This window comes from Xenopus tropicalis, chromosome 1 (assembly GCF_000004195.4).
Source record: "Xenopus tropicalis strain Nigerian chromosome 1, UCB_Xtro_10.0, whole genome shotgun sequence".
Lineage (NCBI taxonomy): Eukaryota > Metazoa > Chordata > Amphibia > Anura > Pipidae > Xenopus > Xenopus tropicalis.
Window position 1 is genome coordinate 55,932,692 of NC_030677.2, and position 127,313 is coordinate 56,060,004.

Genomic DNA, 127,313 nt, shown 5'->3' on the forward strand with positions numbered 1-127,313 from the left:
AGACCCTTAGACCCCAGACACAGGAAACTGTGAGCAGAGAAATCATCCTAATGGGAACTAAAGCTATCTTTCCTAGACACCACTTTTTAAATAGACTTGTTAGACATGTATCAACAAGGCAAAAACAACTTGGAGACCTTCCTTGCACACCCTGGCACTCCAAGGTGAGGAGCTTGGTGCACAATTCTGGAGGGATCTGGACCTTCCCAGACAAATCCAAAAAACAGAAAGCAATTACAAGCAGGGCGAGCCCTTGCATATTTTATTGCGGAGGTGCAACGTTTCAGGGCAAGACAACCCCTTTATCAAGCATCACTTAACAAGCCAGACATTCGATGAAAGCATGAAAATGACATACATTTGCCACAGACCTAAAACCCAGCAATTATAGCAGGCAGTAACACCGCTCCCTATAAGTAGAGTATGCGGCTCCTTCTCTCTTATGCGGCAGCGACAGGCCCTTTTATAAGGTTGCGCCCGTGCATGTGACGTCACACGTCAGCGACGAGGTACAACCTTATAGAGTGCCTGTTGCCGCGGCATAAGAGAGAAGGAGCTGCCGACAATGACTTGGTCTGTTGGGGATACTTTCTATGGGGGCAATTGGGGGCACTGTGTGTAGGGGCTACTGTCTATGGGGGGTACTGTGTATGAGGCAATTGGGGGCAGTGTGTATGGGGGCACTTTCTATTAGGGGCACTGTGTGTGGGGGCTACTGTCTATGGGGGTACTGTCTATGGGGGCAATTGGGGCACTGTGTATGGGGGCACTTTCTATTGGGGGCACTGTCTAAGGGGTCTCCTGTCTATGCTTGATGCCTTTATTAGATTCGGTGAATCCCTACTATTTAGCCAAAAATGATAATAATTGAACAATATGCCTGGTCCTGGAAAGAGACATCAACAGTCCGGCGCCGAGAAACGAAAGAAAAAAAAGCCCAAGATGAAGCCCGTGCATCACTTTCAGGTACGTTCATAATCCTGCGAAACTTTATTTTATTCTGTGGACATTAATGTCGGTAATAATTTCACGACTAACGCATCTTTCTTCATATCAATACAAGCAGATCTAAATAAACACAATGACTTAAAATGCATTATATTAAAACACTAAAACTGTTTTATTACACCAATCTTGCAATTTCGCTCTTTATTTACCTTTTTGACCAAAAATAACTGTTTATTTAAAAGTGCGCTCAGTAATTCTTCAGATAATATCTTCTGCTTCATTTAATGCAGGGTCAATGCTGAAATTTGTTACGAAAGAGGATGAAGTGGTACCATCAAGCACTGATCCAGAGGGACTTAGCAGCTGCACAGTCACAGCTATGAAGGTACTGATGCGGTGGTCACAACTGCACACAACCTACCACACAACTGGTGACAACCTACAGTCTGGGAGTAGTTCTATAATCATAGAGAAACCGTCACTCATTAAAGAAGTAGAAACTGATGTGGTGTCCCCTGTGAGTGCTCTTCAAGTTGATCCTTCTCTCTGGCTGTCTCGTCTAACAGATTCTGATTGCTTTGAAATTGTACAGAGAGGACCATTTAAAGTAGAATCTGATTTTTCTTTCCCCAAAGACATACTCATAAATGGAGAGAAGGTGTTAAAAAGTTGGCTTATTTATTCAAAGCAGAAAAACTGTGTGTTTTGTTTGTAAACTCTTCAGTACCAAAAACACAAACCTGTCAAGGAAGGGTTTTAGTGACTGGTCCAACCTCAGCAAAAGTCTCAGGAGTCACGACAATGCCTTAGACCACACACAATCCATGTTGAAATGGAGGGAACTTGAGATGCGTCTAAAGAACAAGAAGACAATAGACTATCAAGAATTAACTCTCTTAGAGGCAGAAAAAAAAAGGTGGTGTGATGTCCTCACACGATTAGTCAGCATCACAATATCTTTGGCATCCCGAAATCTTGCTTTTAGGGGCTCCTCCTCAGATCATCTCTACAAAGCCAACAATGGCAACTTTCTCAAGGAAGTCGAGCTTCTTGCACTGTTTGATCCTGTGACGGAAAATCATCTGTCGAGAGTCAAGGACAAAAGCACTCGCACACATTACCTTGGACAGCAAATCCAAAATGAGCTGATACAGCTTATAAGTGACAAAATACTGAAGACCATTGTGTCCAATATTCATCAGGCAAAATACTATTCAATTATTCTTGACTGCACCCCGGATACAAGTCATAAAGAACAAATGTCAGTCATATTGCGGACTGTGGCCTTGGAACTCAAGCCAGAGGTTAAAGAATACTTTCTAGGATATGTGGAGGTCTTCGAAACCACTGACTTGAATCTGTCAAATGTGATACTGGACAAGCTTTAGATTCCTTTTGAAAATTGCAGAGGACAGGCCTACGATAATGGTGCTAATATGATCCAAGAGCTCTGTTTGTACCTTGTGTAGCACATTCAATGAATCTTGTGATAGCAGATGCAGCAAAGGCATCTAAGGATGCTGTTGGCTACTTTGGTTATGTGCAGAAACTCTTCACATTCTTTTCAGGAGCTACACAACGATGGAACATCTTGTTGAAGCATGTCCATCTCACACTGAAGTCTTGAAGTGATGTAAGATGGGAAGATGGCAAAGCATTACAGCTGTCAGACACCAAGTGAAAGAGATCAGAAATGCTCTTATTGGCAAGCTGTGAATGATCCAGTTGCAAAAGTAGAGGCTCAAGCCCTTGCAGAAGAAGTGGCTTCATTTAGGTTTCTGTACTGTTGTATGGTTTGACATCTAAACACATATTAACCAGGTGAACAAGATGCTTCAGTCCAGTTCAATGCAACTGGATGTTGCTGTTCGACTCATTGAGAGTGCAAAACATTCTCTTAGAAAATACAGACAGTCTGGATTTGTGGATGCTCAGTCAACTGCAAAGGAACTCTGTGAAGCCCTAAACATAGAGCCTGAACTTAAGGAGAAAAGGCTGAGAAGCACTAAAAGGCATTTTGCCTATGAGGCTGCAGATCATCAGTGATGCCCTCAAAAAGCTTGAGGTTACCTTTTTCAATAGTGTTGTGGACTCTGCTTTGGCATCACTTCAAGAGATTTGAAATTTTCACTCAGGTCAAAGACAGATTTGGAGGTCTGCATGATTTCAGCCAAGTTCAAGGGATGTCAAAAGAGACTTTACAGAAACACTGCACTGGGCTAGAGAAGACATTGACTGAAGTGGAAAAAGGAGGTTCTGATATTAATGGTCAAGAGCTAGCTCAAGAAATCATAAACCTTCCACAGTTGCCACCACACACAACGGCTCTGGAGATGCTATCATTTCTCCATGACAACCACCTACAAGAGTTGTACCCAAATTTCTGGATTGCTCTGCGCATAGCAGTGACGCTCCCTGTAACTGTTGCCTCTGCTGAGCGAAGTTTTTCCAAAATGAAGCTCATCAAAACGTACTTGCGCTCATCTATGGCACAAGAGCGCATGAGTGGTCTGGCAATTGTCAGCATCAACTCTGAATTAGCAAAGGCTTTATCATATGAAGAGCTCATTTACGACTTTGCCTCAAGAAAAAGCAGTAGTGTGCCTTTGTAAATTTTGAACTTTGGAAAGCTCCAGCAGATGACAGTGTTGATTTTATTTCAGTTTATTATTGTTTATTTTATTTATTATAAATGTTTTATTTAAAGTGTATATCTAGTATAAATAAATTTGAAGCAACTGGACTTGTTTAGTAATCATTGAAGACGTTTCACTACTCATCCGAGCAGCTTCTTCAGTTCAACTGACTGGTATGGGAAGTCCTCAGCATATATACTCTTCCACTAATCCAATCACAATGGCACTATGTAACTCTTCAAAAAGGTGACATCTGAAACTCACAGAGGTGTGAATGCTGTGGAGTTACTTTGAAAGGATTACCAAAGTATCATGCAACTCTTCAAACAGGTGTTACTTGTTAGAGTTGCATGAATGGATGTGTGAAGAGTTCTGAAACTGCCGGGGTACAGATGTTAGAACAGCATTGTAAGTAGCAGACAGATGGTGTCGAAGTCCCCCGCCTCTGTTAAGGGATGGTTTCTCCACTTTGACATGAATGGCCTCTTTTACACCTCTTTCAAACCAGCGGTCTTCTTTGTCCAAAATTTGGACATTGCTATTTTCAAAGGAGTGTCCCTTGTCTTTTAGGTGTAGAAATACAGCAGATTCCTGGCCTGTAGTGTTCGCCCTCCTATGCTGAGCCATTCGCTTAGAGAGCAGTTGCTTTGTCTCACCAATGTAAAGGTCTGTGCACTCCTCGCTACACTGGACTGCGTATACAACATTGCTTTGTTTTTCCTTTGGTGTTGGATCCTTTGGGTGTACAAGTTTTTGTCTCAGTGTGTTGCTAGGTTTGAAAAACACAGGGATGTGGTGTTTGTTGAAAATTCTCCTGAGTTTCTCCGACACTCCTGCTACATAGGGGATGACTATATTGCGCCTTCTCTCTGCCTCAGGACGGTTATTCCTATTTTTTGCTGTAGAGCTACAATTGTAATTTATAAATGATACCATTTATTTATGTATTTACTTTTATTTGAATAAAGTTCTATTTTTTTAAATTATTTTATTTTTACTTCCGTAATATTTGGGGGAGGGGGCACAAAAGTAAATTTCTGCTTAGGGCACCCGTTTGGCCAGCAGCGGCCCTGATAGCAGGCTTTATCTTGGATAAATTAGGTGAGCAAAATATTACACTGCAGAAGTTAAAAAATAAAGCAGTTTACCCCCTCCATTAAAATAATAATAAAAGATACCGTGTAGCTCTAGAATACAATGGCCCTAGTACTTATGGAGGTAGATAAATAGGGGTCTAATGGGGGTAAGAAACCTAAAAAAGCAAGATAAAATGCAGCATTTCTTGGGCATTCTACTTTTAAATTTATAAATGCACAATTCTACGGAGGAACAACATAGATTTTGACAAAGAAAAATGTATTCTTTTATCTCCATAAAGGTGTGACACTTCTACAGATACAGGGCTTCATCTGTCAAAAATAAGAGCAGCAAAGAAGGGATCATTCCAAATGCATAACCCAGAAAGGCCAAATGAACCCGGTGAAATAGTGAGGTCTATTTGCAAATAAGTAAAGCTGAAGTTGAACCGTTTCAGATTAAAAGAATGTGCGGCTGATTTGAAGACATGTGGGTTCAAATAAGGCACATGCAGAAGGTGATCCAAAGTAACAAATAAAACGCTCATGTTCTTTAATAGAATAAAAAGCATTTGTTGCCTAGAAAGAAGCAAACTTTCTCTGAAGATTTGATACCTTTGTCAGTATGGGGTGTTCAAAAGTATTTAAAACCTCCAGTTCAGTTCATGATATTTGTTCCAGCTCCTGTCTCATAAAGAGATGAGAGATTAAACAGCCTTTTTATTCTAGAAGTAAAACATTTATGAGATTGTCAACCAGCAGGCAGATGTATAAAAATTTGAGTTTGTGAAAAAAATAACAACACATCTTGTTTGACTTTGCTTCTTGAATGCTAGCTTACTTAAGAAAAGAACACGACAGAGTATTCCCATGAGCATTTTGGAGAAATAAAGTTGATAGAGACAATTGCAATTGACTTCTCCTAGGCAGCTTTTACTTGGGGAGTTACATGGGAATTACAGCAAACATGCAACAAGAACAATATTTAGGAAAACATGTTTGGGGTCTTTACATGACCATTAAAGGTAAATATGCCAGATCTATGGAATTATCAAGGATAGACATATGGGGTAATGCAATAAAAGTACATAAAAGTTTGCCCAGATGCAGTAACGCATAGCAACCAATCAGCAGGCAGCCTTTACTGGTCACCTGTTTACAGTGACGGACGGGGGTGTCCAGGGGCCCACCAGGACTGTCACCTCAGGGGCCCCCACCCCCAGTGTTGGAACCAGGTATTCTAGCACCCCAGACAAGCCCCTCAGCTGGTGCCCATTCCCCCAAGAAGATTAACAGCAAGTTAACACTCACTGCAAAAAAATATATATATTATTTTCCCTAAACCCCTATCTCCTTTTATCGCTAATATGCCACATATCTCTCATTTTTCCTGTACTAAGCATAATTCCTTGTATTTCTTCTCCCTACCCAGCAACAAAGACCACTTGTGTCTATGACCCTAGTACTTTTTTAACTGTGCATTCTTCTCCAGACTTGACATGTTTCAACATAGTGTGACCAATGTCCAAATAAATGCTTTTATATATGACGCTGTACAAACCTTCAAACCCTCTGTTTGATTTACTGTGAGTCAAGGAGCTAATCACATCTGTAGCTTTAGCTGAACTCTGGCCCTGACACTGATCTGCGGCAGCAATAACTCCGAGATGGGACTGAATCGTGCGGGGGAGCTACCGATCCGTTCCAGACTCCAGATCCGCACAGCATGCTGGATGATGAGCTAAGACTGCTGCCTGCTGTGCAGCCGTGCAGGCACAGTGCAGGCCAGTCACCAGAGTCACTAACAGAGGGCCAAGCCCACTGATCACGTGAGCAGGGTCCTCAGCTAGGACCGCTCCTGCTGGCATCACTTTCTGATTATTGAACCTGGGGGGCTGCTGGCAGCGGCACCCAAATAGACCAGCTGGTACAATTTTTTTTTTATTATGCGGACAGGATACGCTGTGCCAAATTAACTGGAGGGCCTAGGGGCCCACAAAGGACGGGGCCCACCGGGTTTTTTCCCGGTATCCCGGCAGGCCAGTCCGACCCTGCCTGTTTAAAAGTAAACACATTATTTGTTGCTGTAGCTTACTGCATTTTAGCAAAATTAGCAATCATTTATTAGACAGTTTTTGGCATTCAGCACATAAAGGTATGTTTATCAAAAAGCACAGGACCTCCAGAAAACAATTTTTTTTACCACTTACAATTTTTATTGAAAAGGAAAAGGGGGGTTTTGGGTACAGAAAAGAAGAAGGGAAAGGGTTAGCAGTTTCACTACCACCCATGAACAAAGCATAGTAACGCATTTTATATCTTTGTTTACATATTTGTCATTTGTCACAATCGTTTTCTTTTTTCAAGCTTAAACATTGTTTGTTTTACTTTTTTGACAGATTCACCATTACTTCATTAGCACGTTATTCAGTGCAGTTGTCTGCATAACTACAATCATTATTGGTTGGTATCAAGAGTGACAGAAAGGTGTTGTGGAGTAGTGAATACCAGGCAGGAGAGAGGGAGAAAAAAAAAAAAAAACCTAAAACAAAAAGAATAGTAATGGGGAGGGAGGAAAGTAGAGAAGAGGAGTAATTGTAAAAACATAAAATCGTAACTATTTACAGTTTGGAACGGTTTTGTAGCGGCTGGGACCTGTTATTTTAGCGGTGTGGGGGGTGTCTCTTCCTTGGTTATTTTGATTAGTAGCATGGTCCTAGGGTTAGGCTCTGATGGCCATAAGCAGTTGAGGGTCATTCAGAAAACAATTTTAAGGGATATTATTCTGCTAGTTGTATCTTTCTAAGACTTTAAAATCTATTGTTTTAATTATGTTTTTGTTTCGTTTGCCATGGTATAGTTTTGAAAGTCCACAGGCCAACAATCTATTGTTTTCTATTGTTCAGCTTGTTTGTTGTGCATTCAAATAATACTTAAGGTGGTTCTCTCCCACCTTCATCAGGCATGGAATAGGTAAGGGGCTTAAATGCATTCAGTGGTATAGCAGAACTGCAACTACATCTCCATCTAGTGGTGATGACATAGCTGTGTTAACTAACAGGAAAAGGGCACAGTTTAACATTCTTAAAATATTTGTAATAAACCTACAAAACACAAGTTTGTGATTCACAGATCTTAAAATGTTTAAACAGAATGAATGGATAGACAGACAATAGGGGGCCCATTTACTAAACAATTTTCAGATACATTTTTTCTAAATTATAGAACAGGTTTGATCTGTCAAGTGCCATTGAGTCCTATGGAAGGGTTCCAAAGCCAGACATGGAAGGCTTCAAAGCCAAAAAAGGTTTTCGGCCAAAACATTTTGTGACTTATAGAACTCAATTGCAATATTTTCGTACAAATTATAAAAGCATTGTCCCGAGACATTTTAGAACTACAGAAATTATTGTGGTTACTTCGAATTTATACCATATCGCGTTTCAAGGCCAGAAAAAAACGCATCTTAGTAAATGTGCCCCTAGAAGAATAATGAGAAGTTCTCTGAAGTAAAGCAGTGAGCAAAACTAACAAGTTGTTCTCTATACAGACAGATCTATGTTGGAACTAACTGGTTACCAAAAACATTATGGAATCTAAATAAAGGAGAAGGAAAGGTAAAATCACTGGGGGTGCCAAAATGTACAGTTATTGGTGGTGCTGTTTTCTCCTAACAGGAGCATAACAGAGAACATAAAACTTTTAGCACTTTTAGTCATATTCATTTTTAGGGTTTAGTTCTCTCAGTCTTTCATTTATTAGCTCTACTTCAAAAGTTAAAGGACATTTATATTTTAATACTTAGTAACATAGTAACATAGTAAGTTGGGTTGAAAAAAGACATACGTCCATCAAGTTCAACCATAATGCCTATATATAACCTGCCTAACTACTAGTTGATCCAGAGGAAGGCATACCATCTTCACTTTTCCCTGTCATTACTCTGATCAGCCTGAACCTTCTCTTCCACTACCATTACATTTTTAATGGTTACATACTCTATATTCACCACCATTCACTCTACTAAATTGATAAAGGGAAAAAACAAATACCAAGTACATCCAAGTACAAGCCAAGTTGATAACTCTAACTCCATGCAATCCACATTTCAATATTATTCATATGGATACATCTATACACTGCCTTTCAAAACATATAAACGTGTTGTAAATATAAAATAAAGAGGGGCAGCATACCATAGGGTAAAAGTAGAATATTTGCAGTGTAAAATGCAGTGTACTTACATAGAATCCTGTATACGGAATGGGGTGTATTCATTAAAATTGGAGACAAACATCATCGGTGATGTACCCAAAGCAACCAATCATACCTTTGCTTTTGTAGTTTGTAGTTGACCGTCTAGTCTAATTGCTGATAGGTTGCTATGGGTAACATTACCGGTGATGTTTGTCTCCAATGGTAATAAATACACCCCTAAGTAAGCTCTCCTGGCTAATCACATCCAGTGGCCATAGAAATCAAAGCCCCTCTTGTCTATAGAAGCACACACAGAGGGATGGCTCTGCTGATCTCAACCTGTGTTCTTTTTTCTGTACTTTTCACTGCAGATCAACAGAGCTGGGGTAGGGAGCAGATCTGCTTCTCTCAGCCTGAAAAAAAAAACATTGGTTAAGAACAGCGGAGAAAACGCTCTGTGTACCCCGGCCCTTAAGAGCACAGAAAATCAGTAGATAATTAGAGGTCAACTCTTTACACCATTCCCCTTCAATGTAAACCAACAACGCTTATCAATCATATTATTCAGACTTCCTCAGGGTGGAAGCTCATGATGACCAAAGAAAATGTAGTTTAAATTGGGTTACCTGTAATCAGTGGATTGTACCATTGTGAGACCCCCAAATATCTACTATCTTTCTGTTCAGTAAAGAATTATACTCTATCGCCAGGTGTTTGGGCAGATAAAAGTTATACTGGCACTGTATAAGCATATTGCTCTTTATATTTAAAGTACTAAGATTTATCAACATTTAAAGTTTAGCATTTTCAAGTTTTCTTTTAATTTGAAAATAAACTCATAAACTAGGTCTACAAATAAACAAAAATCTGAGGTGCAAGGCATCATCTAGGGTTGGTCAAGGAGAGCACAATAATGTACGGGCAGTAGTAGAATCTTGTATTGGTTTAACTGAAACTTTCTAACACACTGTTTATTTCTTCTTTTATTCAACAGAATATCCATCTAGAAGAAATGTTGTATATTTAACTCAAATTTCACTTTCCATTTCTGCTCTGTTTATTGACGAATGGCTACAATTTATTTTGTCCATAATACAGCTTTTATATTGTTCCCATCAAGGCACTTAGCATGCAATCATTTGATGTATTCATTTTTTAAAGTACACATTTTTAAAAGCACTATATTAGAAATTGCCACATTATACAAGAAAGTTACACAGCTAGTATATAGTACACAGCTAGAAAAAGCAGACTATCAAACTTCATAATGTATTTTGAATGTATTGGTGCAGTTGTATCATGCTTGCCATAAATATGTGTTTTTCAAGGAACAGCATTCAGTATATGAAATGATGTAGAAATATATTGCTCTGACACTTCTAATGCACTTTTCATATTGTACTACTGCTTTTAAGTTTTCTTTTGCTTTTCAGTAATCTACAGACAAACAGAATAATAAAGGAAAAGGAAGTCATTCTGCATAAGAAATGGAAAATAGTCAAAAGGGAGAGGAGTAGGAGGTAAAGGGAGTTGCATATGGGTACTTTAGCTAAAGTATATATAGCACTACTATGTTGACTAGACATCTCATTTAAACACATAAAAAACAGTTCAATAATCAAAGGACATAAAAGCACTGGAAAAGAAGGAAGCAGACCACAAGGGACTATTTATTATATTATTATTATATCTATTTATAAAAACGCATTTTGAAACAAGGCTGTCTTTTTTAGCTAGTAAAGAAGCTGTAAAAAGCAAAAGCCTCTGACTTTATCTTAGGATAAAGCATTTTAATATTAATATTATTTAAACTGACCTGTTTAAATCTAATTGATTGCTATAGGCAACATAACCGGTGATGTTTGTCTCCGGTGTTATTAAATACTCCCCGATGTGTGTTACTTGACACATACAGGTGAGTGCTTCACAACTAGATACTTGTTGAACTTTTTTACAGCTATTATAAGATTTGTATAGTTGCACTGGAACGCTGAATGAGTCTTTCATACTGAGAAGGCTGAGAAGATATCATTCAGAGGCTGGTTGTATAATTAATGATCATTATTAATAGATACCTTTCTGTAGGAGTAACCTACATATCCTAAAACTCAAAGGGGCCATATACAAAGCCACAGCATGGTGCTATGATGCACATGAATGTGCACCTTAAAAGTCTCTCGCAATTTGCTGTGGACATGTTGTGACAAATAAAAAGTAGGCTTAAGGTGACCATACAAGGGCAAATTTCAGCTGCCTATTTGGCTCCTTCAGACTGATTTGGCAGCTTATCAGCCCATGTATGGGCCTACTTGACCAAAATCTGGCCTAAAATTGGCCAGATCTCAATTGGGCAAGCTTGATCTTCCCATCACATCAGGGACTGCATTGGCTTGGTCTGACGTTGCATATGTCTCTAGGGTGGGCACATCGGGAAAAGATCCGCTTGTTTGACAACCTTGCGAGAAGCGTTTAGACTGCTCTCACTCATGCCTCTTCTAAAGTCTTATCCACTTATCAAGAACTTTGAGTTTGGAAAGCCTAACTGCCTATTGAAATAGTACTTCCCTACCCTTCCCTTGAGGTTCCAGACATGCACAGGAAATACAGTAGTCAGGAAATACAGTAGAACCCCCATTTTTCAGAAGACCATGTAAAAAAGGGATGTAAAAGCAGGGAAAATGTAAAATCAGGGAAAAGGACACATAAATGTCATCTATTTAAAGGCAATAAGTACAGGAATCATTTTTTATTTGCAACACAGTTCCAGGTTTTAGCAGTTAAGTACTGAAACAACTTTAAACACATACAGTATTGTAAAACTTTTTGCATTTAACGCATGTGTTTGCTTAAAGTTTGAATATCACTATAAATTAACAGCACTGTATTGTTCCATCTAAAACAAAAATCTGTACCCCTTTAACCAGAATCCGCACCTTATACAGCAGTTTAATGGAGGACTGGTGTTTCTGTTGCGCAGTTACATATTCCCCATGCTTGTGCAACGGTACTTTGTACGCTCCCAGATAGGTGCGCATGCGCAGTATTAAATATGAGGCGATAATGATGACACTAACCTTCTTAAGATGGTGCCTGTAATTGCAAAATATGGGGGAAACTTTAATCCCTAAAGTAAGCCATATTTTCACCATAAAATTAAGCGATTTGCTAGGAAGAGGCATGATAAAAACAGTGTAAAATGCGGGAAATTCATATGTAAAACCTGGGAATAGAGACCATAGGGACCACAACAAAACGGTGTAAAAATAAGGAAAACATTAAATCCAGGGGCGTAAATTTGGGATTCTACTGTATGGTAAAAATCTGCAGGCTGACTGAATCTAGGTAGGCATGTTCCCCTTAAGAAGGACTGGATAGAATTTATACATTGCCTAAACAGTTGCCCATGTAATCATCATTCTGCTGCTAAGAATGCTACTTCTACCATATACAGAATGCATTTAAAAAAGTAATTTGTGTAAATAATGTTTTTTTCTGCCAAACTTTCCTTTTATTTCTATTAACTTACCTTCATCTATTGTTCTGCTTCCACAAAGCCATTATCCAGCCATTGCATATTTTCAGGCCAATTTCCTTTTGCATCATTTATGAGAATGTTACAAATAAAATATATTGCATTTTTTTCTGTTACTTCCCATAATAGGTTATACCTGTGTGAAAGCTGTTCATTAATATTGCTGTATTACTGTCAAATTTTTTAATAGCAAACATAATGAAAAAAATGCTTGAGTGTGCTATGATATGTCAATTTACCATTCTCTCGGAATAGCAAAGACAATTTTTTAAAAATTGAGATGTATAGAAAGTTTAATGCTCTACTAGAAAATTAAAACCCACTGGAAGGGTATGAAAAATATCCCTTTATTTAGCAGCAAAAGTTAACTGGTTGTTGGAATGTGTGCATTTTTTTTGAATGATTTCAAAGGTGGAGAAATTGAAATAAGTATAAAAGTATATTGCAGAGACCTGTCAACTGATGAGGAAGACGGAAGGAGCAGAAAGCAAAATAAGTTGTGCTAAGGGTTTATGTAAAATTTTTTGGATACCGAAGAACTGATACTGTGAATGATGTATGCAAGACCTTATTGGGATCTATCCTAACTGGCATTCAATAGGGCTGCTCTTTCTCTGTCTTCCAGTTTCTGCTCCAGCCACCACTAATGATGAGCAAATTTTGTTGGCAGGCATGCATTTGCTGCAAAATTCCACATTTCACCATTGCCAATTTTTTTCCCGAAACTGGCGCTAAAATTTGCAGTGAGGAAAGAATTCCTGAAGTGTCAAAAAAGCTGTGGTCACATAAAAAAGGTCATGGTTGTGTCAAATAAGTTGTGATCACATCAAAAAAGTTGCAGTCACGTCAGCAAAAATAAAGAGCGGCAAAAAAGTTGTGCGGTAGCTGCATTTAATGATTTTTTTTACATTTCTCAAATTTTTGTAGCAGTTGGCAAAGCGAAACTGGACAGATTCACTTATCGTTAGCCACTACCATCATTATCCACTGTTCCAAAACCTGTTATTAAGCCACTATATTTATGGGTGCTTAGACCTGTAATTAAGCTACTATATTAATGTTCTGTTGGGAGCAGGATTTGTTCAGATAAATGGGTGCTTGATCCATCCATGGAACATCTCTTTATGCAATCTTTCCGCTTTCCTATGGGATTTTTAGTGGCGTATTTATAAAATGGTGAATTCTAACTTTCACCCATTAATAAGCTTCTAAAAATCCCATAGGAATGAATAGTGAATGTAAATTTTCAAAAATGAAAGAAGCAACTTTCCAGTAATAAAACTTGTGGTTTTAAAGCAGTTTGTAAATGTAATTACAATTTAAAGCAGTATTTGTTTATCCCTTTCTGCGCTGCTGGTCCCGAGTCTTGAAACAATGTGGCAGAAAGCCAGGTTTCCTCCAGCCAAGTCCCATAATGCATTGCAGGCTTCTTCACAGGTGTGTTAAGCAGCTGGCTTCTGATACATTTTTTTCCAGTTGACAGAATCAGCAAAGCAGAGAATAGAAAGAGACAGACAGATGATATTTTCAATAGAATAACTTTAAAATAATGTTTAACCAGTTTATGTTGGAAAGTTACTTATATTTTCATTTTTATTTTCATTATGCAAATAGAAATTTGGTTAAAGATCCCCTTTAACATGAACCTAATACCTTGTTAAAGACTAGTTTTTCATTTTGTCATTATCAATGAGGTTTCCTGTGATATCATTGCTGGCAGCGTAAAAGCATACTACACATTAAAATTCCATCATTATTGCAAAGATTGGTTCTAGGTTTCCAATGAATAAACAAGTTTCGCAGTAATAGTTTTATTGGACAGTTTACATTAATTAACTTGTCATAACTAATTGTATTCTGCATGATAAAACTTCCTGTGTTCTTCCTTCTTAAAAAATAAATTTGAATGCCGATGCTGTAAAAAGCTTCTGCCATAAAATTCCCATTACTCACACATTGTGGCATTACTTTAGATTTTTCAGACTCCAGGAGTTTATCCTCTTTAGATAGACTTATTGCTCTTGCAGATGGAAAAAACAATAACATTTTGTTTTTTTTAGTTCATCTCACTGTATATATTTGCATTTATATTTTGAAGGATGCTGTGTGTGGGAAACATATCAAATAATTATAGTCAGCATCCAGGTCTCACCCACTTAACACCCTGAAACACTTTATAATGGAACCATCTCAACAAGCCAGTTAGGGAAAGGGCTCATTGTACATTGGCATCCCTGATTCTTGAGGGATGGACAGTGTGATATTAAGAGTGAAACAAGATAATAAATTGTGTACAGGTATCAGACATATTACCAAGAATGCTAAGGACCTGGTGTTTTTCTGTATAGGGGTTCTTTATGTAATTTGGATCTTTGTATCTTAAGTCTACTAAAAAATCATTTAAATGTTAAATAAACCCAATATGATGTTTTGCCTCTAATAAGGAATAATTATATCTAAGTTGGAATCCAGGTACTGCTTTATTATTGAAGAAAAAAGGAAATTATTGTTAAATATTTTTTTTAAAATTGGATTTTGATAAAAAACTGAGTCAATGGGAAATGGCCTTCTTGTAAATTAGTACTTTCTGTGCAACAGGATTTCAGATAATGGATCCCATACCTCTAATAAAAAAAATATATATTTTTTTTTTAACAACACATTTAATCATACTCACACATTCCTATTAAAATTAACTGGACTGTGTCAGTATTACTAGGAACTTAGGGAACCATTCTTCTTCCATTAGAAAACTGACCCCCTAGCCAGCCCCTCTACCTGAGTGAGGCAGAAGCAGACAGACTTCCTTCAGTCAATCTGGGCTGGAGGTGGAGGGACTGTTCTATAAGATGGACTACAAATATAAGCAGTACCAGTGCCGACAGATGAAGCATGTCAAAATGGGGGGCCTCTGGTGCACTGATCGTTTTAATGGGAAAAAAGAACATCCCCCTCTAATGTACTTGTACAGAGTAATCATGTCCCCTCGCAAGCGCCTCTTTTCCAGAGAAAACAACCTCAACCTCGACAGTCTCACCTCATAGGTTAAATCTTTTATCCCCTAAACCAGTTTAGTTGCAGTCTCTTCCCACTCTGCACCTCATTAATATCCTTCTTAAGGTCTGGAGCCCAAAACTGCACTGCACACTCAAGGGACCTATTAAAGGAGAAGGAAAAGCTGATAAGGAGTTAATGTCAAGCTGCAGGCATACCTTCAGTTGTCTCAATAGTGCCCTTAAGTCTCCCCATATTTCTCCCGTTCAGATGATCAGAAGCCAAACAGGAAGAAAAAATGTTGAGTTGTGTAAAGAAAGTTCCCATAATGCCTCACTCCTGCACCGAGACCCAGACCAAGTGAACACGCTCAGTTAGTAAGACTATGGGGCACATTTACTAATCCACAAACGTCCGAAAAGCGTCCGAATGAGTTTTTTGTAGCCGTTACGACTTTTTCATAAATTGTCGCGACTTTTCCGTAGCCATTACGACTTGCGCGACTTTTTTGTATTGTCGCGCCGAGTACGAAAGTTACGGATTCATTCAAGCTTCAGTATCGTGACTTACCTTGGCCCGGGTTGGAGCTGCAGAGTGCCATTGAGTCCTATGGGAGGCTTCCAAAATCATGCAAAGTCTGAAAGGTTTGCCCGCCGTTTACGAAAAAGTCGCGAAAATATACGAGCAAGTTCGTAGCGGCTACGGAAAAGTTTTACAATTTACGAAAAAGTCGTGACGGCGACGAAAAAATTGCAAGAAATACGAAAAAGTCACAAAATGTTTGTTTCCAATCCGATTTTTTCCCATTCGGGATTCGGATTCGTGGATTAGTAAATCAGCCCCTATGAGTCAGCTTCCTGCTGATTGGCTCAGATCCACATCCCTATGGGGGGAATGAGTTCTTAGCATTCTTGAGGGAGGGGGAAGCAGGAGAGGGGAGAGAGCTGCGTGTCTCTGGCACAGGAAAACAGACACAACTAATCTTTTGACAGCATTTCTGTAAGTGGTTATGGCTGTATTTACATAGACCTTTCTGATAAAGCTAACTTAGTTTTTACCTTTCCTTCTCCTTTAAGAGGCAAAATTATGTTTTCATCCCATAAATCAATGCCCTTTTTATACAAGACAGCACTTTATTTGCTTTAGTAGCCACTGAATGACACTGCCTGGAATTAGACAACTTGTTATCTACAAAAAAAAACAGATCCTTCTCCATTAAGGAAACCCCCAACACACTACCATTTAGTGTATAACTCGCATTTATATTATTTCTACCAAAGTGCATAACTTTGCACTTGTCCACATTAAACCTCATTTTCTATTTTGCTGCCCAGTTTTGTCAAATCGCATTGAACTTATATTTTTGCACAATTTAGTATCACCAGCAAAAATAGAAACAGTACTGTCTATGCCCACCTCCAGGTCATTAATAAACAAGTTAAAAAGCAAAGGACCAAGGACTGACCCCTGCAGTACTCCACTAACCACACTGGCCCAATTAGAAAATGTTCCATTTACCACCACTCTTTGTAATCTATCCTTCAGCCAGTTCTCTATCCAATTACAAATATTATGTTCTAGGCCAATATTCCTCAATTTTATCATTAATACGTAGCACAACTTCTAAACTGTTGCAAGAGGTCAGTTCCACCTGAAAGATTGTAGTGGTCAAACCCCATATTGTGATACTGCCATTATTCTGTATTTATAATACACAGGGCTTCTATTGTTTACAGCATTGTGAGCAGGTCCTAATTGGATAAAGTAATGCTCATGATAACAAGATGAACTAATTGTAAGCAAGAACACTAAATTTGAAGAGCATATAATTTTATGAACAGCTATGAAACACACACAGCGTTATTTAAGCCTGGGTTAAACAAGATTATAAAAAAGTCAAACAGAGTAATAAAACCTTACCTTTAATATATGATAGTTAAATTGTGATATTGTAAACGAAGCCGTGCTTAATTAAAACGTTTATTCAATGTTAACTCAAATATTATCTTTGCCAGTCCAGAGTTTTAGTACAGTCCATTAACTAATGTAAAGTGAATTTTAAATAAGTAAAAATGTATGTATATATGTTTCTTTTATTTAGTAACTACTTGCGGCAATTTAAACTAGTTTTTAGAAGTTACAAATACATTTAAAACCACAAATGAAAAAAAAAAACATTAAAAATAACACAATTAAGAAATGTAAAGAAAAGAAAAGTATTAAATCTTCTTGCAAAATAAAAAAAATCTACTATCCTTAAAAACTATGCTCATTATGTAGAGCCTAACAATCTTGCCCTTAACATGCAATTTCACTACCTTGTGAGAATACTGTCATGGGAAACACCTTTTTTTAAAACACATCAGTTAATAGATTGTTTTATATTTAACTGGCTTGGCTCTTCCAGTTACATGGGAGTAGGAGAAACAATAGGTTACATGAAAGCAGTTCTAAGGTGTAGCGCTGGCTCCTTCTGAAAGCTCAGACTCAGGCACAATATACGGAGATGGCGCCAACACACCAATTATTACAGCTAATAAAAAAATACATGTGTTGGTTCCAGAATAACATTTTAAATGGTAGAGTGAATTATTTGCTATCAAGTTGAACCCCTCCAAGTGACACCCAGGACAAATATATATACAGTATATATATATATATAGTAAATAATGCACCCCCCTATTCTAAAATATAAGTTATGCCAATATAATGCAGGTCATGGAACTCCAAGGTGACGTCTAATGTCATATTTTACAACTGGACGTACATTATTTATTATATGACACAAGTTTCAGTATGTCACATGACAGGTATTACATCACTAAGCACCAATTATAATTGATAACATCACTAAGCACCATTTGTAAGAGTATAATTTACAGGATATTCTAGCTCTTGAATCAACCTTGGACCTTTATCACAATAAAGGCTTTATGTGAGGACTGAAACGTACCCCTAGTACCGATAGTTAAAGCTTATAGCTTGCCTTTCAGTCATAGTTTTTTTGAGCAGACAGCAGACCATTTATAAAAACAGTCAAAACAGATGGATATGTTATACAAGAAGTGCATGTTTTATTACTTGTACCCATGGAAATAAATGAAATCAACTGACCATTCGTTTTACTATTGTTTCTAGGGAAATCATGAATCAGCCATCCAATTTATTTACAATTAGATGCAATGCAATATAGTGTACAGCAATACGTACCATAAATCCATGGAACTTTCACAGTTATTTAAGCTTGAAAAGGGTTTTGATGATTTCTATGAATCTATTTTTCTTAATATCCTACATTCCAATAAGTAATTGACCTTATTAAAGAAACGTTTAGATCAAAGAGTTGATGATATTTCACAGTAGAGAATAAATCCAATTGTCATACTTAAGCTTTATATTTCAGAATATAGAATATATCGATTCCTGTCTGACTGCTGCATTTTATAAATGATTCACTCTCAAACAGCTTTCTGATTTTAGAAATGCCATTTCTTTTAGATAAAACATTTGAAAGATGTCAGTTATGTAAAGTGTAAAATACCCCAGCCTCTAAATCCGAGACATCACGATCGTAATATAATATGGCTCCAAAAAATGGTTACAATGGGTTAAATAGGTTATTGCCCCACAGTATGGAAGAAGTTGGAACAACTACTATACATTTGCTAGAACCAGCTTGAATCTTACTTGAACAACTATGAAACCCAAGAAGAAACACATAAGCTACTTAAATTAAAAAATCTCCAAGCTTGCCATAGACAGAATTGTTCCATGCCTAGAAAGAGCTATCCTTTTTATGGTGTTGCAGCCAACAGAAAACAATTATAAGGTTTAAAGGAACAGTAACACCAAAAAATGAAAGTGTATAAAAGTAACTAAAATATAATGTGCTGCTGCCCTGCACTGGTAAAAGTTGTGTGTTTACTTCAGAAAGTCTACTATAATTTATATAAATAAGCTGCTATGTAGCCATGGGGGCAGCCAAGGCACAGGCACATAGCAGATAACAGATAAAACACTATTGTATTCTACAGAACTTATCTGTTATCTGCTATGTAACCTGTGCCTTTTCTCCTTTTTTCCAGCTTGAATGGCTGCCCCCGTGGCTACACAGCAGCTTATTATATAAATTATAGTAGTGTTACTGTAGCAAACACACCAGTGTTACCAGTGCAGGGCAACAGTGCATTATATTTTTATTACTTTAAAGCTCTTTCATTTTTTGGTGTTACTGTTCCTTTAAAGGAGAAGGAAAGCTACTGAGGCAGTTTATTCCCAATAGATTAGTCACAATAGTGCAAGCTAGAATGTTATATTTATTCTGCAGAATGCTTTACTATACTTGAGTAAACAGCCTATAATCTCCCTCTTTGTTTAAGACAGGAGCTGCAATATTAACTTGGTGTGACATAACTTCCTTCTCCTTCACCCTTGTGCCTCTGGCTGGCTCATAGCTCTGGGGGGGGAGAAGACAGGGGGTGGGGGAGGAGGGAGAAGGGAGAGGGAAAGATGAGCAAGCTGTGTGGGCTCATGCCTGTGAGGTGAGAGAGGGAAGTCTGATACTGAAGCCCATGTGTACACAATAGAAGCAAGGGAATCCTGTATTTCTTTTGACAGATGACTCAGGGCAGCATTACTGTGAGTGCTTATGACTGATTTACATATCAGACCTTTCTGATATAGCTTACTTAGTTTGACTCTTTCCTTCTCCTTTAATATGCTTGGCTCTACTGAGACTGGAAAAAGAATACAATCTATGGGTTCCTGTAAAGGAATTATTTGGATTCATAATCTGTAGTACATACATTGTAAGTTCAAGCCCCTATTTTTCAGTTCAGCAATCAGCAAAAGCACATCTTACTTTGTAAAACATATACATGTGAGAGAGACCAAGGAGTCCGATACAATAGGAAATAGGAATACTATACACCGAACAATGTAGGTCTCTATAAAAATAAACCACATAAAACAGCTAATATACAATGCACTGCTTCATCTCAATAAACCTTTTTCACCAAAATATAGTTTTTTTAGTAGTATGTACCATTGGGTAATCCTAAGAAAAAGTTTCCATTTTAAGTACAAAGGGCCGCCCCCTGGGATCATACAATGGCCTTAGGAGGAGACCGAAACGTTGACCTGATACATTTTTAAAATGACTTAAATAAAGAATCTTTTTATTTTTAAAGGTTCCTGGAGTGCACCTGTTTTTTCATGATTGTTTGAATAACCTTGCCTAATCTGGTAGCTCCCAGGTCATTCAGTCTGTTGGTCAATCTATGGATTGTATATATATATATATATATATTCTAGTTTGGTAAAATTCTTGAATAGGCAGCTTAATATGATATAAATTATTTGCTGGGTATAGTTTTCCTTTAACTGCTGTCACATCAATCAACAATTTGTGGCAGTACTGATAGAGCTGGGTTATACCTGGTTATGGATAGCTGGTTATAGTAAATTTGTTGATAATAGACATACACACGATAGACAGATAGATAGCTGATAGATAGCTTGTTGCTTTTATACACTGCTGGGTACAGCTGGAATAGTTATTTGTCAGCCTCAGACATGATGTCTTGGAATGAATCTGTTCATTTTCCTCTACCTAATTCAAATAAATAAATAAATGACATAACTGCTTCTACTGCCGAGTACAGTTCCATACTGTTTTGCTTTCTAGTTTCTGAAATTTATAGGCCCAGTTGTCCATTTACATGTACGGTAGAGGTTCTAAATTGTATAGATGTGTGGGGAAATCTATTTTTTTGCCAGACTCAACAAAACCTATAGTATGCAAGGAGACATATTTTAAAGAACTATTTCTTAGGTAAGAGATATCATTTGTATTTGGCCATATAACTGCTAATTTAATACAATTTGAAATCATGATACCACATGAAAAAATTGGCAGTGCCACACTCCCGACCCCAGTACATTGGGGTGATGGGATAACCAGTTTTGGTCACTGGTGGATTTCTAACAAACTGGCATCTCCCAAGAAATCTGAGATTGTTTTGTCCTTCTTATTCATCTCTCAGTACAATGATCAAGCAAAGGTAAATGGATGGACTAAAAAAGAAAAACATGAATAAATAGTAGTGGCCTTAAGGAATTTACAGCTGAAATATTTTACTATGACAAAGTAAATTGGTGAGCGCAATGAGAACCTGCAGTTGAAACTACAAAATGTGTTCCCCAGGCTTTACACTTTAACTGGAAAGCAAGATATTTATGTCAGGCAGTTGGTCAATTGCTGTGTAACAAAAGGACCAGTTATGCAACATCAACATGGAAAAACTCCACATATATTTACATATCATCAGCCATGCCACACCCATTGTTATCTACCTGGTATTGTGTTATATGTGCCACTATGGGAATCAGCTTATGTTAAATATCTCAAACATTCAAAAGGATTTAACCCTATTCCTATATAATAAAATAAAAACAGAACAAGAAAATTGGTTCAAATTAGTTATTATCCCTTTAAATCACGATCTGGTAATTAAAAAGGAAAAAAAAATTACAAACTGAAATTAGAAATTGACCTGAGGTCTTGTAATGATTCCTACAATTTATTTTCTTTTATAATGCTTTTATGATTACGAATTATAAGGTATTGTATCCACGCTGAAAGAGCAAATACAAAGGAAAGTTACTGTGTACACCCGTGTCCCAGCATCACAGTATTTAATCATCCACTTTTAAAGGGTTGGGCTAAGTAATATCCCTTGAAATCTAAGTTCCTGAGCAAGACCAAGACCTTGCTCATATGCACAATTACTTTGTCACTATATACGCTTCCTGTTTCCTTGCAGACGTGTGTTCTGTCTAACTTGGACAGTATCAGCAGGTGTGGGGTTAAAATGCACAGAAAGAACTTAAGTGGCATCTACAATAAAAAAAAAGGTGGCTGCAAAGACCACAACAGAAGATAACTTTGGAGGCAAAAGAAAGCATTTGTGATCATTTTTGAAAAGCCAAAATAGGGGTTTATGCGGCAAATTATTGGGCAAAGTAGCAAAGGAAGAGATTCTTTGTCATTTAAATTATCTAAAAAAAATTGCCATACCCTAAAGCTTCATTTTTTTGGTATAGCTGGGGAATTTGTAGTTTTATCACTGTGTATAAGTACAATCTATCATCTTGTCTTATTGCCATACACCAATGGTAGAAACAAATTATATGTCACTTGTCTCCTTTTTAAATGTCTCTGTAATCATTGTTTTGGAAAGACAATATCAAAAAGCTGTCTGCGTTGTGAAGAACGGACTAAGAAATATCTTTTCCTGAAGGAGTCTATATACAGTAAGTTACTTTCATGCTATGAAATAAGCTACATAGAATGTAAATCCTTAGGCAATTCAATCATGGGGCCAAGTTTAATGTATGATGTCAAGTAATATACCTCTTAATGATTTAACTAACCCACTATTATGTTTAATATTTATCAATAAAGCAACAAGAGTTAGAGGTAGATGATTAACTAAGAGACTTGCTAAACCCCTTGGATACCTCCTGACTTCAACCCAGTAAGGGCTGTTGGGCCCTGGCATGTGTCTGGCAATCAAGGACATGGGAAAATGTTTTCCCTGTTGGTTTTTTTAAAGCAAGAAGAAGGACATGAATCGAATGAACATACACAGATAAACCCCTGTAATTCATAGGCAACAACTGTGCAAAGGCAGCATTGTAGTGTCTGATGCAATATAAAAAGCAGAGTTTCCTGAGATTCTTATCCATGCCCCATTATACCCCAACTATGCCCCGTTCTGCCCCTGGACATGCCCCTGTGCGCTGAGCTTAACCAGTTTACCGGTTTCTGTGGCATGTTGGGATATATTCAGGTGCTTTTCAATGAAGGGTGCAAATAAAAGCTCTGAATAAATGAAGGCTCATTGATTCAGAGCTTTTAGCTCTATTTAAACCAAATGGTCTGATTATATGGGTAGACAGTAAATATAATAACAAAACAAAGACCCATTAGCATTTTAATAACAAAGAAATTTGTTTTTTTTTAAACCCAGCATACCAGCAAATGCCATTAGATCATAGTAAATTAATTACTCCTTTAAGGTGCTAATAATACTGCATATTACACCCTGTATAGAAATATGCAGTTAACTGATTTAGAGTTGCCTTGTCTATTTTACTTAGCAATTCAAACTAAGGCCCATATTTCATGACTGTGGGATATGGGCTTTTTTCCACAGTTTCCTTTGTACTCTTTATGTAACACCACCAATCAGTTTACATAGTTATGCCCCTCTAGTCATGTCAGTACAAAAAATAAGCAGTAATACAGTACAGTAGCACCACTAGGTTCCTATAGTGGCCAGCATCAATATGCTTAGTAGACTTGCGCCTAAAGAATAAGCCACTAGTCGAAAATAATGATATGCAGTTCACACTTCTTTAGCGTAATTGGGTCTGATTTGGGACAAAACTCAAGTGCAATTGCGTGTGCATTGACGCAGTAGACGCAACTCCCCATCATAGCCGTAATAACTCTGGAATTGTGGGGGAAATGCTGAACTGTGGGTTAAAAAACATGGTGAATCATGTCCGAAATTTCCACAGTACACTTGCAGTTGTTAATATGTTATACTGCAAGAGGCTACATTGAGGCTCATTTGCAAATTCTCAACAAATTGCAGTAACCAGTAAAAAAAGAGAACTTCAGTGGTGTAACTAGATGTTACTGGGCCCCACAGAAAACTAATTTTCGGCCCACAAAATGTCCAGATGTTGGCCTGTTTCACCAATATATATTTAAATTGCTTATTAATTAGGGTCTCATGGGGCCCCCTATACATTATGGGCCCCCCTGCAGCACAGGGTTTGCTTCCTCTGTAGTTACGCCCCTGCAGAGCTCTGCTAATTCTAGACTACTAATTCTAGACTAAATCTTTTAGTTTCCTATGTGCAATCTATGAATGCTGAAGTTAGGTAAAAAGTAAACTTTCTCCTCAAATCAGATTGTTTGTGTAAATCACACATGTATTTATAGCTTTCCAGCATCCTGAAGGTTGCAAATAATAATGGGAAAATCAGAAGTCGGTGAATCATATCTGTCTTTTTTATTTAAGAATGGATCGCCTCAGGTTTTTCTTCGGTCATAAAACATTTTCAGGAGAATGCGTGAGATGTTCATTAATATATTGATATGCCTGAGAATTCCGAAGCTCTCACAGGTTAATTAATTATGTACGCTAATAAAAAAAGTACTGCTGTTTGGCAACAACTATATGCCCTGGAAGCTTTATACCACGCTAAATACAAGGCAATGTACAGCAGCTAAAAATACAGGGATAATTTATGAATGACAATGCAGCATCTGACACCTGGAAAATAAGACAGGCAATGATATGCAACACTGTTAATATAAAAGGGCTTATTTCCAAAACTAAGTACAAAAGGTCCCTATTCGCAAAGGTGTCTACATCTATACCCAAATGCTGCACTACTAGTTGCATTACTGTAAGGTTCAGGGTGCAAAGTACAGACAGGGTGGCATGAGCACCCTGAAAATAACACTTGTCTTAGGGAGATGTTACTTTCAGGGCTTCCTTTGCATGTTGCACCCACATATGCAACAGACATGTTAGCTCATAAGCTAACGCTGTTTCCAGTGCCCCCACTGAACTGAACATTATGCATAAGGCACTTACGCTGACTGACACCAGTAAAATGCAAATAGTATGTATGACACTAATATGGATACCTTTCGTTTTTCTTAGTAAATAGCTTGCACATTACAGGACATGCTACTTGGCAGAGGCCTGTAATTATGCATTTGTTTTTTTTGTCAGTAAAGCTGCATTGTATAAAAAGATGGAAATTTGCACCGGTTTTTGCACTCTGCTTGTTGTCTATAATCCAATGCCCTGGTCTCTGAGATGTTCCAAATCCAACCCTCTGGTCTCTGAAACAGTAATGCTGAGAGTAGTTTTGGGCTGTTATGCTGGGTATGGGGGGCGATGTGTGTTCAATAGGCTGGAGTACAAATGTAAACTGTAATCCTGCCTCCCCTAAACCAGTGTGAGTGACAGAATTGGCTCACTGGTTTATGTAAGTTAAACCTGGTTTTACTACTAGTAGGGGTAGCTAGCACTGGCCTGAGGCTGCTTGGGGGCATTTACTAGTGATACTAATACCAGTAATTCCAATTACAGGTATAGGACCCGTTATCCAGAATGCTCGGATAAGGGGTTTTTCCATATTTTGGATCTCCATATCTTGTCTAATAAAAAATCAATAAAACATTAATTAAACCCAATACGATTGTTTTACATTCAGTAAGGGTTATTTATATTTTAGTTGGGATCAATTACAAGGTGCTGTTTTATTACTACAGAGAAAAAGGAAATCAGTTTTAAAATTCTGAATTATTTGATTAAAATGGAGTCTATGGGAGACGGGCTTTCCGTAATACAGAGTTTCTGGATAACGGGTTTCCAGATAAGGGATCCCATACCTGTAATACTAATACAAGTCATTATTCCTTAGAGAAAACTTCAAAAGATGCTGGAATTAGTCGTTATTTTACCTTTACAATCCACTCACAGATTGAATGAGACTAAAAAATCTCAACTGTTTTAACTTTTAATGAAAAATATTTAAAAAAATATATGACAAATTAACCTAAAATCTATAAAGACAATTCCCATTGACTGACTATAAAAACTCAGCAGCTTTTATGTGCTGTGTTTTTTTGTGAATATTTCTTTAATAATTGCAACTATTGTAACTATTAATACAATACTTGTGGTTATATGTGCATTTGGGATTCGAGAAAAAACTGCAATCTCTAACAATGATATATCTGCATCTAGAGGGCAGATTTATCAGCATTCAAGAACTCGAATTAGTGTTCCAACTCAAATGTTCAAGATTTATTTAAACATTAAATAAACACAGTGGGATTGTTTTGCCTTCAGTATTAATCCATGCAGCTTACCATACTGGTTTCCAGGTACAAGTACAGGGTGCTCTTTTATTATTACAGAGAAAAAGGAAATCATTTTTAAAAATTAGAATTATTTGCTTATAATAATGTCATGGTTTTATGGAATGAATTGGTTTACATAACAGCTAGTATTTTGTATCCTTTAGGCTGCATTGTTAAAAAAATGCACAAATATTTATGTTTGAATTGTTCATACTGCTACTTATAACAATAAAGGGATGCTGAGACACTTTCTGGGAACAATTTGTTGTTCAATGAATTATAACGGCTTCAAAGAATCGGCTTCACGGAAAGTAATTATATCATATAAATGAAGTATGAAAAGCTGGCAAACTGGTAAAGACAAAAATTATGTTTGATCAGCAATTCGCTTTTGGCACCATTATGAAAGATGCTTTTAGGCCTCTCAATATCACAGCATATTACAATTACATAATATTACAGCTAATGCTGAAATTATAGTAAATTATATATATATATTTATAACATGAAAAAATAACCACCAGGTTCAACTGGACACAATATTTTTTTTTTATTTTTTTTTAAATAAATTGACCTTACATTAATGTCAATTTCTAAATTCTAAGCATCCCAATAGTCCTCAGGGATTTTTTGGTAAAAGGAGAGAGAGCCCCATTGTAATAAGAATGTAGTATCACCAGATAGTTAATGCTTCTACTCCTTCAAATAACTGTATTGCTTAGCAATGGAAATATTCCCACAAAAGAAACAGTAATTGAAAACAATAGAGTAATGTGGCTATTGCTTTTCATTCTAGACTTTTTACTATCATTATGTGAAAAATTAATGGGGGAATGTAATAAAAGTCGGTGACAGAAAAATTATCTGCAATACAAAAATGTATGCCTCTGTGCGAACAAATTTGCCTTTGTGCGAATCTTAATATGGGCTTTGTGAACGAGGAAACTGTTCAGCGACCACTTCCGAAAGTTTGTGAATGTTATTGTTTGCAACATTGCGCAGTGTATTAATAAAACTTCTTAATGAAAAAGTTGTTACGTTTGCTCCAAAGGATTACGCCACCTTCAAGCATGCCTTAAAAGTTCACAATGTGCAATTAAAATTTGCAATGCAATAACAGTGTAATGAACAATTTTACATTGCAAAATTTTTCCGTTTACGACTTTTATGTGGTGCTTGGATTCTGTATAGGAATGAATCAGAAAAACATTACTATTATCTACCTGAATTCACAAAATGTAATAGCTGTGAACAGATTTCAAGAATAATACTGTTCAGTGATATTCCTTGTTTTTTTATTGCTCTTGTGTTTTCTTTTATACTAATGAAAGTAACACCAACATTTTGCTCACACGATGGAACCAGTGTTTAGCAGTAGATACAGTTCTTTTTGGCCCTATGATGTCATATTTAATCAGTATAATTGGTATGACAGTATAAAACAACTGACAAACTCTGTGAGCAAATAAGGTTAACAATGAAAAATGCATTTCTGTTCTCCACTGGGGCAGGAGAGGTACAGTATGTTAGACTGATCCTTCTAACTATTAGATCATGTAATTCTACCCTCCTGATCCAAACAAATGCGTGTCTGACAGCTGTAACAAATGTGAGTGTTGATAAAAGAAGACATCTAAGTTTCCCCGGAGTAGGGAACTACTGCTTATTGAACATCACAGTAGGAAAGCCATCATCACTTCCCATCCATGGACAAAGGCTGATGGGGGAAAGAAACTGTTAATTTATTATTCCGTGGCTGAGTCCCTTGTCTGTTTTTATTAGAAGAAATCCCACTGACAGAAAACTTTTGTGAAGGATAACAGAGAAGAGTTTTGTGATACAATATTCTGGATTATTGCAAAGCCTCATAAATAATTGGAATCGTTATGGTTGAAATATCCCTGTGTGTTGTGTTAAAGACATAATAAAACTTTATTTAATAAATATCCTGGGACTGCAAGGACTCTGCTTCCTACATACTAAGTTGAGAGAGTCCAACTCCGCAGTTTAGGCCGGTGGTTTGTAACCAAAGAAGAACTAATACTTTCTTTGTCTAGTTAGCAGATGATTACACTGAGCCACCGTGCTGCCCCTTTTGTGCCAGCACACCTGTAAATGAAATGTGTACTAGGAACCAGGGATTTTCTGGGGATTCTGGATGTTATATCAGAACATGCCTTTGGCATGAGATTCAAATCCTTAGAGCCCACTGGCAGCAACTGGGGCAGTTTTTTTGTCTGATGTCCCAACCATTTACTAGTCTGTGGTAGATCCTTCTGATTTCTTTTGGCTTTAACCAATGCCTGCTTAACCTTGTTTGAATTCTGTCAGCTCTGCACTGTTATTGCTCCTGCACTTTGTGTTTATTAACCCTTGCAATGTTGTGCCTTGGACATTCTCCCTCCCTGGCTTTTATGTTTGTCCTGCTGAATAAAAGCTGCTTTAGCTATTGAAATCCTGCCTGCCTATTTCTCAGCAAGTCTCCTCCTTGGGTCCAATTCAAAACACTAAAAGGGATATTTACTAATGCTCTATTTTTTGGGAGTTTTTTATTGTCGAAAACTGTTTTTTGTTGCGGTAAAAACACAAAATTGTCACAAAACAATTTCTGAATGCAAAAATAACCAGCTAAAATTGTCAAGATTGTGTAGTAGTCAATGGCAGATGTCCCTTTTACAACTGCTTCATGGTTTTAGAGATTTTTGGAGTTTTTTGACACTGGCTTTTGTGCGACAATACAAAAAGCTGGGGTTTTCAAGCAACAAGTAAAAAATGTTGCCGTTTTTTATATGAAAAGTTGAAAAAGTTAGGGGTTTCATGTTTTTTCGCAACTTTTTTTTATCTGTGCTGTTTCAATTTGAATTTTTTTTTTTTACAAATGACATTCGTGGAAATGAGTTTAGCTGTGGTTTTTCAAAATATAAGGGATACACATGTTCAATTAAAAAATATCAATAAATATACAAATCCAGCCTCAGGATTGATTTGCTTTCTAGTAATCAGACAATTACACATTGTCTCAGAATATCACTGTTAAAGGAGAAAGAAAGGTAAAAACTAAGTAAGCTTTATCAGAAAGGTCAATGTAAATGCAGCCATAAGCACTCACAGAAATGATTTGTTGTGTCTGTAATTCCTGTGCCAGAGACACGCAGCTCTCTGCTCTCACCCCTCTCCTGCCCCCCCTCCCTCAAGAATGCTAAGAACTCACCCCCCTTAAGGAATGTGGATCTGAGCCAATCAGCAGGAAGCTGACTCATAGTCTAACTAACTGAGCATGTTCACTTGGTCTGGGTGTCTGTGCAGAAGTGAGGCATTATGGGAACTTTCTTTACACAGCTCAGTGTTTTTTCTTCCTGTTTGGCTTCTGATCATCTGAACAGGTGAAATATGGGGAGACTTAAGGGCACTATTGAGAGAACTGAAGGTATGCCTGTATCTTGAGATTAACTCTTTATTAGTCTTTCCTTCTCCTTTAAGGCAAAGTGTCCCTTTAAACCAAGATGCAACACTACATTCAAAGCTACAAAGATACATACTGTAGATAGATAAATAGATAGATAGATAGATAGATAGATAGACACACAGTTACATAGACACACAGATATATTTACACATATATAGATTTACACATTTCTGTAATGTTTAATAATTGTCATTACAAAATGCATTCACAAGTATATTCGAGTTGGAGTTTGTCAAAGTCAAAGTTCTGCCATTTATGAAGCAAAAATCATACTAATGAAAATGGCTAATTGCTAATTGTTCCAATAGTCAGATAGAAATCAATGGAAATGTTTAATTACTGTATCTTAGAAAATGACTTACAATTACATTTTCATTATACACATGTATAATTAATAACTCCTTTTTTGTATTTGTGTATATTTTAACAGTGATAATAATAAATAAATAATTCAAAGTGGATAAATTTAAGAAGCAATGGCCAATAGGATGTTACCATAAATGCAAGGAGAGAATTAAGTGCTGTCTGGCTGTTTTACAGAAGTTAACTGAAAACACTGTGAATGCAGCGTGGTAACACAGCTAATAGTAAATAGTTCAATGCCATCTATTAAGTGGGATATGGTAGAACTGAGATATAAACCACAAGCAATCCTTGTCACATTAGGACTGTAATACTATTCTGTGGAGAAGCTATACTGCTAAAGGCATCTCTTTACACTGTTCCTGTGACAAGCTCATTACAATGTGTAACAAATTGTGTCGCCTACATTCTCGATATAAGCACTGTATGTGTATCATTAGATCCCTAGGCGCTGTCTGCAGACACAGAAAGTGTGGATCAATCTATTTCCAATGCTGCCTAGATAATCCTAGAAACTTCAGTAGGTCAACTGTTTGCAAAGATATAAAGATACAGGGAAGCTAACAAGCAAAGAGATGCCATTTATATTATGTATAGGAGACAACCCAACAGAATATACGATATGGGAGATGAAACATGTCTCCACGGCTCCACAGTTGTATTCTGTTAGGCACTTAGGTTTTGGTATTACAATATATATATATAAATATATATATATATACACACACAAGTAACGGCAGCACTTGCCTTAACATAAAAGTGAAGTTTGTTTCTTGGTGCACAGCCTTAGAAGGGGACCTCTGTGATTACTCCTTCATATACACTTTCTAGACAAGAATAGGCGGCACTCAAAGTCTACAAAAATGCAAAAACGTGTATTAAGTTCATATCAATAAAAAACATCTTACACAAAGCCTGCATGGCATGATATATCTAGCAATGTTTTGGGCATGCAATGTGCAGGTCTATCTTTCCAATTAAATAGCTTAACACTGGGAGTGACACAAATATTAGTATCTTGGCAACGGATATACATAATATATTATACCACATTTCTACTTGCTATGTATGCAACCTTGCGCACAAACAAATCAGAACACAGTATATAAGTTCATAAAAAAGATATAGGTCATAGTCCCTATGTAATACTTTTGGTGCTAGGGACTGCAGTTTATGTATCCACCAAACTTCTCTCTGCTTTAATTTAAGTTCTCGACTCCCTCCATATTTACGTGGTGGAATTCCTTCCAGAACCATAAATTTCAGTTGGTCTGCATTATGGCCCATATCTAAAAAATGTTTAGAGACTGGTAGTTTAGTGTTCCCCAAATTGAGGGAAGGTATATAGAGGATTTATAATATGTGTGACTTAACCGTGTCAACGCATAAATCACATATTTAGAGGTGCAGGTATGATGTCCCCGTAATTGGACTTTATAACCCGTACCTGGGTGTACAAATTCTTTTCCCTTAATAACATTGTGGCACTGCGTGCAACTGGAGCAAAGATACATGCCCGGGGTTCTCAACTCAAGCCACGTATCTGTGAGTCTCTCAGATCTATGTACTTTTACCCTAGACGATGTAACCATATTACCAATTGTTTTGCCTTTTCGATAGGATAACAATGGTGGTAGTTTTAAATCCATTATTTGAGGATAAGCTATTCATAATATATGCCAATTATGTTGCAAGATTGTGCCAATATTTTTACTACAGGAGCTGAACTGAGTGACACATGGGATATGTACATTTTTTTGTCATTTTCTTCTGGTTCTACCCATTTCCCCATAGGCTGCTGCATGACATGATTCGGGTAACCCCTTTCTCGAAACTTGCTACACATTAACTCTTGTTGTCTTATTTTCTCCTGTTTATCACTCGCAATTTTATCTACTCTTGTTAACTGACTGATGGGTACTGATTTTTTTGTATGTACTGGGTGGTTGCTCTGATAGTGTCAAATTTGGTTACAGTTAGTGGGTTTGGTATATATTGATGTATCTATATCTCTATATCTGATGAAAATCACAAGATAGCATAAGAGAAATGGATGGATGTATCTTTTGCAAACCATTGTGGAACCGTAACAGGGATTAAACGTCACCTCCACCAAACCAAGCGATCAAGTGGTGAAGTCTGCATCACGATATAACATAGCCATGAAGAAATTCACATATGACGGGGCGACATTGACCCCAATTGCGGTTCCATGTAGCTGCAAATAGAATTGAGCTTTAAAGGTGAAGTAATTACATTGTAGAATTATCTCAAACATTTGCAAAAAGAAAAAAAGTTGCTGTTCAGTATAATTTGCCCTATTACTCAATTAATAGTTATATCGGACCTCTGTCCCAGAGGTCAATCAAAGCTTGTCTTTGTTCCTTTGTAATATTAAGTCCCCCATCAGAATACAGTGGGTATTTACCACCTGAAAGATCCATCTCATTGACATCTCTCTGTATGTTTTTAATGTAGGTCTTCACCGCTGAGTAAGTAGTAGGTGGAACAAACTGACTTTAACTATAGAGACGCCAAGTACCAACGTCCAAATCTGGGTTACTTGCAATTACAGACAGTTTATTAGGACCTCTCAGTGACTCCTGGCACTTCTCTGGGTGACTCCTCATGTGGTTACCGCTCCCTCTGCTCCTTGCAGTGGCAGGAGGCACCCCTAGGTCCTCTGGGAGTTCCTAACACAGGCAGACAACCTTCCTACCCTGTGCCCTGGTCTGAGAGACCTTTTATTTGCTGCTCCCCTGCAGCCTAATCAGGCAACTACTTACAGCTGGCCAAATCAAAATACTAAACTCCATTCCGAGTACGGAATGGAGGACCTATCCTAGTAACCCTCCATTTACTTCAGGGAACCTATCCGGCTTTTCCTAAGCCACTTCCACGATTAACAGCATTAGCAGCTGTACAACCAGGCATTTTACCTGGTGCTAACTTTATTGCACCATTAACAATGGTGGAAAATACACCAAAGAGTGTTCTTGCTGCTTGCTTCTCTCACAGCAGATATGACATGAGAATGTGCAAAAAATATCAGGGAGATAAAAATGTATACTATTTAAATAGTACAATAGTCAACCTCAGTGATTTAGAGTAAAGGGATACAAATACAGGACATAACATATTACATATACAAACATTTCACTGGAATAGATGCACATAGTAAATAGTTGCATATTGTTAGAGGTCAATAGAGTGAGGACCCTTCTGAGGAGAGCTTAAAATGGAAAGCCAGTAGTTAGTTTGTGTGTAAGGTGGGTGGCCAAGATGCTGAGAGCTTATGTTATAGGCTTGAAAAAATGGTCTTTAAAAGCCTGAAGGTTCAATAAGTGTCTAGAGCAAGTTTCACAGGATAGGTGCAGAACGTGAATAGGGGAGGAGAAGTAATGAGTTCCTAACAGGGTCGCCATCAGGGGGTACAGGGGGGACAATCCTCCCGGGTGCAGTGATTTTTGTCTCTTAAGGGGGGCCCGGCCATGCTGCCCATACTTATATTAGCCGGGCCCCCCCTGCTGTCAGCGCATAAAGCGGAGAACTTTAACATTACTGTGCTGCTGCCCCATTACTGAGTGGCCCAGCCCACCCCCAACCCGATTAGCCCAGTCCACCCCCCACCCGATTGGCCCAGCCAGCCCCAGCCCAGATTGGCCCAGCCTGAAATGGCCCGCCCGCCCCCAGCCTGGATTGGCCCAGCACGCCTCAAGCACGGACGGCCCAGCCCGCCCCCAACCTGATTGGCCAAGCCCCCCCCAACCTGATTGGACCAGCCAGCCCCAGTCCGGATTGGCCCAGCCCAGATTGGCCTGCATACTTCCCCCACCCAGACTAGCCCAGCCTTCCCCCAACCTGATTGGCATAGACTGTCCCTAGCCCAGATTGGCCTGCATGCTTCCTCCAGCCTGGATTGGCCCAGCCTGCCCCCAACCTGAATTGGCCCAGCCCTCCCCCATAGAGAACAGGATGGAAAAACCAAGGCTCAGGTAAGAAAAAGTGTTGGGGAGAATAATAGTGTGAATGGGGAGAGTGAAGAAAAACAGAAAGGGAGAGACATGTATATAGAGAAGACCAGGGGCGGGCCAAGCCAACCGGGCACCCTAGGAAACTTCACTGACCCCCCAATTAAAATACTGACTTATTAGCACATTCATTATTTTTACTATTTGTATTAACTACTACTGACTAGTTATTGGGCCCCACAGCAAGATCATTGGGGCCCCTAAACTTATGCAGTTTACGTAACTTATGCGAAAACATATGTAACCTCCATCAAGCAATGACAACACAGGGCAGGTAGGTGGGAAGGGGTTAAACTTTGGGCAAACTCCACTGACCCCCAATAAACTGAATGACTTCTTAGCACATTAATGGAACTCTTTAGGCTAATGCCACACATAGCATATAGCGCATATTTTCTGCAAGCCGAAAAATGCTTGCCAAGAATACGCTCCATACGCTTAAAACTCCCCCTACCTGTGCCTGCACCCGAATGAACTGAATACGCTTGGATGCAGGCACATGTAGCCGACATCTGCCTAAAAAAGCAAGAAAATGCAAAGTCTCACATTTTTAGCAGGATATTGTCTACATGTGCCTGCACCCAAGCGTATTCAATTCATTCGGGTGCAGGCACAGGTAGGGGGAGTTTTAAGCGTATGGAACGTATTCTTGGCAAGCATTTTTCGGCTTACAGAAAATGGGCCTGATTCACTAAAGGGCGATAAAACGTGCGCTATTTTTATTGTGCGCTAAAATTTTTACCGCGTCTTAATTTTGGCGATTTTTCGCACGATTCACTATAAGCATACTCGTGTTTTTTTACGCGCGATATTGCATGCGTTATTTAACTCGCGAAGACTATTTCAATGCGGTATTTGCTGGTACATGTGCTAAATTACGCCCGCGAATAGTCGCCGCATATGAATGGTAGCTTAGAAATAGTGTATAACAATTGTCGCCGCATTTAAATGGTGTATATAAATATTAGTCACATATAAATGGTAGCATATACAGTGGTGTGAAAAACTATTTGCCCCCTTCCTGATTTCTTATTCTTTTGCATGTTTGTCACACAAAATATTTCTGATCATCAAACACATTTAACTATTAGTCAAAGATAACACAAGTAAACACAAAATGCAGTTTTTAAATGAGGGTTTTTATTATTTAGGGAGAAAAAAAATCCAAACCCACATGGTCCTGTGTGAAAAAGTAATTGCCCCCTGAACCTAATAACTGGTTGGGCCACCCTTAGCAGCAATAACTGCAATCAAGCGTTTGCGATAACTTGCAACGAGTCTTTTACAGCGCTCTGGAGGAATTTTGGCCCACTCATCGTTGCTGAATTGTTGTAATTCAGCTTTATTTGAGGGTTTTCTAGCATGCACCGTCTTTTTAAGGTCATGCCACAACATCTCAATAGGATTCAGGTCAGGACTTTGACTAGGCCACTCCAAAGTCTTCATTTTGTTTTTCTTCAGCCATTCAGAGGTGGATTTGCTGGTGTGTTTTGGGTCATTGTCCTGCTGCAGCACCCAAGATCGCTTCAGCTTGAGTTGACGAACAAATGGCCGGACATTCTCCTTCAGGATTTTTTGGTAGTCAGTAGAATTCATGGTTCCATCTATCACAGCAAGCCTTCCAGGTCCTGAAGCAGCAAAACAACCCCAGACCATCACACTACCACCACCATATTTTACTGTTGGTATGATGTTCTTTTTCTGAAATGTTGTGTTACTTTTACGCCAGATGTAATGGGACACGCACCTTCCAAAAAGTTCAACTTTTGTCTTGTCGGTCCACAAGGTATTTTCCCAAAAGTCTTGGCAATCATTGAGATGTTTTTTAGCAAAATTGAGACGAGCCATAATGTTCTTTTTGCTTAAAAGTGGTTTGCGCCTTGGAAATCTGCCATGCAGGCCATTTTTGCCCAGTCTCTTTCTTATGGTGGAGTCGTGAACACTGACCTTAATTGAGGCAAGTGAGGCCTGCAGTTCTTTAGATGTTGTCCTGGGGTCTTTTGTGGCCTCTCGGATGAGTTGTCTCTGCGCTCTTGGGGTAATTTTGGTCGGCCGGCCACTCCTGGGAGGGTTCACCACTGTTCCATGTTTTTGCCATTTGTGGATAATGGCTCTCACTGTGGTTCGCTGGAGTCCCAAAGCTTTAGAAATGGCTTTATAACCTTTACCAGACTGATAGATCTCAATTACTTTTGTTCTCATTTGTTCCTCAATTTCTTTGGATCTTGGCATGATGTCTAGCTTTTTAGGTGCTTTTGGTCTACTTCTCTGTGTCAGGTAGCTCCTATTTAAGTGATTTCTTGATTGAAACAGGTGTGGCAGTAATCAGGCCTGGGGGTGACTACAGAAATTGATATTGAAATTGAAAATTGAAATTGATAAACCACAGTTAAGTTATTTTTTAACAAGGGGGGCAATCACTTTTTCACACAGGGCCATGTAGATTTGGAGTTTTTTTTCTCCCTTGATAACTTGAACCTTCATTTAAAAACTGCATTTTGTGTTCAATTATGTTATCTTTGACTAATAGTTAACGGTTTTTGATGAGCAGAAACATTTAAGTGTGACAAACATGCAAAAGAATAAGAAATCAGGAAGGGGGCAAATAGTTTTTCACACCACTGTAAATGGTATCATATAAATAGTAGATGCTTATAAATAGTAGCCACTAGTGATGAGCAAATGTGTTCTGGTTATCTTTAGTGAAAAATTAGCAAATCTTTCGAAAGATCAACGAAACGGCAAAAATGTTGTGCGGGCAAAAAAATTGTTGCTGTGACTATTATTTTTTGACGCTTGTATCAATTTTTGTATGTGCGGTGAATTTTTGCGTGGCGAATTTTTTCATGCGTTTTGCCATTGGCGGATTGTTTTGCGAAACGCATGAAAAAATCCGCCGCGAAAAAATTCAACGCACGTCCAAAAATTTGCTGGGAATCCATGCCTGGCGAAGCATTTCATCACTTGTAGCCAAATATAAGTAGTCGCGCAAATGAATGCACGCCATGTTAGCCATACACGCCAATACTTGCAGAAAATTACTGTATTAAAAATGAACATTTCGCTGCAAACTGGCAGCTGCGTCACTCTAGGGGAAACACAGACTTGAATAAATAACACTGTAAGCCCATATTTTATTGCAAAAAATAATTTACTGTACTTTTGTATAATTTTTCACCTGCCTGTAGTAGGTGTTAATTTTCGCATAGCCGAATGCGATATTTAGCGCGCAAAAGTTATAGTGAATCATGCGATCGTATTCTTTTCAGCGCGGAAATTAACGCATGCGGTAAAACTAGTGCGAGAAATAACCCATGCGAAAATGGCGATTTTTCGCACGCGATAATACTATGGTGAATCGTGCGCAAATTATTTTGCGTTTTTTAACGCAAAAAAGCTTGCGATAATTTTTATCGCCCTTTAGTGAATCAGGCCCAATATGCGCTATACGCTACATGTGGCATTAGCCTTATATGAACTGCTTATTATAGAGCAGCGGTTCTCAACCTGTGGGACGGTACCCCTTTGGGGGTCAAACGACCCTTACACAGGGGCCAAAACATTTTAGGAATAATTTTATGGTTGGGGGGTCACCACAACATTATTGTATTAAAGGGTCGTAGCATTAGGATGGTTGAGAACCACTGTTATAGAGTAACATCAGCTGTTTATATTGCACACAGAAGGGGCAAGGCCAACATTTTGGTACTGCGCTTGTGTTAATGAGGGGGCCCCATATAAATAACCTGTGCGGGGCCCCGGCGTTTCTGATGGCAGCCCTGGTTTCTAACACAGGCAGACAGCCTTCCTGCCCTGTGCCCCTCTCTCTGAGTCAACACCAACCTCAATCTTAATCACCCTTAATCACCCATTCCAAATGTTATGTCTGGAACTTACTTGGTAATTAAAGAGGTGATATATGGTGGTGCGACATTGTTTTGAATTTTAAAATGAATTCTGTGCATAATATAAGAAAACAAACTTTAGAGCAGTAATATATGGGGAGTTAAAGAGGAGATTTTTAGGATTAACATGTCCTGACTCTTATAGCTTCCCACTTTATTCAAAATCACCCTGTGTATCACTGCCCTTAGAGAATTGTATTACTTAAGGAGACTATAAAAGCCAACAAGATAAGTTTACTTCAGAGCATACTGACAGGGCCAGGAGTTTAAGGCTTCAAACACTCTGGAGGCCATTTACGAACCATCAGATTTTTTTTTTCTGATTCAGATTTTTTGTACTAAAGGTCGCAGAAAAGACTTTGCTAGGATACAACGTGCGTTTCACCATTGATAGGATTGTACATTTTAATGTATGGGTCTGCTTTCTCGTTGGCTAGTATTTAGGCTAGGAGGAGGCAAAACAGACAAATAGATAAATAAAAAAACGAAAAATAAAGACGTATTTCAAATAGTCTCATAACTCAGTACCCAAGAGTTTTTCCAATTCTAAGTAACTCTGTGATATGAATTATGTTGTAAGAAACACAATTCAGAAAAGATGATAAATGTCTTTGACCCGGGGAGGCCCACTGATTTACATTCTGATTTTCAGTGGTTTTCAGTTTTTTAAAACCACAAATAAACTCATTTACACTAAAACCACAAATGTCTAGTCATTTATTAAAAGATCCAAGATGAAAATGCACAAACTAATAAAAATGCAGAGCAAAAACTAACAGAACAGGAAAACCTCAAATTTTACATGAAAAAACATGTTTTTAGCATTAAAAATGAGAATTGTGGGGAAAAAAAGACCATTGGTAAATCTGCCCTTTTGCCATTTCAATTCCATTAGCAATACAGAGCCATAAGACACTGCATTTGTGACATTCCCTTGGCACACACCAGATCATTTAGTCCTCCTAAAACTGCCAGAAATAGAGGAAATTTGAAAAAAATATTGTTTGGTAAAGCCTAACACTTCAGTCCTGCTTTCAAGTAAAAATGTTTCAAATCATGTAGACATTTGCCCTCGCTACCATTTAAATGCATGTGAGTAGGTAAATATATACAATTTTTTAGATTAAAGTTCATTACCCCCCTCCCGATAGCACCTGTGCCCAGAGAGTTTTAACCCAGAAAATCAATGTTATTCAGGATAGTTAGTGCCGCCCCGCAGCTATCAGGAAGTGAAATGAGCATGTCGAATGTGCCTCCTAGTAGTGGTCCATGCTGCCCAAGGCTCTGCCCTCTGGCTTGCAGCATGATTTTTTTCCCATTACAATCCAGCAGTGTTACCTGTATAGATGAAGAATAATGTTTTAGGAATTTAAGTTGAATTAAATAATTTATGATGCAAAACAACAGATCTGGTTTACTTTTTGGGAAGGGTTTTTTGTTTGTTACTAAGTGTATGCACACCATTAACCCTAAAACACAATGTACAAATCTGAAGGCAAGGTCAGTACTTCTTGTTTGTACAACAAAGGCAAAAGCAAGGTGCAAAACTTCTACCTGTACCTTGATCCAAACTGTTGGTTGCTTCTGCTGTTGTGTATTAGACCTAAGCTAAAAAGTACAGTAAGAAAGGACACAAAGCAGTCCAAGAATTAAACTGCCTTAAAAGTGTTTCTTTCAGGGTCCCTTTGCTTCTTGCACCTACATTAACAACTGATTATCACTTAAAGGCAGAGTCGGACTGAGATGCCAGGGGCCCACCAGAAAACCTTGGACCATAGGCCCACTTTCTAAACTTTTATTCCTTCTCCCTCAACCTCCTTATTATACAAGTCTCTTTTTTCTATCCTTCCACCTCTTTTTTCTATACATATACAGTAAAAAAATGGGGAATGAACATGCAATGGGCCCAAAAGTTAGAAGCAATAGGGCCCACTGGGAGTTTTCCAGGTATCCTGGTGGGCCAGTCCAACACTGTGAATAGCACCCTGATTGGTCAGAGGTGAATGACTATATTTACTGTACGGTGCCTAACACATTGAATTTCCTTGTCCTTTAAAGAAATATAAAGTTTGAACAACTCTGCCCAATGCCCAATATAACATTAATTGCTTGAATTAGAATTACACTTGTTAATATATTTTAACAACTGATACCCACAGACATTTTCTTATTTATTCTCTGAGCCCCTTAATGCCCCTTATTATCAGTATGGGGATGCATAATGCAATCTATTGTGGCCATTTTAATAAATGGGCAAAAGGTGCAATTGCCCAGTTCTCACCAGGACTAGGGGGCCACCATCAGGCCTTTCAAGGAGGCTAAGGGTTCCAGGAAACATTAACATCCAAGCAGCCTGAGATCACCATTTATTCAAGGGGCTACTGTTTATTAGATACGTAACATTAGATCAGTTCTTATAACAAAAAAATAAAGAAAAAATTAAGCCTAAGCTAAAGGACTTGGAAATGGAATGGAATATAACTATAGTTTCAGCTCATTAGGAATGTTAATAAAGGGACGAGCAACCCCCATACCACTTGAGTCCCCAATATCAGCCCCGAGCTCTAGCTTAGATCATGCATAGGTGGGCTTGCATACTCAATAGTTGCCCCCAAAAATCACATTGATAAATATGTCCCTTAATATAAATGTTATAACAGAGCTTTGCCCCGTGGCACACTCCAAGCATCTGGATACATGAACCAGAAGAACACAGAAACAATGCAGTTAAATGTAATATATGTTTATTACTATTTGTACAGTTGTGTGTTTATATGCACACATGCAACATTTGTATATATATATATATATATTCACATTTTTATTAATATTATATTTATTACAAATAAACTGGGTGAGTTGATTGTGGGTCTCACTTAGGGGATTTGTCCGACAAGAGCAGCATTTTTCTCTATGTCCTCTGTGGCATCACCCATTGGGAATGAGGAGCCATCTCCTAAGCTGCTGAAGATTGGGAGAAACCAATATCTCTTTTCATTGCCAAACACTTGTCTCAGATTCTTGCTGCAGCCCAAATCATATGGATTACTCTCATCATTGTCATCAGAATTCTCCCTAGCAGTTTGATTCCATGAAGCCAGTGGGAAATGGGCGAGGAAAAATAGGAATAAAAATATAGAGAAGAGTGCAGTCATAACAAACAGCACAATGATTGGGACTTTGGATTCGGTGTTGGGCAGCCGATGAGTCCAGAATAGTACGGAGTAATAAAGCGACACTGCGCTAGTAAATAGACACATAAGCAGTGCATACAACACGCACAGGAGAAAGAACTTGTAGTTGGAAAATCCCACACAGTTGTTAAGAAATACGCAGTGATGATCCAGTTTCAGTACACATATGTCACATACTGGGCAATGGTAGCACCTGTCTGGCTTTAGCCCTTGGCATATCATACAGTACCGAATTGCTCTTCGTGAACCTTGAGTATTATGTATAGGCAAGTCCTTAGCCATACGGACAAGGATCTTCTGCAACACTTCTGGCCTCTCATCACTCAGGTACAGCTGCTTGTCAGCCTCCGATAGGCGGAATTTGGCAGGAGGGACAGCAGGAGGGGTTATAACAGTGCAGAGATAGCACCACATGCAAAGGAGGTACAAAAGGTGGAAAATCACTAGAAAGGTCACCTTTGCCTCTAAAACCTCTACTGTAAACATGCAGAGCTCCACCACAAATATATAATAGCAGGCAGCAAGGAGCCCAAGGATGAACAGAACCAAGATCCAGCTAGCCTTCCTCATGCCTGAATGTTCATCTTCATTTCTCTGTTTTTCTTCATTTATCTCTTCTTTTTCATTAATGTTTATCTCAATATGTTTTTCTTCTTTTGACATTTGAATATTTTTAAAGTAAAAATAAAAATTACGAAAAAAATCAAGAAAGCAATAAAAACTCTGAGTCACTGATGTGTCACCACCAGCGCTCGGCAGTCAAATGACCAAGAAGTTGAGTGAGTAAACATCACTATCATCTCTCCTGTCTATGACATCACAATGGTCTCTGTAAACTCACTGACCTATAAAGAACCTTAGGATAAACAAGGTAACCATAGCAACCAACGGTCATGCCATACCCACTATGCCTGCAGTGCAACTGACTTTTCCAACAATGTTACAGAGTTAATGATCATTAGTGATATTATGGCCAAAGAACTGTCACTACATTTAAAAGACAAAGAAAGGGAAATTCAATGGGGGGAGCCAATGAGTTATGATATACTATATAATATAGTGAATACAAACACTTACCTTAGACTAGCTTGGGGTCCTGTTGCTGTCACGCTGCCATTTTTCACATGTCCCAATGGGTCGCATGGGAAATAAAACAAAGTTTGCAACTTTAAAGTCCTGATCTTTACTCCACTGTGCATGTGTGTGTCCCAGACCACGAAGAGGATCGCTAGGGCAGTGGATCACTGGGGCAGTCATGTGTGGCCAGTGTCAGACTGAGATGCCAGGGGCACACCAGAAAACCTTGGACCATAGGCCCACTTTCTAAACTATTATTCCTCCTCCCTCGACCTCTTTATTATCCAAGTCCTTCCATCTCTTTTTCCCATTCAGAAATAGGGAATGGCCATCCAATTGGCTAAATAGTTAAAAGCAAGAGGGCCCACTGACACCTGGGCCCACCGGGAGTTTTCCTGGTATACTAGTGGGCCAGTCCGACACTGCCTAAAGGATTGCATACTAAAAATGTTTTCAGCCCTGTGAGCATAACTGCTCAAGAAATTACACAATTCCTACCCCACCATCTTCTGTAAAATGGAAAAGCAACTTGCATGAGATTCACCAACATAGACACTAATTAGCACATGCTGTTTAGTGGGCACCCACAATTATGCAGGAATTGTAGGGAAAATGCTGCATTATAGGTAAAAAATAAAAACCTTGAAGATTTTCAGCTTACATTTGCATTTCTAAATGGGCCTCACAGTTGCTTATTTATTGGTTCGGAATATAGTAGGGATTAATAGTTTATCCATGAAAATAAAAATAAAGAAAACCGCCCAATCAGCCTTTTAGATACGCTTGCTTTTAAAGTGACATTTCTGAAAACACATGGCACTGCTAAATAAATGAAATAGCTGAAATTACATCTTATCTGCACTGTCAGGCACAGTAAAGTCTACAGTAAAGACTTTTTTTGTGCAATCCCTGGTAATCGTTCTCACCTCCAGTTGTGCTCAGAGCGTGACTATCAGCAAGACAGCAGTAATAGATTTCTAATTAGCCATTCACCTCTGTTTATCACTGCTTGAAACAGAATGCTGAAAACAACTTCATTTGCTGAGTGCTGAAATTTATACATCTGCAGCATCAAAGAAAGAACTGTGTATACAGTAATCTTCAAACTGGTAATGTCTAGGAACACACAATTTAACTACAACATTAATCTCAAACTAATGAAACACACAGTATTTCCTCTGATGTTCCCATTTTGTCACCCTCTTTATCTGGATTATTTGTGCTAAAATGAAGTGTACGACAGGGTGGATGATGCACTTCTATAGTGATTCTCAGTATAATTTTTTTATTCCTGCATTTGCTGTTTAAAGTAAAACATAAGCTAATTGATATTAATGGAATTTGCTATTGCCTCCAATACTATACACTATGCCGAAAAATAAATTCAAAGGCTGGTTGGAAAGCTCTATATTTTTACTAGGTTGTGTATATGCTGCCACAAATCATCTTTTAATAGTTCCCCAAACTAGGGTTGAAGGACAGCTAAAATAGGCCTTGTGCTCCTCAAGGTTGTGTTGAACATAGTTAAAAGGTTTTATATAAATGGAAGAAGCACATTTCTGGGTGCAGGGGGAAATAGGCCTTCTACCCCTCTTCCCAGTAATTAATGATTCAACCCTTTGTGAAAACAAGTTGAGACTTTATAAAAGATACTGTATCAATATAATGCAGCAGTACACTCAGGTACCATATATCACACGATCAATGTTTTCACCTCTAAATAGATGAAATGCACTTCCTACAATATCATCATCTACCCTGAAGTACCACTTTTACTGACTGACCGTTGTATTACATACAGAGGTAGAAAGGAGGTATTGCACCCCTTCAGTCTAAGCGTACTCAGGCTCAAAACCCACGCCCCTGGCTGAATGTGCACACCAAATTCTTACGCTCCTGTGTGAGGTCTGCGGAACGTATGTGGAGGAAATCCCGTACACAAGTGGACTTTATCCATTCTAAATTCCTATTGGCCTGCCTCAACTTTGCCTTGTCGAAGGCTAAACAGGAATACTACAATACCCTTATCAACAATAATAAATCCAACTCGCAACGCCTGTTTTCTATATCCAATACCCTTCTGCATCCCTCACAGACTCTATTACCTCACTTTATGCATTCTCCCCAGGACTTTGCCGATTTCTTCATGAACAAAGTGGAGTCCATCAGCAATCAGATTCACCCCTCTACTAATACAAACCAGCTCCTCCTTCCGCAGCCCCCTTTTGCATGTCTTAGCTCTTTTGGTCCTGTAACTGTCTCCGAAGTCTCCCGGCTTCTATTGTCAGCTCTGCTCACCACTTCCTCTCTTGACCCTATGCCTTCTTCTCTGATTAAACACTGTGCTGCCGAGCTTACTCCAGCTCTTACTCACATCTTCAACTCTTCTCTGACTTCTGGAATTTTCCCCTCTTCCTTCAAACAGGCCTGTGTCAAGCTTATCCTTAAAAAAGTCATGCTCGACCCATCCTGTCTCTCTAACTACTGTCCTGTCTCACTTATACTGTTTGCCTCCAAGCATATTGTCTTCTCCTGTATTACTAACTTTCTAAACACCCATAATTTATTAGACCCGCTGCAATTATTCACTGTCTCCTATGCTAACAAAACCTCATCTCCAGTTCCTCTTAATGTGGGGGTACCCCAAGGCTCTGTACTTGGGCCGTTGTTTTTCTCCCCCTACGTGCTGTCCTTGGGAGATCTTATCCGTTCATTTGGCTTTAAATATCATCTGTATGCCGATGATATCTAAATTTATTTGTCGACACCTTCATTAACAGTTGAAACTGAGACTCAAATCTCTGTCTGCCTCTTAGCTATCTCTAATTGGATGAACCAACGCCACCTCAAACTAAACCTAACAAAAACTGAACTTTTGATCTTTCCGCCGAAGCCTGGTCCTACCCCCCCCCCTTTACTATCACTATTGATGGCACCATCGTCAACCCTGTCGATTTGGCGCATTGTTTGGGGGTAATCTTTGACTCCTGTCTCTCCTTCTCTGACCATACTGTATTAACACCACTGTCAAAACCTGTCACTTTTTCTTACGCAATATTGCCAAAATTTCTAGGCTGCTCATGCATGCTCTCATCCTATCCTGACTTGACTACTGTAACCTGCTACTAACCGGCCTCCCTAACTCCCATCTTTCCCCCCTACAGTCTATATTAAATACTGCAGCCAGAATTCTCCTCCTCTTATCCAGGAGAGTTCAGTCCCTTCCCCTGCTAAAGTCCTTATCGTGGCTTCCTATTAAACAAAGAACATCTTACAAACTCCTTCTCTTAACCTTCAAAGCCCTCCATTCCTCTGCTCCTCACTACATCTCTTCCCTTGTGTCTCCGTACGTTCCTGGCCGACTCCTTCGTTCCTCGCAGAGCAATTGCTTGGTTGCGCCCCCCACAACTACTGCTGTCTCCCACCTTAAACCTTTCTGCCTTGCTGCCCCTTACATTTGGAATGCCCTCCCCGATTTCCTCCGGAGAGAATCCTCCCTCAGTGTTTTTAAAACTAAACTTAAACCTAACCTTTTGGAGCACTCGCCCAGCACTTGATCTGGGAACTGGCACTTATATTATATTGTCACCCACTGTGACCTACAGCGCTTATATTTGCCTATTTGTGTCTGTAAGTTACCCTCCCATCTAGATTGTAAGCTCTACGGGGCAGGGACCTCCATCCTCTTGTGTCTTTGACTCTTAACTTATTGCAACTGTATCTTGTTTTTATTTGTATTTATTTATTTGTATTTATTGTTATTCTGTGTACATAAGTAGCGCTTTATAAATAAAGATATACATACATACATACCATGCAAATGGGGCAAAAGCGGTGTTCAGAGAAGCAAGCAGAGATAAGGAGCATGTTTAGTGTTTCAAGGCAGAACTCCACCCAAACACAACTTAAGCTTTTTGAAAAATAAACTTAATTTCAAACAACTTTGCAATATACCTTAATTAAAAAATATGCAGCCTTTTTGCATCCTCCAAATCCCACAATTCCTTGCACACATGATGTCAATAAGAAAACTAACATCACAGTGAAATGCATTGTGGGTTATGTAGTTCCTGCATGCTATCTGTAAGTTGTGAAATTGTGACAATTTGTTTTTGTTACAAGCTGTTATATCACTGTTTTAGTCCTTTCTCCCCTACTAAGATTTCAAATGATGCAGAAAGAGAAGAACTGTTTTGCAGATGGATTTAAGCATATAAAAATGGAATTCATATTTTTTGAAGGAATAGATGACAGTGATAGTAGGGGAATTTAGGGGTTTCTGTGTTGTGTGGGGCTCTGTTGGTTCTGAAGCCAGAGAATGGATAATGTGAAGATACACTAGGTAAACTTTGCCAAGGACAGAAACAATTGGAGTGGTTCTAATCAGTTTTTGCCCAGAAGTAAATTGAGCCAAATCTAAATGTGCACATGGTTTTACCTCCCCCCCTTTCTACTGGAACTGCACATCTACATTCTGTGCATAACGAGAGCAAAATGACATAGGTATGACCAGTACCTTTGATTTGTTACACAAGCTGCTTCTTGTAACTGACTACTTGTATTGTTTTCTTGGAGGAATAGCTTGTATTGTTTTCTTGGAGGAATAAGAGGAGGAATGGAGATATTGAATATTACTCTGTTGAAGGAGCACTAGTATTAATGCTTTTTGAAAAAAAAAACGTTTTTCCCGTGACAGTATCCCTTTGACTTTTTAACTCTGATTCCTGTTCTATTTCCTGAATTATATTCGATTTGATGCTACCTTAACAATGAGCCATGTTTGTTTTCATGGTTAGTTTTTAACACAGGTATATTTACATATCTGAAAAAAGTTTTAACTTTTTCTGCCTTCTGTAGCTCAACGAATAGTGTAGACTAAGCAGTATTGACTAATGAAGTATGTGGTCTAGCGTCAAAGCGGTTTAGGTCTACAGACAGGCTTTTTTGGATAAGAGGTCTTTCTTGAATGTAGAGAACTGTTTATAAAGGTTCTGTTCATAAAGTTTACTGAAAAGACTTAAATATAAAATCAGGATTTTTTTTTTCATCTGTATATTATAACTTAGATAACTAAGTACTAATAACAATATACTTTATTATTACTAGAGATAATTTGTAAAGCAAACCACCAGCAAGTGTTTTATTTAACGCTTTGTGCAACCAACAACACAGAGAAATCAGGCATCGAATAACCTGTCACCTGGAACTCTGTAACTTGACAGCACTTAAGGGTTAAACTTGAAAAATAGCATTGTAGTATTCTAGAGTTTCTGAATACCTGTAGTTGGTTTACAGATTGAATAAATGTATATCTTTTCCACACACAAAATTAGCTCTTAAGTAATACTGTATTACAAACCAATAGTTACAGATTACAGAATAACTTCCCAGTGAGGTAAAGTGCAGTAGTATAGAAATTAGTACAGTACAAGCACAGCACAATACTATCTTTGTAGTCTATAGAGTAAGGTATCCATATTTGCAAATGAAACCAAACTGCATAATGAACACAACAGGGTACTGTAAATTAAAACAGGAGATGAGATTCTATGTAAATCAATGTAAAGGTATGGGCATACTGTAAGATTTTGTGGCAAGCAATCTTAGGAACAAAATGGGATACATGTATATAATGTAAAATATTGTACGATTAATGGTGACATGTTAGTAATAGAATATTGCTCTAAGAACCTTTACTTTGGTCAAGGGATGCATTTTTGGGACCCACCTATAGAAGATATTAAAAAATTATAATGCCTGCCTTATTAATACAGCAGTCCAAAGTATTTTCTGTATTTTACTACGGGTGATTTATGATTTAAATATTTATTGTACATACTTATTAATTGCATTCATTTTTGTGGGAAAAAATTAATCATTTTTAATTATTTACTTATTCCAAATATGTCCAAGTCAGGGTATTTGGTAATCTATATATTTATTAAGTTTACAAACAAACTAGTTAGAAATATGTGTTCTTTGCCTTAGTGTAAAACCACCTAGTTATCATTTGATTGAATGATGGATCATTGAATGGTTGGAGTGGTCAAAACTGGCTTCCATTATTGGCCCTCTATCATGTTGGCCGGAAAAATTCCAGCCCTTAGTACCACAAAAGTTGGACAGCACTGGTATAGACTAAAGCTTACCCACTGGATTTTTAAAGCAGAAGCCGGGATAATAGCTGATCAGATTTCCAACTACAGACAGTTTCACCCTTCTAGGGGCTCATCAGTGTAGTGCATGCTTTTCTGATCAGCTTAGGAAGAGCCAGGGAGTGTGGATGCAAATAAACACAATGGGGTTTCTATGAAGCCCCTAATTCCCAAAATTCTTTGACTACATCTAATATCATGCACATTACACATAGCAAAATATACATTTTATGTCAAAGTCTGCACAGAAAAATACAAAATAATACATTTTATTTATCTCTTAAATGTACAAAACAGCAAAAAGCAGTGATATCAGCTTGTTGTATTTTTTTACTTCCAACATTACTCTTTATTAGTGAGATGCTTTATATTTAACATTTTACACTCACCCTTTTACCTCTGACACACAAAATTACAGTATATGTAATAAAGTTCACGCTGTTTTAAAATCAAAAACATGGTAGACTGTGTGAAACAACAGCTCATTAGAAATAGTGCAAAGGAAGGGGAATAGGACAATGACTAATTACTCTCATTACAAGAGAAACAAGCATGTCACACAAGTAAACTAAATGATTCAATAGCAAAGTTGTTAAACATTGTTTAATAATGAGTTAGAAGCTGTATTACACTTAACAGGACATGCATTTTGGTTGTATGTTAATAGCTCTTAAATTATGATATACTTTAAGGGGAAAACCTTTGCAGCAAAGAGATTTTATAGCTCACTATACAAATTCTTGTTAAGTAACTTACAGAGCAAAATAGTGAACAGATATGACTAGAAAGTCAATTTACAGCTGTCTTTTTTCCCTACCGCTATAATTATTCTAGTAGCCTTGTTTCCACAGTAACACATCTTACATATGCATGCGTTACAGAATGATTATACATTTACCACACGCAGCCTGTATTTAGATAAAGGCCCACAGCAAGTGTTTCATAAGAGATACTCAAGTGCTATTTACCAAAGTGCAGATGACGTTTTAAATTCTGCACTTTTTCAGGAAAACATAATAAATAATTATACCATGGTTCATTCATAAGACAGCTTTACGTAAATTAATTTTACCTGTGATTAAATATATATAAAAAAAAAAACTGTTGTTTTGTAAAGCAGTTCAATACTGGTTTTAAGTGTACGTAAAATCAATATCTCTCTGCATGTACAGTATTTCTCATACACTCTCCCTACACTACCCATCTGAGGCCTAACTGGAAAATGCTTAATATTTCCTTAAAGGACAAGTAAAGGCTGCTTTTATAAAGTTGCTTATTTAATTTGTCTCATTCCCCTCTCTTAGATCGCTAACTTTTTAATCAAAAATCTGCCCTGAAAGAGAATAACCAATCATTTCATGTAATAGTTACTTAAGGAGATCGCATCAGCCATTTTGTTTTTAATCACGTCGCCCTACACGTCCTTCTCATTCTTCTGCGCATGTGCAAATTGTCAGTTGTGCGCACCAGCTTCAGGGGATGAGATTGCGCTCACAAGAAGGACAATATGCACATTTGCCTTATCAATAAACTATCCATTGCGCATGTCTCTCAGTGTTGGTCTTGAGAGCCGCGTAATGAATTATGGGTAGTGATATTTCCCTTCTTGTAGTGTTCAGCAAATCAACAGAGCAGGATCTTTTAAACTGGGGCACCCTTCACTGCCACTGGGGCACTGGCAGGCTGCAATGAGGTAAGGCTTTCCCTGGACTTGCTATCTTATTTACACTTTCCTTGTCCTTTAAATAAGGTCATCACATTACTTGAAAATGTAAAATGTGTGAAAATTGTAATAAATGCAAGCTGCAGGGCTCCACTGACTGCATTTAGATTAGATTGCAAATAGTGCAGCGTATATAGCTGGATTTTCTACGAGTGCCCAATTTTTAGCATGATCTGGACCTTACACTCAAGAGGCAAACACTGACTATTTGGAAAGGAATCAGGAATATTTCTTAACAGGAATATTTCTAAACTCATTAGAAAAGATCCTGCAGACCCTATACTCTCTTATAGCTACCTGTGACTTTAATTTTTAAATACCTGTACCAGGGATACTCTTGCTCCCTGTAGTATCATCTGGCTACATGGCTGCAACAAGATAGCAACGTTCTGTAAATGTTTTTGAGCTTAACAGGGATATTGAAGTTACTGCATCTTTGATCATGCAGCAAATTATACAGTGATAACACATTGTGCATGTCTCTTCCTTAGGCACCACAGCAAACAGAGTGCATTATACCCTAGCCCTCCATTTCATGAATTGGCAAGTAATCCACCAGTAGCTAAAAGCTGAGAAGCTTGAGGATATTTCTAGGTCAACATGTCATTGTACCCGTGGTTGCATTGGGTCTAGGACCTACATAAGCCCCATGTCTGTATAATTTTGCCCTTGATTGTCATGTATATATAATTATCAATAATCAGTTTGCTTTCTTTGTTTGGCAGCTTTTGTTCTTGGTTAAAAAAGAGTAAGTGGAGTGCAAATGTGAAAGCAAATTTAATCTAGTTGTAGAACACAACCCACACTAGGCTAATTGATCTGTACATTTAAGTTAGCAATATTCTGCATAAGAAATATTTTATTGCAATACACAGAGAATAACAGAATGACTCAGCCTACAATCAGATATATTACATAGTTAAGATTTAATTAGATTTGCCTTGTGATAGCTTTAAAATTTAAATACACTGTGACTCATGGAAAACACATACTATTTTTTACTCAAGTTAGATCAAATAGTGTAAATTTGTACAGCTATTTATGCAACAATAAGAATATATTAAAATAAGCATATGTACTAATATTATTAGTTTCTATAAATAAGAATTAAATTATTTGGTTGATAGGCAGTAATGAAGACACAAAATACAGGTATGGGATTGGTAATCCACATTGCCTACAGTTTTCTGAATAAGGGGTCTGTTATTTGGTTCTCCATACAACAAACAAATCATTTAAACTTTAATTAAACCCAATAGGTTGGTATTGCCACAAAAAGTATTAATCATATCTTACTTGGGATCAAGTACAAGGTACTGTTTTATTATTACAGAGAAAAAGTAAGTTATTTTTAAAAATTTAAACTATTTGGTTAAAATGGAGTGTATGGCAAACAGCCTTTCAGTAATTCATAGCTTTCTGGCTAATGGGTTTCCAGTTCACAGATTCTATACCTGTACTAAGATTTAGATTGGATGAACATCACCAGACATGATATTTGCCCAATATTCCAATAATCATTAATGGGCGTTAAAAAATATAATACAAATACAAACAAAATAAGGCATTTGTGAATGCAAAGACCATAATAATAAACTGTAATTGTTAATTATAGCGCAGACATGGAGTGCGGATTATTGTAAAATATATTTACTCTGTTTGATCAATCACTAATTGTTGGAGTGAAGAGTGGAATTGTGTGTGTGTGTATATATATATATATATATATGTATAGCACATCAAAATTCTTCTACTCTGACTCTATGATTAACTTATGATTGCTCTGGTAAGCTATTTGCACTACCACACTGCAGTATGTGCATGAGGTAACCCTCTAAGTATCATTGCAGATCTCAAGGACTGGGAGGGATGCACATAATCATAATATACTTAAATAAATGTGCCCTCTTATTACACTTTGCTGTTCTGAATAGTTGAATACTGAATTTTGTAATATCTTCCATTTTCCAGCAGTTTGTTAGTCATTTTGCAAGTGAAGAACATCTAAGACAGAATGTATATACACCCACACACAAATATATCTTTGTAAAGGAGTGGGTGTAAAAAAACATAACTATGTACCTATATGCAGAAAGATATATCTGAAAAACACTTGAACTCTTGATTGCTTTTAAGTTAACAAAAATGAATAATAACAGTTCATATATAAAAATCTAAACTTACATGGTGTTCATAGGTAAGGAGAGAATTTCTTTCTTTTAAATCACTGTCTAGCTATGGGAGTGTCTCAGACTGTAGAATGAGGAAGCCCGTAGTACCAACCTTTTAGGTAAAACAGAAGAGCCCTAGCAACCCCAGTCTTTACCGACGCCCTTTTGGGGCTCTAGGCTTTCTGCTACAGGGAAGACAGGGATTCTAAACACAGCCAGCCAAGGTTGATACAGAAACGCGGTACAAAAGGGGTCAGGTAGAGGCAACGTCAGCAAAAGATCAAGGGCAGGCAGCGAAGATTCAGCATCAAAAACCTGTAGGACAATCAAAAACAAGGCTTTAGCTAAGATCTGGATACTAAGAGCCAGCTTGGGAAACAAAACGAACATTTCAGCGATATTTAAATTTGAAGCCAAAGTGACATTAGTGTGTCTACTGATGTCACACCACGGTGCCAAAACCCTACTAAGCAGAGGCGCACCTGAAGGTAAAAGCAACGTAAAAGGGAGGTGTGTTTGGATGGGGACAGTGACAATCCTTTAACTATTTTAGTGTGGTAAGAAAACTTGAAATTTCAGGAATACGTCTAAAAAAATCCAGCTAGCAGGGCTAAACTGATTACAGTTTACTTAAAATGCCTGCAACATGTATTTATTAGACGTAACTCTGCATTTTCAAGTGATCTGGTCACCCAACTTTATTTTACCCACCAGATATTGAAATGGGCACCCACAGTATAGAACAATTGGGTTATATAATAAAAGACACTGTGGGGCACATTTATCAAAGTCCGAATTCCGGATGTTTTTAGGTACGATTAGCAAAAATTCGTATTACTAACAGTAATTTCTGAAGTGTGCTAATTGCGCGAAAATTCGTATCGTGGTTGTAAGAAAATATTGTGGTACAATCCTATAGTTACAAAATTTTTGTATCCGAACGATTGTAAACAGTGTGAAAAACTTTCTGACTTTAAACCTTCAATGCATGATTTTGGAACCCTCCCATAGGACTCAATGGCACTCTGCAGCTCCAACCTGGCCCAAGGAAAGTCTCCCATAGGGCTCAATGGCACTCTGCAGCTCCAACCCGGCCCAAGGAAAGCCTCCCATAGGGCTCAATGGCACTCTGCAGCTCCAAGCTGGCCCAAGGAAAGTCTCCCATAGGGCTCAATGGCACTCTGCAGCTCCAACCCGGCCCAAGGAAAGCCTCCCATAGGGCTCAATGGCACTCTGCAGCTCCAACCTGGCCCAAGGAAAGCCTCCCATAGGGCTCAATGGCACTCTGCAGCTCCAACCTGGTCACATTGCGAGTAGCGAGTCTAGGTCATGGGTACAGGCTGGGTGCGGATTTCAGAATACGGACCAGTCAAGGACTCTACCATTGAGTGACACATCATCAAAGTTGCGCAAACCAGCAGATCTGCCTCTGGTACGCATGAACACTTCCACGTTCACTAGAGCATGCATCATGACATCATGCTGGATGTGATTACACCATGAGCATTTGTGTGTGCGCATTGTTTCTAAGGTTTTGTTGGTTTTCAGTTCTGTCACACACATTGTAGACCTTCTGATTGGTTCTCTGCCCTTTAAAATCTCACTTTCACCCTTTGCCCCTTGCACAAGCTGCCTTCTGGTTCTAAGATCCTGCTCAAGCCCGTGGTTGTTGTCATTCGTTTTTTGACTCCTGCCAGGTTCTGACTTCAATTCTTGCTGCATGTCCTGACCTCGGCCAGTTCCAGATAACAGTTTAGCCTCCTCCTTGTCTGTAGCGCATTTGTGTGCAGGTTTCCTATCTGCTACGCTGAAGAAAGTTCTGGGGCCCCAAAAGAGCATTGTTGAACATGGAATACGGTCTAATACTTTTGGTTTATAGCATTGCGTATAACATTTATTTTTGTTTTATTGAAGCCTACACAAATGTACCACACCCTGTTGACCTTAAGTGGCTTTCCATTATATTTTTTCTTATTTTCAGGTTACAGCTTCACTCTTTTATTTTAGGATTATGGACCAGATTGACTCCAAAGCCAGACTTTAAGATTACTAAGAACTGCACTGTGGAAGAACCAAGTGAAGTACATCAATTTGTTTAGAAAAAACTGGGGTCTTTGATTAAAGGAGAAGCAAAGGCTAATTCTGATACCCCTGGCCGGTGCTCCTGTTAGAAGAAAACTGGATCAGCCTGGGGTATATGTGAGTGAACGTTCTGTCCTGTCTTCTTTCTTCTGAATCCCAGGGCATACACAAAAGCAGGAAGAAGGATCGCTAGCTCACATACACCCCGACTGGTGCAGTTTTCTCCTAACAGGAGCATCGATGGGGGGCTTCAGGTAATCAATAACCTTCACTGGGGCGTTCCTAACATTATATATAATACACTGGACCGCAACTCCTGCCTTTTGTAAATTAATGCTCGTTTTGATAATTCGTGAAAAAAATGGGACCCTTTGATGACAGCAGAGCTGGTGGGAGGGCGAGGAGGCACTGGAGGCAGAAATGAGACGCAAGCGACATTAATGGGTAGCATCTTGGTACTAAGATTTTGGCACCACCTGTGATTGTACCTTTCCTTCCCCTTTAAATATTGAGAACAGAGGCTCCACTAGAGGAGAGTAACTAGTAAGAACGCTAGTGAGAGCAGTAAAACAAATTCATTGTATTCAATGCCAACCATCAGGAAATAAAACCCTCTCTTCACTCCATCATAAGACAAGTAGAAGCTTGGAGCAGAAAAAAATAAAGGAAAAATGTGTTTATCTTTTCCCTTGCAGAATTCGGAGCCATAATCCCAAAAAACAAATGTATTCTTTAAGACATCATGGGATCAGAGGCCGTGGCGAAAATATTTATACCTTTTTTTTAATTTACGATTATACATGTTCCAATGCAACCACCCCGTCCACACGCTGTTACCAGTCTATACTACTGTACTGAAACCAAGCGCAATCTTGGCTCCTCCCACAGTGCGTGTAGCGTCACTACGCTCGCTAGTCGTGGCGTAACTGTGACAGTCTCGCGAGACTGTGACGAGACTCTGAGGTGCCCTGAAAGTCTGGAGCTGGACAAATGACATTGCGGGACTTTTAAACAGCGAGTTGGGATTGTGGGCTGTGTAATGAAAATCGGCAATCTCCCGCAGAAAGCGGGGCTGTTGGGCGCTATGCGGTACGTGTGTATTCGCTTCTTTAGACGCCTTCTAGTGGGCTCTAAATTTGGGGAATAAGGCAATCCTCCTGAAGCGTATTTGTCATGTCACTCCTGGACCACTATACCCCCCAAACCCTCCTCCCACCCACCCCCACACACCCCCACACACCCCCACACACCCACCCACACCCCCCCCACACCCCCCCACCCCCCCCCCACACCCCCCCACCCCCCCCCACACACCCCCCCCCCCCCCCCCCCCCCCCCCCCACACACACACACACACACTCTTCTGCTTTTATTGTGACCTGCTTCTTATTAAGTCGTGCATGTATTAGTCTCAACTTGCTTTGCAAATATAAGTGTCCGCTTAATTGCCCATTAAAATGTTGTTTTGTATTCTTCTTAAATAGTACTGGACAGTTTTATCTTGCTAAATGTGCTCTTTTTTTGTTTTTACTAAATTACACATTTCAAAGCTGCAAAGAGTTGTTTCCCTTGCTTTGCGCTGATATAGACGAAAACATGTTTTATTATAAATAAATAAATAATCCCAGCCCTAGACGGCTACTACTCTGTGAGAAATAAAGGAAAGCTGGCTTGTTTATCAGTTTTCATTAGATATAACAATATATACATAAATGAGTGGGGCAGCATTTGCCATGTTTTCAACATGAGAAATTAGCAGTTCTTGTGCTCAAATTATTTTTTTTATTGTTTATAAAGCAACTAAGAATTCTAGTTTTTTTACCCTCATTACCATCTCCATTTTCCTGTGATCAACTGAGTTGGTATATATAAAGACAAAGAGCTTGTATAAACAAGTCTCCCCTTCCACTTTGTGTATGTGTGTGTGCGAACGCTCTATCTTGTACTGGTAGTTTCATTAAAGGGGTAGTTCACATTTAAATTAACTTTTAGTATAATGTGGAGAGTGCTGTTCTGAGACAGTTTGCAATTGGTCTTCATTTTTTAGTATTGCATCTTTTTCAGCAGCTATCTGTTTGCTAGGGACCAATTTAACCTAGCAACCAGATAGTGGTTTGAAAGAAAGATGTGAATATGAATAGAGGATGATCTACATAGAAAGATTAGTAATAAAAAGGAACAATCAGAATAAAATTTCAAATGTGCCAGGGACCCCCATTTGAAAGCTGGATAGAGTTATGAGAAGAAGGCAAATAATTAAAAGCTATAAATAAAAAACAGCGAAAAGTTGCCTGGTATTGGCCATTCTACAATACACTAAAAGTTAACCTGAAGGTGAACCACCCATTTAACTAACTTCTTCTGCCACAATTGATAAAAGCAGGAAGATGGGAAATGAAAGTACCTGTTAGTCAGTCAGCAACTAGAAGGCGACATGGGACATAACTTTTCATTTAGTTTGTGACTATGCAGGTTGGGGTCAAAAGCAAACTAACTGAAGAGTTATGTTCCATATGGCCCCCCTTCATGATGCTGACAGGTCAGAGTGATGCAAAGGAGGATGTTATGTTCTGGCTATTACAGTAGACATCCGTTCACTCCAGCTTTTATACATTTTTTTGCTAACTATATTAAAACATTTATTTTTCTCAGACTATCTTTTACCCAGTTTTATATTTACTCCGAATTCTTCCTTTTACAGACAAAGAAAGAGTTAATCACTAGGGGATACCTCTTTTGATTATAATTGCTAATTTCAGATTGCAAATCCTTTGCAGAAAAATGAACTGGCCTAGGGTACTATTCTACAAAGTGCTGCTAGCCCTTGTCCCAGGGATACTTTGCAGCTTTATAGGCTGGGTCACATGAACAGTAGAGTAAAATCAGAACTTAGAAAATAAAATATGAACATTTACCCTAATGTGCATTCATAGGGGGGAATTTATGAAGTGCAAAAAAACCTGAAAACTTGAATATAAAAAATTTCCTTATTTATTCGATTTAGAAAAACAAACTCAAATTCACAAACTTGAAAAAATAATAAATAAGCCCTATACTGTCCATAGAGCTGACCTGGACAAGACAAAATGGAGGCTTAACGCTCAGTAGTATGGTATTCTAGTCTGGTGTAAGGTTAGAAATATGATCAATGGGTGGTGCCTAACAAAGCAAAATATATGTTCACTAAAAGCCCATTTAATTGAACTTATGATAAAGAAGAAACTTTCCAACCACTCAGCACACTGTTTTAGCTTTCAGTTCCGCAGGCATCGAGAACTAGCTGTAATAACGATTGTTGACATCTGAGAGGGAATCCCCTCTGGGGTTGTTGCTGTTATTAGAATCACCATACATCTGCATAAGTCGGCTTGCAGTATACGCAATTACTGTCCGCTATGAGGGGGAATCGGTGGATGAGGATTTCTGATAATTACCAGTAGTTCTAAGACGTAGGTTCTTGTAAGGGGTTTCCTGTGTTTGGAAACTTTCAATTATAACACTCCCAACTCACACCTGTCCTGACTTTTGTTTGCTAGTTTAGAGTTTTTGTATACGCATATTTTAAAAAAAGATTTAATGTGTCTGGCATACTATTTAGAAGGGGTGGCACAATTTATGTTTTAGGGTAATTTGCCACTTTTCCAGTAGTCCAGTATTTTGATTAATGCCCATTTTTGAATGGGGATGGACCCCGATTTTTTATATTGTCACTGTACAAAGTGCCAGGTGAATCTGATGCATATTTGATTTTTTTCACATTGTTTTCTTTTTTGCCACATGTATCCTGAAGATATCGATGAAGGGAAATGACTGAAGTAGCAAGCCCTTCATTTTAGAAAAGTTCTCAGCTTGCATAAATATAGTGGGTATTGTTCTTCCGAGCCTAACAGGGCACATTGCTCTGCATCTTTTGTAACAGGCAGCATTATTGGCTCATAATGAAATTGGACCTAGTCTGTACAAATGTGTTATGGACTATAGATTGTAAGCTACACTCTGAGAGGAACTGATGTGAATGATGAACAGTCTCTGTAAAGGGCTGCATGATTACTTTGCACATTTATTAGTGAACAGACCTATTATCTTCTGTAAAAAGTATTCTATTAGGGTGAGCAAAGTGGGAGCAGGTAAAAGGTGCATAATTTATTTCTTTTATTAAAAACAGCTTGGTCTGACCAACTACTAGGTGTCAATGTTTAATGTAATGTGGATGTGAGGTTTCTTTGAAAATACCTATCTGCTCAGGGTAGTGTTTTGCTGGGCACCAGGGCACTATTTTTTTCAGGCCTCCCATGTGACCCTTGCTCCAGTTCTAGCAGGCCGTAGGCGCAATAAGGAAAAGTTCTGCACAAACGTATATCTGTGTACACATTTTATTATGGCTTCAGTACTGGAAATATGTTACTAGTAATGGAAAAATAAAGATTACCCATCACACAGGGCAAATCCTCTTAAATATGCTAAATAGAAATAATAAAATATGTCTTTGTGCTCATTTAAGTGACAGTCCATGTTAACATACTATCTAATTTAATTGATATCAGACGAACATTTTAATTGCCTACATCAATATATTTAATTGTATGTGTAGTCTAACACTAGCCCTGTTAGAATAGAGAATAGATAGCAGAGAAATGTAAATATACCTCATTATTTCAAAAATTAGAAGTCAGAGAATAGCACAAGTAAAACAGGCGCTGGCTTCAGTAGTTATTACACTTACAAACAGATTTACAACTAATGGACAATTTTAGTGAATGTATATTAGAAAGTTGCTTAGAATTTTTTTTCATTAGACAAATCTTGTATTTTGGTTTAAATGGGAGGTCAAGAACAATTGCATTTCAAGTTTCTCTGTTTAACTAGAAATGCTGGTTCTTTACAGTAGACACTGTTACATTAGTGTTGATAAACTGCTTATATCAGTGTCAGGTTACCAAGGAAGAAGTTTTTGTTGCTTCTTTGTTTTGTTTTTTCTTTATTTTTTATTTTGCAGATATTTTGTAGTTAAACTGTTACATTTTTGTGTAAAAAGAAGTCTAATTATATAATGTATTTTTGTGATGCGTAACTGTGAGCAAAAGCTCATGCAAAAAAGATGCAAGAAACTTAGTAGTAAAGTAACTGCTGCTTGCTTGATTTATGCCTCTAGTTACTTGCCATTATAACTTTTATAACCCTTGTTTCCTGCAGCACTTTTTCGGCAGCTCTTTTCAGCCCATGATATGGGCTAATACATTTATGGACAGCCATTGTTCTGGTAGGGAGAGGCAAGTCATGCATATGAGAGAGTTCAGCAAATCCATCCCTTTAAATCAGTGCTGTCCAGTTGGCCCCCTCTGTGTGGCCCCCCACCTGTCTGGCTGCTTTGATGGCTTACTCTTGTGTAAGCTTTAAATGGTATCAGTACTGTAATTAAATGCCCCCCCTGCATGGTTCGCACCTCAGATTCAGGCTGTAAACCCTCTGTATTGTTTAAAAATGTAATCCCCTGTGTTGTTCACACCTTTTAATCTCTGCATTGTTCACCCCCTGCAGTGTTCACACCTCAGGCTCAGGCTGTAATCACCCACATTGTTCCCCTGTTCAGACCTCAGACAGACTGTAGGAGCAGTAGAAACCCACAAATAATACCTGCACACTACAAAAAGAACATATACTGAGGTGGTACTGCAATTAAAAGTTTTTTAATATATAGTTATTTTGCAGACTGTAGGAGCAGTGCCAGCATTGTGTTACTGTATGCTGCCTGTGTGTGCCATACAGCATAGGGCAAGCAGAGTATGGCACACACAGGCAGGGTAGGGCAGGCAGAGTATGGCACACACAGGCCAAGTATGGCACAAACCAGCCAAGAATGGCACACACAGTCAAAGTATGGCACACGCAGGCAGGGTAGGGAAGGCAGAGTATGGTACACACAGGCAGGGTAGGGAAGGCAGAGTATGGCACACACAGGCAGGGTAGGGAAGGCAGAGTATGGCACACACAGGCAGGGTAGGGAAGGCAGAGTATGGTACACACAGGCAGGGTAGGGAAGGCAGAGTTTGGCACACAGAGGCAGGGTAGAGAAGGCAGGTTTTTGCTGTACTACAACCATTAATATGGGTATGGTCATGTGATAACACAGGTGTGGTTTCAAGTGGGTCCAGTTTCAAAAAGGGGAGTGGTCAAAACTGGCTTCCATTATCGGCCCTCCACCATGTAGGTCGGAAAAATTCCGGCCCTCGGTACCACAGAAGTTAGACAGTACTTCTTTAAATGATACAGCCAAGGTTGGGTATAATAGGGACTTTGAGGTTGGCCTTGTCAATCAGAATAATTAGGAACAAGCAGCAATTAAAGAACTAATGAAATCTAGAAATATTAAACAATTCAGAGTGAACCCAGGAATTTTCCAAGAAATACACATAATTGGGCATTGAACTTATTTTGAATTTGGCACCCGGCTCAGACTTGTGAATTGCATTGAATCTCTTTGGTAACCAGCTATGTCATTTTAGCCTTTCTGGTCTTATAATGTTATATAATAACACCTATTGAGAAGGGATGCACCTTATATGGGATTATACTAAAGAAGGCTATAGATGGCACCTAAATCATTGCGGATGTTGCATCTTATTGATTTTGTAAAAGAAATGCAAAGTTCTCCATGTGCGAGTTAGGTTCAGTTAGTATTACCATATAATCTATGTTCATGTCATAACACATTAGACACATATTCATTAACTAAATGTCATTAGGGATTCAGGGTAATTAAATTGCCATTAGTCCACAGTGACATGAAACTGACATTATTTGAATATATTCTGCAGGGCACTAGTAATATGAATATGTCCCATGCAACATTTTTTAAGTATTACCATTTAATGGGATGATATCAGCTGCCTTTCTTTGTGTTCGATTTTAAAGGAATTATCTGTGAACTTACTCTTTTTTAAACTGAACATACATAAAATTATAAAGCTTATTGGCAAATTTGCTGTCAATTTAGATTCATACTGTTATAGGCTACTATGAATCCAGTGTCTTTTGCTGCATAAATCTAAATAAATTGCTAAGTGGCCATAGAGGATGTGATATTTATAGCGTTCTGGTGAGGGGACAATGCTAGTGGCATGCATTGTAAGTTTTTATTGTATCTGGATTGATTAGCACCATCCCTAGGTGATAAAAACACTATATGAGGAACTGTGCATCAACTTGAACACCAATATATCATAGAACAAGGAATGAATTTATGGGGCATTAATTGGTACCCAAAGTGCACGTAATATTTTTTTATTAGCTTCATTAACATTGGGTTATAATTAGTGTCCAACAAAACCCCTTTGTATTCTGTGATATGTTATTGTAAGGTTTCATCCAGGATTGCGAGGTTATGTAGAGTTTCAGCATCATTCCTTGATAAACAAAAAAGTACATTGACCAGATCACCAAGTTGATACATACACATACACAAAAACATACACAAAAATAGGTGCTGTTAGCATGCACTGAAATCAGCACCCTCTGCCAGTTGCATGTCTGTAAAAGATATCTGTTTAGGTGCATGCAGCCTAAAAAGTAGAAGAAACATTTTCACCATTTCCCATCCCCATGCTGGAGGGCTAGCACTTCAGCTTTGAAGCAAAAAGCTAGCTGAATAGATAGTCTGCACACAAGATTGCACAGAAGCCAGTGCAGACTGCAGAATGAAATTGCTGTGTGTGCCACTATCCTTTGCCTTGAGAACTTTAGAAGGCTCTATATAGTGACAACCTTCATAGGTCAAAACATTTGACCACTAAAATGTTTGAAGCATATTGTTATACACATTAGTTCTTCAGCATTATGTGATTCTATATTAATTTCCTCTACTGCATACAGTTTTGAAAAAAGCTTTAGCAAATGTTTCTTATATTAATAGAACATGATGAGGGTGCTCTTTTGGTTTCTATTTTAAAAAAAATAAACATATTGTATCTGACTTCCTGGCTTCATTCTTTTCAGTCATGGACTATTAGACAATGTAGATTTTGCAATATGCCTTGGCAAATAAGAGAAAAGTCTTTGTCGTGCTGTCTTACAAAGGAAATGTGTTTTGTTTTTATGAAAAATACTCAATTTTCAGTCCACAGTAAACGAGACAGAAGCTATGTGCATGTTCAATATATTCATTATGCACAATACCCACGGTGTTCCTTACAAAATACATTAAAAATTGATCTTCAGAACAGTTTTTATAAATCAAGGAAAGCTGTATTAAAATATTACTGTTCACATGTAGACTATAGAATTATTTTTACTACTCAGCCAGTGACACTTTAAGAAATGTTTTTTCACATTGCTGCTAGCAGAAATCTAGCCTAAAGACTAGATACAGAGGATGAGCAGAAATATAGCAAAACAGCCTTTGTGCCTAAAGGACCATATCTGCTCAACTTACAGGCAATGCCTTAAAATACGTTTACAACAACAAAATGACATGAAAACCTAACATTGAATACAGAGCAGAAATATGAATTTAGAGTAAACAGGGAATTGCGTACTTGAAATGTTCCCTTGGTTCTTATCTTCTGTCAGTTTCCGTGCCTTTTATGACCAAAAAGATCAATAAACAATAGTGGTTCTGGATTACTGTCAGAATCTTAAGGGCTCCTAAGAGAGCAGTACTGAAAAGAAACACAAATACAGCAATGTTTTCAGACTAGAGACCACACAGATAAAGCTATTGATTAGTTACCCAGGTTGCTTATCTTTAGCCTTCTTTGAAAATGTAGTTTTGCCAAATTTACTTATGATACTTTTCTGCTAAATCTCTCCCCCGGAGTAATCCTAATGTCCAGTACATGGTGTTCATGTTAAAATATGCAATGGATTATGTCTCACTAATGTTTGAAAGGACTAGAGATTAGCGGAGTTGCACTGCATTTATTTCTGAATTTACACAAAACCAATTCTGTTTTCATTTTAATCCCTCAAGTAGCTATTATATCTTTGCATCCAGAATAGCTTCCAGGCATAGTAGCTTACCAGAGACATCATGTTCCGTAACATAGATCTCATCAAAAGATAGTACAATTATATTTATTTATTTATTGTTGCCTTCCAGCTGTAACATCATTATGTATTTACAAAAAGCTTTTTTTGCTCCCAGTTGAACACCTACTCCCTATGCTGGAAGGTCACTTGGACCTCTGCATGCTTTACTGTTAGCCTATAGACCTTTTTCCACTGGTTTAATGTTTTGAATACTATCTCTTACAGAGTGGTCCGTTGGGTAGGTGTTGTTGGTCTGGAAATTCATGCACAGATTAATTCGGAGTCAAAACTATTTTCAAGCTCAAGAGTTCAGTTTGCTGCTCCACCTAACTCTACCGTTTCATTTTTTGATGCTTCATTACCTGGAACACTTCCAGTAAGTGCTGTTTTAAAAGTGATTTCTATTTAGCACATTAACTTTAACACATTTGAAAGACCCTTTTTTTTTCTAACATTAATTTTTCTAAGTGGAGTTAGAACCTAGTGAGAGGCAGATTCAAAATCTTATGCTTTTTTTAATTTGTTTTTTATTTTTTCGTTTGTAGTGTTTATGTTAGCACAGTGCTGTCTAACTTCTGCGGCACTGAGGGCTGAAATGTTTCTGGCCTATATGGTGGAGGGCCGCTAATGTAAGCCAGTTTTGGCCCCTCCCCTTTTTAAACAACACCCACTTCAAACCACACCCACATTATCACAAGAGCTTTTAATACCATACCCACATTAATGGTGGTAGCACAGCAAAAATCCAAAGGAACCATGCAATGGCTATTTCCAACTGCTAACAAACTCTTAGAACAAACCCCTGCCAGGTTCACCTCCCACAGGCAGCATAGGGCAGACAGAGTAAGGCATATAGGCAGGATAGGGCAGGCAGAGTATGTCACACACAGGCAGCAAACGGCAGGCAGAGTATGGCACACACAGACAGCATGGGGCAGGCAGAGTATGGCACACACAGGCAGTCCTCTGCCTGCCCTATGCTGCCTATCTATGCCATACTCTGCCTGCCCTTTGCTGCCTGTGTGTGCCATACTCTGCCTGCCCTATTCTGCATGTGTGTGACATACTCTGCCTGCCCTATTCTGCATTTGCGTGCCATACTCTGCCTGCCCTATGCTGCCTGTGTGTGCCATACTCTGCCTGCCCTATGCTGCCTGTGTGTGCCATACTCTGCCTGCCCTATTCTGCATTTGCATGCCATACTCTGCCTGCCCTATTCTGCATGTGTGTGCCATACTTTGCCTGCCCTATGCTGCCTATCTGTGCCATACTTTGCCTGCTCTATGCTGCCTGTGTGTGCCATACTCTGCCTGCCCTACCATGCCTGTGTGTGTCATATTCTGCCTGCCCTACCATGCCTGTGTGTGTCATATTCTGCATACCCTATGGTGCTGTGTGTGCCATGCATTGTTGGCCCACAGTGTTCAGTGTGTTCAATGCAGCTGCCATGTTAAGGCAAGGGCACATGGAGCAGGTTGTCAGCCTGCTGATAAGCACAGACTGGCAATCCTACATTACGCTTAACAAATCTTCTAGTTGTGCCTTTGCCCAGAAGCATTGAATTCCCCCTGGTGCAGGCACACGTATCCGATATCCACACCAAGTCTCGCATTTGTTGACGCATGTCCCTGAGCCTGATGGATTCAATGCTTCTGTGCACAGGCACAACTATAAGATTTTTCTAGGCTGACGAAGATTTTTTTCACATCTGACAATCTGCCCAATGTGCCCTTGCCCTTATAATGTATCTCACCAGTTCACATTCAAAAGGTCCTCTCAATTTGCTCATCTGAAACTGATTTTTTCATATTTTTTACCTGTTCTTTTATAAGGAACAATTTTGTGTTTGGTTTCTACTGGAAAACTTTCCTGGCCTCTGTAAAGTTGCTGCAGATTCTGCCTTGCTTTGTCTCAATCATCGTTTTATTTCCTCCTTATGTTCTCCCAGTCCTTAACTCTGTCAATCCCCTTAATAAATTAGGGTGCATAGGCAGTGGAAATCAGCCTATGTTAAAACCCAAGCAGTCTACCCTAGGAAGAAACCTGCTCACAGCCTATACAAAGATATAATTCTTTGACTCTTGTGTACAGCTAATGTGAACTAGAGGACTTCATTGTTTTTGTTTTCTTTTTAATAGCTAGTTGTTAATATACATTTGATTGGTCTTTGTTTTCTATTATTAGGTAATTAACAGAAGATGTATTGAAGCTGCTGTAATGACCGGCTTGGCATTAAACTGTTCAATAAATAAAAAATCTTTGTTTGATCGAAAGCACTACTTCTACGCAGATCTTCCAGTGAGTATAAATTTCACAGCACCTATATTTCTCCCTTAGTTATCAGCCATGCTACCTCTTAAAGGTTGAAGTTGTACAGAAGCTGATTGAAGCTGTACAGGTTTTTGGCTGTTTATTTTGTTTTTGCAATTACAGTATTACAGGTATGTTTGTATGGCAGAAAAGGAAGGCACGTGATTCAAAAGCTTTAGAAATGCAGAACAGCTCAAACTTTATAAAGTGGGCCATACTAACTTATGACTGAAAGGAGTACTAGCCCTTTAAACATTGGGCATTAAAGGAAATACAGTGTCATTTTTTTGCCACTTTATATAAAATTTTCCTCTTCATTGGTGATGCTTTTAATATTTTATATTGATTTCCAGATATCTTATAATAGTCAAGCTGGTTTGCTGTCTCTTATCTTTGATGTTTGAGTAGTTGTACATATTAGTGAAATATAGAACACTGTGACCTAATGTCATTGCTTATACACCCACTGCACTTTTCATCTATTTTGTCTGACTAAGGAATTGCCTGTGTCAAAGGCAAGCTGACTTTAATGTTCATTTTTTATTTCATAGTTACTGAATAGAAAGGAATTGATATGTCATAGAAGTAAAATGTAGAGAGTTACTTTTTTCCTTAGGTAATAATATAATGCTGAATTATTCCATTTCTAATGTTTGTAATTATGTTCTGTACTAATATATTCACTAATATTGTTGGAATTTCACATATTTATGGCAGTTGTAATATTGCTATTATTATTCCACCGGCTGGCATGATTTTATTCAACTTGTTTTACAAAGTAAAACATTACATCAACTGTTCCCCTTCATTCAGCTGAAAATATTTAACATATACTAAAGGGGCTAGAATCATGGGGGGGATTCTCTAGTAACAATCACAGGTATTAAAGAAAAAGGAACGCTTACTTACTACACAGTCGTCTATTCCTTGACTCTGGACTCTTACATTTAAAATTTTTCTTGAAACAAAGATATTGTAATTACTTTTAATTGTTCAGTCATATTTCTCTTTCTCCAGTCTTCTGATTCAATTCATTTGACATACATGCCCTTCAGATATTCCATCCTCTCTCTGTGCGGATGTCTCTGACGTGCCTTCAACTTCCTGATCGCTACCTTCCTGTCTGACTTTGAATCTGGCTTTCTGTTTTTTCCTTTGTACTAACCATCTTGCAATCATCTTTGGTGATTTTAACTGCCATATTAATAAGTCAAATAACAAATCCAATCTACAATCCACAGGCCTGTTTCCTATATTCATTATCCTTGTACATTTTTTGCATTTTACTGCCAATATTTTAGCCACATTAGTGCAAGCTAGAATGCTATATTTATTTTACAGAAAGCTTTACCATACCTGAGTAAAGAGTCCTAGAAGCTCCCTCTGTTTGGTTAAGATAGCAGCTGTCATTTTAGCTTGTCTTAGTAACTTCTGTGCTGCTGGTAGCATAGATTGCCAGCATAGTATTTACATAGACCTTTCTGATTAAGCTTATTTAGTTTTTACCTTTCTTTCTCCTTTAACCCCATTCTTTCTCCTCAGGACTTGATTTCTTCAAAAACAAAGTAGAGGCCATTCACAATTAGATCCCCACCTCTACACTGTTTTCTCCTTCTTAAGCCCCCCTTCTCCTGCCTTCTCCAGCTCTTTTCATACTGTAACTGCATCTTGACTTCTCTTGTCAACTCCACTCACAATTTGTTCACTTGAACCTATAAATAGTTACATAGGGTTTAAAAAAGACCAGAGTCCATCAAGTTCAACCCTTCCAAGTAAACCCAGCACACACAACCTATACTTACCAATCTATACCAACACATGCATAAACCATATATACAAACGTTAATACTAACTGTAGATATTAGTATCACAATAGCCTTGGGTATTCTGCTTGTGCAAGAACTCATCCAGCCCCTCTTAAAGGCATTGACAGAATCTGCCATTACAACATCACTGTGTCTTCTTCTCTACTCAAACACTGTGCTGCTGACCTTACTCCAGCTTTTAGTCACATCTTCAGTTCCTCACTGGCTTCTGCAACTTTTTCCTCTTAAGCCTGTTCCTAAAAAGGACGTGCTCAACCTATTCTGTCTCTCTAATAACCATCCTGTCTTCTTCTACCTCTTACCTCTAAAAACCTGGAATTAATTGCTTTCTCTTCCTAAATAACTAAAACACCCATACTCTGGCTTTCGACCTGCACACCCTACTAAAACTGCCTTCTGAATGCACTTGGTATCTGCAATAAGGCTACATCCAGGCTTTCTTTTTACTTTTCTAACTGATTGTTTACTGTCTTGTATGCCAACAGAACCTCATCACCAGTTCCACTTAATGTAGGGGTGCCGCAAGACTCTGTACTTGGTCTGTTATTTTCCCTGTACACTATGGGGGCACATTTATTAAAATTATTTTTTTTTTCTGGCCTTGAAAGTCGTATAAACTCTGCTTGGTATAAATTCAAATTAAACTCAATCATTGTTGTATTTATAAATACAGACGTTCATTTCAATGAATCCTCATTATTTTTCCGGAACAGGAATTGCTCCAGGAGCCATTTTGGAAGCATTGACACTCTTGGAAAACACTAATGTGTTTAAATTGAAATGGAAAACAATGATGGGATTAACTTCCCCTTGAAAATGTGTAAAATAGAAAACAATGTGGGGGTTACATTCCCCTTGAAGATGGGTGAAACTGAAAACAATGAGGGGATTAACTTGTCCTTGAAAATGTGTCACAGACAGGCTGTCACAGACTATTCTATTCCTCTACAAGCCTCCATAGGACTCAATGGTACTTGACAGATCATACCTCTCAATTTTTTTTTATTTTTTACAAAAAAAGTTAACCAAACATTAATAAATCATGAATTATGGGAATTATTTTCCAAAAAAGAATTTTTCGGGGAACAATAACCAAAAATTCTATTAATTAATCTTGAAATTCCATTAATTATTCTTGAAATTATCTAGAAGTAAGAAAAAATCCAACTTTATCTCAAAACTGCTTAGTAAATGTGCTCCTATGTCTTTGGGAGATATTTTCTACTAATTTGGCTTTAGATATCATCTAAATGCTGATAATATCCAAATGTATTTATCAATCCCTTCATTGAAAGCTGGAACAGAAACACAGATCTTTAACCGATTCCTAGTGATCTGTTTCCTGAACTGAATAAACTATGTGCAATAATTTGTGTTTTATGGACGGGGCTTCTCAGCACTCCGTTTATAATCTAATTTTAAGTTTGCATTTAATGGGTTTCTACTTCTGTATACAATGGGAACATAAAAGGTAAAGTAATTACAGTGCCAAGATTTCCCCAGGACTGGCAGCAAGTCAGATATTTGTATTCAAATACAACAACCTAAAACAATCAAATCAGCTTTTTATGTACATTTTATATCTGTGATAGAAATTGTGAGAGTTACACGCATCCCAGTAAAAGTGCCCAAAACAGATGTTTACTAGCAAACACAAATTCCTTATATATTCCTTATAAATCTTCTATGCAGTGCCAGTGCCCCAAAAGTGTACATACACTCATAGTGGGTAATCAAGTTGCTGAGGGCTTAGATTATAGGCGTAAATGAAAAAGTGAGTTTTAAGTTAAAAGCCTGAAGACTCTGAGAGTGTCTAATGGGATGGGGCAGAGCCTTCCAGAGGAAGAGTGCAGCACGTGAGAAGTCCTGGATGCGAGAGTGAGAGGAAGTAATGAGTGAGGAGGAGGTCATGTACAGAGCAAAGGTTGCATCTGGGGGTGTACTTGGGGATTAGGGTCATTATATATAGTGGTGCAGCACCAGTGAGTGCTTTGTAGGTAAATAGAGGAACCTTTAATTGAATCTTGTATATGACAGGTAGCCAGTGCAGGGACTAGCAGAGAGGGGCAGCACTTGTGGAGCGGAAGAAGAGGTGTGTGAGTCTGGCAGCACTGTTCATGATTGATTAGAGTGGGGTCAGTTTAGACAGGGGAAGCCCACAATGCAGTGAGTTACAGTAGTCTAAATGATACATGGGGAAGGGTCGAATGCAATGTTTTTGAGGTGAAAGTGTCAGGATTTAGTGAATGCTTGAATGTTTGGAATGAATGAGAGGGCAGAGTCAAATGTGACTACTAGACAGCAGAACTGGGGTTATATAATTATTTTCCACACTAACAGCATTGTCAGGCAGGGAAAGGCAGAGTTGGAAGGGGGAAGATGACCAGTTCAGTTTTATCCATGTTGAATTTTTGGTAACGGGAGGACATGAATGCTGAAATTGCTGTGAGGCAGCTAAGAGCAAGAAGAGAGGTAGATTTGAGTTTCACCTGCATATTAATGATATTGAAACCCAAATGAGCTGATTAGCTGACCAAAACCAGCTATGGGTCCAGGAACGAAGCCTTGATGTACCCCAACTGAAAGTGGGCATGGAGAGGAGGTGGAGGCTGTGAGGGAGACACTGAATGATCGATTAGAAAGATAGGAGGAAATCCAAGATGAGGCATTTTCTTGAATCCCCAATGAGGATAGAATATGAATCAAGATAGAATGAGTGCAGAGAGAACTGTGTCAAAAGCTGCAGAAAGGTCAAGCAGGATTAATAGAAAATAGTGGCCATTTGATTTAGCAGCGAGTATGTAATTCTCTACTTTAGTGAGTATACATACCCTGCCCATGGCATCATTATGCTCAGGATCAATTCAGACCAGTTTTTCCAAGTAACAAATCCTATAGTGTTTTTTTTTTTTCTTTCTTGTTATTTTGTTTTTCAAAATGCGAATTAGTTTTTTATGTTTATAGTTTAAATGCTAGAGAAACTGTAAATCAAAATTTTCTAATGCCACTTTTTGCAGCAGTAAAAACGTTGAAGTCTTTTGAAAAGTGTGTGTCAACTTTGTTTGCATGTGATTTTGGCATATTCTTCTAGAAAGATTTGCCCAGTACTTGTGCATCTTAGTTATCCGGGAGATTCTCAATCATTGCAGGAAATTCACACTTGTGTGTTTGATTGGTGATTAGAATTATTGTCCTACTGAAAAATGAAATTTCTCCTAAAATTCCGGTTTCTTGCAAAAGGATGCAAAACACTTATGGGCAATTGAATATGGGACATTTTGTGATAAATTGGTGCTACTGTGGGCAAAACATGGGAAAACATACAAGTTGCTTTCTAGGAAACTTAGAGCTACTTGAGAATGTTTCCCCACTAGAGATTTACATTATTGTAATGGTACAATGCTCTCCTTTCCACCATACAATGAATATAATAATACTCTGTTGAAGCTATGTGAACTAAAGCCATTACCTTCAAATCTGTATTGATGTAACAGGAAAACCAGTGCACACTTACAATGCAGTATGTCTAGTTACATTGGTTCAAACAGTGGTTAAAACCTATATTCACTTTATATTAAGGTTAAATTATATTGAGCTTACTACGCTCAAGTTAAAAAGGGACATCTGCATTCCCTACCTACCACTTTGCCGCAGTGAGGCTGACTCTGCATTTCCTGGTGCTTTTACTTGAGTAAATGCTCAGTTTTGAGCACACTACACTTGTCTGTAAAATCTTTTTATTTACACTTGACAAGTGTGTGTGTATTTTAGGGAGCTTCAACAAGCATTAGATGCCACACATGCATGTTGGCATAATGGGTCCCCATGCTGTCCCAGTTGATCTTTATACTCCCCTTTAATACAGTGACTTTTTTTCCTTCAAATAGGATTGGCCATACTTCCTCAGTGTTTTTGTTGCCCTTAGTATTACACATTTGTTTAAAAAATATATATAGACACAATGTAGAAATTGATGATGGATAAAAGTATGAATTCACATGCCTACATTGGGACAGTTACTTGCTCAAAGCAAGATACAGTGATTAAAATGAACACGAAAGGGATTCAATTATCTCTTCATAGATACACTGTTGGAGCTATACAATGATTGTGTCAATGTAGCAACTGTTTTATAATACTATAAAGATGTCATCCTGGCTAGAAGTAATAAAATCCTCAGCATGTCATGGGCAGTTAAATATGAAATTTAGAGTCAGATGCTTCAGTGCCTCAGTCAAAGGTGTATATATTTCAAAAATGAAAATACTAAAGGGGTATACCCTATTTTAATCTGAATTAAGTTTATTTAACATTAGGTAATAAAGAGTATTAATTATATATATATATATATATATATATATATATATATATATATATATATATATCAACACAGCCAGTGTATGTAATAATCATTTGAAATTATTTTTAGAAATGCAGCAAGGAGCCCAAAAGTTGTATATATTTGTATTTATCTCTAGACATACAAAAAGAATTTCAGGTTCTGGGCTTAAATTACAAGCCGCTTATGTAAATTATTTTCTAATGCTGATAAATAAAAATCATGATTTATTTGTCTGCTGTATTTTTATAGTATGATATACTTCCTAATGGACCACATATTCAGTATCATATAATAGGTTATTGTTTATATACCCTGTTCCAAATTATTATGCAAATTATATTTTTCTCATTTACCAAAATAATTGATGTAAATAACAGTCAGCATAATTCTCATGTTATCAACTATTAAGAGTACAATTCAAATTTTATTGAACAAACTTCCTAATGATAACAGTATTTTTTTAAGAATAAATAACTTAAAATGCACTGTTCCAAATTATTATGCACAGTAAGTTTCAGAACACTTTATAGGTTGTAAAGAACTGAAAATTGTCATTTGTTGTGGTTGCAGCATATTTACTGAAATCAAAAGCTATTTCATTCAAACTTTTAACAACATTTTGGTTTACTAACCAGTTAATATAAATGACTCTCAATTTGACACTATTTATTTACTTTTGTGAAATCCAGTACAATTGCACAATTGATATTGCAGTGGTCAATATAAGGACCCATACAATAAACAATTCAAAATGATAGTACAGGTATGGGACCCATTATCCAGAAACCTGTTACCCAAAAAGTTCTGAATTATGGAAAGGCCATTTCTCATGGGTCCATTTTATTCAAAAAAATTCTCATTTTTAAAAATGGTTTCCTTTTTTCTGTAATAAACAGTACCTTGCACTCGATCCCAACTAAGATATAATTAATCCTTATTGGAGTCAAAACAACCCTTTTGGATTTAATTAAATTAAATAATTTTTAGTAGACTTAAGGTTGGTGGTTGACGGGCTGGTACAGAAGCACAAAACATAATATACAACATTTCTGCCCTACTAGAACAGGAACAGGTATGAGACCTGTTATTCAGAATGCTCAGGACCTTGGGGTTTCCAGTTAAGGGGTCTTTCCGTAATTCAGATTTCCGGAGAACTAAACCCTAAAAATTATTATGGCAAGAAATGCCATATTTTATATTATAAACTATGCACTGGCTTAAAGTTTCAGCATTTTTATAGTAGTAATGATATATACCATTACATTTGCCACAGAAGCTCCCCATCTTGGATTCTGCCTTCCCCCATAGATGGGGAGCTATGGGGGGAAATATTCAGAGATAAAGATCTTTATTGCTTAAAGGAGAAGGAAAGGCAAAGTCACTTGGGGGTGCCAAAATGTAAGGCACCCCCAAGTGACTTAAATCGCCTACCTTTTACCCCGGACTGGTGCCCCTGTTTGGAGAGAACAGCACCAGCCCGGGGTAGCAGCGATCGCTTCCTCCTTCCTGTTCGCTCGCGCGCATGCGCAGTAGAGTGAAAAAGCTGAACTTTAACAGAGAAGTCGTCTTTTTACTCTACTGCGCATGCGCCTGTCATGGGGTCCCGGCAAAACGAAGTAGGAAGCGCTCGCTCACAGGTACCCCGGGCTGGTGCAGTTTTCTCCTAACAGGGGCACCAGCCCAGGGTACGAGGTAAGTGATTAAAGTCACTTGGGGGTGCCTAACATTTTTGCACCCCCAAGTGACTTAGCCTTTCCTTGTCCTTTAAGACTGAATGGTGCCGCTCAATTGCTAAGCTATTCTGCTAATAGAATTACAAATGCAAAAGGCAAAAACAATCATAATTAAGAAGGGAGGTATGTAATATTAAGTATTAAATAAAATGTATTAAAAGTTCTGTAAGTTAGATAATCCTCAGAGACATCGTTGTTTTACATTTATATCTAGCAGTTATGCTCCGTCAGCAGCCAGTGCCTACATAAATATGAATATTTGCATATAAAATTGACGTATTCACAATTTTCGTCATGAGTCTCAATTAAACTGTGTTTTATTACTGGTATTTCTGGGAAAACATAATTTATGTAATTGTAAAAGCATGGTCAATTATGCAATTATTTATTAAGAAATACTAAAAAAGAAAATAGAATAAAATTGCATGCTGTGCATAGAAAAGCTAGCAGTTAATGGATTATGTTATATTATGTAGAGTTAGACTGCACAAGCCTCTCCTCTCCCACTGTGCACAGAATGGCAGATGCCTCTGAGAGGAAACAGGCCTGTAATTAAATACTTTTATATCTGATATGCATTGCCACTACATTTATTGGAAGACAATGAGGGCATGCCTTTCACTAACAAGTTTTACATTTTTATTCAGGCTGGTTATCAAATTACCCAACAAAGGCTTCCAGTTGCAGTAAATGGAACTCTGACATATCGCCATCAAGTAGGAGCAAAATGGAATCAAATGTTAACTAAATGTGTGAGGATCAAACAGGTCCAGCTAGAACAGGACAGCGGAAAGAGTCTTCATGATGAGATCAGGCGACAAACCCTTGTTGACTTAAACCGAGCTGGTAAGCATCATTAATGTGAAGTGTTCTGCATATACAGCACTGTGTAGCTGTGCATGCTTAGTATATTGTACTACATTCTGCAGGAGAATGGAAATGGGGTTTATGATGCAGTTACATTATATACAAGGTTATGCATGTAATAATAATTAAGGAAATAAATTCACCCCCTTCCCCTTTTAGAATTTTTTTCTATTAATGGCTCCTTGGATTAATGATGGCAAATCACATTGATTTATGTAAGTGCACATGGCAATATCAGTATACCCCAGTACTAATGTGCCATGTTAGTTTGAAGTTGCAATGCAGTTTTACAATGTTGGCAAGTTGTCGGGTACCAGTATATCTTTTTTAGTATCTGCCCTAACTGTTACCCCCAGAGAATTAAAATGAATCATTAGTTTTGTATATTATTTTAAATCTCATATATGCAAGTAACATTGTAAAACAGGTTTCAATAAAATATAGTAATACATTCACAAATATGTCTAACAGCATAATTTGCAATATAAAGTCTATAATGATTAGCATGACATAGACTAGACAAGGGAGAAATTAAGCTGGACGGGTATTTAAAATTATTCATTTGTTGAGACTCCAATTATTTCTATCCTATTATCCACAGAAACTTGCTTAGTTTAAAGCAAACATTCTGTGTTTTCTATGAACTGATCTACACTAAGGGGCCGATTTACTAATCCACGAACGGATCGCAAGCGTCCAAATGCGTTTTTTTCGTAATGATAGGTATTTTGCAATTTTTTCGTTGCCGGCGCGACTTTTTTCATAAATTGTCGCGACTTTTTCGTAGCTGTTACGACTTGCGCGAATTTTCACGACTTTTTTGTAGCCGTCGCAGAAAACTCAAGTCGTAACAGCTACGAAAAAGTTGCGACAATTCGCGCAAGTCGTAACAGCTACGAAAAAGTTGCGACAATTCGCGCAAGTCGTAACAGCTATGAAAAAGTTGCGACAATTCGCGCAAGTCGTAACGGCTACGAAAAAGTCTCGACAATTCACGAAAAAGTTGCAACGGCGACAAAAAATTGAAAAATGTTCGTTTCCAATCCGATTTTTTCCCATTCGGGATTTGGATTAGTGGATTAGTAAATCAGCCCCTAAAACTAATAAAGGAAAACTTTAATCTGTTCCTTCAAAAATATGAATTAATACTATTTTTGTGTGCTGAAATCCAGCTGCAAAATAGTTCTTTTTCTGAATCATTTGAAATCCAGGGAGAGAAGGAGGGCCGAAAACATTGATGTTACAAATTGTAACAACTTCTCCACAGCCATGTGGCCTGTGCTCTTATTAAGTTCAATCACTTTTTACTGCTGAGCTGCAAGTTGATATAACCCCCAGGGCTGTGGAGTCGGAGTCGGAGGCAATTTTGGGTACCTGGAGTCGGAGGCAATTTTGGGTACCTGGAGTCGGAGTCGGCAAAAAATGAACCGACTCCGACTCCTACTAAATTTAAATGGGAATAAAAAAAAATAAATAAAAAGCAAGTTTAAATGTCCCAATTCACAAACAGTCATAATTAATTACTTCTCTGCTATAAGAATAAAGCCCAATGCACGCAGTGCATAAACGAACACGTGACCATGAAGCTTTTCATTGGCTGTATGCTTCACTAAATGGGACGTAACGCACAGTTAAGGTGCGGCAGCTCCACTGCGTCATGTTCCTCTGTTACAGGGAACACAATGCCCACTGGGAACCTAGCCTAACTCTCACTGATAACTAATTAAGTAAAAAAAATTTGCAGGACTAGAAATACTTGTATACGTGAAGGGAATGGATAGTCAATAGTTTAAAGGAACAGTAACACCAAAAAATGAAAGTATATAAAAGTAACAAATATAATGTGCTGCTGCCCTGCACTGTGTGTTTACTTCAGAAAATCTACTATAATTTATATAAATAAGCTGCCGTGTAGTATGGGGGCAGCCATTCCTGCACTGGTACAGCTGGGGTGTTTGCTACAGAAACCCTACTATAGTTTATATAAATACCCCGCTGTGTAGCCCCGGGGGCAGCCGTTCCTGCACTGGTACAGCTGGGGTGTTTGCTACAGAAACCCTACTATAGTTTATATAAATACCCTGCTGTGTAGCCCCGGGGGCAGCCGTTCCTGCACTGGTACAGCTGGGGTGTTTGCTACAGAAACCCTACTATAGTTTATATAAATACCTCGCTGTGTAGCCCCGGGGGCAGCTATTCCTGCACTGGTACAGCTGGGGTGTTTGCTACAGAAACCCTACTATAGTTTATATAAATACCCTACTGTGTATCCCCGGGGGCAGCCATTCCTGCACTGGTACAGCTGGGGTGTTTGCTACAGAAACCCTACTATAATTAATATAAATAAGCTGCAATGTAGCCCCGGGGGCAGCCATTCAAAGGAGAAAAGGCACAGGCACATGGCAGATAACAGATAAAACACTATTGTATTCTACAGAACTTGTCTGTTATCTGCTATGTAACCTGTGCCTTTTCTCCTTTTTTCCAGCTTGAATGGCTGCCCCCGTGGTTACACAGCAGCAACAGTGCATTATATTTTTATTACTTTAATGGAACAGTAACACCATAAAAATGAAAGTGTATAAAAGTAGCTAAAATATAATGTGCTGCTGCCCTGCACTGGTAAAAGTTGTGTGTTTACTTCAGAAAGTCTACTATAATTTATATAAATAAGCTGCTATGTAGCCATGGAGGCAGCCATACAAAGGAGAAAAGGCACAGGCACAGGCACATAGCAGATAACAGATAAAACACTATTGTATTCTATAGAACTTATCTGTTATCTGCTATGTAACCTGTGCCTTTTCTCCTTTTTTCCAGCTTGAATGGCTGCCCCCATGGCTACACAGCAGCTTTTTATATAAATTATAGTAGTGTTACTGTAGCAAACACACCAGTTTTACCAGTGCAGGACAACAGTGCATTATATTTTTAATACTTTAAAGCTCTTTCATTTTTTGGTGTTACTGTTCCTTTAAAGCTCTTTTATTTTTTGGTGTTACTGTTCCTTTAAGACTGAAGCTTTAAAACATTTGAAAAACTGCTGTAATTCAGCTGTAATGTTAGCTTAAACTTTAAACATGACTATGGGATTCTAGGGAAATCATTAGGAGTAGGAGTATAGATACAATTGTCTATCAGTTTATTATCAGTTCAGTGTTTTAAGTGCCCCTTCCTGGATGTATAAAAAAAATTAGCATATTAAAAACAGAGGAGTCGGAGTCGTTGAGTCGGAGTTGGAGTCGGAAGTATCAGAAACTGAGGAGTCGGAGAATTTATCTACCGACTCCACAGCCCTGATAACCCCCCCTTCCCCCAGCAGCCGATCAGCAGAACAATGGGAAGGGAGCAAGATAGCAGCTCCCAGTAGGTATCAGGATAGCGCTCAATAGTAAGAAATCCAAGTCCGGCTTGGGACTCCTCCAGTTACATGGGAGTAGGAGAAACAATAGGTTACCTGAAAGCAGTTCTAATGTGCAGCGATGGCTCCTTCCTTAAAGATCAGACTCAGGCACAATGCAATGAGATGGCTGCCTACACACTAATATTTCAAAAAAATGCATTTGTTGGTTCAAGCATATAATTTTAAATGGTAGAGTGAATTATTTGCTATGTAAACAGTGTAATTTAGAAATAAACAGTATACCATAAAATCGTGACAGTATCTTTTTAAGGCAGTTGCTTAGCTGTGTGTAGAATCCTTGGACTAATGGCAATTTTACTTGATGTCTGACTTTTTCCCATGGCTTACACGTGGTCTGAGGTGGTGTAAAATAATCGTGTAAAAAAAACAAAAAACATTTGGGCAGTGTATGGCAAAATATACAACTTTATAACTGCTAACTGACTTTTTTTTTTTTTTACCACTTACAGTTTTTATTAAAAAAGAAAAGAGGGGTTTTGGGTACAGAAAAAAAGAGGGAAAGGGTTAGTTAGCAGTTTCACTACCACCCGTGAACAAAGCATAGTAACGCATTTTATATCTTTGTTTACATACTTGTCATTTGTCACAATCGGTTTTTTTTTTTGTTGTTTTTTTTTAAGCTTAAACATTGTTTGTTTTACTTTTTTGACAGATTCACCATTGCATCATTAGCAAGTTATTCAGTGCAGTTGTCTGCATTACTACAATCATTATTGGTTGGTATCATGAGTGACAGAAAGGTGTTGTGGGGTAGTGAGTACCAGGCAGGAGAGAGGGAGAAAAGAAAAACCTAAAAGAAAAAGGATAGTAATGGGGAGGGAGGAAAGTAAAAAAGAGGAGTAATTATAAAAGCATAAAATCGTAACTATTTACAGTTTGGAACGGTTTTGTAGCGGCTGGGACCTGTTATTTTGCGGTGTGGGGGGTGTCTCTTCCTTGGTTATTTTGATTAGTAGCATGGTCCTAGGGTTAGGCTCTGATGGCCATGAGCAGTTGGGGGTCATTTTCATGTAGTAGCCAGGGCATCCAGATTTTTTCATAGGCTTCCATGTTGTTCCGTAGCATATATGAGAGCTTTTCATTAGTGGCTATGCAGATTATCTTTGCTTTCAGGGAATTTAATGGGAGTCCTGCTTTTTTCCAGTTGCTGGTGATTATCAATCTGGCAGCCATTAGTATGTGTTGGCTCAGCCTGTGTCCTGAATTTGTAAATCGGGGTGGTTATTTCCCCAGTAGCAGAGTTAGTGGATCTTTGGGGAACTGTGTGTGGAAGATTCTTGACAGCATATGGGTTACTGTATCCCAAAATTGTGAAACAATGCTGCATGGGACCAGATATGTTCTGTGGAGGATTTTGATGGAGGTTTCTCTCACCGTTACACAGGTGCTGCCTTTGTTGGCCATTTCGCCGCATTGGGCCCATTGCTTTGTTGTAAGGGTAGTGTTGAGGTCCCTCTCCCATTTTAGCATACTGTTGAGTTTTTTGCTGTTTAGAGGTGGTTGGTTGATTAGTTTATAGATCAGGCTGAGGGTTCCCGGTTGTAGCGGGGTTTGTCGGCATATAGCTTCCAGACCTGTAGAGCTTATAGTGTTGTGGTCTCCCTGTTTGGCTTGTTGTTGTATAAAGTGCGCTAGCTGTGAGGCCCTGAATTTTTCCTGTGGGGTAGGTTGGAATTTGTCCATTATTTGCGCTGCGGTAAGTGGTTTGTTGTGTGCAGTTAAGGAATGTAGATTAGTTACGCCTGAGTTGGTCCACCATGCAAAAGTTCGTTTTGATTGTCCGGGGGGAAAGTCTTGGTTATTTATCAGAGGTGTTAATGGGGATGGCTTGGAGATTAGGTGATGTCTTTGCCGTAGGGTTTGCCATAATTGTAGCATTTCCTTTGTGATTGGGGAGATATTTTCTAGACCGTTGGAGGGAATTTTTCGGAGCCATAGTATCTGTTGTAGGGAGTAGGGGTAGATAAGGTCATCCTCTATTTGTACCCATATGGGTTTACTTTGGCCTGCATGGGCAGGTGTAATCTGTGCCATTCTAGCTGCCCAGTAGTATTTCAGTAAGTTGGGGGTTGATAGGCCTCCGTTTGTTTTATGTAGATACATCGTCTGCTTTGCTATCCTTGGGTGTTTTTTGTTCCATATAAAGTTATTTATTTTGCTTTGGAGGTTGTGTAAGTCCTGGGTGGCTACTTTTATTGGCAGCGTTCTAAATAAGTAGAGCAGCTTGGGTAATGTGACCATTTTAGCACAGTGTATTCTCCCAATCCAGGAGATGTTATGTTTATCCCATGTTAATAAGTCATGCATTAGGAGTTTTATCAAGGGGGGGAAGTTCGCCTTATATAATGTTGTTAAGTTTGGGGTGAGTTTGACTCCTAAATATTGCATAGAGTCAGTTTGCATTTTAGCCAAAATTTACCTCTATAAGTTTCACCATATGCTTAGGTACATTACAGGGCAGCATTTCAGATTTATCCGGGTTAACTGTTAGCCCGGAGACTTTCGCAAAGTCTGCTAATGTTTTTACCAGATTAGGTAATGAGGTTAGTGGTTTTGTTACATGAAGCAAAAGGTCGTCGGCAAATAGAGATACTTTGTATTCTTTGTCTTTTACCTTTAGGCCTTGGATATCTCCATTCTCCCGGATTGCTCTGGCCAGTGGTTGCTAACTGACTTTTATTAATAAATTATATCCACAATTGCAATGGCATCAAATCACATGTAGAAGAAATACACAGTTTTATAAATATGCCATTTATTCACATCTTTGTTTGTTGTAAATCATTTTATACAGCTATCTAAATGGGCCTTGATCACTCAAGCAAAAAGACATTTACAGGAAAAGAGATTACAGTCCCTACTGAGACTGTGGAAACTAAAGGTATTTGGTCTGTTGGTCCATTGTACTTTTTCATTTGAGGATTAATTTCCTGTTCAGTGTTCTCTGCAGTTTTGCAGTCTCTTCAATAATACAATATCAAGGTTGACCAATATTATAACCCATTCTGGTAAGTGTTTGGATAAGGGTTAATGCACTTAGTCTTCTATTAATTGATAGTTCGTGTTGAGAAGTTCTTATGTATTGGTTGGTCTTTCCCATGCAGGACAGACCACATGGGCACTTTGCCTCCTGAAGGCAATATAATTCATCAAACACTTACAGATGATGCCAAGAGGCAGAGGTTAATGGACTTGTAAACCACACACACAAAAATGTAATCCGTGAACAGCCTCTTTGAAATCTTTCAATAACTGCCACTCTGTTGTCCAGAGGTTAATAGTAAGGCTGCAACATCTCCTTAATCACTTAGATTTTCTTCTCCTCCTGTAACCCACTCGCGCCCCCCTCAGGAATTTTTCTTTGACTTCTGGCTTGTAGGCATGCTCAGTTGTTCTAAGCTCAGATTACTAAACACGCCCTCCAGTCTAGCAGCCAGTAAAGAGATGGCATTGCTGGTTCTTATAGAAACTCAGCTCTAGCTGCCTGTTTCAATTATTGTCTCCCAACCAACTCTCCTGAGCTCAGCTCAAACAAAGCAGAACTTTTATCAAAGACAGTTCTGATTGTGTAAGTCTCTATTCTTGATGAAATGAATCATGTATAAGGGTCTGTGTGTGTATGCTGTTTGCAGATTTAAATGTATCCAATTATGTATCAGAGTAAAAATGGCCACCGGGTGAAATCTGCTATTTGCTTTAGGAAAATGTGGTGGTGCTGGCAAGTAGAGGGGATATATGCAGTACATATGATGCCATTTGGGTGGGGGAGACATGCCCAACTGATATACATTGTAGGCAAATGTAGGCTTTACACGTCCTTTATATATTGCTGTGGAAAAGTCATAGTCATATTCCCACATAAGACAGACCTTCTTAGAATACAAACCAAGTATTAGTGACTGCCTTTCTCTATCTCGCTCTCATAAATTGCCCACACAAAGATCTATTTGTGCTTTCCAATGCAAGTAATATTGGCACATGGTCCTTGCAGTCTGGCTTAGGGTACATCCCTTGGTTGCATCTCAGGTTATTGGTTAACTATAACTGTATTTTTTCAAGACAGGAATCTAAAATTGAGATACCTGGATTCCAATCTCTGGTATGCTGGGACAACAAGATATTTTATAAAGTTGAAAGAAGTCACTGTGCTTTGACCCCTTATTAATTCTTTTTTTGGCGAATATCACAAGTGTATCGTTCAATCACCTTTACTCTGCAGTACCGAGGAAAATGACAGGCTTGGGCTGTTCATAAGCTTATCCTAGGGAGACAAGTAAAGCATTACAGTACCCTGCAGTTTTCTGACAGTTGTAATGTCAGAAATGTCACTGCAAATCCAAGACAGGCACCATAACAAAGCAATCCTATTTTTTTCCTCTGGTTAGACACGGATTATTTTTTTTTCCACTTGTGGTATTATATTTTGTGTTACATTGTGCCTTGCATTGCACTGAGGTATCTGCCTTTCAGACACTGAATTTCACATGACAGATTATTTAATAGTTTTAAATGTTAACTAAGCTGCACAAATTCATATTGGTGGCAAAACAATCCTGTTGGGTTACTGTAATTTTAAAGGGATTCTGTCATGATTTTTATGGTGTACTTTTTATTTCTAAATTATACTGTGTATATAGCAAATACTCTACCACTTAAAATGTTATTCTTGAACCATCAATGTATTTTGTAGTTGTGGATTTCTTACTATTGAGTGCTATTCTGATATCTATAGGGAGCTGCTGTTTTTCTCCCTTCCCATTGTTCTGATGATCAGCTGCTGGGAGGGGAAAGGGGTATCACTCCAATTTGCAGCTCAACAGTAAAGTGTGACTGAAGTTTATCAAAGCACAGGTCACATAACTGTGGCACCCTGGGAAATGAAGAATATGTTTAGCCCAGGGGTGGCCAATACGTCAATCGCAGTCTACCAGTTGCTCTCATTAAAGTTCTGGTAGACTGCAAGTGACAATTTAAGAACGCATTCTCCTCCGTTCTTGAGGACGTGCAGAGAATGCATACTGTGGGGAATGCGCACATCCATTCTTGAGGACTCAGAGAATGTGTCTCGGGAGTGCGTATGTTGCATCTGGGAATGTGCGCCAAAAGGAAAGCGCGTCCAGAATAATGGAAGTGTACAATAACTGTGCTTTTAAACACAGTTACATACAGTAAATAGCGGCACTACCTCTGCCCTGATAAATACATTTAGCTTTTGATAAACTTGGTTATGTTTATAATGCTGACCCACAATTACTGAACAGGCTAACAATGACTTGCACTGCCCCTCATCGTTGTACTGAGCAGCCGATCCATTTGTACAGCATGCCAATTAAGTGAGAAGTTCTGCTGTGCACTAGCAGCTCATAAGAAACGTATTACTTCTCTACATCTGTAATAAATACAACTTTGCCTCTTTTTTAACAGACTTTGTTTTATTTTTTTTTCACTGGATGAGATACAATTTAGGAACTGTTACAGTTCTAATATATGCTCATTCTTCCTGCTATTATTTTCCATTCATCTTTTATTCACTCAAAATCAATATACTAACTGGGCATAGAGGGAATGGTAGTTAATAGCATGGAAAATAAATAGTAATTGCTATTGTGGTTAAAAGACTGACAGCAGAGAGATACTTTTTCTTGCTGTGCGATAGATGGCGTGCTGTTTTTATTGAGGTAGATCTCATGGCGGTGGCCAAGTGGCAAGAGTAAATCACGGGGTGACAAAGTCTGGGCACCCCTGGTCTAGCCCCATGTGAAATTTCAAAATTAAATATAAAAAATCTGTTTGTGCTTTAAAAAATGGATTCTACTGTATTCTGCTGGAGAAGCTCTATTAACTGATGTGTTTTGGAAAAATAATTAAAAAAAAAAAAAAGCATAACACAAATTGGTTGGGGTTTTTGCACATTATAATTAAACCACTGCTGGTGACCACCATATATGCACACAAATTACAGTTTGGGGCTCCTGTTCTGCACTGCAGGAAGAGTGGAACTAGTCTATTGGCGGGTTTTGGACACTTATCTTGCTTATTCTTTCCCTTGTAGTACTTTTAAACCCAAGCCTCTTGGTATATATTATATAAATTGCAATAGATCTGAATTTCTGTAACTTCTAAAATTAGTCTTAACTGTCATGAGGATGTGGCTTAGCAAATCAATTCAATAAATTAAGACTTTCATGTCAAGGAAGAACATTTATATGTAGTAGAAAGAAAGAAATTATAGACATCTTGGTTTAGAAGAAAAATGTAGGTTTCAAGCAGTACTAGTCCTTTATAAAGAAAATGTATTTTCTTTAACAAAATATCAAAGTGCAGGCTGACAATCCATCCCTACACGGATAGTTGAAGATCTTTTTAAACATGGGGCGGATTGTCAGCCTGGGCTTGCCTTAAAGATAAGTCAGATTCTTGATTTCTAAAAGTAGCAACAATGGAGCCCCCTCTCTCTGTCACCTGTAACAAGGGCATTTCTATATATTTAATCAAAAGCATTTAGTGGTATTTATTTTTCTTTTCTAATGTTTTATTTAAAGGAGAAGGAAAGGCATTTTGCCATTTCACTGCCAATAGATTAGCCCTATTAGTGGCACTTAGAATGCTATATTTATTCTGCAGAAAGCTTTACCATACCTAAGTAAACAGCCCTAGAAGCTCCCTCCATTTGTTCAAGATAGCAGCTGCCATTTTAGCTTGGTCTCAGTAGCTTTGGTGCTCTAATGTTGGTAGCTCAGATAACACATTCTTATGGGAGGGGCAGTGAGTTCTTATGAATTCTTATGGGAGAGGTAGAGAGCAGAGAGCTGTGCAGACTTGTGCCCCAAACCTGAGTGAGTCCTAAAGTAGAGGAAGTCTGATAACAAAGAATATGTTTACAAAAAAGGAAACAAGAAATCCTGTTTCTTCAGTGCAGCGTTTCTGTGAGTGCTTATGCCTGTATTTACATAGACCTTTCTGATAAAGCTTACTTAGTTTTACCTTTACTTCTCCTTTAAGGAGTGGGACTAATGGAGATTGTCATGGAACCTGATATGAGCTGCGGAGAAGAGGCAGCTGCTGCAGTTCGAGAACTTCAACTTATCTTGCAAGCACTAGGAACATGCAATGCAAACATGTCAGGTAAAATGTTCATTTATATCATAAGGTTAACTAACTAAAATAAAATACATTGAACATCTGCTTTGGTAAACGGGAAACATACAACATAAGTAAAAACATTGCTGTAGACTAACTTTATACCCTCAGTTGCGCAACACACCTCAGTATATAACATACTCTTAAATAAATCAACTAAAAAGTACTTTTTAAAATTAATTAATTAACAAAGGATGTGTTTTATATTTTGATTTGTTGGTTATTATTGCACAACTGAGGGAATATCGTTAATCTGCAACCCCCCATTCCCCAATATGACTGCAAGCGGTATATTGACTTTTGGTAGTTTGGGGTCTATACACTATTATTATGTATAGGAGATATTTTACTGGTCACTCTTCAGTGATACTTACTGTCCCAGTGGCTGACTTACCCAGGCAGTTTCATGGCTTTACAGAGCAATAACTATTGAAAGCTGGTTTAATACTATATGAACAGATACATTAACTTTGGCTAGACAACTGCTTAATTTGTTTGTTAAAGAGACCTGTCACCCAGACAGAAAAAGCTGTGTAATAAAAGTCCTTTTCAAATTTAACATGAAACCCAAATTACTTTTTTTTATTAACACATCCAAACCCATTATAAATGTGTTTAAAAATCCCAGCTGTCAATCTTATATTGCCTGCCCTGCCTCTATGCCTTAGGCATAGAGCTAGGGCAGACAACTTTTTTCACTTTCCCCCTCCCTCCTCACCATCTAATTTTGTAGCCAGTGCATGGGCATGTGCATCAGGTCCCCCCTTCTGGCGCATACACAAGATTTTGGGGTCATAAAAAGTTTCCCTTAATAAACGACATCCACAAAATGGCCCCTGCCTGCTGGCTGTGATTGTGTAATTCCAAGACTGAAGAAAACAAGATTTATATTATTTATAAAGTGTATTTTTCTTGACAAACACAACAGAAGAGAATTTGTAATTATTTCTTAGGGTGACAGGTCCCCTTTAATGAATAGAAAGTAGACTAAAGCGACACTTGGAAATAAAAAAAAGTTTTTTTTTTTAATCCTTTAATTGTGACAGATTTTCCTCTGTCATAAATCGTGTTTGACTCATGTTTAAACAAGAGAGAACACATGGTGTGTGAGAATCCTGTTACAGAGTAGAAGTCTTTGAAGCATTCCTCATTATATGTAGTTGTAAAGATCTACCTAATTGGCAGATAGAAGTATTAAAGCCGAATATGCAACAAAAAGAAAACACTTCAACAATCCTATATGCATCTGGAGTCACATCAAAAATGGTGTTAGGCCAATAATAACATTTGTTAAGCAAGTGAGTCAAAGCAAGTCAGACCTTAATTTGAAAACATGACCTGCTTTATTTCTAAAGGCTGAAAGCCTTCTAATTGATTTCATTCAGATGTGAAAACATAACAAGAGGAAAATTAATTTATCACCGTGAAAGTGGTACATCTATTTCAGCTTTTAGTTATCCAAAATGTTAACATCTAACAATATTAACATCTCATCTCTCAAGGACAGAGAAAGGAAAAATGAAAGTTCAGGTATTGTGCTTTAATGCTTTATTTTCAAGTGGATAATATTTATTTTCTACTGTATTTCCTTTATGGGTCATTTTTTTGCGGTCATTTTGAATTCTATGTATGTGCTAACAATATCATTTAATTGCAAGGTGGGATTCAGGCAGCTTTTAGCAAAATCGGATCACTCATATGACCATTATCTGAAACAGAGACCTGCAGATATCAGCTTTTACTGGCTGGATAAAATACTCAGTGTAACCCCCTTTGTAGGAAAATAGTACTTTATTAGTGCTTTAGCAAGTCAACCAGAATGTCTAACGCAGCTTCGTTCTCCATTCCACCATTTCAAAAGAGAAGGAATATTTCCCTGCAGATTCAGAGCTAATTGTTGTCCAATTACTTGTATGGCACAGAGTGACTTCCAAGTCTATAAGCCACATGGCTGGCACATTCTGCAGCTGGGAGTATGGGTGGCTTTTTGCATATTTTAAAGAACAGATTAATGCCACCACTGTGTAGGCATATCTGTACTATACATTAGTATATATGTATTTGTTTGTAACATTTTCAAGTTTTCAGCGACAAAAAGCCCGACCCAAAAAAAGTTGCAGTTTAGTGAATTCCCCCCTTAAAGTCCAAAAGTTCATTCAGCATTCATCAGTATTTTGTGCAAGCAGCAAATCTTATAATCCAATAGTCAAAATTTCGACTCACTAAACATCATACCCAAAATATGTGTAATGAAAAGGTCAGCATAACCGCCCTCATGATATAGGCATAGATCCGTACTCTGCAAATGTCAGCATTACCCTTGTGATGAAAAAGTGCATGGATAATGCAAAACACATTAATAAATTAAACGTTAGCCTCATTAGGAGCAGTGTTCATAAGTGAATACATTTCTTAGAAAAGTAAAACCAAAACTTGCTTAAGCATTGAGAATCTGTACCCACTAACAACCTGTCCTCAAAGAAGGCTTTGTAATACTTGTAATGCAATTTCTCTCCTATTAGCTTGAATTGGTAGGATACATTATTGACTAGATTTCTGCATTGATGGGGGTGGTATTTGAATCACTTCAAATTGTGTTACAGGGAGGTCAGTAAGAATGGCTTTCTACAATCTTGGGACCAGGTAATGGTATTGCCAAGAGTCACACAGTTCCAGAGCCTTCTTTCTTTCTGTATTAAAACGATTATTTACCCATAATTACATAGGTTCCTCTTACAAAACAAGCATGCAGATTGTTCCTTGCACAGAATTTTTAGAAACATGTCTCCCTATATACGCTGTTTGCTTTTCAACTTCCATGTACTTTCAAGTATATTTAGAACATAATTAATTGAGCCAAACCCTGCCATAACGTTAATGTATTTTTATTTTTAGAGGGTCAGATGAGAGTTGATGCAAACATTTCAGTACATCGACCCGGGGAGCCATATGGAGTGAGGACCGAGGTTAAAAACATTAATAGCGCACGATTTTTAGCAAAAGCCATTGGTAATTATTTAAGTGTTTCGTAAATATATCTTTCTTTTCTCTTGTAAGATACTGAAATTGCTGTAATGTGGATAAAGCCTAAAATTTTACATTTAAGTGCACTTATTTGCAACAAAATAATGTATTTTTATTTCTAATAAGCAATGTTCAAACTTTTTTAGGGTTATGTATTAATAGGCACTACATTTGCCCAGGTGCAATAACCCAGGTGCAATGAATCATCGGGTGCCGTTTACTTTGAACCTCTTTTAAAGAAAACATCTTATTGGTTGTTACAAGTTACTGCACCCGGCCAAACCTGGTGCCTTTTATTAAGTATGGGAGCTTAAGTTTTATTTTAGATTGCAAAGGTATACTCAAACCCATTTTTCCACTAACATTTTAATGTTTTATATCTCTAGATTATGAAATTCAGAGGCAGGTTGATGTTCTCGAAAATGGGGGAACAAATTTGAATGAAACAAGAGCATTCGATTACAAACTTGGGTAAGAGTAAATTTTGCCCTTTTTAAAAACATTGAGGGAGTACAGTATAAGGCTTACAGTCAAGCAATTACATAACTTTAAACTTATTTTTCAGCCATGGGGGAAAAGTCATGCCTATATTATTCGTTATCTTTTGTGGGCATTGCTTACCTTTTGGGATTTTTTCAGTCAGAATTAAAGGTGAGAAGTCAGTCAATCAAAATGAATGAGAGGCTGTCATCAATGATGTGCCTCAAAGTGAGGCCAATATAGTTTTTTATATACCTTCCCTTGTTGCATACTTACAGCTGTAATTACAAAAGAAAGAGTGTTTTTCCTGTTTTCATATACTTGTCACAAAAGAATCACTCGCTATTGGTGTTTGACATTACACAACTGACATTATATAATACCCCTCTTTTGACTGCAACTTGGGTCAGATTAGTTAACCCTTGGTAATTTGCATTCGGAAATTGCACTTTTCACACTGCACTGCACTTGTAAATGACCCTTGATATCTCCCTTTTAATAGATAAAATGAAGAAATGCACAGTCAGCAAAATAATACAGTACAATAATTCAAACGCTTCAAGGAAAAGGAAAACTTCTCTGGCGTTTTATTGCCAATCGATTAGTCATAATAGTACAAGCTAGAACACTATATTTATTCTGCAGAATGCTTTACCATACCTGAGTAAACAGCCCTAGAAGCAGCAGCCATTTTAGCTTGGTCTGACTTGACTTCACCAGACAGCAGCATACAGACAGAAAACAGCTCTCAGATTACAGCTGAGAGGGGAGGGGGAGAGAGGAGCAAACTGAGCAGGCTTGTGCCGTGCCCTTAATGATTTTTCTGAGAAAAAGGAAATAAATATGGTGTTTTTTTCGGTGAGGACTCGGGGCAGCAGTTCTATAAGTGTTTATAGCTGTATTTACATAGACCTTTCAGATAAAGCTAACTTAGTTTTTACCTTTCCTTCTCCTTTAAGCTGCAGTAGATATATGGAAGGACCACTGCACCTTTATGTTTTACAAAGATTTGTGCATAATAAATTTAATCCCTGTGTAGGCATTGATTTAAGTTATCTGTCATCACAGGCTATAAGGAGTTATCCATGTTATGAAAAGTTCAGTTTATTGGTTTGTTCTGTTGATCATGCCTTCAGTGATGTCCTGTCATACCTCTTTACACTTTATAATGGGGTTGCAAACTCAATAAAGCTGATGCCACATCACTGATTACTTAATTCTGATGCGAATTGCATTGGTTTCTAAACTGCAATGTATTGACAATCTGAATTATTTACTAATCAGCCTTTTATTCTGACATTTATATTCTGTATATACAGTATATTGTGAGTGGGTTCCTAAGCTCAGTAAGTGACAGCAGCACTTTATTACTTTCCACTTATTAACGGTTAATGATCCATGGAAATTAGGGTGTGACGGTGATGGGGCGGGTGTGACGGTGATGGGGCGGGTGTGACGGTGAAGGGGCGGGTGTGACGGTGATGGGGCGGGTGTGACGGTGATGGGGCGGGTGTGACGGTGATGGGGCGGGTGTGACGGTGATGGGGCGGGTGTGACGGTGATGGGGCGGGTGTGACGGTGATGGGGCGGGTGTGACGGTGATGGGGCGGGTGTGACGGTGATGGGGCGGGTGTGACGGTGATGGGCGGGTGTGACGGTGATGGGGCGGGTGGGTGTGACGGTGATCGGGTGGGTGTGACGGTGATCGGGTGGGTGTGACGGTGATGGGGCGGGTGGGTGTGACGGTGATGGGGCGGGGGGTGGGTGTGACGGTGATGGGGCGGGGGGGTGGGTGTGACGGTGATGGGGCGGGGGGGTGCGTGTGACGGTGATGGGGCGGGGGGGTGCGTGTGACGGTGATGGGGCGGGGGGGTGCGTGTGACGGTGATGGGGCGGGGGGGTGCGTGTGTCTGTGATGGGGCGGGGGGGTGCGTGTGTCTGTGATGGGGCGGGTGCGTGTGTCTGTGATGGGGCGGGTGGGGGCGGGTTGTTGCGTGTGTCTGTGATGGGGTGGGTGCGTGTGTCTGTGATGGGGGGTGGGTGTGACGGGGCGAGGGGGTGGGTGTGACGGTGATGGGGCGGGTCCAACTATTTATCCCCCTTTTTTAATCTAAAATTAGGGTTTTTTGGCCAAAGATCTTTCAGAAGGAGTGAGCTCTTACCTCTCATCACAGTGGCAACCAATGGACTGAACCAACTGTCACACCCCTAAGTATGAAGTCAGCTCTCATCACAGAGCCAACCCATTATTATGTTGGGTTGAAAACCCCAAAATACTGTTCTTCGACTTAGCTTATTCTTCCGCTTCTTTTTCTTCTTCTTATTCTTAGCGCCCCCCATTTTATAAACGTTACTCCTCGTACAGTTTTAGGGGTACAACTCCCAAACTCCCCACACTTCTTCGCCCTATAGCGGAGCAGGTTGCTTGTGCTTTTCTAAGCGATCCCGCCCCTCGTATTTTTGTGGCGCCGCTCCGAACCCCCCAATTTTCCCATTGACTTTGACAGGGAAGATTTTCAAACTGCTGCCACTCTTACAGCTTTGAAGCTAAACCCCCCAAACTTGAATAACATAATCATGGGGTCACCCCGAATGAAGCAGCAACATTTGTTGGATGACTCCAAAGTGGGAGGGGCCAACAACAGCCAATCAAATTTTAATCATTGACTTTAATGGAGAAATTGAAACTGCTGCCAATCTTACAGCTTTGAGGCTACACTCCCCAAACTTGAATCACATAGTCATGGGGTCAGCCTGAATGAAAATAGGATGATTATTGGATGCCCAAAAGTGGGCGGAGCTGTGAACCGCCAATCAGATTTTACCTATTGATTTGGCGGAAATTCAACCTGCTCTCACAGTAATAACACCGGGGTCCCCAAACTTTTTACACTTGGTCACTAGGGGACTGCAGTTTAAGTTTTGAAAAGTGGGCGGAGCCACCAGCAGCCAATCAAATTTCACCTATTGATTTTTATTGGTTTAATGCCAAATTTTCCAAACTTTGCACAGGCAGTCACTGGGTGACTACGCATTCAGGTTTTGGTTTTTTTTGTTTTGTTTTTTAAACTGCAAAGTGGGAGGGGCCAACAACAGCCAATCATATTGTACCCATTGACTTTTATGGGGAAATTGAAACTGCTGCCAAACTTACAGCTTTGAGGCCACACTCCCCAAACTTGAATCACACCGTCATGGGCTCAGCCTGAATGAAAATATGATGATTGTTGGATGCCCAAAAGTGGGCGGAGATGTGAACAGCCAATCAGATTTTACCTATTGACTTGGCAGAAATCCAACCTGCTGCCATTCTCACAGTAATAACACCTGGGTCCCCAAACTTTGCAGAGTTAGGCACTAGGGGACTGCAATTTTAGTTTTGAAAAGTGGGCGGAGCCACCAACAACCAATCAGATTTCACCTATTGAATTTTATTGGTTTGATGCCAGGGTTCCCAAACTTTGCATAGTCAGACACTGGGTGACTACGCATTTAAGGTTTTTTGTATTTTTGTAAGTGGGTGGAGCCACCAACAGCCAATCAGATTTTACCTATTGACTCTAAATGGTGAAACTCAACCTGCTGCCATTCTCACAGTATTAACACCAGGGTCCCCAAACTTTTCCCAGTTGGTCACTAGAGGACTACAGTTTTAGTTTTGAAAAAGTGGGCGGGGCCACCTACAGCCAATCAGATTTCACCTAATGAATTTTATTGGTTTGATGCCACAGTTCGCAAACTTTGCACAGTCAGTCACTGCGTGACTTTGTACTCAAGGTTAGAAACAGTGGGCAGGGCCGCCAAAAGCCAATCACATTTCTTTCATTGTTTTCAGTGGGAAAATTTTAACTGCTGCCTTTCTCACATGTTTAATGTCAGGGTCCCCAAACTTTGCACAGTTTGTCACTAGGTGACTATGTTCCAAGTTTAGAAAAGTGGGTGGGGCCAACAACAACCAATTAGATTCTTTAAATATTAATACTAAGGTCCCCAAACTTTGCAGAGCTAGTCACCTGGTAACTGCAGTTCAGAGTTAGAAAAAGTGGGTGGAGCCAACAACAGCCAATCAGATTTTACCTATTGATTTTCAGTGGGAAATTCAACCTTATGCCATTCTCACAGTATTAACACCAGGGTCACTAGGGAACTGCATGTTTAGGTTTTAAAAAGTGGGTGGAGCCACCAACAGCCAATCCATTTCCACCCATTAGATGTCATTGGTTTACATTTAAACTGATGCCATTATATAAATATTAATTCCAGGGTTGTTAAAGTTTCCAGAGTTAGTCACTGGGTATTTGCCATTCAAAGTTAGAAAAAAGTGGGCGGAGCCACCAACAGCCAATCACATTTCACCTATTTACTTTCAATGGTGAAGTGTAAAATGCTGTCATTCAGCATTTAAGTTGCTGCCATTCAGACACTATTAAAACCAGGGTTCCCAAACTTTGCACAGTGGTTTTTACTGTATAACTGTGGTCCAAGGTTAGAGAAAGACTTCATGTTTTTCAACCCAACATGAAGTTTGTTCTCAAACTTCCCTTTCTAGTTACATCTGATCTCTTTTTTTGGGTTGTCCTCAGTCCCAAACTGGCATCCTGCGGATTCTGGCAAATTCCAGAGGGGTTACTATAAGAAAGCATAGGCAGTCACTGTTAATTGGGCTGGTGGGTCTGTTTGGACCTCTTTGTATTTGAAATGCCAGGGCCTATTTTGAATCCTAGTCCAAGCCTGTTTGTCTTCCCTATGTAAGCCAAGTTGCATGGACATTTTACTATAGAAATGCATGAGCATGCATTTTCACACCAAAATCCAATCCATGTGTTTGCACCCAGGCCGATGCAGTTCCTGTAAGCACAGACTCACTAACAAGTTGTAGCCAGCGGATTGCTAATTCTTAATGTGCATTTATCCACAGGCTGAGAATCACATGTAAATAAAAGTTTAAAGGCAAGTTTCTTACCAGTATGGGGATGTGTGAAATAACTGCCTTGGGGTATTATTATACTGTTCAAACATGGGTATATTCTGCTTTTGTCTATAATGCAACCATTTGTCCAGAATTATCTAGTAAGCCTACATCTGCTTTTACTTAAAGATCTTCTAGGTTTCTCTCTTTTTTACTGTTAGAGATGAACATAAAATGGGATCAAACATAGCTCTCTACAGCTCTATAAAATGTTAACCTATCATAAAAATAAGACATTTCTTCAAGGAATTTTGATGAACAGATACAAACTACAAAATGTTTTTACTTTATGATTGTATTATTCTTTAGCCACAACTTACAATCACATTGTTTAAAATACATAAACACAAAACTGACACTGCAGTATCACATTTCTAACAGATGCAGAAATGCCATCATCGGGATATCTGGTACCGGGGATGGTACTTTTCCTAAATTAGAAATCTGAAACTGCCATGTAAATATTATGTGTATATCTAGTTTCCACACTGCTCATATAGCTATTTCTATATGGCACTATGGAAATGTTCTGAGGCAACCATGATTAACCTATACCTTAGTAAACTAAAAGGAAAATATCATTAGAGCTAAATTTGCCCATGGCCAGTAACTCATAGCAACCAATCAGTTAGTTGGCTTTATTTCAGCCAGCTGCAGGTACAACAATGAATGCAACAGTTTGATTGGTAGCCATAGATTACTTTCCACAGGAAGATTTGCCCAGTGTTGATAAATGATCCATACCCCCCCCCCCCCTTGTATTTAAAGAATAAGTAAACCTTTTTTTTTTTTTTCTATCAGTACATTTACTCTAAACAGCATCCAGAATTACCTACCTTTGTCCCTGCACTCAGTCAGCCTGTCTGCTGAGTTAGAAGTTGAAATCCCCTACTCATTTCCTTTGCTTCCTTGTGCAGAGTGAAGCCCCGCCCCCACTTCCTGTTCAGTTCCCTTATCACTTTGAATACTGTAGTCGAAGTGGAGAGCCTTCTGTGCATGCCTGGAGGCAGCAGGAGCCAGTCTGTACATGAGCAAGGTTTTATTTGTTTTGTTTTTTTGATGAGGCAACTGATCAGGAAGTGGGGCGGGGCTTCACTCTGCACAAGGAAGCAAAGGAAATGAGTAGGAGATTTCAACTTCTAACTCAGGAGCCAGTTCAGACTGAATGCAGGGACAGAGGTAGATAGTTCTGGAGGCTGTTTAGCTTAATTTTACTGATATAAAAAAAAGGTTTACTTATTCTTGTCTGCTTATGCATTGGCAATTTAATACTTGACTTAGGCACATGGGGCAATATAACAGTGTTTTGATCTTCGTGGATGTTCTGTGGAAAGGGCCACAATGTCAATATTTGGGAGAATTGATCTTACATTCATTAGCAAAAGATGCAGACTAAACAGACTATATTGGAGCACATTATCTTGTATATTTATCTAACTGTATAGTAATATAGGGCATAATGTACTCTTATTATAAAAATGTAATAATATTACAATTTACCAAGAAGTCCTATGACAATATAAATGTACAAAGTCTCAGCCTTAGTGCTTTTACACAAGATCTGCTTCAGCTTAAGCATGTAACTTATAACTTACTTTGCTTCAAATAGATGCAGAAGGAAGCTTTCTGGCTTAAAAATGCCAATTCTTTATTGCCCGATAAGATGCTTTGTTGTATTTATTTGCAAATTTTCATGTTTTTTTTTAAATTCAGTATAGTTTAAAATTTTACCAGCCATTGATAGACTGGATTAAATCTCTCTGTTCCATAAAATTGCCTATGCTGTATGCACAAGATTCCTTTTACTTCCTAAAGCTTTAATATGGTAATCATTTTATAGGTTTCTATCATTGTTTTTTTTTTTTGTTTTTTTTAGGGCCACAATACCTATGCGGGATAAAGAAGGAAAGCAAGATTACCGGTTGGTATTTAAATAATTTTAGCATGTTTTAATAATTCATAGAAAACTTAATGTACCACGCTGAGTATATTTTTTGCTTTTACAAGCATAGCTGCTGTCAGCAGTACAGAAAGAAAATGAGAACAAAATAGTAGAGTAGAACACAATGCTATTTTAAGGTTAGCTGCTCAATAAAATAAAGAAGGTTGTGACTCAGGACAGTTTTGTGTTGCTTAACTGGCAATATATGCTGCTTTATGTCTTGGGACACTTTCTGCAAGCCAACCATAACTTGCCCTCAATAAAATTTGAAAACTTGTAGGAATGAAAATATTGATAAGAGTAGAATTCTTAGATAAGAAAACAGCATTTGTTAAAACTACAGATCGTTTTTTTTTTTGTTGTTTTTTTTTTTTACATTTTTATTTATTAAATTTCTTTTGTATTTGTTTTTGAAGGTTTATGCCAGAGCCGAATCTTCCTCCACTGGTCCTTTATGATTCAAACTCCTTGCCAGCTAATGCAGACCCAGATCAAATTATTAATATTGATTTGATCAGGAAAAATCAACCAGAGCTCCCTAGTGTTATCAGAGAAAGGCTTGTTGAACAATATGGGATATTACCAGAACAGAGTTTTATTCTAGTGGTAAGTCAAAAAAAAAAAAAAAGAAATACTGTTTATACTTGAATTGTAAGCACTGCAATACTAACTATACATAGCTGGCCTTATATGGGAAGATACACTCGTTTTGGGAGGTTTCAAACCCAGTGGATTTTTCCCCAATATGCCCACCTTCAGATGGGAGATATGGCATTGATCCAGTTGTTCAGCCGTCAGGCCAAATGGTCAGATCACCTTGACGGTATGCAGCCCGTCAGAGTAAAAATTGCATCAATGAGCCAATGCCCTCCTCGTCCCAACAGGATTTTTAAACCTGCCCGATCGACAGTTGGCCATTTTTGGCCTCATTAACCTTTATGTTGCATATAGGAAGAGGTGTGTAATGAAATACCTTCATCTTTTTTTTTTTTTTTTTTTAATAAATTGCCAAAACTGCACGAGTCAACTGAATGAAAGTTGGCATGCAAAGCCCCATGGGAAAAAAAAAATCTGTTTGTATGCGCGGGAGAAACTGAGATGGGAGAACTGTGAACGTGAAGTTTTTTTCTTTTTTTTTATTGGAGAAGGACTCCAGGTTTACTCTGCTTCAGCCAGCGCTACTCAATCCCTGCATCCTCCTCTTTGTGAATGGAGGAGTTTTAGTGAAATGCACCATTTCCCCCTGCAGTCCCCATCCTGTGCCTGTGTCCGCACCAGGCAGTCATGTTGGGGCACACGTATTATGCACATGTGCGCCAACCAACATGGTCGCCCGCACCAGGAGCCCAGTGCTGGCGGGGGGAGTTTTTTTTTTTTTAAAAAACTTGTTTCCTCCTATAAATGTGCAGCCTCTATTTACCCACACCTTTGGGGGGAAACAATATAGGGGTGATGATTGATGATGATGCTTTTCAGATGCTCAAGATGGGTCATCACTAATGGAATGGGAATAGAGTGGAAGTAGGGTCTGTGTGCACGGTGGGAAGAACAGTGCGAATAAAACAAAGATTGTGTAGCCAGTGCATGGGCATCTGGTCCTCCATTCTATAAAATAAACAAGATTTTGGCATGTCAGCTGTTTTATTTCAGCTACTTCATAGAGTGGTGCCCTTCTGTAAAATAAGATGTACAGGTATGGGACCCGTTGTCCAGAATGCACGAGACCTGGGATTTTCCAGATAAGGGCTCTCTCCTACCTTAAATCTACTAAAAAAAATATTTAAACAGTAATTAAACCCAATAGGAATGTTTTGCCTCCAATAAGGATTAATTATATCTTAGTTGGGATCAAGTACAAGGTACAGTTTTTTATTACAGAGAAAAAGGAAACCATTTTTAAAAATGTGAATTATTTGAATACAATGGAGTCTGTGTGAGATTACCTTTCCGTAATTCGGAACTTAAGGGATAAGGGATCCCATACCTGTACACTCTTTACCCAATATATTGTAAATTAAGGTTCTTCTTTTCAAAAATATTGTATATTTGAATATATATATATATTTATTTATTTTCTGATCTTTTCAACAATGTCTTTTTAATACCCTAATTCTATTGAAGTTGCATACATATGTCTTGCTTGGACATATCGAGAACATTACATGCACATATCAAGAACATTGCATGCACATTGAATTTTTAAACTATGCATGAAAAATATTTTGGGCACACAACTAAAATAAATTATTTTACATAGTTTTTTTTACACTAATAATGAAGAACAGCTTCAGGGCTTTGAACTGTTTTAGTTGTAAGATGTAAAAATAATTATCAGATAACGAAAAAGAGGAGTTCAGGGTAGGTTAAATTAAGCATGAATAGGGGTTATGCCCCCATTTACAGAATATGCACTGTCATAATAGGCCAAGGCTTGTTATGTGTTCTAACTGCAGTTTATGATTGCAGGATTGTGTTGGTGTGTATTGAAATGGAAGTGTACTTAGTAGACTGAACTATGTTGAAGAAGAACTGTCCTTCAGTGTAGCATGATGTTGTATTTATGCTAGTCTAAAATTTCATTTCAAGAGCCAGAATGTTTCAGAAAGAGAGACACTTGAAGCATAATTCGTAGGTATTTCCATTACTTCTTACAGTTCAGTAAACTGCAGTGGCTAGAAAAATGCCTCCTTTAGCCTCATGCTTCAGCAGTTTCCATGACAACCTGTTGTCACTTATTGTTTTTTAAAAAGAATGTGAAAGACTACTGAAGCATACTAGAAAAGGTCCACAAAAGGTGCACTCGTATTTAAATGGCTTATCGGGCATTTCACGATATGCAAGCAGAATATAAAAATATGTCAGACACTGCTAATTAAATTTATTTTACAATTGAATTGTCTCTCTTCCCAGAAGATCCTGATTAAGTTCTTCTGAGAAATGAAATATTGCTGTCACATAAGTTGCATGATCTTACGGTTTAATGTTCCTGTGTTTAATATCTTAAGTAGCATTGCAGATATGTACAAACAGGTCTCTTTTTTTGGAACAACTTTAGAAGATTACTATATTCTACTATGCCATTGTTTAAATCTTCAGTTTTCATTATGGTTGCAACTGTTGGATAAGATCCAAAACAGGCACATCTCAAAAAGCACCATTAACCTTCTCGGAAAGTATCCAGAAAAGAAGATAAAGTAGTTTTTCTTACTATAGATACCACCTATAATCTTTTAAAAGTGTGTGTTTTAATTGTGGCAAAATGAAAGGAATACAAAATGTAAAGTTGATCATGACAGACTCAAAAATCTGTCTTTAGACATCATAGCACATGAAATAGTGAAAGTGTCAACTTGAGTTTCAAGACCAAATATGAAGGCCTCACTTTGAAGTACTTGTCTGTTCTCTGCATTAAAGGAATACTGTAATGGAAAACGTGTTCTTTTCAAAACGCATCAGTTAATAGAGCTGAACCCTGCATTGCAATCCCTTTTTCAAAATCGTGAACAGATTTTTTTATAATTAGTTTTGAAATTACACATGGGGCTAGCCTTATTCTTCACTTCCCAGGGTGCCACAGCCATGTGACCTGTGCTCTGATAAACTTCAGTCACACTTTACTGCTGAGCTGCAAGTTGGAGTGATATCCCCCCCCTCCCAGCAGCCGATCAGCAGAAAAATGGGAAGGGAGCAAGATTGCAGCTCCCAGTAGATATCAGAATAGCGCTCAATAGTAAGAAATTCAAGTTTGGCTTGGGACTCCTCCAGTTACATGGGAGTAGGAAAAACAATAGGTTACCTGAAAGCAGTTCTAATGTGTAGCGCTGGCTCCTTTTGAAAGCTCAGACTCAGGCACAATGCACTGAGATGGCGCCTACACACCAATATTACAGCTAAAGCTACAAAAGGAAGTTTGAGAACAAACTTCATGTTGGGTTGAAAAATGTGAAGTCACTGAATGAAATCTGATCTGTTGTTGGCTCCACCCTCTTGTTTAATTTAAATTTCCCCACTGAAAGTCAATGAAAGTGACATTTAATTGGCGGTTGGTGGCTCCGCCCCCTTTTTCTAATCTAGAACTGCAGTTACCCAGTGACTGACTCTGCAAAGTTTAGGGACCCTAGGATTAATAGTTAAAGAACAGCAGCAGTTTAAATTTAAACCAATAAAAGTCAATAGGTGAATTGCGATTGGTGGGTGTGCCCACTTTTTCTAACCTTGAGTTGAAGTCACCCATTGGCAATCATTGGCAGCATGGCATAAATAGTGTGAGAATGGTAGCTTTTTAAATTTAAACCAATAAAATTCAATGGATTCAATCTGATTGGCTGTTAGTGGCCCAACCCACTTTTCCTATTTTTTAACTGCAGTCCCCCAGTGACCAACTTTGCAAAGTCTGGGGACTCAGGCATAAAAATTGTGAGACTGACAGCATTTTACACTTCACCATTGAAAGTAACTAACTAACTCTGAAAAGTTTAACAACCCTGGAATTAATACTTAAATAATGAAATATAATCCAATGAAATTTAATGGGTGGAAATGGATTGGCTGTTGGTGGCTCCACCCACTTATTCTAACTCTAACTGAATATATAGTCAGCCATTGACTGACTGACTGCAAAGTTTGGGAACCCTGACATAAATAGTGTGAGAAAGGCAGCATTTTAAATTTAAACCAAAAAAAAAATCAATAGGTGAAGTCTGATTGACTGTTGTTGGCTCCACCCACTTTTTAAAACCTAAAAATGCAGTCCCCTAGTGACCCTTGTGTTAATACTGTGAGAATCACAATTGATAAAATCTGATTGGCTGTTGGTGGCTCCACCAGTCTGAACCGCAGTTACCAGGTGACTAGCTTTGTAAACTTTGGGGTCCTTAGTATTAATATTTAAAGAATTGCAGCAGTTTAAATGTAAACATATGAAATCTATAGGTGAAATCTGATTGACTGTTGGCCCCACCCACTTTTCTAAACTTGGAACCTAGTCACCCAGTGACTGACATCAAACCATTAAAATTCAATAGGTGAAATCCGATTGGCTGTTGGTGGCTCCGCCCACTTTTCAAAACTAAAACTGCAGTCCCCTATTGACCAACTGGGAAAAGTTTGGGGACCCTGGGGTTAATACTGTGAGAATGGCAGCAGGTTGAATTTCCCCATTGAAAGTCAATAGGTAAAATCCGATTGGCTGTTAGTGGCTCCGCCCACTTTGTCTAACTTTGAACTGCACTTACCTGGTGGCAGCAGATTGAATTTCCACCAAGTCAATAGGTAAAATCTGATTTTTCCCAGCTCCGCCCCCTTTTGGGCATCCAATAATCATCATATTTTCATTCAGGCTGACCCCATGACTACGTGATTCAAGCTTGGGGAGTGTAACCTCAAAGCTGTAAGATTGGCAGCAGTTTCAATTTCCCCATAAAAGTCAAAGGGTGAAATTTGATTGGCTGTTGTTGGCCCCTCCCACTTTGGGTCACCCAACAAATGTCGCTGTGTCATTTGGGGTGACCCCATGATTATGTTATTCAAGTTTGGGGGGTGTAGCTTCAAAGCTGTAAGTGTGGCAGCAGTTTGAAAATCTTCCCTTTCAAAGTCAATAGGAAAATTGGGGGATTGGGAGCGGCGCCACAAAAAGACGGGGGGCGGGATCCCTTAGAAAAGCACAAGCTGTAGCACACATAAAATGAAATTCTTATTGATACGGGCACTATATGTCTGTCATGTAAACAAGTTCACCTCTCTCTCTTTATTTACTGGTTTTTAACTTTTTTTTAATTGCTTTGTTGTGTTCTTAGCATATGGGGTTAATTTAGACAACCGGGTAATGTCAGGACATTCTCTAAGCTCAGAATTTGTTAGACAAACCATTTGCCTCAGCAGCTCATATAGCATTATGAAATTTTAATTCTTACAACCTTGCTAACCTGCTAAAGCCATAAATAACAATTATTACTATGGGGAGCCATTGTTAATATTAGGGCAAACATTTTAGCAGTGCTCGTACATAAAGGTAATTTGTAACAAGGCAATGTACATATTTCTTATTATGCACTGGAGAAATACATAAAATTCATGCCCAACCAAGAAGGCTGGAAATAAGCTGCCTTACAATATAGTACTAAAGTATAAAAATATTTGTATACAGCGTAGAAAAAGTGATCTATATATACATTTAATTGTTTTCTTTTATATAACTATTGGAGGCATGTTTTAGAGGCATGATTTATATTAAACATTACTGTATCTCTATGGTTGGACTTTATTAGTGTAAAAAGGCCATATACTGAGGTCTTAGCAAAACTTTCAAGTTTAAAACTAGAGAAAGGGTTACCTCTACTATATCAACACTCTTACAGACAAAAACAAGAGATCCTCTGCTCTCACCCATTATCAATATATATATATATATATATATATATATATATATATATATATATATATATATATATATATATATATATATATATATATATATAGGACATCAGTAAATTTTGTGTGTTAAGCTATTTCCTTCCCTTTAGACAAAACAGGGAATCGAGTCAAGTCATTGGCCACAAATAGGATCACCTGACTGTAGCTGGGAAGGGTGGGAACTACAACATGGAGCTGGCCTCTACCCCTGTATTAACTATAGCAAAAAGGAAAAGTTGTTCTTACCTCTCAATTTTAAACCTTTAGGTGGGGGTGCAATTTTTGTGGTCGCAGGCTCATTACACCCTGTCTAATGGTTTAAAGTTTAGTGATGAGGACAGCTTTACATTTACAGCTGAGAAACTGGAAAAAATATCTAATCTTGTACTAGGCAACTCACATACACCGAGGTGTAACTTTTTATAAAGGTGGCCATACACAGTCAGATTTAAGATGCCGATATGGGTCCTTCAGACAAATTCGGCAGCTTATCTGCCTGTGTACTGTATGGAGACCCCAACAGGCCTACTCGACCATTATCTGTCTGAAAATCAATCTGATATCAATCAGGCAGGTTTGATTTTTCCGTTGGATCGAGTATTGCATCAGCTCATATTTCCATCATGGTAATGCAATTGTTTGGCCCTAGGGCATATCGTGACCTTGTAGACAAGCAGATCTTATAATGTATGGCCTTCTTAAGGCCATAAGATTCATATGTTTTAAACTAAAGAATAGATTTAAACAGATGTTTATTAAAACCATCCAAAAGAAATTAATTTATCTACAATCTAAAAAGCAAGCATCCTATAATTGCCCTTTTGTTCCTCAGTACTTTCTTTAGCTAAAGCCGATGGTTTGGCAATATTAAAGGATTTATGGGTCTACATATCTGTTAGTAAGTAGTAGTAAGTACTGTATTCGCTAAAGGAACATTTTTATCTGACCCAACAAAACTACCCTTTAAAACTATTATTCTTGTGCTGTACAAATCTGGCAAGTATTTGTAGAAATAGAAAAAAAATAGTGTTGTGTTTGTATGTAAATGTGTCTGTACATTATAGGAACATCCTGCATGTGCTTCTGTTCAGAAGGGCAATGTGCATATTAGTGCTTAGCCTTGCTGAAGCGGAACATAAAGTGTTTCACGGCTAATCTCCCAGCACATCCATATACAGATTTATTCTGTAGCTGCAAACAGCCCCAGTGTTCTTGTTGCAAGATACCAAGTAACAGTACGTTTTTTTAACAATCACATCCGATTAATTGTTCTTCTTTAGGCATTAATTAATGGTCCTATTTAATCTCTTTTTGATAGGCTGTTAAGAAGTAGAGAAAGGATTAGAGAAAGATTTAAAAGGAATCTGAGCAAATCTGATTTCTGCACAGTGAACGAATGAAAGCACTTGTACAGGTAATTCTAGTGGCAACTTTGCTGCATATATTAATTTTACAAATTTCACTGGTTTTAAAGTTATTTGTTAATGTAAATACAAATGAAGCAGAATTTGTTTATCCCTTTCTGTTCCCTGTCTCTTGAAACAGTGTAGTAGAAGTCACAGCTTTTATTTAAGAGTAGTGAATGAGTAGTGATGAGTGAAATTTTTCGCCAGGTATGGATTTGTGAGGAAAAAGTCATGGTTGCGTTAGAAAAGTCACGTCACATCAAAATAGTTGTGTGAAAAAGAAGTTGTGTTCATTAAAAAAGTTGCTCAGTAGCCACAATTTCCAAATTTTTACCATTACGCTAAATTTTCAGCAAACGGGACAGATTAGCTCATCACTAATGCAGGGGATATAAACAGCCACGTAGAAATTACATGTTTAAATACAAGTAACTTTAAAACCATGAAAAATGTGTAACTAATGTATATTGCAAATATCCTCAGAATTACATTTTCTTTCATTATCCAAAAAAAACCCCAGTTTTGGGGTAAAGGAGCCCTTGTAGATTCATAACTGGATAAGTAGTTAAAAGACACATTTTGCTCCAGTTTCTAATGCGGGAACAGTTTCTTGCACTCATTGAATAGAAGGGATTATAGACAAGCATACTAAATTACCATAGCAACTAATAAAGTTTTTTCCAACATATACTAAACTGTTCAAAACGTACTGCTGTTTGGTTGCTATTGCCAAATTCAGTTGTAAAATTTAGCAACTCTGTTCTTAAATCAGCCACAGTGTCTGCTATCTTATTTTAGCTAAAATATTTACACTAAAATTCCTTTCTATATGGCCTGCATTTAATTTTCCTTTCTGGAAGGCTTTCATTGGGACTCTCTAGACTTTGAATAATATTCAATATAGGGACATCCCCATTGGGCTCATAAACTGCCCACTACCTGCTTCCTCTGAATGCAGGGAGTGCTGATCTTCCCCTTACTGGGCTTTGTCTCAGGAGAGACCATGATAGATAAATTTTACCCATCTGCTGGCCTACTTGATGTAACAAGGCTGGTTTTATTGGTGGTGTGGCAAGTCTGCTTGTGTATGCCTGTTACTTATATAGGTTATTCTTGCTATCTCAGCTTTTTTTGAAGCTTTTCTCCATACTATTTTTCATCACTGTCCCACTCCCAAGTGACTCCGTAATTGCTCTGCATCTCAGTTTGTGAATTTGGCCTTGTCCCTCACACTGTTATCATTTGTTTTCTAATTAAACTTGCCAGATTGTGAGCATCAATACCTCTGGGGGAATAGAAAACAAAGTTCTAATGCTTCCTTGCTAGGCTCAGGCAGGGGCAGCTGGCTGTTCTTTGTGTTTGGGTAAAAATACTATTCTGCCTGCAAGTGTGAGGCACATTAAATGCATTTGAATAATATCTTGATTGCGAATGAGTACAAAATGTGTAATATGAAGAGATACTTTGTGCCGAAATGATGACTTTCTCTAAATGCAGAGATATACATCAAAGAGTGTATATTAAATGTCACACTTAATTCTCCCTTGCCGTGCAGTGCAGAAATGTGCTTGTTGCTTAAGACGGATACTGATTTTTTATCAGTTTTGCATTCATCACATAAGAATGGATGCAACTTGCCACTTATCAACATTTTCATAATACAGTATGACATATTTGAAGCTTATTTCATAGTTGCTCCAGGGAACAGTTCATATATATTATAATTATTTTTTAATCCAGAAAGTCCCTAGACAAAAAAAAAAGGTATGATAGTTTTTGTAATGGGAATAATGGTTCTGTCAAGGCAGACTCACTTCAACTGCTGGCTGTTATTACTGTGGCTCTCCTTAACCATAGTTAACCATGTATCACAGATACAGTCCTCCAGGTCACCCAACTCCAGAAATGAGCCAAAGTAATCTCATGGAGGGCACAAATACTGCAAAGAGGTACAATTACAAATTTGCTTAATTTTAATTAAAACAAAGTACAAACATAGTCTGGTGTGCAAAGTGAATGTTGTGCAAGGGGGCAGCACAACTTTATATTGAGTGACAGGACCCTCCGACATTTACAATTTAAGCAATTATTTCATTTATTTATTTATTTATTTTTGCGGTAAATGTTATATGACTGTAGTTATCCATAGATTAAAACAGAATGTCAGCAAAGAACAGAGCGGGAAATAACACATTGTAGCAAACATTTCTTTTCTGATTAGACTAAAATATTATTTTTTTACCCATGCAAAGTTTACTTGGTTCCACAAGCAAACATCAATGCTAAAGTCAATGCTAGAAACACTTTTCTACCAGGCTACAATATCTGTCATGTAATTAAGAGTTTTTGGTCAACAGTGGGAAACATATTGCTAAATTATCATTTTTATGACGATTTTCCCTTTTTTACAATTAACTGTCTGCCTGTGCCAGTGATTGGGCACTTCTCCCTCACTCACTTTTTGCCCTTACCCTTGTTCCATAACTTAAATATACCGTTGATTCATGTGTTGCACTGTGTATTTTTTGTATTTAGCTGGCAGTGTCATTCTGTATTGTGGGACAAATGGCCGGTTTGATGGCATGAGGGCCATTTGACTGCTCAGAGCTGAAGAAGCTATGTAGGTGATTTATACCTGTTGATTTGTATGGTAGGAGGGGGATGAAGTGTACCTATGATTTAAAATGGTTTTAGCATATTTTTGTACCTGGTAGTGTTTTGTATGACTAATGATTGCCTTTTACCTTACTTTGTGTTGGTACAGAGCTATGGAATATTTAGATGCTATGCCCATATGCACAACATGAATCCCATGAAAGGAGTGGGTCACCTGGTGCAGTGCTCATCTTTCTTTTGTGAAACTTGATATACGTGATCCCATCTGACTTGTCATATTTATTCATTTATACCAATAACAGCCTTCTTTCATTCTGGATTTATAAGCAGAATCAGTCATGCTGGATACACATAGGACGCATGCCATTCATCAGATCATATTCTGTTTGGCCAAACTCATAAATAAGCCTGTTCCCATAATTCAGGGATCCCCAGCCTTTTTTTACCTGTGAGCAACATTCATATGTAAAAAGACTTGGGGAGCAACACAACTATAAAACAGGTTCCTGGGTGTGCTAATAAGAGCTATATTTGGCAATTTGGTAGCTCCTATATGGACTGGCAGCCTATGTGAGGCTGTTTGGCAGTACATCTGGTTTTTATGCAACCAAAACTTGCCCAAAAGCCAGGAATTCAGAAATAAGCACCTATTTTGAAGCCACTGGGAGCAACATCCCAAGGGGTCAGAGAGCAACATCTTACTCCTGAGCCACTAGTTGGGGATCAAGTTAATAGTTAACTAATCCCAAATCCATTATTGATTGTTTAAAAAGTGCCAGTGCTCTAATAAAAATGAGAATTTTTTTTTTTTTTTTTTTAAAAAGAAAAAATTATTAGCAAATTACTCCTATAATTCATTCAGTTAGCGTTTGAGAAATGTAAAATTAATAGAGAGTGGAGAAGTCCCCAAGTCTAATCTTTGGGACCCCACAAAATGGAGAACTCACTTTGAATTAATTGAATTATTGAAAACATTTACAGGGGTTAAGTTTACTCTTTTCTATCTTAATTGAAATTGATAAACAGTAATCAAACCTTGGTAACTTCTAAATCTTAAATATTCACATAATTGCAGGTTAATCTAATTAATTTATTAAGTGCATCTATAGACTGTCCGGTTGGCCAGTGACCCCTTACATGTGTAGATGGGAGTGATAGACCAGTTTCTCCCTGTCAGCTGTTTAACCTTGATTCCAATACCTCAGATTATGATCATTCATAAATGATTATGCCTGTGCCCTGTGGATCACTGTTGAAATGCTTGTGGGCAAATATAATATTAACACAGGATTTTTGGTAAGAGTGGTGATTATGTACGTGAATCTAGTATATTCTGCACTGTAACATGAAGAAACATTTCACATTTCAGTGAGTGAGTAAAACAGTGACTGACAAAACCACAGAGCATAAAATGGCTTATTTAATCATGTGATGATTATATTTCTTTAAGCTTGGAGGGCTTAATAAAAAACAGCTTTTAATTCCAAACTGCACATTTTGGCAGTCAGAAAAGCATGTAAAGATTTTTCCAACAAGTGAACGTTCCCTTTAAAAAATATTTTTCTTGATGGTGTTACTTGCCCTCTGTGTGGAAGAGTATCCTGCTGTATAAGAAGAGAGGTTAGCTTGTGGGAATAGAAGTGAAGATAGTGGTTCCCTTACCAAGGATCTATCTTTACCTTCATACTTTAGAAATGAAGACAATTGAGCAGATTAGCATTGTTGTGTTGCTGAATATTGTGTAAAAGCAAGTTAAATATTGGTCCTAGGGTTTAATCTCACAGCAGAGATGGGGAGCTATACTTTCCCTGCATACAGATAAAGAGAGATTATAATAAATCCCAAATACCCTACATAAAACACACACAAGAAAATGTGCACCAAGCTAATCTTTCCCTGGTTTTTAATCATAGCTTATTTGTATTCTCATGACAACATTATGAATACAGCTATAAAGAGGGCAGAGCATTTTTAACGAATGAGTTGTGCTGACATCTGTAGCAGGCTCTCTGTAGATCTAAATAACAATTCTTAGTGTTTAATGTTTGGCCACAACCTGCTAAACCAAATGAAGTTAATATAAAAAATGTTTGTCCTGCAAGAAACGCCACCAGTAGTATCACATGTACAGTGACAGAGCAGCCATTTTACACATGATAGACTCACAAGGTACATATATGTGTGTGTTCTTTGCGTACCTTCATTAGGAGTTGTAAATGAAAAAGACACAAAGTGTTTTTTAAATAAACAAGCATACTGTTTGAACTTATTGGCATAAAGTGCCATATTGTGTGTATTTTTCACAATAGTTGAAAAAATATCTGAAAACTATACAGCAACTGTGCTGTACAACTGGAAATAAATACTAGTGAATGAATTTAAAACTTGTAAATGTATGCAAAAATTTGATATTATGGACTCATGGAAAAAATGTTTTGATATTTGATGCACAGTTTTAAAGCCTGGACATGGTGAATAGTACATTTGTGCGACTTTTTTCTTCTAGAATGGTCTTACTGGTGCAAGAAGGTTTTCCATCGCTGAAGTGCTTTGAGAAGCCAATGGCAATTAGAAAGCCTGACCAACCTGACATCTCTTCCGCTTCAAATTAATAGGAAATACTGTGCCAATGGCAGATGCTGGCCATGCTGATCAAAAGTGCCATAGTGCCAGTCAGACACAGTTTTTACATAGGCACCTGAGGGCCCATGCCTTGGGTGTTGACAGCTTTAAGAGTGCCTATGTATAAAAAAAAAGAGCATCAAAAAATCCTCCCGCCCTGCTGCTGTACACTTAAAGGGCACCTATCACCCCTATAATTTTTCCCCCACCAGAGGTGCGCACTAATAGAACCTGCACTCTGGACAATAGTTTTTTTTGTAAAGAAAAACTTCCCCCGCCAGCGCTGGGCTTCTCGTACTGGGAGGGAGCTCCCGATGTGGACGGCCATGTTGGTTTGCGCACATGCGCTTAATAAGCAGATCTCCCCCTCTCACCTGACATAGGAGAGGTGGATGTAAATCACCCTCCTACGTCACACACAGCCACATAATGAAAGAGTTGTGGCTTGCTCATTTTGCTCATGTGTGCCCCAACATGGCTGCCGCACTGGGATCTCCCTTCAGGTGCCGGTAACCTAGCGATGGAAGGGGCATTTAAAAAAAAAAAAAAAAACAACTATTGTTTTTCATATCTGGAGTGCAGGCTCTATTAGCTCACACCTCTGGTGGAGGAAACTATAGGGGCAATAAGTGCCTTTAGGGCTAAATTATTTGGGATTATACATACTGTAGTGCATAGGTGATTAGTAAGTGTGTGAGATTAATGAGGGGAGTGGGTGGTTTGAGGTCTGGTGTCAAGGGCAGCACCAGAACCAACTACAGTACTAGAACCAGTAATGGCAGCCACTAGATTACAGCTCATCCTGTGATCCAATTGGATTTCATACAGTCTGTCCAAAAATAATTTTCATCAGCTATTGTTCCATTTTGTCACATGGATAAGTCATATATTCTAGTAACAGGATATCACAGCAGCGTAACCTCAGAAGGCCAGACAGTAATTTAAACAGGCAGAAGAGGTTATTGTGGTGGATGAGCTGATGTGAGTTAAATGCTATTATTGTGGCTGAGATAGAGTTATATTAGTGTTGTAAAAAGAGTTTTGCTTGGGAAAACAACCAAAATGGAACAATAGTAAGGGCCAGAATATAAGGACACTTGAGATGGGATTGTCACAGCTGGTTATGTGAGAGGTGCCCAAATCCATGACCTTGTCATTCAAAAATGTTATGATCACATAGTGGAGAGTCATAATGTGTTTTTTAGAGTCTTGTTTGGTAACATTATACCGCTAATTGGCTGATTTATCAAAAAATACAATCTTTTAAGATTTAAAAGCTACGTCTCTTCTACAGGCATAAAATATTATGAATGCATTATTGCTGTATGTTCATACACATACAGTAATGGCAGAAGGTAGGCATGAAGCTTAATCAGTTGTTAAAGTATCCAGATAGAATTTATTTTGCTCCACATTTGGGGGTCTCTGTAATAAACATGCTAAAATGTTCAATGAGCATAAAGTTATCACTACCCAACATTATATTATTCTTTCAGTTTTGTTGCAGACATTATGGTGAAATATATACCAAAACTATTTTTTTTCTTTTGTTTCTATTAGAATGAGGAAGGTTTACAAGAATATTTTCAAACTGTAGTACGAATGACCAATGTTGACCCTAAGAAGATAATTGGATGGCTGATTAATGATTTACTTGGGCACCTAAGACAGCAGAACCTTACCATCAAACAGAGGTGAGATTTATTCCCTTGTCTAAACTGTCTGCTTTCTCTGCCTCTGTGCCAGTAAAGTCTGACCAATGTTTCAGACTGCATTCATTTTATGTGATTATATTTTTAATTGTTAAATATTTTAAGCAGTATGTTCTCATCATTAGCTCAGTGAAGTCATTGAGGTTATGCAGTGGATGATTTCCTCTTAACTCACTGGAAAGATGGCAGTGTAAGCAGCCAGGCTTCTGGTTTTGGGGTGTTTGTTTGGGTCAGGCCCTGTGCTGCACTGTATATGTGTAGCGATACCCAGAGAAACCTCTGCATTCTAAAGTTGACCTGCATACACACACAGGCCATTGTACAAAAATGATAAGGAACAGGTGGAGATTTCCTCTACATGTAGATTATCTTGTTCAAGGGCTATATATGTGTACTGATACAGTGGTTTCATACAAAGCTATCATTAAGGAATGGAATCTGTACATTTATAATAAACAAACTGCAAGACATTGTATATAAACACAGAGCCCGTTCAACAATAACGTGTATCATCTGCTGTGTCCGAAACACATACAGACTAATAAAGAATACCATATTCTTCAAAACAGTAATTTAGCAACTGAAGAATGCCTTGTTGTGGAATGGAATGGCATGTATAGCCTATAAATGCAAGGTAAGGGCAGACAGAAACTGACAGGATGATAGTCGCCTGTGGAGATATCCTGTCACAACATAGAGCTATCTTCCCTCCAACTTCAATATTCAAACAATGAATTGAGGTTGGAAGAAAGCTGAGCTTTCACTTCTAAATGCACTGAAATATATATATATCAAATGTGACCTTAGCTGCAGCCCCTGTAAAGCAAAATGCTGACAAGCAGCCAGCAATACTAAAGTCCTTTATAAGACAACTTATACTCCAAGGCTAATGGCACACAGGCATTTTATCCATGACTGCCCCTGGTGGAGAAAAACAGTGGTCAAATGCCCCGTCCACATGTTACTGCTGTAATAAGGACCGGAGTGATGTGTAATGCCCGCACAAGCCTTTTTTGGGCAGAGAATCATCTGTCATCTCTCTGTGTGCCTCTACCTGGCACTTTTTATTTACTAGCATTAACAGCAGTGAGAGGCTACCTTGTTCCTTCTGTCCTTGCCAAAAATTGAAATTAGAGGATGCACACCTATGTTTAAGGAATAGGAGGAAAGTGCCTGTGAGTGTTCCCTATGTGACTGGAGAGGAATAGGAGGAAAGTGTCCGTGAGTGTTCCCTATGTGACTGGGGAGGAATAGGAGGAAAGTGTCTGTGAGTGTTCCCTATGTGACTGGGGAGGAATAGGAGGAAAGTGTCTGTGAGTGTTCCCTATGTGACTGGGGAGGAATAGGAGGAAAGTGCCTGTGAGTGTTCCCTATGTGACTGGGGAGGAATAGGAGGAAAGTGTCCGTGAGTGTTCCCTATGTGACTGGGGAGGAATAGGAGGAAAGTGTCCGTGAGTGTTCCCTATGTGACTGGGGAGGAATAGGAGGAAAGTGTCCGTGAGTGTTCCCTATGTGACTGGGGAGGAATAGGAGGAAAGTGCCTGTGAGTGTTCCCTATGTGACTGGGGAGGAATAGGAGGAAAGTGTCCGTGAGTGTTCCCTATGTGACTGGGGAGGAATAGGAGGAAAGTGTCCGTGAGTGTTCCCTATGTGACTGGGGAGGAATAGGAGGAAAGTGTCTGTGAGTGTTCCCTATGTGACTGGGGAGGAATAGCAGGATAATTACCACAACTGTTTTTCAGTTGAATGGCTCAGCATTAGCTTCCTTGCTTCTGCACAGACATTTATTCTAAAGCAAATGTCAGATTGGTGTCATTCCAAAATTCATAATCAGAAAAGCTTTTAGCTTTGTCAGGAATGTATTGTTTTCTCAAATATATTGCCTGCTTTCAAGTTCCATTCACGTTTCAAGTAAATGAAATTGCCAGCTCTTGTACTTATACAGTTGTTTCTTTCCAGTCCTGTCAGTCCAGTTGCATTAGCAGAACTTCTGACTCTGTTAGATAACGGGTCTATTTCCTCTTCAGCCGCCAAACAGGTATGTACTCCAGACGATAGACTTTTTTATCACTTGGATGGTAGTGAGCAAACATATCTAGGTTAACAGATGGCTTGAACAATAAATAATACAAATATATTTAATGATAAGTTAGCTCTTCTCTGTGCCTATAGTACACTACCAAAAAACTAAAGTTTTTAAACATGTTTTTTTTAGTAGAATTTAACCAACATTCCCTTAATTTTGAAAATGTAATTTAGGAATATGTAAATGTTAATTGAGAAATGTTTTTAGCTATAATTTTACTTATAACAACAATGTAGATCAGTTTAGAAAGGGACTACATTTTGATCAATGAAATAAAGTACCTATAACAGGGAACACGTTTTTGCCTTCACCTTAATGCTAGAGTTAGAACACTCTGATTCTGAGAATTTGCCAGTTTATAGTTAGTGGCATTTTCTAAGCCTATGCTCTGCAGTCACAGGGGTAGGCTAATGTCACTCACATTAGGAAGAAATTGCACACTGTTATTACTATGTGGAATCTGCTGATAAATTGCATATTGCTTTTTTTTGTTTTGTTATTTTTGTAATTTAGAAATAAAAAGTGTACCATAAAAATCATGGCAGTATTCATTTAAGGCAACAAAACAGGGTTATGAGACTTGCCTGGGCGCAAGAACTTGAATCCTACAGAATGAAAATAAGGTGCCATTGACTGATATCCACAACAAGCTTAACCTGTTATGGTCATGAGTTGTTGTAGATCATTGATATAGTGAGACAATTCATTCTCAGTGTTTAGGGGGTTTTGCTGGCTTTAAAGCTAGGGGCCAGCATAGTGACTGGAATTCTACATTAAAGTGATACATTCAACCCTATTGAATTGATTTGGGATAAAAGTTGAAGATTTAGCAACTTGTCACTCTTCGTGGGCCCTTGTGCTGCAGTTTTGCACTTTGCTTAGTACATTGCCCAGAGTTCTGCTGGGATCACTGCAATAGGTGTCGCTTGTTTCTTTTTTTTTTTTCTTTAGAAATGAATTGCCATTTTATAGCTTTCTGCTTTGTATTAGGCACTGAAGTACTTAAATTATAATAAAACTCTCTACTGGCTCTGTATATTTTAACACTGTATTAATGCTATGTACGTATATATATGATGCCTACATTTACACAATATAGTGGATATATCATTTTAAATAGGAGTATGCTTTCAGAGGAGAAAATATAACCAGCAAATTCCTGCTTGTCTGCTACATAAATGGTAAACTACATTCCTAATTAATTTCTTGGCTTCCCAAACAGCTAATGCAGGATAACAAGAACCGGAACCTTTATTAAAGGATACATTTCACATAAGTGAAATTCCCCCCGATCTTGTAGGCAAATAATGAATGATTTATATCTCAGCTTTCACTCATTAAATTACTAACAGCCCCTTTATTGGAGATCCTCATAGATCTGCTGTGGTCCCTGTTTGTGTTTCAAATGAGGAGTGTTGGTTCTAATGGTCCCTGCAAGAAACACAGTAGGAGGGGATAGCCAATCACAGCCTTGCAGTCACATAAGCAAAGACAAGCTTTGTTTCTCTATCCAGTCTGTCTAGCTGCTGATTGGTTCCTATCGTTTACTGAATTGTGTTGAGTGCCAGCTGCCCCCCCTACACAGCCTGGGAAAGGAGGCAGGAGGAAGTGGTACAGATGGGCCAGAGTAGCAGGGATTTTGGAGAAAGTTTCATTAAATCAACCCAAAACACAACTTTTTCTAAATACATTCTTTCTATACAAAGTATAATGCACTGGCACATTTCTGTTTTTTTACACAATATGTTCACTAAAATGAGATTTCTATACAAGGTGTTTCGCTGGGTGTGGAGGGTAGTGTCAGCTGTGAGTGAGTGCCATATAACAGCAAGTGATCCCATTACTGGCAGTAAATACTGCAGACAAGGCTTAGCTGTATATTATTCACAATGCACAAATAATTCAGAATGTGTTAGCTATCATAACGTGCTTAAGGCAGTGCTGACTATATGGAATCTTGGTGGGTAGAACATAATTTACAGTGGGCTATTAATAATAACCATAAAATATTGTAGGAGATGTTTCCATTGCGTTCTCAGATCCACCCACATGTTATTTCTCCTAGAGAACATGACAAATACTTTGTTACCCATCTGTCTACCTCAAAGAAAGAGTAACACCATTCAACCTTGGCACATCACCCAGTAATACCACTACATGTTGTTTCCTTCATAACAAAGGATTATTGTCCAGACCAATTTGAATTTTTCTTTAATCCCTTTCGGGCAGGATCCATTATTGGTGCAAATCCAGAAAGCTTAATAAGTGTGCCACTTGCATTGCTTTGTCTGCTCGGCTTAGTTCAGTTGTTTCTTGCATTATTCATCCCATGTATTTTTAGCATCAGGTTGTCATACATTCATTTACCATGGCAGAGATTCATTGGCATGGCGCACATGTCAGAGTATCATATTAGATTCTGATGTGTTGCTAGAAATGCCAGTTGGATAGCAGCTCTGGAAAGGATCTCTTTGAAGAACCAGCCAACCCACCTACCTGCATTTATATAGAGAGAGATTTCTACATTTGATTTTGTGCAATGTAACAATTACATTTAATTAGGTCTGGCATCTACATGACTATGTTTAGTAGCATGGCACTGCTGGAATAGAACTGATCTTCTAATTAGACTAATGGGAAATTAAATTGCATAAATCAATAGTACATTTTAAAGTTCAAATAGATTTGTGTTGGTTAGAAGCTACTGGATGGGGGTTTAATATGATTTAGAAATAGTAAATCTCTTTGTCATATTTTCTAAAACAAATTATTGTCTGTGTTGTGCAGCCTTAAGGCTAAATTAAATGGCAGACTGTGATCCGTCTATGCCACAAACTCCTGCCACACAACTGCCCAGGATGACAGGATGATTTTATAATGTGCTACCAAATCAATCCCATTGTACATCTGGTTATCTTCTGATACATGAATGAAATTGTTATTTTATATATCCAATGTATTCTCCTACAGAGATTATACATCATTCACATCAGTCCCCTAAAGTCTAAGGTCCCTGTCACATACACACATGCTACGGTCAGCTCTACCAGGAGTACCCTGAGTTATATGTATTCTAATTAGAAAAAGAAAGTCCAATATGTAAAGCTTCGGCATCTAATAGCTTTGAGTTTATGTAGAAGTCAATGGGAGTTGTTCTAGGCAAAGTCAGGCCATACTTTCAATTTGAGATTTGCAAGTAAATTCACAAATTTGAGGTATTCAAGTTTTTATTTGGACGAGTTTTCCATATTAATAAATAAGCAAGCATCTGAGTTTTTTTTTTTTTTTAAATGTGAATTTATTTGAATTTGAAAAAAAAAAACTCAATTCACAAACTTAAAACCTGATAAATAAGCCCATAAGTGTGCTGAAAGACATGGAATAGGAATCCTGTCCAGGTATGTGTGTAGTACTGTGTGTAGTATTGTGGCTAGTACGTGAGGAGTATAGTTGATGGTAGTATACAAAAAATGTATCGTCTGTTACACTGGGGTCTCCTGTGGGTTTCTGGGGGCTAGTTTTGGGCACTCAATGAGCATATCTCCTGGCAGAATTCTTCTTCTTTAAAAGAAGTTTTATTGAGGTGCCATGATCAAACAATCATCTTACATGTGTTCAAAGACACAAAAAGGCAATTGTTTAATCATGGCACCTCAATAAAATTACTTTTTACAAAGAATTCAGAAAATGGCGATACCTGCTCCCTTGCACCTGAGCCTCCCCTCCCTTGTGCTAAGTTATTGGACACATTTTATTATTTTAGTTTTGGAGTGCACCTAGTTTTGGGCAAACATGGGCACAAGAGTTCTGCAAAGCAAAGGTTCACATACTTCACAAACAAATATGGAACGTTGCATCACTTTACTCAGTAAATATATGTGTTATGTTTATGACTCATTTCTTTAATTGGGATTCTTATTATCTACTTGTATGACTTGTGTGAGATACAGGTCACATCTTAGGTCATATGTATGCAGAACTATTGAACAGGCTTCACAAACATTCATGTGTGTATATATACAGTGGAGGAAATCATTATTTGACCCCCCACTGATTTTGTAAGTTTGTCCAATGACAAAGAAATGAAAAGTCTCAGAACAGTATCATTTCAATGGTAGGTTTATTTTAACAGTGGCAGATAGCACATCAAAAGGAAAATCGAAAAAATAACTTTAAATAAAAGATAGCAACTGATTTGCATTTCATTGAGTGAAATAAGTTTTTGAACCCTCTAACAAAAAAAGACTTAATACTTAGTGGAAAAACCCTTGTTTGCAAGCACAGAGGTCAAACGTTTCTTGTAATTGATGACCAAGTTTGCGCACATTTTAGGAGGAATGTTGGTCCACTCCTCTTTGCAGATCATCTCTAAATCCCTAAGGTTTCGAGGCTGTCTCTGTGCAACTCTGAGCTTGAGCTCCCTCCATAGGTTTTCTATTGGATTAAGGTCCGGAGACTGACTAGGCCACTCCATGACCTTAATGTGCTTCTTCTTGAGCCACTCCTTTGTTGCCTTTGCTGTATGTTTTGGGTTATTGTCGTGCTGGAACACCCATCCACGACCCATTTTCAGTTTCCTGGCAGAGGGAAGGAGGTTATCGATATTTGGCTCCGTCCATTTTCCCGTTAATGCGAATAAGTTGTCCTGTGCCCTTAGCAGAAAAACACCCCCAAAGCAAAATGTTTTCACCCCCATGCTTGACGGTGGGGACGGTGTTTTGGGGGTCATAGGCAGAATTTTTCTTCCTCCAAACACAGCGAGTTGAGTTAATGCCAAAGAGCTCTATTTTGGTCTCATCAGACCACAGCACCTTCTCCCAGTCACTCACAGAATCATTCAGGTGTTCATTGGCAAACTTCAGACGGGCCTGCACATGTGCCTTCTTGAGCAGGGGGACCTTGCGAGCCCTGCAGGATTTTAATCCATTGCGGTGTAATGTGTTTCCAATGGTTTTCTTGGTGACTGTGGTCCCTGCTAATTTGAGGTCATTAACTAACTCCTCCCGTGTAGTTCTAGGATGCTTTTTCACCTTTCTCAGAATCATTGACACCCCACGAGGTGAGATCTTGCGTGGAGCCCCAGAGCGAGGTCGATTGATGGTCATTTTGTGCTCCTTCCATTTTCGAACAATCGCACCAACAGTTGTCACCTTCTCTCCCAGCTTCTTGCTAATGGTTTTGTAGCCCATTCCAGCCTTGTGCAGGTCTACAATTTTGTCTCTGACATCCTTGGACAGCTCTTTGGTCTTTCCCATGTTGGAGAGTTTGGAGTCTGCTTGATTGATTGATTCTGTGGACAGGTGTCTTTTATACAGGTGACTAGTTAAGACAGGTGTCCTTAATGAGGTTGACTAATTGAGTAGAAGTGTCTAACCACTCTGTGGGAGCCAGAACTCTTAATGGTTGGTAGGGGTTCAAAAACTTATTTCACTCAATGAAATGCAAATCAGTTGCTATCTTTTATTTAAAGTTATTTTTTCGATTTTCCTTTTGATGTGCTATCTGCCACTGTTAAAATAAACCTACCATTGAAATGATACTGTTCTGAGACTTTTCATTTCTTTGTCATTGGACAAACTTACAAAATCAGTGAGGGGTCAAATAATTATTTCCTCCACTGTATATGTATAATGTATGCATTTGTATATTGTCCTATTCAAACCTACTTCCTATTTCCTTTTGATCAAGTACAAACAGTAGTGAGCTGCATAAATCCATATTTGTGGCAAAACAACACTATCAGATTTCTTGGAAGGCACAGTGCATCAAATCACAGAAGCTCCCAACTCCCTAGCATTTCCGATCATAGATCCCATACCTCTTACTTGATGTTGGCTAAACATGAGCAGGATGGTACACAGGGTGCTATCTTTGCTATTTTATTCACTTGGCTTCAGTTTTTATGCCCCAGACAAGTCCAATCTCTGGCCCTGTTGTCAAACTACAACTCCTACCCTCCCTAAAATCCCAAGGCTGCTGAGGGTGCTGGATGTTTAAGGCCCATAAAAGAAAGGCCTTGTGTTTTTGCAGAGTGGGCAACTAATATCTGTCCAGGTATAGCCAACTTTGTGTTACCGTACCGTGCATAAGTGAAACGGCTAAATACATTACAGGCCCAGCAAATACAGGTCTAACTACTTTTCTCCTTTTCTTTTCTAACTCATAGTCAAATCTGATTCTTTAACAAATGCAATTAAGGCTTTTTTCTATTTAATCTGACTCTTAATTACTTTATCAGGCCTCTTCAGTAGTCTCATTAGCACAAGGGCAGTTGTTAGATTGTACATTAGAAATACTGTGATCCCACTTTAATCAAACATCAGCCACAAAAGGGAAGATTATGACTTCATTTAATGAATATGCACTTTCTCTCTCACTCTCTCTATCTCTCTCTGTCACTCTCTCCATCTCTCCCTCTTTTCTTTGCTCTTTCTCTCTCTCGTAAATTTTAGGTGTTCCAAGAACTTTGTAAAGGAGGAGAAAAGACTCCAGCAGAGATTATTAAGGAAAAGAATCTAGGGCTTCTGAAGGACAGAATGCAGTTAGAGGAGATTTGCCAAAGAATTCTTAACGGGCACCAAAAGGAGGTATTTTGCAATTGTACATCTACATAAATGTAAATGTTCTTTCCTTTTATGGAACAGGACTGTGCTGAATCTGTTCCTGCCGTCAGTGAATATTACATTCAGCCTTCCCACCGGCCATAGCAAGCCAATGTCACAGTACAATGCCACTTTTATCCCCCATATATCCCTTTATTTATACACAGACAAGAAGACACTAAGTAAATTCTGGTGATAACTAGTCTTATTATAGTGTTTCATGGCATATTTAGCATTCAGCCAGCTATGAATCACTTCAATTAAGGATATTAATAATGCAAGTGGCAGTCTGCAAGGAGCTGTTTGTCGGGTCATGGTCTTATATCTTCACATTAGAATGTCATGCTCATTTCATTGTGCTAGACAAATGATCGTTTCAGATGATGTTCTTATTAGTTTGTTGAGCAGTGTGTTTATTATAATAGAGCCAATAAACTTTAATGTCTGAGCTGTTTTCTGAATGACCAGCCTGCAAGGTAACTGTGATTGGAACAGGGGAAATCTCAATTTATGTTACAGGGAAATGTCCGCTGTGTTTGATGATTGTATTGTACTCTGTTTAGAGTATATGGTGTTATATATTCAAAATGCACCACGTGCCTTTAGGCTAAATAGGTAAAACATTGTGTGTGCAAGGAACTTTACTTCTCCCTATACTTGTACGGATTATTATAATGGGACCTGCCTTAATGATTGCTTCAATAGAGGCAAGGTACCCAGGAAATGTGCCTAGAGCCAATGCATTGAGCCATTACACGTGGCATATAACAGTTTGTACAGGCTGCGAGGTGCAGAGCACTGTATTGCCAGGCTACATGGGACCATGGGCAGGCAGTAAGTACAGGGCTTTCCTGCACCTCTGAGCTAGGGACATTCTAGGGGACACCCCAGTGCTGCCCACCATCTGCCCTTCTGAATAAAACAGTAAATGGGGCCCTGGTACCTTTCCCAATCTTTCCTTATAGCCCATAACCATATTGTTTTCTTCTTATCAATGCAGCAACCCCTGTATCTGCTTTGTTCTTGAATTAATTTCATTACATACCAAAATGTAGCAATTGTATGCAATACATTGGGATAGAATATATCTAATTTGCTAACACTGGGTGCTCAGTGCTAATATTAGATGCAAATATGAGCACAGATATGCATTCATTAAAATTCCGTGAACAAAGTGCTCCTTGTGTGTCTCTATACTAGAGCCGTGCACTGATTGTCGGTGAACCCTGATGTCGCCTCGACTGGTCATTACTACTACAGGCTTAATCCATTTGTTTCCCTCTCTCACTGTGTCCGGGTACAATATAGAGATGACAGCAGATGCAAATGTGTATGGGTTATGTGGGCAAATACAAGCGACATTCAGTATACTTGCCAGTACTGACTTCTAACTGCTGCTCTTTAACCTTTCAGGTTGCTGAAATAAGACAAGGAAACCATAAAATTATGAACAAACTAATTGGCTTAGTCCAAAAGGCAACCAAAGGACGTGCTGATCCAGTTCTAGTGAAGTCCATACTGGAAGAAAAAGTGTTGTCATAGTTTTCCTGTGAAGATTTAATTATCCCAAATGAAGACTTCTGACATATTACTTTTCTGGTTACTATGTAAGCCGACATGCACAAATCAGTGCAAGAAATAGCAAAAACCATAGATGTTTTGTCATTATAACAATAGGCAGAGTATGTGTCCATTGCAAGCCCTTCCTTCTTATTCTTTTAATGTTGTACACAGAACACAGGTGCATATTGACACCCACCCCCCCACACCTTTCATTTACTGACTGGCCAGCTGGGAAGTGGATAAGGTTAGTACTGAAAGTAAACAGTGCATTAGAACAACATAATGCTTGTGGTCTGTGATTCAGAATGAACACCTAAGGCTAAGGGCACACGGGGCTGATTCTCAGCCTGCCTATAAGAGATGGGGGTGGGGGGTTCTAAGCATGTACCTGTTCTGCCACCTAGAACTAATCTGGACCCTTGTCCCCCAACTGACTGCACATTGTTTTCTAAACCCACCCAAACGCGCTGGTGGTGGCCGACTAAGGCACCCTGTGTGGCCATAGCCCAAGACATAGAGGAAAAATCATTGTACATTGTGCAGAGCAGAGGGATACATTTTCTTTATTTGCCATTATGCCTGCTATAATACATTATGTATGTTCTTAGGGCAACACATATATTCTGTATAAAAGACTGATTTAATTAGACGTATTTTGTGTCCTCTGGCGCTAACAATGGCAATCCCTTCAGGAATGAATGTATGAGAGTGTCCATTTTCATTTTTTCTCCTAAAGTCCACGAGTAAAACGTTTTCAGGCTACTCATAACCTGTGTTAGAATATATTATGTAATATAATGGAGATTGTTACTGAGGAAAGCTTCTCTGTATTTTACTGAATGTACTTTTTTTTTCCCTTGCATATTGGTAGCTGGGGCCCCAAGAACCCGTCCATATGCTGCCCTTATAAGCGCTTTAATGTAACTGCTGATGTGAAAACACAACTCATTTGGCCTCAGTTATATTAAAAATGTTAAGAAGCTGGATGTCATTCTCATTTTTATTGAAAATGAAGTTCATAAACCATTCTGCGGATAAATTCTTCCATCTGTGCTCCAAATTATTTGTGCAACAGTTCCATCTGCTTGTGGCCAATAACCTGCACTCTCACATTTATGTCCACTGAGATTTAGCCAACAGCAACATTTCTCACCAGGTTTCACCATGACAAAATGCCCATATTCTCCAATGTGTTTCACAAATTTTGCGACAAAGCAAAACCGGACAAATTGACTCATCACCAATTGCCAAAAATGTGTATTAAAAATGGCTGCTTGTTATACAAATGTAACAGGCATAATTCTGCTAATAGAACTGTTAGTATTTACTTTGGACGTATAACCTGAGACGTCTATTAATGTCAGTGTTCAAAGTATTGAGAAGAAACCAAATCAGTGAATCAATGTGTTACATAAATGTATTTTTATTTAGATGTATCCAAGCATTGGTTTATTTGTGTTGTTTTTTGTGTTCTTTTATGCACAAGATCAGTGGTGGAACTAAGAAGGACCAGCCCCCTGACAGAATTATTTGGATCATATAATAACCTTTCTAATGTTTTATTTACCAGTAGGTCCTTCCAACGGACACGAGGGCACCCACTCCGTTTAAATATTCGGAAAGGATTTTTTACTGTGAGAGCTGTGAAGTTGTGGAATTCCCTCCCCGAATCAGTCGTGCTGGCTGATACATTATATAACTTTAAGAAGGGGCTGGATGGATTCTTAGCAAGTGAGGGAATACAGGGTTATGGGAGATAGCTCTCAGTACAAGTGAGGGAATACAGGGTTATGGGAGATAGCTCTCAGTACAAGTGAGGGAATACAGGGGTATGGGAGATAGCTCTCAGTACAAGTGAGGGAATACAGGGGTAGGGGAGATAGCTCTCAGTACAAGTGAGGGAATACAGGGTTATAGGAGATAGCTCTCAGTACAAGTGAGGGAATACAGGGGTAGGGGAGATAGCTCTCAGTACAAGTGAGGGAATACAGGGTTATAGGAGATAGCTCTCAGTACAAGTGAGGGAATACAGGGGTATTGGAGATAGCTCTCAGTACAAGTGAGGGAATACAGGGTTATAGGAGATAGCTCTCAGTACAAGTGAGGGAATACAGGGGTATTGGAGATAGCTTTCAGTACAAGTGAGGGAATACAGGGGTAGGGGAGATAGCTCTCAGTACAAGTGAGGGAATACAGGGTTATGGGAGATAGCTCTCAGTACACGTGAGGGAATACAGGGGTAGGGGAGATAGCTCTCAGTACAAGTGAGGGAATACAGGGGTAGGGAAGATAGCTCTTAGTACAAGTGAGGGAATACAGGGGTAGGGGAGATTGCCATCTTGGAGTCAGGAAGGAATTTTTTCCCCTCTGCGGCAAATTAGAGAGGCTTCAAAGGGGGGAGGGGGTGACTAGTATATAATTTCCATAGAAAAACCACTAAAAGTAGCTGGGTAGGAAAGTAGTCCCTGCCAGCTGAAAATTCAACCAGTGATTGATTATTTCAGGCAAATATTCTTATAGCTGGGAGGCTGGGTTAGTATTATATAATAAGAACCAAAAGACTTTTTTTGTTTTTTAGAATTCACTATAAGGGTTCTGTACATCATAGTCACCATTTGTGTCTGTTATGTGACTTCTGATTGTATGTGTGGGGGGGCACAAAACAAATCAATGCACTCCTACAGCTTCTCTAAGTTGAAAGAAATTTGGTCTCCCGGTATCCCTTGTCTGTTTTCTTTTAGTGTCAGTAAAGTCATTTAGTTCTGTGCTGGGAGTAATGGAAAGGAACTGATCTCCTCGACCAGAAGGGAAAGGCCCTGAGTTGTGCTGCCCAGCTATAATGCCAGATAGCGCTCACACCAAGCCTGCCCAGCGGCATTGTTATATTATGCTCTTACTTTATATATGCTCCATGGAATTACTAGCAATACGTATTTGGTGCTCAGCCCGTTTATAATTATTTACCCTTCTGCCCTCGGAATAATACTGAGGTGTTTATAGCCTCACAGTAACAAATCCTTTGAGTTTATGATGAAGGAATTGTAATATACATGTGCAGAGTGACTCAGAGAAGTCACTGTATCTGAGAAATCCCAGCTAAAGAGGGACGGCATTCTTAGTCTGGATGATGCCCAGCTGAACGTGTGCCCTCTGCTCCCTGCATGCTCAGTCGATTACAGTATCTTTGGCAGCGGCCTGATGGATCACTCACCGCACTTGGACACAATTCAGCAGAAGAAGCAGGACAGATGTAGTGGCGCAATTATACAGAAGTGTGAGAATGCTTGGATACAAGTACCTTTAATGAATGGGGTCACTGAGCACAACATCTTAATCCATATTAGTGCAATTGCACATAAATGACCCTTCATGTTCTTTCAGTTGTTGCTTCCTTGCTTGAATGTTTGGCAGCAGTTTCACACAAGCGCAGCATTAATAGAGTTAGGGTACTCCTATTTAGGGAACCCTGAAACTTACTCAATACAGGAGAGACTGCTTGGCTACTTATACACTCATTCAATACAGGTAAGGGACCTGTTATCCACAATGCTTGGGACCTGGTGTTTTTCTGGATAAAGAAATTTGGATCAATTCCTTAAATCTAAAAAATAATTTAAACATAAATTAAACCCAATAGGATTGTTCTGCCACCAACAAGAATTAATCATATCTTAGTTGGGATCAAGTACAAGGCACTGTTTTATTATTACAGAGAAAAAGGAAATACTTTTAAACATTTGAATTATCTGATTAAAATAAAGTCTATTTGAAATGTCCTTCCCATAATTCTGAACTTTCTGGATAATGGGTTTCCAAATAATAGATCCCATACTTATATCTTTGTCTACCAGTTAGACAAACCACTTTTACATTTTGGCAGATTTTATTATATGTGACCATAAGCCACAGTATAAACCACTGTTAGCCTTGCCTTAAATGGTTAATGAGGAAACAGCTCAGTTTGGGGACATAAATAATATCATAAAACACAAACAAGATGGAAACTATACACTGAGTGCAGTACATTATGGCCCAACAGGGAACTTGCTAGAAAGAGACCATTCACTGCAACACCCTTTACTACAATGGGAAACGTTTGTCATGTTGCATCACTTGTGCTGGGTTTGTTATTCATTAAAATAGTGGGCTGTTACATCAGAGCAGCAAATATTTAGTAAAATATATCCTTGTATTTGACTCCTAGTAATACCAAAGAGTGACACAAGGATATATTTTTGCTCTGTTTATATCTTTTTCTTTCCACTGAAAAATCCTCCCCAAAAAATCCCAGCAGAGGACACCAAGACCTTATTCATTTTAATGGCCAAACAGCCAATCAATAGTGTGTGTTATGTGCTGTGATGCCATGCACGCCATGTTCTTAAGTGACAGCAGATAAATCATGGGTTTTTATTTACATATAAATAATCACTGCTATTTTAAAAGAATGTCTTGTATTTAAGGTAATTTCAGGGCAGCCTTCTTGTAGCGAATACCAATGGCGCGACTGGAGGCTTAGTAAGGACCTGTACCCTCCTACCCAAGGTCCCTGTTCCCAACCCCTCCTGCACATATATCTAACGCTGGTTTGGGGAGAATGTGGCCCGTGGCTGGCATCCATTCAACTCTTTATACAAATCCACTCCCAAAATACATATAGGGGCCTATCCATTAGGCTGTGTAAAAAAATGGCAATAAAATGTGCTCACATCGGCAGGAAAAAGACAGGCAGACACTGCTTTCTAGAGCGCTGACATATACAAATAACTTTAAAACCACTGAAACTGTGCAATGCATGAATATTGAATATTAGAAAGTTTCTTAGAATGGCATCTTTTTTTTAGGCAAAATATTTTATTTTACAATCCACAAAGATTGCAGTTCTGTGACTTGTGTAAATGTCCCTGCTCTGTGGCTGCAGTAAGCTCTGCTTGTGGGGACATTGGTTAAGGGCGTTCCTGCTGTTTGCCATTAGTCTTATGCTTCACTATCCTGTTCCTGTTTCCCACTTCCTGTCTAGGGCAAGTAATGAGCAGCCAGTCTTACCTGCCATGTTATAATAAATGTAGCAGGAGTTTCTGTGCTTGTCTGACTACTTCACCTGTACTAACACAGCAGAACAATTTAACCCGCTGCTATCCAAGCAGTTTACACAGTGGCCCCATGACACTGGCACCAAGCTCATTGATTGCTTTCTTTCTCCTTATGTTTAACCTTAGGGCATAGTCAGGTCTCAGGTAACGTTGCCCCCTCACCCCTTTAATACTGCCCATATATTGAATCCACATCCTGCCTGGCTTGTTAGCAATTCATTTAGATGCATGCTGCAGACTGAACTGATTTATGTGCAGCCATGCATCTAAATGAATTACTAACTAGCCAGGCAGGATGTGGATTCAATATATGGCCAATATTAAAGGGGTGAGGTGGCAACCCTAACACAACAAAATATCATGATCACATGTCAGATTTAAGTTTAGACATTATACCTGTATAAGAGAATATTTGCAGCTAAGTCTGGTTTGAGGAGGATGATCTGGTACAATGATCGCTTTCTACAGGGAGCAGTTTATTCTGAGCTAAACCCTGTGCAATACAGGAATGTTTAACCAGTAAGCCTATAGAATCTGGGGGGTTTGTTAGACAGTGATATAAAAAAGATACATTTAATAAAAGAGCAGCTATGATTATTACCAATTTTATTTTATTCATCAAACCGCACAGTTGGCAACTTACAATTCAATGTTACAATGTTCCCAGGGGCATTAGAGTCCCATGCATTAAACTCACTTGTCCTTCATCTGTTAATTAGTGTTCATTAATTAGGTATAGAAAACAATTTTTTTGATTTCTGCCGCTGATGCTAAACTATACAAAATCTTATGTAAGCACATCTGCTCTCCCTTTACAGGAATCCTATAGGCAACATACAAGAAAGTGACAGAAGCTGTTACAGCGGGTTATGCATCTGGGCTGCAGGACTATTTTATGACATTTTTGGAGGGTTACAGTGTTACTGTTTATACGCACTGTATGAATACACAGTAGCCAAGGCGCCATTTATAGACGTGGGCATCCTGGGATGGGAATATTAATTTAGCTCTATACTGACAGAAGACAGCTGCATTACTGGGAAGTACAAACTAGCAAATGATAGAACTCCTACCCCAGTATCAGGATTGGGCTGCAAGAAATCTGCTTGAGGTGTTTCTGTGGCAATGTAAGGATTCTTTCCTTCTCTGCTGAGTGGCAAATGCCATGTTAAAGAATGTAAATGCCCAATGGGCAGGGTTTGAACTATCCACAGTAAAATGGTTGTGGGATCTAATAACTGTACAGGGACTTAATTCAATAGTGATTATTCTGATGCTTTGGGAATTATTTTGCCAAATGCAACTCAGCACGCAGCTGCAATACGGCAATGCATCTGTTGCATTATGGGAAAATACATGGAAATTTGCATCCTAAAATTGCACTTTACACACTGGTTCATCCGTAGGTCAGAATGTGAGCACTCAGGACACAGGAGACACCAAAATAAATATTTTATAATGAAAGCATCCTAATCACAGATCATCTCACAACTAAATCCATTGGTAGGTCAAACACACCTGTACACATTAAAAAAGCATGCTGTGCAGTGAAACACTAAATAATATTATTTTCTCTGTATGTAAAGCAGTTGATTTGAAGCATCAGCCATACCT

General features: G+C 38.4%; 1 protein-coding gene and 1 pseudogene across 2 annotated transcripts; one reads left to right on the top strand and one right to left on the bottom strand.

Moving 5' to 3' along the window:
- Positions 1–40,928: 40,928 nt before the first annotated feature.
- LOC100486522 lies at positions 40,929–42,017 on the bottom strand (annotated as a pseudogene).
- Positions 42,018–55,401: 13,384 nt separating this feature from the next.
- On the top strand, positions 55,402–121,592 carry gatb (glutamyl-tRNA(Gln) amidotransferase, subunit B). Of its 2 annotated transcripts, XM_002933496.5 has the most exons (13): positions 55,402–55,596; positions 63,757–63,907; positions 65,716–65,829; positions 74,390–74,588; positions 85,036–85,158; positions 88,069–88,182; positions 88,584–88,668; positions 95,523–95,567; positions 96,005–96,194; positions 110,204–110,337; positions 112,315–112,393; positions 118,894–119,028; positions 120,457–121,592. In XM_002933496.5, exons 1-13 carry the CDS (start codon positions 55,547–55,549, stop codon positions 120,583–120,585), a joined length of 1,548 nt encoding a protein of 515 aa, XP_002933542.2. In that variant the 5' UTR covers positions 55,402–55,546; the 3' UTR covers positions 120,586–121,592. The 2 variants fall into 2 exon arrangements, with proteins under 2 accessions (XP_002933542.2, XP_012811063.2); XM_012955609.3 differs by lacking the exon at positions 63,757–63,907 and having other exon boundaries at positions 55,403–55,596.
- Positions 121,593–127,313: the final 5,721 nt, after the last annotated feature.

Coding starts and splice junctions, on each gene's coding strand:
- gatb (XM_002933496.5), top strand. CDS start 55,547: ATGAAAATCGGCAATCTCCCGCAGAAAGCGGGGCTGTTGGGCGCTATG. Junction 74,589..85,035: donor TGTTGACTTAAACCGAGCTG/GTAAGCATCATT, acceptor TTCTCCTTTAAG/GAGTGGGACTAATGGAGATT. Junction 95,568..96,004: donor GAAGGAAAGCAAGATTACCG/GTTGGTATTTAA, acceptor TTGTTTTTGAAG/GTTTATGCCAGAGCCGAATC.